The following is a 144179-nucleotide window of genomic DNA, read 5'->3' as shown; positions in this document are numbered from 1 at the left end:
ATGTGATATTATTAATGTGTCATGTGCTAAGCACTCAAAGGGGGACTTGTCACCTGCTGAGAAAAAGTCCCTTGCAGCCTCATTTACTGTGGCCAATGCAGTGGGAATTCCTGCATGCACCTCTCTTGGAAAGACACTGATCAAGAGATAGAAAAATTATCTCTGGGCTTATTTTCTCTCTCGCTGCCTCTTGTTATCCTTTTCAAGTTCATAGATCTCAGACTTGCTGGTGGTAAAGGGATCCACTGAGAATGAAAATGCCATAAAAGAGGGGAGCTGAAACCAGGAAGATCAACATTCAACTTTTACAAGAGATTTTAATACAATTATATGAAAATTTCAATGCTAAAGACATCTGTCATTTTGGTTTGTTTACCCACCTGAAGCAGGCTCTTACCAAAATCTCTTTTGCATAATTTTCCCAAAGTATGACAAAACCAGGACTCACTTCTGGGGAGAAAGTCCAGAAAGGAAAGGAAAATTTACTGCTAAACTTTCTCAAGCAAACCCCCACCTAGATGAAAGGTGTTGAGACTTCGATTTTTAAGACCTACTATGAAAGACACACGCACTCTGTCAACTTCCAACTCCTCAGCTCATTTGTCTTGAAAAGCCATGGGGCTAAGCCAGCCCTGTTGGGCTGTGAGCTGCACATGGGTTTAACACCTACGTTAGTGCTCTCCATCTGTCGCTATGTGTAATTGTACTTCCCTACCGCTGTTTGCAGAGTGTGGGACTACCATGCAGAGCTACAGCTCTCTTCTAATTAAAGTACTTGGATTTAATCAAGGTTACAGCAGCTTGAGGATGACAGGCTGCCCACAGAACAGACAACATCATAAACCATCTCAACTAACTGAATACATAGATAAAGAGTAGAGAAAGGAAGTAGTGCTTTTGTTCCTTCCCCTTGCTCTTCTGCATTCCAGCAGCCAGGGCTGAGGGCCAGCACTTGCTTTTGCAGGCAGCCAAAACTGCAGGCTGTGTGTGTGCTTTCTTTCATATCAGAACTGTGGATCTCTGCTGCTGGACAGACCATGCTGGATGGCATCATGGGGAAGGACATCCCTTGGATCACTCTTCCAATTGACCCTACCACTTGAGAAGGCTGGAAGGCAAAAGTGGGGAGAGGCTGGAGGAGGAAGATGTGAGCTAGGAGTACTGCAACCCTGTGGCTGCCACAGTATTATGTGCCAAGCTCTCTAATGCCTCTAATGCCAGATTTTTCCCATCTGTAAATATTTTTTGCCATCGTCTAGCTAATTTTTGAGTGATGCTTGAAGTTTTCATACTAGGTCATGGATTCTACAAACAGCTGTGCCTGTCAAAGACTATCATTCCTAACTGGGGGTTACCATGCCCCTACCAGAAAGCATTGTCACCTCATTTCTGCCAAGAAAAGGGCACTCAAGCCTTTCCTCGTCTGCTTCAAGCCAGACAGTTAGAAAAACTGCCTTCTTTTTCTCAGTAACCTAACCCAGATGCCTGGCCCAGGAGCTCTCACTGGATCCTATCTTCTGGCAGGAGTAATAACTTCCAGCAACCAGGACGGGAACACCTTCAGCCAGTGCTGTTCAGTGCATAAAGAATACACAACTATAGCTTCACTCTACAGCACCACCAGCAGGTTGGTGCTTGAACATGTATTGTTTCCTAACCACATCCACCAACTGTGCTTCTGATATATACATACATCCCTACATCCTGTGGGCATCTCAGAACCTCTGTAGCTACAACAAGAATGGAAATGTCTAGATTTGGCATCGCTTCTGTTGGTTTTAGTTTTATGGCTCTGGAAAAGGGATGCCAAGCCCTTAATGTGGACAGTCATAAAAACCATGCAACCATTTGTACTCATAATCATCAGGTTTTGGATTCAGATTTTGTCATTTTCTCCAGCTAGGCAAAATTAATCACCTGGGTTAGAATTCCCCACTGACATGACAAAGTCAGCAGTGGGTACAGGCATGGTTCCCTCCTGGAAGTCAGCTTACCTGAAAGCTTTGTTTGTGTTACTGCAGCATCATATTTGAGCTTGCAATACCACCATATCAAGTACCACACTCCTCTGTTGATGCTGAACCAATTTCTTAACAGCTTATGGGCTGTTTCAAAGTTCCAGTCTTAAAGGCACAAAAATTACCTAGAATTTCTTTGGGCAGAGTCATGCTATTTGCTGTTGGCTAACATTTGAGTGTCTGGCCACCACAGAAGTTTGTGTCAAAACACACTACACAGTGCTTGACAAAAGACGGCGACCTCATAATAGAAGCCAAAACAGCAGATACAGGTGCAATATGGCATGAAACCATGGGTGAGTGGGTGTATCTTCAGTTCTGCCTCTTTCAGGGGCTTGGGTATTTAATCTATTGTAAGATACAGTTAACATACATTTAGGGTTCACTGACTGGAATTCTGTCCGAAGTGGATCATGGAACCGGTTTTTTAACAACTTGCCAGAAAAAGAGCAGGTTCTTTCCACAGCTGCCACTGAGCTTGAATGGAGGACTCAGCAAGTGGTGAGAGACAATTCAGTGACCCTTATCCTTCAGGGTTCCTTCAGCTGGGAATGAGAGAGGAGGCTGAGTTCCTCTGGAGAGAGAAAAGTGGAGAACTGGAGACTTCATGACACGTCCTATGGCACTGCCACTTGTTCTCATCTGTCCTGGGCAGAGCAAGGTTTAGGTTTGTGTGCCAGCTGGAGCAAAACCCTGCTTTAGGGCCGGCTGTGTGTAATTGTGTAGCACTGCATCATTGCAGACAGTCCCTGAAAAAGTAAAGCTGTCTGAATGATCCCTGCATAATTGTAAGCTATATAAACACTCTTTTTTTTTTTTTTTATGTGTGTGAAAGTCCAAGCTATTTGTGCCTATCCTCACTTACCCAGAGTTTGCTGGGACACCAAGCCTGAGGAATTTAAAGCACTGCTGCAAACTATTGTTCCTCATTAAATTCTGGCCTTCTACCCCCACATCCCCTCACCTCACAGTATTAGGTGCTGCTGCTACCTTGCAGCAGAAAGCCATCAGCTCTGAGAAGTGATGATAGCCTATTTCAGGACTGCAGCACTGCTGTGAACAAGGTGCTCAAGTATGATACATTATCCCTCCAAGGCTAAAAGTATCACCTCTGCGATGCTCCTAAACTCTCAGCTAGGTGAGGTTAACACCACAGCCCAAGTTTCTCATGTGATAGAACATAATGCTCCTAACCAAAAAATCAAGACTGTTTATACATACAGGACACTGGAGTTTAATAACTTTTGCACTGCTCTGTGTACAATTTATAAGATATCCCACGTGGGCAGAACAGCTTGTTGCTCAGAATACATTCCAATAACTTTTACACATATGCCAGAATTTGTTTAATTAGCAATAGCTAGTGGAAGCCCCACTATGAAAGACCAAATTTTGTAAATTAATAACTATGAGACCAAAGGCTATCCTATAAACCAGCAAAGGACACTTCACCAGACATTAGATTTATTTCCTTGACAGATGTAGTACAGTTTTATACTACAGCATGGTAGTATAGTAAATCACTACAGAATAGTCTATACTGTAGTATAGTTTTACTATGTAATTTACTGCAGTCATTCTGGTAAACTCTGGTGCAAACTTTAAATAGTTTAATATGTTTATAATGACAAAGCAAATTTGCTAATAAAAACCCAAACACCAAAACGGAGCTCTGCTATTGCAGTTTCCTATAGAGCAGATTACAAAATAAAGGGATGCTTGTCACCATCTGGGCAGTAAAGGACAGATTTATTTTAGACCAGGTGTTTCTACCCTGTCACACTAATGACCTGTACCATAGCTCATGCCATTGAGATGTTTAAATAAAGGGGTAAGTAGGTATTTCTATGACAGCAACCATTTCTCTCTGAATCTGCGTTTATAAAACTGGCACCTGAAATATGATTCTTCTAAGGTTTCACTTGGACTCAGAATTCCCACACACACTCAGCCAAGATGAATCTTCCTCCAAGCAGAATACACTCACTAGTCCTATCATAGAGCAACACTGCACAAAACTGCTGGGAACAAACTGAAGAGTGCTTTATCCAATTGCAACTGCCTGGGGTCAATGAAGAAGGTATTAGTTTTATTTTTAGCTTGCTTTTATAGCCTGATTGCATTTTCTATAAGATAATCCAGTAGAGGTTGTCCTCTCTGTTGCTTTGGGTTTCTTTTTAATCGTCAAGTTTGCCACATTACTAATTAACAAGCTCTTAATAAATCACTGATTGTTTAATGTGAATCAGAAGAAGAAAACACTGGCATCCCTTAACTAAATTTTTTCATAGTTTGTTAATAAAAACTCGAGGTTATTCGTCACTGAAGCATCCCAGCACCTCTCAGAAAACGAAGAATTTGGTTCACACAGCGCCAATGGGAAGTGGAAGAGTGACGTAAAAAGAGGCTGACAAGTAGGGAACAGAGCAAAGGTCAATTAAAAATTGGCTTCCAGTCTCAAAACAAATGGGTGGCATCAATGTCAAGGCAGAGTAGGCTGTTTATCAGTTAGTCTTACCTTACATTTTGCATTCCCTCGACAGACTTGATCTTGGTTTTTAGTTTAGACTGGAAGACTGTAGAAAAAGGAACAGGCTACAGGTGAAAATTGAGAGCCAAACTTGCTTGCAATTTGACTTTTGATATCAGATACTAAATGTGTATTTGCTTTTGTGTAAAGCTGTAGTCCTTGATTGGAAAAATCTGTGCCATGATATTTTTAGTAGTGTCGACAGTAAAGGTTCAGTAATTATGAATCAGATTTTGAGAAATCATAAGGTTAGTGTAAAAATTATAGCAATGCTTTTAAAGAACTACTCTTTTTCATTTTCATATTTGTCTTTTTTTCTCTCTAACGGCATTGAGCTATTTGCTTTGCATGACTGATAGTCAAAACACTGTGCAAATTGCAAGGAGAAAACTCCCACTGGGAAATTCTGTACCTTTATATACAAATATTTCAGCCATGCACTTACCTGTCTTTACAGTGTGTAAAACACACCTAATCTTGGTCTTAAAATGGTAGACTTGTCTCTGTCAGTTTCCTCTCAGATAGGACCTTGTGGTTGGGAACTTTTAATTCCTCTCTTCAGCCACTTTTTTACTGCGACAATAAGTCTTTTGATCAGAAATTAGAATACCGAAGCTGGATGAGGGTGTATGCAAATTCAGTAAAAGCCTTTTGCCCAGTTGATTCAATCTTCCCGTTAATCCCCATGATGATCTGCAGTAATGGATAAAAACTCTGAGTTGGAGAAAGAAGGGGAAAAAAACAAACCAACCGTCAGGAAGCAATTTTGATTGCTGTGAGGAAGCACTGGAGGCTTTTGGCTCCAGGGAACTCTCCCCAGTTCACTGGAGGCTTTCAGGCACCATGGTGATGGGGGACTTTATGAATAATGAGACAGATAAATGGTAAGTGCTTTTGATCTCTCCTAGCCTGTATTTCATCCTGTCAGCTGGCGAAGAGGCTTTTCAAATCTGTCGGCTGTAGGAGGTCAGCCAGGAGAGAGAAAATGTCTTCATTACAGCCTTCTGTTCAACCAGGCCTCCCAGCTGACCTCGGTGCCCAGGCCTGTCAGTCAAATGAGGCAAATTTTCCAACCAAGGGAAGACGTTGCTGTGCCAGATTTTTATCCCTGGTGTAAGAGCTCAGAGGCAGCAGCATAAGGCCAAGGAAGACTTAACTTGCATTGCAACATCTCCCCAAAAACTGCCCTGGGATTCATGAGAAAGTTCCCTAATGGGGTGCCTGCAGGGAACCCAAAACCATTTTTCTCAGCACTGTTTTCAGTGGGAGGTTCCGAAGGCAGGCACAAACGGAGCTACTACAGAAGACAGAGTAACTTTGGAGTTAGAAATGCCTAAATATTGATTACATTTTCTGCCCTGAGTCTTCTCAATCAGCGAGTCCCCTCTCACGGGTCTGATATAAATTTCAGGTAAAGGAGCTGGAGTTCACTTTAGCTTACATTTCAAGCTGTAAATTAATTTCTTGTACTTAAAGATCCTCCTGACTTTTATGGCAATCTCAGGAAGGAAACCAGGACAGGTTATAATGATGCAGAGCCCTGTCTAATGGAGAAGGAAGATCTCAGCTATTTAGGAGGGAGAAGGAGGTCACATTTTTGCAAGAGGATGCATAAAAATTGAAATAGGAATTCCAATCCCATTATTTGGTAATGGGATTTGTAAACCTCATGTTCACAGGCTGAGATAAACAATATATGATTCCAGAATCCCTCTTGGAAGAAGAACTCCTTGCAGCATAGCTAAATTACACAGTAAGTTATCATTTACAAAGAATAAAAATAGGAAAAGGAGTCAGTGAAATTAATTTATGTCTAAAGGATTTCTCACTTTTTGGATTGAAGGGCAGGCAAGTAGAGTCTCCTCCAAATCCACAATTGTAGTGGAGATGGTTTTATTGTGTTAGATCATTCCCAGAAAGCACTATAAAAATGTTCCCTTTACTCAAGCCAGCCAGGTTTTAATAGTATCAAAGCAAAATATAGTCTGCTATTAGCATGAAATAACATTAGCATAAATAGAAAAGAGTAAGGACACTTGAAAAAAATTCCACATAAATGGTCTGCTCATTTCACTAGACATCACTGTAGCTGAGAAACTGTGACATTTCCATAATAATCGAGTGCAGAGAAAAACAAACAACAATTTTATTTATAGGGAAATTACATCCTGTTGCTGAATATAAAACTACAGTTCTGTTCAATGGCCCTTTAACAGCATCGAAAGTATATATTAATTTGCAAGTGTAAATGAAATGTAAATAAAACTTTCAGTTCAGCCTGTCCACAGAAACCTCCTGACAGTATTTCAGTGCAGGAACCCAGGAGACATATACTTGGATTCTATATCCTAGACCCTGAGCTAGCGGCATCTGATACCTTTGTGGAAAAGATTTACTCAGCTGCTGTATGGTGATATACTTGTGACAAAAAGCACAGTAGCAACTGGTCTGTGAGACATTAATGGCTTTGGGGGAAAAGAGCTCCTTTGGGTTTTTCACTTGCTTCCTTTTAAAAAGAGGGTCCTTCAATACTTTGCAGCAATAATCCCAGATATTGCACTTTGAAGTTATACTGCTGCAGTGTTTAGGACTGTTGCAGCAGAGCTTTTCTGTGCAATAGGATTGTATTTCCAAGGGAAGCAAAGTGCTTTTTTTACCATCTGAGTAACAGCAAAGAAAGCAGCTATAGAAAATGAGTCCAGCTGTGACGGGCCATACCAGTTGTTGCTACACAGACTCAGAGCTGGCAGCAGGGGATGGAGCTCTGGCTGCCCCTCAGCCCCTGCCTCCTTCAGGGCTGGTACATGCAGGGTGAAGGCCCACAGACCTGCTTAGTTTTCTGAACAAGCATCTTCCCAGGTGAACTTCAGCAGCAGTAACCATGAAGCTTGGAGAACCCACTGGGAGTTTGGGACTTGTGACACACAAGCTTGCTGGAGCCCCAGAGTTGCTGTGGTTCCAAACCCCAGGCTGCTGTGTTTCCAGAGAGCCAGGTTGTAGCAGATGGGACCCTCCACTCATCACAACAGTCCTGATAGCAGCAGGTTCTTTCCTTTTGCCTGTAAATATGCCTAGGCATGGAAGACTGCTCTCCCCATTACTTCCTGCACCCATAAACACTGTTGCAAAGTAGGTCTGAAGAACTACCCAGTCAGCACAAGGGTGCTTTACATCCCCTGTATGCTCTGCACAGCAGTGAGTGATTTCCCCTGGGGCAGCACAATGAAGAGAAAGGTCCTAAAATTACGCCTGTAGCTGTGTTCCTGCTGGGTAGCCCCTACCGAGCCCTCCTTGGATGGCTTGTCCTCAAAATAGTGTTGGGGGAGAAAGGTTTGGGGGGGATGGGAGCAATTGTGTGGCTGCACAAAGCCCGTTGAACAGTTAATGCTTTAACCTTGCGTATAATTTATACAATAAACAAAGTCACATGTTTCTCTAATAATTTAGATGTAAGCAAATGTTGATTTATTCAGGAAGGCTACTGCCAGCAGCAAAGCCTGCAGCACTGAAATTTGAATTAAACTAGGACAGAAGCAGGCTAGTCTATAATAACATTTGTATAATTTTATTTTTGCCCTTGGCTCAGTTCATTTCCTTCTACAGTAGATGCATGAAATTGGTTCTTCAGCCACCTTTAGCTGATGTTCATTGATATCAGGGGTAGGCAGAGAAGCAAGAGAATGTAACCTTTTTAGACTTTGTGTTTGCAGTCATAAGGCCTTGAATTCTTAGGTCATTTATGACAATAATTTTCTTCTCTGCCTTTCCTTCCTACAGTACTCTCTAAATGGCTCCATGTCACCTGGAGTTTTGGGACTCTTCCCCCCATTTTTTTCCTACATGGAGACTTCTAGAACAGAGCTTGATAAACAGATGCAAATGTTGTGTTGTTTTTATTCTTTCATTCGTGCCTGAGGGCATGAAATTAGAGTTTTCTTACTCTGCTTTCAACATAAAGGAAGGGGACTGTATGATACTTCAAAAAAGATGGTGGAAAAAATATGCACAAGTACAGATATCTGGAATGGATCCCTTGGCTTATTTTCCAGCTTTGCCTTTGAGGAGGAATAAATAGGCTGGATAATGGAGAAGATGCAGAGCAGCACAGGGCAGTGGTTCTTTCGGGGTTTCTGGTGGCAGGGAAAGCCCTGCTCCCATGCCTCAGTAGGTTCCCAGTGCCAGAACACAATGATAAACTGCTTCACTTTTGTCCAGAGAACCCACAATAGGTTTCCAAATGAAGTCAGAGGATTCCACTTAGCAAGTGAGATCTTCTGTTCCCATTCTGGCCATCACTGGTCACTAAGTAGGCACCATCCCACTGCAGAAGAGAAGCCTGGTTTATTGTCTGGCTGTGAGCCCACAGGTCCTCTCCAGCACGGGGCTGATGTGCCCTGGAGAGGCTGCCTGAAATGCTTCAAAGGGTGTGCACTTTTGCTGAGTCAGGACAGACACTCTTAAGCTGAGGGGACTTTACTGGCAAAGGAGTGAAAGTAAAAAGGAGACTGGAAAGAGGGGAGGTGAGGGGAGGGAGAGGGGGCTAAGAACAGCACACTGATATCTCTGGCAATGTCACATCTTTTAACTGCAAGCAGGACAAAGTAAGAGTGTTGCACAGGAATGACTTATTTTTTTCCAGATGTACACCTGACCAGGTGCAAAAGCCCACATGCCTATCACAAAGTGATGTAGTGGTGCTCTCATGCATAACACCCATGTATGTGGTGATTTCATGGCAGCGGTTTTTGATAAAGAGTAACTTCATTTTTGCAGTCCTCTATGCTGCAAATAAAAGCTTCTTAACAGGAGTCAAGATTAAACCAATACCTGTGGATCCAGGGCAGTTTCTGGGACTCATGACCCGTCCATGTCTCCAGAGCACATAGACCCAGAAACTTGTCAGTGACACTTTCAAGACCAACCTGATAAAAGTTTGAGCAGAAACAGCCACCTGATGTGTTTTAGTAGAGGGCTGTGGCTGACTGCCAGGATGGGAAATGCCAGCCTTAAGCTCCTCCATCAAAAAAGTAATATGCTCCCTCTGCTCACCACAAAGTGACCACAAAAATGGTACCAGTTCATGCCCCTCCAAACAACCTATTGCCTCAGGAGTGCAAACACTGAAACAGGGCGGTTTTCTAGTCCTAAATCCTAATAGTATGTGATCTATGGATGCCTTGAATCTTATGGCCTCATCTTGCACTGTCTCACCTGGAAACTAAGGGACGTGATATATTCCCCTTCAAACAGCTTTTCCTATCTGTGGACTACAGTGAAGGGAGCAGAGCCTCCTCTCTGTGACTGCTGTGTCCATTGAGTTCTGCCCATGGCAATAGTTGTAGACCATTGTTCCAGCCCCTGCTCCTCCTCCTCCCCCCACCTCCTTGTTATTGCAAGAAAGGGAAGAGCAAGTTGGGGGTATTTCCTTTGCCAAAGCATGTGGGAAGCAGCAGCAGACTGCAACATCACCAGCCACAGCCTCCCAGGCTACTACTTGGATATCACAGCCATGTGCTGACCCTGACCTGGGGCAAAGTCCTGGTTAAGCCCGTAGTTCCCTTATTATTAATTAAAACATTGGAGGACATCCTCAGCTGGAGTAAATATTCATTGCTCCTGGCTCTTGCCCACTGGTTTCTGAAAGCACACAGAAGTAGCCACATTTATGCTGTTAACACTGAACTTGGCTCACACTTCTGCGGTCAAATAAATAAATATCACTGCATCCCATTTAGCTCTGTTAATGCCACATTAAGAATGGCATGTGTTTTGACATAACCACCCCTTCCCCTGTTTTTTTTAGCGCCATAAATGAAGCATTAAAAGTCCCAATCCATCACAGTGACATCAGATCAGTGGACTGTGACTTTATGACATCAGAACAATTGATTATATGACTCTTTTATGTGTAACTTGCTATGTGATGATTGCTCTTCTCTCCATGTATTACATCCTAACATCTTGGAATAATCTCAAGAGATAAAAAGGAATCACTGTGAAGCAGTGAAGTACAGTAGCTACTGAATTGCCATAAAACTATCATAAAAATTGTAGAAACAAAAATGCCTTTAAAGATGGCAATGTTCCATTATGGGTCCCTAGCTAACGGTCTGGAGTTGCCCTGTGCACACCTTACTATATTTACTGCTTCTGGGTATTTCTGTACCTTTCTCACAGAAGCTTATATGGTTACCAAAAAATGCAAGGCAGTTACCCTGCGCACTGTAAGTCTGTTTATCTCATTATATCACCTGTAACAAGTCAAGTGATGTTTGTACCAGCTTAAATTCAGGACTTCTTTTCAAAAGCCCAAAAAGGAATAAAAAATAATAATAAAAAAATATGGGAAAGAAAAAGAGGTATAAGCTGTTTGTGGCCACAAAATTGCTTAAAGAAAACAGATATTCTGTAGTGCTTGTAAAGAAAGGTGTTTTTAAAATTAGATTCAAGGTACAGAATCAGTAGCTCTTTCCTGCTGAGAAGTGACATGGAAAGCTCTGCCCAGAAGAAAGAGCTTTAACTGGACTTTTTACTGTAAAACCAACCACATATGCTGGAGCCCAGTTAACATGCAAGGTGCTGTGCCACATAGCTATACATTTTCTTTTGCTCTCCAGGTTGTCAACGCAAAGTTGCTACTGTGAGCAATGAACAAGCCAGTGCTTCTCTGTTTCAGATACAGATGTGGCCTTTGTTGCTCTGCAGGAGGATAAGCCCCAACAGGCAAAAGCTAAACATTCTTTTTTTATTATTTTTATTTTTTATTAATCTCAAGGCAATTTAATGTAAGCAAAAAGGTGCTACAGTCATAAGGAAGGTATAAGTCATAGCAGAAGCCAGTGCCTGGGGGTCCTGAAAGATGAGCTCTGGCAAAACTCATCCCTGCTGCAGTGGATGTGCGATATCCCCAGCTCTCCACTCAAACTCTCTATCTCTGTCTCTAAGAAGAGGCATAGAAAGCATCATGTGCCAGTGCCCTCCCTGTCCGTCTCCCTGTGTTTCCCTGGGGAACAAGGATGGACGTGCACCATTGCTCCAGCCCCTACAGGAGCCATGGAGGCATGAACAGGCGTCTGTCTCACTACCTGTGCTTCTGCAAGGGGTGACTTCTGGCAGAGCAGAGGGGCCAGCGACCAGAGCAAGGGCTGATATCCCTGGAGCAACTGCAGCTGTTGCTACTACACATGTGAGTGGGCACCCATCCTTCTTTCCCCAGGGTGTCTGCCTCATTTGAGCAATAAAGCAGTTCCATGAAATAACATCTCTAAAATACTTTGGGATCCTTACGCAGAAAGAACTAGAGAAAAGATATATTTGTAATAAAAATTTGATGGGTAGCCAGGTGCGTTAACATCCTCTAGTCACCCTCAGAAATGCTGCAGTGGAAGCAAAACAGGGCCTTGCCAGCTGTTTTTTGATAGCCCCTTCAGCATGCACACACACACATACACACACCTGGGAGCTCCAAACTGCAGCTAGACAGGCCATTTTCTGGGGGAGGAAAACACAGTCTGTTGGCCCTTCAGTCAAAACTGCCAAGCAGGAGAAGCTGCAGAGAGTTCAGCAGCTGAAAACCAACATCCATGAGTGGTGGCACCTCTGGGAAAACCCTGGTGTTGTAGTAGAAGAGTAGATTACCAGATGCTCCCAGTCTGGCTCGGTACTCACATGAAGCAGGGACCTGGAGATAAATTACTCTATGCTCTCTTTCTTCTTCCTCTGTCCCTCCCAAACAGGCATATTCTAGCAGGTAGAGAGGCAATCTAAGCTATCGAAGATGATGAATGATTAGTACTTATTCCTCTTTGAAGGATCTGCACTCTCTTTTATTGGGGTGAGAGGGGAAGAGATGTGTGGTTGAGACTTTTGCACGTGCCCTTTGCAGACTTCAGGGTGATTTCAAGGGCAGCTTATGGCACAGGATATTGACAACAAAAGAGCCCATCTTGAATACACACCCTTAACTCACTCTTAATTTATATGCAGACCAAGCAACAACATTATTGTTCAGCTGGGGGCATATTTAATTGCTGAATGTTCTGCAGATGTCTTGCAGGCTGTATAGATAAAGGCATTTAAGTTGCTGACTTACAACAGCACATCTTTCTTCTTTTAACATAAAAATTCCTACCTTCTTTGATGGATGTGGAATTTTTAGGACTGAAATCCTGTACTAGTCCTTCAGAATATTTTAGCGAATGTTAAACTTCCTGATACTGTGAGGCAGCAGCTAAACCCTGATGTCTTTTCACTGGGGAAAAAAATCAGCTTCATTACCGCAAAAGCAGCGCTTTCCCATGATACGAAACTGAGGAAGGTCTATTATTGTTTGTTTAAACCCAGCAGTATGACTTGTCAGGCTCTAGCCAGACGCCGAAGCGATTGCAGTTTATTTAAGTGCAAGCAGTCTGCTCAGCACTGAACAAGATGTACAAGGAGTCAGGAGCCTTGCCTCAGGGTGACTGCAACCCAAGGGCAGTTGTGCAAAGCATTGCTGGTGCCAAGGGTCCAGCACAGCTCCCCTTCACTGCAACTTTGTGAGGTGGCAAGCAATCCAGGCTCAGCCCTATGAACTTAAAGTTTTTGTCTGTTGCAAGTTCATATCTTACACTTAAGGACTAAATACTGCATATTGTCTCTGTTTTCTTTTTTCTTTTTTTTTTCTTAATCCCTCCTAACCTTCAAGAACAATCAGATTTACAGACGGTTGTCCCATATATTTTTTTAATGACACCTACAATATCCTTTCCGGCTTGCGCCACACCAGGACACCTCCATCCTAGTGACATAGGTGTCTGACAATTTGTCAGGGAGATAGCCATAAGTTAGGCAGAAAACTGGACTCCATTAAAAAAACATAAAAGCTGGGAGGAGGCAACTTGATGTGGCATGGCTCCTGGCAATGAGGAAGCATGAGTGCATACTGAAGCTTAGAAATAGAAAGTGATGTCCTCATAAAAATATGGCTTTAGGCTGGTGTGCCACTAGAAATTCTTCTGTCAGTTTAGAATATTTAGCTCTAAGGCATCTCTACTTTCAAATGGATCTTTTGATGCAAAATAGGCTGCGCAGACGGAGATAGTGTTGAAGAAGAGAGAGTTGCATTCGCTCCCAGTTATGCTTGGTAAAGTGAAGATTTTTAGATAGGTTTTTTGATCCCAAAGCATGGAGAGGGCAGGTGGGTTACCTTACCAGTGTGTTAGGTCTCTGGATTCTTCTAACTGAAATCTGTTACTGATGCCCGGGCAGCTAAATAATACTGAAAGTTTCAACACTGCTGGTTATCAGGGGAACCTCTTTAGCCTAATCTGAAAGCTCAAAGCTCCAGGCAACTGATTTTTTTTGCATTACAGGCTCTTTTGTGTGATGTTCCAATGCAGTATATCCAATCAATGAAGGCATATCACGCATGGTACCATCATGTGGATGTTTATTCCCCATGTTTTGTATTTGACTTGTTAAACTGCAAGAAGAGTTTGGGGAATAAACGGGAAAAAATAAAAAGCAAACTCCTCATCTCCCCTCCTGCAGAAATTTAAAACTAGTGAATACACAAGCCTCAGCGCTCCAAGAGATATGAAAATGAGCAGAAAGTGAAAATAAATACATATGTATACACATGAACAAAACATGAGCCATAGTCATGGCAATCTGGGTTCCGATGTGCCAAACAAAAGGGGTTATTCCTCCAAGCAATTTTTGTGTCATAAAATTTAGGACACAGCAAGGTTGCTTTATGATCACACTGTAGATTCCACTATAAAACTATACAGTTTCAGTACAGTAAATTCCACTGGACAATTAAGGCAGTCTGGTTTGGAGGATTTTAGAATAGCATCTTCTAAAAACAGTAATGTTAAGGATAGTCTGGTTGGAGAGAAGGGGTCAAGACTAATTATCAGGATACTCATTGTTCCTTTCTTCTGTAATTCCTTTCACACATACCCTTCATAATTTAAGTTCATTTGGGGAAATTACCAGAATTGTAAGGATTCTTTCCACATAGATTTTTTTTAACATAACTCCTCAGACCATTTAATTTACAGTGTGCCTGTGTAAATAATGTTAAATTGATTTTATTTATTAGGATGCCAAAAATAAAGGTATGCAAAAAATTTTCCATGATGAAAATTCATTTACAGAGGGTGCTGATGCCTTCTAAGGTTTTGGCCTGGAAGAGCAAGAGCAGCTTATAAAAACTCCATCATTTTATAACAATTTTTATTTAATTTCTTGTGAGCTACTTCACTTTGGTAAAAAAGAGCTCAGCTCAACTCAAACCAATGCTTACATTAACTGCATTTTTTTTCTGTGTTTACAAGATATTACTTCCAGTCTGGTTTCTCCTGCCACTCTGTTCTGAAGCAAGCCATAAACCTGCATTTCTGATGCTGTAGTCCCTGGTCATAACTGTGACAGTCATTTTCTCCCTGTCTTTTCACACAATCTCTCTCAATTAAGAACTCATGTTTGTATCAATATCTGTAACAATGGGGCATCCTAAAAAATAAAATCATCTTACCACTATTTATACATCTCCATGGAACCAAAGTGTCTCTGGATACACAGTGGCCTCAAGCTCAACTAATACTGCTGTCCCTTTCTTGCATTAACGCCCTGCAATGTGAAACTTCACAATGAGTTCACAATAATTTTCTTGATTCCTGGAAGATGTCATCAGTGCAGTTGTGACAGTGAGGGATGAAGCAACACTTACACATTCACACTGGGTATATTAATCTCATTTACAAGGGAAGTGTTATCCAAAATTAAAGGTATTGTCAACTTAGTAAATAAATCACTGCTGGAGTCATCTGGATGTAATCAGATGAGACCTCTTTTCTCTCTTAAAGGCTTTGGTGTCAGGGTAACAAATCAAAAGGCACACCAAGAGGTGTTGATTAAATTCAGTCAAGACAAGCAAAATTTTCCTTCTTACATCCAGCGGTCTTACTCTCTGTATCTGCATGGTTCAGATCTGTTTGTCCACATTTCAGCTATTTTCAACTCATGTCATTTGTAAGCAGGAGGTAAGAAGGTAAACCTAAGGAGACAATGATTGCTATTCAGGATACTCAGTTAAACAGTGAAAAACCAGTACTCTCCAGATAGGAAGACAGCAGAAAAGCAAAGAAATACGTGATTAGGAAACAAGGTGAGCCAGCTAACCTCCCATCCCAGTGAAGCAGAAATGATGGAAAGGCCTGCTCTGGTCTGCAGGGAAACTGCAGTCCCCAGGAGTCCTGGAAATTGTGCCAACACCTGACAAAATGTGCCGGGGGCAGCAGAGCATTGTCCACCTTTTGGAGTCCTCTCAAATCTGAAATGAAGCTCAGCACAACCAAACCTAAATAAAACTGCAAGATTTAGGCATTGTGCTGGTTTAAAGGTAAACCGGCAGGGGAAATGAACAGAACTCAAAAGAGAGATTATAAGTCAGAATAACAATTTAATAAAATAATACAATAAGTACGATTATACAGACAAACAATTGGTTTTAACCCACAAAACCCAAATGTATAACCCAGCACCCTGGGGCATGAACAGAGTGGTGTTCGTTGGGCCCCCTGAGTCCAAAATAAAAGGAGAGGGGAAAACCTGTTGGTGAGAGTGCTGGTGCAGTCTGGTCAAAAGTGGTGATTGCAGTCCGGTCGAGGGTGGTGGTTGCAGTGTGGTTGAGAGTGGTGGTCTGCAGTCTTCCTCTGGATCCCATGAGTGGTTAAAAAAGTCCCAAGACCCCCAGATTACATATCCTCCAGTTCAGGTAGGAATGCCCAGTACCTCCCTCAGGGCGGGGAGTTCCACAATGGGTGTGAGGACGGGAGCATCCTCCTATCTCGCAGGCCTCTTAACACCCTGTTTATAGCCTGAGGAGTCAGGCTGCTCTGGGCAGGTGGTGTAAATGGTCTATTGATCACAGTTTCTGGGAAATGGCATGAAAGGCTATAGAATACACAGTTTTGGGTTACACCCATACAGTGATGAACTGGTCCCAGCTGCTCTAACTAGGACAGGCATTCACCCCGTGAATGCACACGGCATAACCAGGCACTAAGAAACCAGAAAAAACAATAATAATAAAAAACAAACAAACAAACAAACAAACAAACAAAAAAACCAACAAAAAACAACAAAAAAACCAAACAGAAAAACCAAATAAAATGTGTAGGGGCTGTGTTTATTTAAACATCATAGCTAAGAGATTTATGAATCTAAGTGTGTTACAAACCCTATGCTCAAATGCTGTAACAAGTGACATTAGGAGGAATGCTTTTCATAGAGTCAAAGGTAATCTGGCACAGAATTACTTACAGAATTCAGTATGGCAATGGCAGCAAATATTTTACCTACTCCCCGTTTATTTTGCATGTTCGTGCGTGACTGGTCGGGAGACCATTTTTCTGAAATATCATGCTCCAGACATTCTGGAAGCACCAGCATTCCCACAAGCAAGGGTTTTCTGTTTTGCTGCTGTTTATTTTCACTTTGTGCTGGGGGAACATAACATGCATTTCTGTCAAGTTATAAGGTAGGAAGTATGCTCAAATGAATGGCCATCCTAACAACAACATCAGAAATAACTAATTTTTCCAAACGGCAAATTTTAATGGCCTCCTTAATCAGTGTAATAACAATATGGAGGCTTTAGGCTTCAGTTTCAAGCATTTAAACGGGCCAAGTATCATTGCACTTAATGAGACTTAAGTCTCCACCCAAGTGTTTAGCTAGTTCAGTGACAATACAGGAACTGAGAAGTAAATGTACACTGATTAAGTCAGACCACTGATAATAAGATTTCAGAAAATAGTGACTGAGTAAAAACTTCTGAGTGTAAAGTTTAAGAGTGCAAAGAGTGCAAGGGAATAAGCAGGTTGAAGGGCAAAATAAAACTCTTAAAACCAGTGACTGACCTTGTTGCTATTATAGAATCATGGAATAGAATAATTTCAGCTGGAAAAGACCTTTAAGATCATCGAGTACAAACAGTAACCCAGCACTGCCAAGTCCACCACTAAACCATGTCCCTAAGTGCCACAGCTACACATCCTTTAAATACCTCCAAGGATGGTGACTCAACTACTTCCCTGGACAACCTGTTCCAGTGCTTGGCACTACCCTTTCAGTGAAGAAATTTTTTCTTATATCAAATCTAAACCTCCCCTGGCACAACTTGAGGCCATTTCCTCTCATCCTATTACTTGTTACTGTGAGTGCAGACTAATCCTCCACCTCACTACAATCTGCTTTCAGGCAGTGGTAGAGAGCAATGAGGTCTCCCTTGAGCCTTCTTTTCTCTAGACACTCTCAGTTCCCTCAGCAATTCCCCATCAGACTGGTGCTCTAAACCAGCTTTGTCGCCCTTCTCTGGACATGCTCCAGCACCTCAAAGTCTTTCTTGTAGTGAGGGGCCCAAAACTGAGCACAATACTCAAGTATCGTGAGACATGTCAAAGGAGGATTGGCATCTCCAGGCAAAAAAGAAACAGTAAAAAGTAATCAAATACCATTAGACTGGTGTTTACAATTCTCTCCACAGTCTGCCCAGCAGTCTTTCTGATTTTCTCAGTTTTCTTTAAAAAATAAATTATTTTAGGAAACTCGGAGAAAGCCATTCTGGAAAGAGCATTGATTGTATAGTTCATAATTTTAAAATTAGGAAATGCAGAAGTAAGGGGTTTATGCACACCTTTGACTCTACTGCTCACAGATAGATTATGTGTTTATATATGCATACAGATATACACAGAAGAGTATTCAGTACTACTGCTCCTGTAAAGGAGTTCCTGTAAAGTCAAGTAATGTTTAAGATCTCAAAAAATGGTAACATAACATATTTATTTCCAGTATTAAAAGTAATATGAGATTTCAGTATGTTTGTTTCCACAAGCTTACACTTTGGATCTGTGATATGATCCCCACAGTAAAATTAATTTAGAGATCAAAATAGAAATGAGAAGTACAAATCTGGGGTATTTAAATCTATAGGAGCGTTGTTATTGACTTCAGTTTGACAAGGAGTACAGTTGTCAGGAAAATTATTTTTTCTTGGGATATACAAACCACTGAAGTACAACAAGTAACTCTCTGAAAAATCCAGAAGGGTGGTGTGTGGTACACATCTATTTGTAAGTTCCTCATTCCCTGAAGTGCTATGATACAAAAAAGCCAAGAATTCATTACAAGGAAGTTTGCAACTTAAACCTTTCAGTTAGTCAAGTTTTGCAACAAAATTAGTTAAGAATAGAAGATTTAAAACACATACCTAAAAAGAAATCCTGCAGCTGTAGAGCTAAGACTATAGAGGGAAGTTATTGTATCAACTTTATTTCAGAAAGAGATTTGTGCCTTTGTGATCTTACAACATAATTTCTCCTTGAAATCTGGCAAGCGTGTAAGTTCCTTTCACTAACGTAAGTCATCTGCACCAATATTGAAGAGTTAAGATGATTTATTTGGATTTCCTTCAAGCTTTTGACAAGATCCCTTACAAAAAATCCTGTAAATGCTATACAGTAGAAAAGTAGTGTTGTTCTCTGTTGTAAGAAGCAGACCGGGAGACAGGAACTCCTGAGTTCTCATTGTATTTCCTTTGATCTATATGCCCTGTTCATAATATGCCTGACACTTATTCCTTCTATGGCTTTGGGCAAGTCATATAATCTCTCTGCCTCGTTTTCCTATCTTGAGGGGTACTGCATGGATTAACTAGTCAATGTTTGTAAAGCAGGTGAAAGAGTATTGACCCAATTCTCCCAGGGAAGCAGGGATACTCAGTTTCTTAGGAAGTCATGACCAATAAATTCTAAGGCATGCTACAGAATATAAATACCAGAAGAAAAATCAACCCAGCCTTAACACAGGCTCCATCTAGTTTAGTTCAGCTTGTTCCTGAAAAAGGCTGCAAAACACCAACCCCCCCCCCCAGCTATTAAAGGATCCTAGGACATGCCCAGGGGTGTTTGACAGCCTTCAGGGTTTGGGCGTGGCTGCTGCTGAGAAAGAAGGAGAATGGGGTGCTCCTGAAGAGGACACTGAAACCTCTCTCCCCAAGTGTTTGCACTAGTGAACTTTGAGAGGAAAATAAACAATGAGTGAGTGACACTTGCTGATGGTACTCATTTGTCCCATGCAGTTGAAGAGGACTATGAGAAGCCTGAGATTAATTGGAAAGTGTTGGTATATCCAGAATTCGGGGATGACTGATGATCAAATTAAATTTATCTTGGATGAGTATAGGGGAATAAACATTGGCGGGGTTTCTTTGTGACCTCATTGCTTTTACTTTGATTTAAGTTTGGCTTGAATTTACTGCACAGTCACAACAGTATGTTTTCATGTCTATCTGTATGATAGTATAGGGAAATAACTGAGGATCACTCCAGTGTGGGTGGTTTAGCTGACCATTGAATTAAAAAGGCAAAGTGAGAACAAAATTCTTTAAAACTAAGATAGAAATCAAAAGAGATAATATCATGGCCAAGCCGTTCAAAAGTGGCAGAAAATCACTAGGCAAAGGCGAAGGAATACTTTCTCAACATCTGTGACCTTTCCTGATCATTTTAGAAACTGCTTTTCTCTGTTGACCAAAGTCATAAGAGTCAAAGTGGCTTCTGCTGCATTATCATTTTCTCCCAGGGAAGAGAAGGGTGGGATACAGAGGGATAAACCAGCTTCACCAGTGTGAATGAATATGCAGTAGTCGTTTTTCACTTCGGAGTAGCTTTTTGTGCACACAGGTATTGTAGTTACAGCAAGAGGAGAAGGCTGTCTACTGCCTTGATGCAAGCCCTACTCCTTTCTTTACACCAGCAACTATGCCAGTGACATCAAGCCACTGACTCTTTGCCAGCACTGTTTGCTATTTGTATCTGTCAGGGGTTCATGACACGGATGTGGCCTTGGCAGCAATGCTTCCTTGCCGATGTGTGCTTACTTGTGTGTTGCCTCTTTTATACCACTTTCCTTGAACTGTCTTTGGATTTATATTTGGTGATCATCATGTCCTTTCTTTTCTAGGATCTCCCCTTTACTATGTATATTCCATGGTTTTGTTGCTCACAAGAAGACTGAAGACTGGGAGAAATATCACAACAAAACCCAGAACAGTCTAGCAGGAGGGACTTCTCTCAACATCTGTCTTCACTGGTCAGGATGGAGAAAGGTTGCCTGGAGGTATGAATAGCACTATTGCCTTTGCATGAACTAGCACAGCAATTTTCAGTGACTGTGGCATGAGAGGGAGAGTTTTGCCAGATGAGTGTTTTTCCCTGGCAGACATTTTCAGCCTCTGCCTTAGGAGATGACTGTGTTTATTTTCACAAGCAGTCAACTAAAATCCTCTTTAACTTGTAGGTCTCTTCATGTCCCCCTAGCAGCTGTGACAGGACCAGTAGGGCATGGATTAAAATATCAACAAGCTTCTGGTAAGCCACCATTTTTGACCAAGAAATTAAGAAATAAGGATTGCGATGAGGTCACAAGGTTCGTACCCCTGAACTGCTATCATTACCCAAAAAACTACTGTTTTCTGTCACTATCCAGTGTCTACAGGTTTCTTATGTAAAAAAAAGGTACTGGGACCTTACTAAAACATTACTAAAAAATTACAGCTGGGATATATATACTATATATGGAACCAAGAAGAAAACACATAGTACCTTAACATTTATGCACCTTTCCTCCCTTGCATAAACTCATCCATCAAGTATGACCAGAGTAGCCCAGTTCCTACAACTCCCTGCAAACCCAGGAAATGACAATGATGTAAAATCGGTATGAGGTGAAAAACTGCTGCTTTTCAGGAAGTGGCTGGGAGAAAAATATTATTGATTTAAAAGTGGATTTCTCCAAATTATTCTAAACTGACAAGTACCACTGCTTTCCATGTATTCCAGTTTCTACAAAGAAAGAACAAGAGAATGCTAGCAACACCAGTTTTTCAAAGCTCATGTATAGTGTTGAAAGCATAAGGTAATCTCTGTCACACAGAAATATAGTACAAATTGTAACACGCTTTTGTTTTGGAAAGGGATTGTTTCAGACAGTTGCTGCTTCTTTAGCAGAAGGTATCTCCTTCAAATATCCTTTTGACAAGATGTACTTGCTCTACAATGAGTCTAGAAAATTAGTCTGGTTCTAAAATCTGCAGATCACTCAATACAATCAGTAAGTCTAAAATCTTGGAACATACTGTTTCTGAAGGGCGGATGAAGTGATAGCCCTGTTCAAATTCTGTGATCTGCCCCTCTCTTTATCCAGATCGGCTACAGGCCAATATATGCTCTCGTAGACTTTGGGCTATTCAAAACACAGACATGAACACAGATTTCACAGCCTGAGTTTCTCTTGAAGCTGTATTATGTATCCCTCTGAAATATTTCCTCGGTTCAAAAGGATGGTTTATTGGGTAGAAATTCATACTTCAAATAACAATCTCGATGTATTGCCATATGATGCTGATATCACATATTTTCTGGAGGAGTGTGTTTAGAAATACATCTCTATTGAAAGAGAGTGCTGTAACATCAATGTCAATTTTCTTTCTAAAATCTCATGGTACGGTTGAGTAACACTTCTGAGAATGGTAGTTTTAATGTTAAAAATCCAGGAGGGAAGATTCCTGGTGTGTTTTATTATTTAACAACACCAAATACTTCTGCTCATTGTCTCTGTGTATATAGGTGTGCTCAGGGAATCATTTTTATACGTAGGAACACGGAGAGATTCTGACACCCAAAGGATGCACAAAGAGATACACTAACATAAATTTCTATGGTGCCCTGAAGGTACTTCTGTTGTATTACAGGGCTTCTCATGAGCAGCTTTGGCTCTGGCAATAGGACCATGAAGTAAAACCGAGTGTTTCTGGACTAGATGAACTGGGAATGAGGCAGATTATACTACCTCTAGAAACCATATTTTCTGTTATAGACTACTGAAATATAAAGTGACAAAACCAAGTTGATCAAACATTTATTTTTCTCCACATCGATCTCCCTTCTCCCCCAACATACACACACACACACAAACACACTTCATCCACTTTTCCTCAGTGTAGTCTTTAATTAGAATGAGTTCAGTGTTTAAATCGGAACGATCTTAGAGCAATTTGTACAATCTCATGAGATACATTATCAGTTATGCCCCGAATTCTGCATGCTCTATCGGAACGCTTAGACCAACTGAAGTTCCTTCCATATTCAACTCTGCTGGTATTTCACATGATCCAGCCCAGAAAAGCTTACCGTGACCATAAGAGTGCATTAATCCTTTTGTATTGACTAATCTGAATAAAACATCTGGCTTGGAGAGAGGAGAGAGGTTTCTAATGTGCACTGGGGAAATCCAGTCAAAATAAAAGGTAGTAGGAGCAGAAATTAACTCTGACTTGCCTCTGCCCTCACTGGTTGTACAGAAGGAGTCCTTTCTCACCTATTTTGCAGCAAAGACAGGTTTTCTGTACAGAAATATCTGAAGGCAGGAAACAAAGCCAGTTTGGTACTACCCTGTTGTGCCCCCTGGGAAGCCTCTGCAATCACCAAGCAAGCAGAAAAGCTGCTTCTCAGGGGAAAGAGTAACTGTGGAGGGAAGAGAAAAGCAGAGAACATCAGAGAAATGCAGAGAATTTCCCGAAGTTCATTATAAATGCATATGCACATTAGGAGGCAATGACACCAGGGTTCACATTTTCAATCCTACACACTCAAAGGCAATATTCTAACCTCTTTAACCTATCCACAAGTGTCATGATTTGTTAGAGATCTTAGTATCTCTAGCTCCCATCTCTGGCAGAGGAATTTAGGAGTGCTGAAGGCTTCTGAAAGACACTCACAGAAGAGCCCCAAAAACCTGGAGAGGCTTTCTGTGAAAGTACTCTGTGATCCCTTGACTACCCATACAGCCTGTAAGATTATCCATAGCTTCACAAGGGAGCAAGAAACTCCCAGGAGATTTCTGTACATTAAAAATTTATGTTTCTAGAGAAGGGAGTTCGCTCTGGGAGTTTTCATACCAATGATAAAATTACATAAATGAGTTTCATGTCCCACTCTAGTGATGCTGTTTCTCCTTAAAATAGCTGCTCAGACTCTGGTGTTACTCTCTGAAGCAGGCAACTGAATGAGCTTGGAGTACAAGAGATTTTGGTGCTGTGATGCAAATAGAGACATCACCTCCTCTTACAGTGACTAGTAGGCACAACTGACATATCTGGGCATCTGAGGCCAGAGCTAAGAGATGCACAGGGAAATCCATCACTCCTGTTTCTGTATGCATTTGCATCGCCTAACACAGGGACAACCACACAACCAGGAATTATAGTAGGATGTGGAAATAGTTTTGTTCAGCTTCTTTTTTTTTTTCTTTTTGTTTGTTTGTTTTTTTTTTTTTTGTTAAATAACAGCAAAAGGACATAAGTGCAAACAGTACATAAGGACTACTTAGAAACAGGGTAGAAGCACCTGCTGCTGCCTAAGTTGCCTTCCTATAGCAGACCTGATTCCCTGTTATTCTCACAAATGCAGAAGGGATGCTGTTGCTTAGGCTACTTCACTGTTTGGTATGGTTCACACTGTTCAATCCATTTCACAGTTAAATAACAAAATCTATTTCTTCAAATACTGCATCAAAATGTTACTGGTAATAAAGAAAAAATACATTCTTTTTAACATTCCTTGGGGAAAACAAATCTGGAGAAACTGTGTTCATAAATCTCCCCCTTCAAATGCAATGTAAAATCCTTTCTATTTTTCTAGAAGAAAAAAGAGCCACTGAGAAAATATAGGCAACTGTTGCTAGCTTTTTATTTCCACACTGAGCTGCTCTTCTTCATATTTTTGAAACAAGACTGCTACACATACGAATTTCATGGACTGCAGAAAGGAAAATTTAAAAGAAGGTTAAGCTGACATGGGGGCCTTCCTGAGAAGAGCCCCTGTACTTGTTTCCAGACAGGATTACAGCTAAATCAGAAATAATGCCCTTTAGCAAGTGGACACATCTGCAGCCATTGGAAAACCTGCCTCTTCAAAAGCTGCAATTTTCCAAATTGGTAACATTGACAATAATACGTAAAAGCTACTATAGTTTTCTAGAGGCTAATTACGAACAGGTGATGATTTGAGGAAAAATTCAGAAGTCAAATATTGAGCTCAGTTTGAGCTCATTAAGGTTGCTATTCAGCATCAGTAAAATATTCATAATCTACAAACACAGTGTAGTTTATATAAACCTGTTTAAAGAAAGATAACTCCAAGTAAAATGGAACAGATTTTGATTTAATGTGTTCTCCTTTGTATGCAAATTACCTCCAAGCAGTTAATAAAGGTAAACGTTGCTAACTTATTTAGATATATGTGGCAGCCTGTATGGGTTATATTTATATCTTGTGAACTCCACCAATGTCAAAAATACATCCCTAGATCAGAGTTTGACCACACCAGCAGTAAATTCAGGCCGGAGTTTAGGCAGCGAAGGCTGAGGATACTGCAGACTGTGAGAAGAAAGAATAAGCAAAGACAGGGGCTCTCTCCTCTTCTGGGGAAGTACTATGGAAATGTTTACTTTGCATGTGAAAAGAGATGCAGATAGTACTTCAGTGGAGCAGTTAACACCGACTTCTTTAAGAAAACCTCGATTTTATTCATGTGTCTGTATATTTTGGACCCCCTTGTAGAGGAAAGAACCAGGCTGCAGTACTATCTTGATATAAAAGTGGACAAGCAGAGGCAAAAATATCTACCCAAAAGGGCTTGCAACTACCCCAGTGGGCACTTGGCCCTATCCTACGAATGTGATGTGACATCAACCGTGATTTTCTGACTTGGTGATGAAAGTTTTACCAAACGAGCCTTCTTGAGATAATATTTTTTTTTTTTTTACTCTGTCTGAAAATACACATTTTCTTATCTAGTGCTGACATCATCTGATAAATTCTTTGCTACAGGTAAAAATAACAGTACAAGGATGTTTTTCACATATTTCAAGGGTACTACATTGCTGTTTTTCTTCACCGTTCACCATTAATAGCCATTTGCTAGTTTGAAATTAAAATTTGTTCCTTTACTGATTATTTTTCTCTGTATTATGCAGGTTGCTAATGAGTGCCAGGCTGCTGGCATGGCTTTATTTATTTATTAGAAAGAGAAGAGCACCGAAGCATTTAAAAGTCACATACACAGAGCCATAAAAAAATTTTTTTGTGGTGACACATTGTAAGACAGAAATAAAGTTAGGTCAAGATACAGGTGTACTGAACTTTGCAAACTCTTTATTTCATCTGGGTGGAAAACTGAGAATTTTCTTTACTGTGTTGGAACTGACAAACCATGAGAATCTTTAAGTTGTTAAACCAGCTCTAAGTAGTTTAAAATGACTGTGCTCAAGCTGCATAACATTAGTAAGGGTTGCAATGATCCTGTTTCACACAAACCCAGCTGGGGAAGGCATATATGGTTTTCCTCTTGCGTGCTACTAGTTTTTGGAAGAATATTAAAAATAAAATTTGAAGACCAAACCACGTTGACTGTTTCTTGGGGCATGTAAGTGTGTGATTACTTAGTTTTTCCTTTTAATTTCTGTCAGCCATTCCTGGTTAATTAACCTATTTGTTCTCGCATAACAGAATGACAAGGCATTCGTAAATGGTGTGATTCCTTTGTGAGAAGTTCTACCACGTTATTAGGCTTATCACTTAAATAGAAGAGGAAAGACAAAAAGAATGTATTGGGTTGGATGTGTTTTTAAGCAAGAGAATTAGTCATTCCTTAGGCTGCAGCAGCTGCCCCAGGAGAAAAAAGCGATTGTTATATTTTGCATTACTTTCTTTAAAATACCAAAAACATACCATAAAAAGCTAATTGCAGATATTCTCTGGACACGTCTGGTTCTATTCAGGGGCTTTATTGGGCAGTTTTGGCCTCACTGCCTGGTCTTTCTCCTAAGAAATGTCAGCAAAGTCCCTGAATTAATGGACTGTGAAGTGCTTAGAAACATACCGTTTCACAAAAGTATACGGCGGGGATGTGACACTAATGGGAGGTGACCCGTGGGTTTATGACAAAAGAGTCCACTCTAACAACAACAACAACAACAAATTAATACGGCTTCTATGCACAGTAGCTTTGAACAAAGCAATATACAGTGGAGTGGGAGGTGAAGAAAAGTAGAATAAGGAAAAACTGATCAAGAATAAGATTTGTGAATTATCTGGTTATCCCCGGATTTGTCATCTTCAGGAGAAGAAAGCTGCAAACTCCAGGGTAAAGCAAATTAAAAAGACAAGGCTCCATTGTAATTGGGTAATTGGAGAAGGAAACTTAGTAGCATTTGGAGCGATGTTACATGAACTTAAGTGGTAAATTCCTGGATTTGCTTACACAGATTTATTTTCTTTTAATTTTGCTGCTTAAAAAAATAATATATATATAAAAAAATAAAAAAATGCAGTGCAACTCCTTCAATCTTTTTGCAATTCTGCATGGTTGAACATTTGAAATGAGTTTGTGTATCACCCCCAGGCATTGATTCAGACTTGATTGGGGCAAAGCAGACTCCATGTGCTTATTTTTATACACGTCATTTGGGAAGTTATATAGCCAAGGGAACAGAAAATGTGTTGCTCCACTGCCAAATTATCCCATATCCCTCGATCAAAACGGGAGGTGATCCTAATCAACAAGTTGTGCGACCTTAGTGCAATGGCAATGTCAGGTCAGCTCGGGAAAGTGAAGAGACAGATCTAAATACAAATAAAAAGAAAGAGAGAAACAGAAAGAAAGAAAGAAACAACCAACAATCCTTATAATTATCATCATCTGCTGCTTTTCCCTCTTCTGGCAAAGAAACACTCCATCCATTTGCAGAAATCGCCCGCGGAAACGTTACATCAAAACTAATCACAACGATTAAAATCAGCTTTTCTGTGCAAGAGGAGAGTAAAAAGCAAGTTGGAGGCTGGAATGAGACTGTTTTTTCCAGCAAAAAATCTGAAAAAAATATACACTCGATATATATATATATATATATATCTTTCTATATGCACGTTTCGAAAGAGATCAATTTTATGCCCGTGTGATCAGTTAATTTAATTTAACTTTTATTTCGGAGATTGATTCAGACTGGAGGTAGAGACATGAGCTAATTGTATCCTGATCCTTGCCTTGAGGGGTTTCAAAGCCCTGGAGCAACTATTCTCTGTATTTTGCTCTGTCTACCTTAGCCAAGCTATTGCATTTCTCTCTGGTGTAGCGAGGAGAGCAGACCGCTGCCGGGAGAGAGAAATATCGGAAGTGTGAGTTGGGAGGGGGTGAAGGGGAGAACGAAAGGGGGAAAAAAAAAAAAAAAAAAGGAGGGGGGAAATTTAAAAAAAAAAAAAAAGAGAGAGAGAGAGAGAGAGGGACACTGTCGGCTCCGATGTTCCAGGTAAGGGCTGCTCGGGATTGTTGTTGTTTGCAGCGGAGGGTGCGGAGGGACTCGGGCGCCGCTCTCGCTTCCACGCATGTGCCGGGCGCTCGCTCCCCGCGCGGGGACGCGGCGCGGCCGCCTCGCCCGCCGCGCTCCCCCGCGCAACCCCCGCGCAGCGCCGCGGGGAGGCGGGCGGGAGCGGGCAGGGAGGGAAGGGGGGAGCCAGGGAAGGAGGGAGCGAGCGAGCGAGGGAGGGGGCTGCGCGGCGGGCGGGGGGCGCCTACTTTCCCCGCCGCCGCTGCGAGGGGGACTGAGGCGGCGGTGTGTGCGGGGCGGGCGGAGGGGTGCGTTTAATTCAAAGGCGTGTGTTTCCGCGCGGGGGTGCGCGGCGGGCATTGTTCTCCGGCGGGCTGCAGGAGGGGGCCGCCATTGTGTCTGCGTGTGTCTCTGTGTGGGGGAGAGCGAGAGCGGGAGGCACCTTTCCCCCGTCGCCGCGGCCCCTCCGGAGCGCCCCGCGGTGCCCTTTGCTGCCGGGGCGGCGGAGGGAAAAGGGAAGAGCGGCCCCGCGGTCCTTCCCTCGCACACGGCCCGCGGGGGACCCTCGGGACCGGCCGCGCTGCCCCGGCCCCGCTGTCCGACGCCGGCCTGGAAGAGGGAGCCGGGTCCGCCGGCTGAAAAACCTAAAAAAAAAAAAAAAAAAAAAAAAAAAAAAAAAAAAAAAAATTAAAAAAAAAAGGAAGAAAAAAAAAAAAAGCCGCCCGCCGCCTGTTTCCAATCAGCGCGGTACAAGTTTATGTGAGCGTGCCCCGCGGGCACCGAGCGTGCTCGGACTGCTCGAGAGAATTAAAGATGGGCGAAACGCTCCCCTCTCTCTCTCCTGAGCGGCGGGGGCTGCCGAGGGACCGCGGCCCTTCCCGGCGCGGGAGGGAAGGGAAGGGGCAGCATCGCCTGGGGCGCCGCGGGCATCGCCCGGTGTGCGGGGAGGGGGCAGTACCGGGCGGGCTCTGGGGCTGGCGGCTCGAGTTGTTGTTCCCAGCCACGAGCCCGGAGGAAAGGCAACTTTCCAGCTCCATCCTCCCCCGAGCGGCCGGAGCCGGGGGCCGTGGAAGGGGGCTGGGCGCTGCGGGCGTGCGGAGTGGGGAAACTCCGGGATGACCCAGGGAAGTTGGTTCCTTGTGCACGCCGAGGCCAGGGGGGGAAAAAGAAAGAAAGAAAGAAAGAAAGAAAAAAAAAAAGTGTCAGTTTAATAGTTGAGGGTTGGGTTCGGCAGCGCCTGCGGAATGATGCTCGGCCCGCGGAAGGATGCAGGCCCCACGGGTCGAAGGCGCTTGACGAAATTTACCCTCGCCTATTCAAAATGACTGCGGTGATTTTGGTGTATTAATTGCGCCCGGAGCACAACACAAAATGTTCTAGCACACACTAGAGGTCCCTCTCAGAGCTGTCAGACGTTAGGGTGTTTTCAGGTTGGGTTGTTCTTTATTATTTATTTTTCCCCACTTGACCTGTTTGAACAAAATCGACTGTTCCTTCAAATGCCAGCGCAGCGTACATTATTCAAATAAGGGTGAAGAAAGATTTGCGACTTTTTTGTTTGTACCCTTGTTTTTTGGGCATCGGTGGGTCAGTTAATAAGCTGTGCTCTTAAAATAATGTAAATGCGATTAATTTCATGCAGTAATTTATGAGTTTTGTTTGAAATATCCTCACAGTTTGTTGTTGTTGGGGCCAAGTTCCAAATCTCGTACTCGGTTTTCTCATGTGAATCCTGCCACAGAAGTAAACAGCATAAAACTTGAATAAGGATTCCAGGCTATGGCTTGTGGTTGTTAAAAGAGAAACATGCAAGCAAGAAAAAACTAAGTATTAAGATTATAAAGAGTCAATAAAGGTCATGGAGGCGACTAAAAATGATTGATCCTCAGGAATTTCCATATCCAGACCATGTTAGGGAGCTAACTAGTCCCCCCAGTCTTCATGTATTACAAGCAATATTATCACCATTTTACGGATGGAGAAACTGAGAAATAAAAAGAAGGTCACTGACTTGCCTGAAGCGATATAGCAAATAAAAGATAGATCTGGAATCAGCTAGGACAGATTTAGATCTCTTGCTGATTTGCACTGCTATAACCATTGATTTCAGTGGAATTCTTCTGGATTTAAGTCATATTTGGACCTTATGTGTTGCTCTGTCCCTTAGAAACACTGACTTAACATAAATTTGGTGTACATCTAATTTTTAAAAGACAAATTACTGTGAAACTTTAGGACTCTGTTGGCTTTTGATTATTCTTATTTTTCCCCATACCAATTTCATTTGTCACATCAGCATAGTTCCCTGATTGGGGTTTGGTATTTCTTTTTAATTAACAATTTCCTCATGTCTAGTGCCTTGTTACTGGTTTCTGAGAAATGCATCTTACTAGATGTCTCTGAATGAAACCTTGGGTTTGGAACACCCAGAGAACAAATGATTTTGCATGAAGAAGACTTCCATTCATTGCAGATCTCAGGCAGAAATGAAAAATTGCATGAACATTGTGTAGTAAAAAGAGCCAGTCTATCACCCATGTGGAGAAAAGGCTGCATGGAGAAGTCTTGCTCACATAGGCTTTTTATTGGATTAGGATAAATTTATGTATGGAGAAAATGCGATGTGAAAGGAAATATTCACTGATCATAACAAATGTTTGTACATTATTCAAAGTGGGGTCTCTCACAATTAACAAAATACCAAATCTGCCAGTCACAGTCAGATAGCATTTCACATGAGACCAGCTGGAAAGGAATGATAATTTTTGCTTTCTGTATTCCAACTACTTTAGAAACATTTTCAGGATACCATAAAGCAGACACAGATGCACAGATTGTGATTATGGTGCTTTACTCTTCATTTATTAATGTGTGCTGGTATATACAGACTGCCACCACTACAGCTTAATATAAAGTTCCTGCTTTTGTGTAACTACTCATCAGTTGGATTTAGTAAGGTACTGGTACTTCAGGGAGCTGATAGCTCCTCATTGTTTCTAACATCTCTGCAGTGAAGGTCTGACCTCACATCTTAATGTGTGGGGAAGCAGATACAAAACATGGTTGTAATTAAGACTATTCCGCCCCCTCCAGTTTGAGTTTATATGCCTGAAATAGAAAGCATTTAGGTGGGAATTAACCCCAGAAAGTACATGTGGTTTGTTCAAGACCACGTACTGACTCCCTGGCTGAGCAGAATTTTAAATGGCAGAGCTTTAGCCGTCTTTCTCATGTTCCGTGCAATAAACTACTGTACCTCACTTCCAATATGTGCTCAACTCTTCTCTGGTACTAGAGAAAAAATAATGTGATCAGAAGCAAATTTTAGCAGAGATGCCTGCTGTTACTTATTTTGGATCCTTTTACACTGTTGCAGCAGAGCCAAGTTGGATCTCCTTCCAGGAAATAAATTTAGTTAGTTGTTTTTTTCTGACAGAAACATAATTCTTACTCTAAATGGGATCTTTTCTGTTGGTCTGTGTTGTACTTATGTTTTCTTTTTACAGCCTGGGTAAAATTCATCTCTGGTATAGTGCCACTGACTTCTGTGTTGTTTCACAAAGAATTAATTAGCCTTTCTGTGTTAAAATACTGTTGTCCCACTTTCCACAGAATACAATTTCTTTTCTTTTCTTTTTAAGAAAAAAGTTTGATGTTAGAAGGACACAAATATAAAACGCACATCTTCATTTTTATTTGTCCATCTTTTCTACTTGTGCAGGCAGAGCTATCTCTTCTTTCTCTACTTCTCTGGTAAATTAAAATGAATATATATGTTTAGAGAATGTCTATAGGTGGGCGAAGGGAGTAGCTACTATCTCCCTAGCTGATAACGCCTTCAAAAAAAACCCTTAACATATGTGCAAGCCATTAGCACATTCCACATTGATGAAGTATGTTGTAGCTTTAATAATCCTGGGTTCTCTAATGTGTATTTTAAATCATGCGTTTAATCCAGAAATCAAATAAACAACATCCCATATCCAACTGAAGCAAAGCTGATGCTGTAGAACGTTCAGTAGTTGTAAGCCCCTGTTTATGAAATGAATGGCTCACCTGATAACCTTTTCCTGATAGCTCCTCTTCTCGCTGCCTACCCCCACTGGCGATGGAAGTTACGGTTTGATGTGGTTGGCAGGTTAGCGCAAATGCGGCTTTGCAGGTGGTTTGTATGTAGCTGAACTCTACCGGTGAGGGATACAAAGCTTAGGAGTGCCTGTTGGGGCAAAGGACAACTCATCCCGACAGATTATTTAGTGGCTTTTACTCAACTGGTCTTCCTTGCCCAGTTCTCTCATGAATAAAGAACAGTCTTAAGAAAAACAAAACAAAAAGTAACACTCCACAGCAGGGTTGCTCCAAGATGATAGGGAAATTAGTTCTGTCTCACACAGATTAATAGCTCTTTCTGCTTCTCATTCTCAAACAAGACCTTTACAGCTGTGGTTGTGCCCCCTCAGCCAGCATTTATGACTCAGTTCTACCTCAGACTTCAGGTTCAGTATAGGCATGTATAGGTTTTCCCTTATTTTCACTGGTGTAATTCAGGATGATTTGCAGGACAGCTAACATGCAGGGCTGTAACAGGTAGTATGCAGGCTTAGGTGTGTGCACCCCACTTCTGACTCTGATTGTGGTTGCCTCTACCAAGCAGGCAGCTGGTATGGGAACAAAACTGTCTCCTACTGCTGTAGTAGGTTTTGCCAGACCTCACCTGTCAATTTTTAGTTCTCACGGAAGAACTGTGAAGCCACGTTGTCTTTTGGGGAGGCAGAAATGATGGGAGGTTGTCTCAGGAGAGGTATCCCCAGCAGACATAAGGAAATGTTAACACTTCCGCGTAAAGCACAAATGAAACGATCTAAAGCACAGTGTGCATCACCAAGCATTCATCTTTGAGAAAGGTGAGGTTAAGCTGGAGCTGCAGCTAGAAAGACGATTGGGGAATGGAAGGTCTGTCTTTTGAAAGGAGATTAGAAGAGGCATTAGCAATGTGTAGTCTGGAAAGTGATATGACTATTCCCTGTAAAGACACACAGGTAGTGAATCCCAGAGGGAAGAGAAGTAGCTGTTCAAGCTAAATGGCAATAAACATGGATATAAACTGGGACTGTTTAGCCAATAGTTTCTAAGAAACATTATCTGGAAGATTCAGCATTGAAAGCGAGACCTTAAATTTGGTAATACTCTGCTTTGCACATGTCTTTAAAACCTGGCCTACTTGGAGAATATTTACAAGAAAAGCACTGCTGGTACCTCAGTGACATTAGTTGTGGCCAATAGGCTACAGTTGACTGAGTTTTTCGTCAGCATTTTTGTTAGTGGAGAAAAGGTTTAGCTGTTTTAAAGAAAATACACTTTTTAATATATATATATAAATAATTGCTCAAGAAGCAATTTCCATACCTGAAAACCACTATTTATTTTGAATGTTCATTAGATAGAAATTTGACAAAGACCATCTGATAGAAAATTTAAAAAAAAACCCCTGAATTTTTCACAGAAAAAAATCCTCAGTCATTGTCTGCTTCTATGAGCAGTGAAAATTTTGCATAAGTTTTGTCAGTGGGAGGAATTTCTGATTTGGCCTTTAGATAGGATCCTTAATTTCTTCTCAGTTCCAGCTGAAAAATTATTTCTCTTTCTATAGTTCTTAATTTTTTTCAAGTTAGACCTTTAATGCTTACAGGTTTCCTAATATTTTATCTAGTGGCATTCATTTTATTTTCAACCCACTCTATAAGGAGAGGAGAGATTTAGTAAAGAAACCTGAGCAAAGAGCCCTTTTCCCTTTTTTTCTCACCTTCTTAAAACATTAACTTAAAAACATCCTCTCCATCATCCAGTCATCCAGCCAGCTTTCTGCACTCTAGTTCGCTTGTATACCCATCTTATAAATCCTGGTGGGGCAGCACCATCTCTCTTGCTGCAGCAGAGCATTGCAGGTATTCAACAAGTAATTAATAATAACTCCTGCTATCGGTGTTGCCAGGGGAAAGAGAGGAGAGGAATGGAGAATAACTCCAAAGAACTGTTGGAAACCAAAGTATTGGAAACCAAAGCTGCTAAGGTAGAGCACTTTGCCTTAAAACATATTTATTTTGCTCTGTGAACTGAACTTGGCTGTGGCATTAGATGGAAGAGGTGCATATCACAGTTAACAAAGGGATACAAGCCCATCAGCATGATCACAAAGCTGTCAAGGGAAGGACAGAAGAGTGCCCTGATTGCTAGGACCTGGAGAAAGGAATGAAATGGGGTTCTCTAGCTAAAATACTGATGCCGGTCTCCCCAAGGTGTCCTACTTTCTAAATAAGCCAAGGCTTACCTAGAAGTTTAATTAATTTGCCCTAGAAGAAATTGATGGTCCATCCAGTTCAGCACAGGGGACCAGCGCTGTATAATTCAGAGATGGTTATCATTTCTGTAGCCCATTATACACCCATTACACCAAAGCTTTTCTAAACACTGAAGAGAGATAATCCATGCGATAAGGACCACTCACTCAAGGTAAACAGACATTCCTGGCTTGTCAGCAACAGGCAAATTTGACACCATTTGTCTATAGCAGCCTGTTCTTCTCTAAGTGGTATGGCAAGAAAGGGGTTAGAAAGGCTTAACATCTGTATGGGAGGGGGCCTATGGTGATATCAAGGCAGCTGTCCCAGCTGATGGCTGTGGGGGAAGGCATTAAGACCATTACAAAAGAAAATGAGGAAAGGGCTGACTAGATTGGCAGAGGACAATTTAAACCTTAATTATCAAAGGGAGCTCAGAGATGCAAGGAAGTTACAGAAAGCCTTGAAGTCCAGTGGAGTGACTCTAAGAGAGTCAAAAAAGAAAGCTGGGCAATTAGGGCTCCATTCGGTGTAGACAAACAAAAGGCTAATGGTTTTGCCCTAGACATCCAAGAGATGGTCGTTGACTAGATCAAGGTGGAATCTTACATGGATCTGCAGCTTGGCTCTGGAGAAAGAGGGAAGGGAGGGGGGGAAGGTGGCTACAAATGTGAGCTCAGGGACAGAACGAGACAGTGCAACCTTCCATATCCTCCAGATTTTCCTTACAGTGGCTTCTGGTTCAAAGACAGTTTGGGATTCCTGGAGGCAAAACGAGGACATGATTTTTGCCACTAACAGAAAACTGAATTTCTAAGGCTGTTAATGCTGTTCCAAGGAAGAGACTTCCTGAAAAATATGTAGGCAGGGGTATTCCTGTTTTGGGGACGTATGAGAAAGCAGTTGTAGTGTTTGCTGGGCCTTCTGTGCGTGAGCAGGTGAGACTCAGGAATAAAAAAGTTAGCTCTTTCTCAGGGAGAGAGGTGGTTCTTTCAGGGGAAAAATGTAGCTTTGAAGAAGTATTTTCTTTAGCTCAAAATTCTGTATTTGTTACTGGCTATGTACAATCTTTCCTTTCTTGAAGTATTTACATCAGTGTCCTGCAATTGAGAGTTCCACAAGTTGCTGAGAGATAAAGTGGAGAGTGATATCCTTATCCATTTATAAGCTAATGCTTTTTTAAATTCCATTAGGTGCCCTCTTGTTTCATGAAGGGCATCTGATTTCTCCTTCACACCATTCATTACTTTATATACCTCAATTCTATCATTTTTACTTGTTTTCTTTCTAAATGAAATAGTTCTGGTCTTAATCTTTTTGTTTAGAAATACCCCCACGTCTCTAATCATTTTTGTTGCCTCTGGCTACCTAGTGTAGCTATCTATCACTTCCATCATTGCGTCTCACTGGATCTTTTAAAGCTAGTTCCAAAGTCATCAGCGTGAAAGAGACTGAAGGATGGTCTTGTGGTTAAAGTACATCACTGAGACTCTAAAGTTCTGCTTCCAGATCTCCTGCCCTATGACCTTGGGCTAATCACTTGGCTGCAGAGATCCACAGTTTCCCTTTTAGTCCCAGAAAATAGTATGGGAAAGTCTCAAGCAAAATATGAAGTGTTTCTCCGCGTCTGGATGGAAATTATTATATATGCACAGCCATAATAAATGTAGTAGTTTTGATTGTTTTCCACAAGACAGCTGCATATGTGTTGAAATTTGTAAGTTCTCCTGAACTGACTGTATGGTGCTTGACTGTTTTCTATTTGTTACACTCCTCTGATATTAGGTTCCAAACAAATTCAATTAAGTAATTTCTCTTTGTTATTTTATGGTGAACTTCATATGGAAAGTATGAGTTACAAACAGTTTGGGCCAAACAGACACATGACTTTCATGCATCCTTGGGGACTTGGAAAGTCAGCACAGTCCTGATGAAAGTGAAAAACATGATCACATTCTGACTTTTTACACGTAGGACACAGCCTGTTCCTGGGAGGTGCTGTGAAGCCCTTACTCCCACTCATACTTCCCACATGTGGGATCAAGACTAAGGTATTCCTGGCTTATCTCCACTCTAAACGTACTAATTATCCACAACCTGTCAAAACTCTTACAAGGAACATAAGACTCACCCATCTGGTTCCCTCCTCTGACGTTTGCAGCGAGGCCTGACAGTTACATATTTCTAGCACCTCTGTCACTCTCCAAAAACCTGCATCAAGTCTGGGGCACCTTACTGCCTGTGTGTGTCTTTTGGTGCCACGTTGTTTCTGGCACACAGGAGTCTGCAGCACTCAGGCCGGATGTACATGCTGTCATGACCCCACGCTCCAAGGGATCGCACAAGCAAACGCCTTCCCAAATGTCATCGCTTGCTGCAAAACAGTCGTGTGTCGAGCACGGGCAGGAGAGATCTTTGAGGTGTCTGAACTATAAAACTTTTTTAAAACTCCTTGTGCAACAAAAGGTGCTGGAAGAATACACTTTGATAGGATGCAACTCCAGCAGAACAGCAAAAGCAAGCTGCTTAGATATTTGTAGCATAAAACTAAAGAAAACTACATTCTTAGTGAAACTGCCAGTTTTCTTGTTTGTTTGCTTATTATTTCCCTTGCCCTGTAGCTCCTTTTTTTGCCTTGATGTCCCTCTTTCCTTTTGTAAGTAGATAGTCAGCTACTGCTCTCACAAATCCCCCAGACAGCACTGCCTACTCCTTTTGCTGGTGAGCTCAAGCCTCTGCACATATTCCTGCCCTGGGAAGTTCGGTGCTCTTGTGGTCTCTTTGAAAAGGAGCCAGTCCTGGAAGACTGTCCTGATAACCCCAGTCAGGTCAATAGGCTTGTTTGTGTGATTAAGGATAACATATAAGGATGCTCAGGGGTGTTGGGACATCAAGAATCTTTGCAGCTTCAAAAAAGGAAAAGGGTGGTTTGGCCTTTGGTGGGGCTTGGAGTGTTTTGTTTCCCTTATGCCTCATAGCTGGCATTTTGTCAGAGCCTTCTGCTCACTAACATTCCCATGACACATGAACACACTCAAAGAAAAATTTTCTGTGAGAAATCAGTTGGCTTCATTAACTTTTCAAAGTTTAGAGCTGTGGTCCTCTTTGCCCTTCTCCACGGGTTGCTGGCCCTGCCAGATTCTAATTGCTTATGTGAACATTTGATAAATCTCGCTGTGGACTACATCTACTCTTTCACCCAAGCAGTCATCACACACATTTCCCTAACACTTTGAAATTATGCCTGCCAAACATTTTCTGATGTAAAGTTAAAAGTCATCTATTACTGAAGTGATTTTTCAGCCCTTGTGGGCATGTTTTTCTTTTTTTTTTTCTTGTGTAATTCAGATAGTTTCAAGCTCTTTTAAACAGGCTGCCAAGGGTCAGTTTCAAAAAAATAAGAATTTTTTTTCATTTTTTGTGCCCTAAAAAGTATGTTGGTGCTATTATTCTCTTCTACACACCTCCTTTTAAAGCTGAAGTCTAATGAATGTAATGTTGCCTTACTGCCCCAGCCACAGAGAGCTTAATATGAAACTGGAGATTGCTTCTTCTTCTCTTGTAGAGGTGTCAGCCCTGCCACATACATCAGGAGGGACACTTCTCCCATAGCCACAGCCAAATAGGCCCCATACTACCGTGCTGAAGTTGATCACACTCTTTCTGAAGTGACAACTGCTGTGTGTGGTGGCACTGATGCCTACTGTGCTCCTCAGACATCCTAACTGGGGATGTGGCTTGAAGGGTGCACAGTTCCCACCTGGCTGCCACACCGACTTGCAGGGAAGGGAAGAAGATTCTTTGCCAAAGCAGAACTGGGGTGGGACTGGATCAGGCATCCAGATTTGAAACACTCCCAGATCCCCCACTCTGAGCTGGACCTGTGTGGATTTGGTTGCATCTTTGCAGTCCAGTGATTTGGTGTCATTCATGGCCAGCCTCTAAATGCAAACCATTTGTTCATATTCAGAGCATTGCCTGGCCCTTTCCTAATTTTTACTTTCTGTATGGATCATACTCCTCCTTTCAGTGTGTGAGCAGAAGGCAAGATGTTGCTTCTTTCCTGCCTGATCCTCTGGTTTCCCCCGTTCTCAGTGCTCTGGGCATTTTCCTTTAAATGCCTCAATTTTTCCTCTAGGTTCCAGAGCTATGCATGGATTTTGAAACCAATTAAAGCAGTTTGTCCTACCATGGCAGGGAGATGCTAAAACAAAGCATGTGTGTCTCTTGGTCTTAAACCAGAATTTTTCTTACTCTTTTCTCAGTTTCTTGTTTAGCAAACATGGTTAAACAGTATTGTGGTGTAAAAAAAAGCAAAGCAACTCCTCCCTTTCTAGAGAGCACCAGCCTGACAACACATCCAGCTTTTTTCCAGAACCCTGCTAGTGCCCTTGAACTTACTGAAGCATGCTACATCATCAAATGGTCTGACCAATCTGAATTTGTCATTTCCCTTCAAAATGCCTTGGCAGGACCTCTGTTTGAAATTGCATTTGCCACTTGTTTCTGTCACAACTGCATTTCATGGAGTTTCTAGAAGTGTAGAGACTTGGGCCTGGGCCAGTCCTAAATAAAGAAGCTAATACAAATACTCCTCCACCCTGGTGAAACACAAGAAACACAAAACATCATATAAAGCCTTCTAGGGTGGAGATAGAAATCTAATAACAAGATAACACTTAAACTGCACTGCAATTAAAATATAATCCTTTAAATTTCTTGGATTTGGAGGGAGGAGAGGGTTGGAAAGAGGTACAGAGAATAAAAGGAGTCAGAATTGAAGGCATTACAGTCTTTACCCTCAACATGGAACTACTTAAGCATACCATAATTGCATCACAGAAGGTATGCATACCCCGAAACCAAAAAGGAAGTAAGAAGACAGGAAAAAACAAACAAAGTAGGATGAACCAAGCAGGTAACCTTCAGGAAAAGGAAATCTAGCCCTGGCTAACCCAAAAGAAAGGAACATAAATTGGCAAGGGAAAATGAGAGATGGAAAATGGGAGAACTCAGAGGAAATTTTAAACGCAAAGAGGCACATCTCTACAAACAAATGAGAAATTTAAATACCTGAAAGAGAATTAGTGGATTTGCTGGATCAAAGGGGCAGTTAAAAATTACAAGATACAATTAGAGAGACTGCATTATATCCTCTCATCAGTCTTTATCGATTGAAAATACATTCATTCTCTACATATTTTATTTAATTACTATAGATGGGTGCCTGTCAAACATTGAGGTATCAGAAGAGAAACTCCATGATTGACATACTAAAATAACAAACCTCCCAGAGCAGATGGCATCAATCAAGGCTGATAGCTGTTAACAAAATCATGCAAGTTTACCTTAAAAATAGACTATTCTGCTGTACCAAATCACTGGAACACAGCATGTATTTTACTTTAAAATCAAGATCATCTCAGCCAAATGAAAAAGAAAGAAAGGCTGAAATACAAGTTAGCAAGTTCCAAAATCTGCTTAATGCTAAGCATGACTGATTCAGTGACAGTGAAGCATGCCTATTTTAACTTCCTAAAAAAATCTTGAAGATCTCAATGAAGCTGTGGGTTATGCAGAACCATTTAATATAAATTTTAAAGGAAATCTGAGAAAGTCGTTGATAGGTTTTCTCAGAAGATATTGTTAAGAAAATCTAGTAGTCATAAGGTGAGATGACAAATTCTGCCTTAGCATCTGTTTTACAAAAGAAAGCAAGTGCTGCAGGAACGAAGAGTGAAAAGTTGGCAACGAAGGCAGTAGAATACTTTGATGAATTGTCAGAACAATAGGTTGGGACATATAGAGGTAAAAACATTGTGAAAATTATCTCACCCCTTAGTAGCCCAGGGGAAAACAAGACTCTGAAATACTTGGGGACCCAAATACACTTACATAAAGAGGAAGATGGCATTAATTTTGTTGCTTTGCCAACATAGAAAGTGCCAAATATGAGTAGAAATATTTTGTGTTCTCTGAAAACACTCTCAGGTTATGAAAAACCTCTTGAAACCTCTTGTTTTCTGTGTCATGTAAGAGCAGAGCTGCAGTGGAAGGATCAGACTGTGGTGCAGAGGCTCCAGGCAGCACCAGGACCTGGAGGGCAGTGAGAGGGGCCTCCCATAATGTAGCCAGGCTCCTCTCCCTCTGCTGGACTGCTTCCCAGGATCGGGGAGGGGTACAAAGCCTGACCTGCAAGGAGACAGCGTCTGACACGTGTGAACTCTTCTGGTCACACTGTTGAGCAAAAGTTAGAGTAAACACAGAAGGGACACAAAATGCACCAAAAGAGCTGGTTTGTTTAGAGAGAAGACTGAGAATATTATAAAGGTAAATGATATAACAGATACAGCTGAGAAATTATATATTTCATTTTACTCTTCCATAATATTAGGAAAATCTTTCTGTAGCAGTGTTAGTTTGTAAAAAAGAAACTGGTCTTATTCCTGGAAGACTCAGCTTTTCTAAATTTTTGCCTAGAACCAGCTGCAGCATATTTCATTTCCATGTATATTTCCTTGCCTTTGCAAACTGAACCAGCCAGGACAATTAGCTCAGAAAGATCAGAAATAGAAAAAGTAACATAAAGCCAGAAAGTCTAAAGCTGGTAAGAGGAATTATATTTTGATACTAAATGGAAACTCCCTGATGCAGGAGGAACCAGATGACCTTTAATGGTCCCTTCCAACCCAAACTAGTCTGTGATTTGATGGTTCTGTAATGGACAGCAAATATCATTCAGCTCAGCATAGGCTGGCACAGTGAGGTTCATCTGGGCTGGTCCCTGGGACAGAGACAGGAGAGAAGACTGTGCAAAGACAGGACTTAGTGCCTGACAACAAATCTGTGATCCCTTTTTAAGGAGAACTGTACTGGACCCTTCGTATTATTTTTCTATAAAAATTACTAAATTTTGTAATCCAGAGGTTCCTTTCACTGCTCTTTTGTATTTTCCTTCCCTTACCCCTGCAGCGATCATGTTCTGCTGCAAAAAGTGTTCAGTTTGGTATGAATCATTTGAAATGTGCCAGTCCTGGAGTGGGCAAGAAAGAAATGGAAAGGTACTTGAATAAGGAGAAATCTTAGTTTATAGAAATGAATAGGACATGATTAAAGCAGAGAATAAGTTCCTTTCATCTCACAGCAAATACAATATTTGTGGGATGTCAGGATTATGAATTTCTTGTGAGTGACTGGAGTTGAAAACACTCCTATCTGTAATTTTGCAGCTAGTGGCACTTCAGGGTCCAAGAGTCACCAGAGGAAATTACAGAGAGGGAAATAATTTAGAGAAGAAGCTAAAAGTTTATTATGAGACAAATCACAGTGGAGAAATGGAAGATAAATTTTGTTCCAACTTGCAGTACATGCTTTAGTCTGCAAGCTAAGAAATAATAATATGAAACCTCTCTGCCTAACTTGATCTACAAATAAAATCAATTTAATTCCTTCACCTTTCCCTGGCACTAAAGAGTGACATTGTAGGTAAAATGGTAGGTGAATTTTAGGTGATATTGTCAACACTGAATTTTTTTGTTACTTATCTAAAGCAAAACAAAACAAAAAGGTCACATTTTGTCCTTTTTAATCAGTGTTCTCAGTGGATGCTTCTGTTCTTGCTCTTAACAGAGTATTTTATAAGAAACTGTATTTGAAACCCCAGGATTTGACTTCTGTTTTTTTCTAATGGGAATGATAATCTTAGATGTAAAATTGCTAACCTGTGAGAGTTTGTAGATGCCAGGCCTTACAGAGGCCACCAGAAAATACGAAGCATTCAGTATCTGATGAACTATCCACAAGCGCTTTTACAGAGACTCCTAGGGTAACACCTCTTGCTGTGTGTACATGAGAAGGGGAAAGGAGGAAAGAGAAAAGCCACATCACAGTTTTCTGTTCACAAGGGCAGACTGTGTAATCACTATAGCTCAGTGCACATCTTTAAATATATTCTGGGTATTAATGAGTTTGGCAGTCATGTCTGCCAGTCACAAAATAGCAATCTGCAAGCTGCTCCAAGAATCCCTCCCTGTGCCAGGGTTTTGTGGAGGTAGTCAGAATCTCACAGGATTAGACACACTGGACAAAACCAACTAGATTTAGTTATGCATCGTGAGTTCCCTGTTTCCTAGACTATCTAGTACATTTGTAAATAGATGCTCTGCTGAAGGCATTAATAAGTGCTATAAATAACTTCTTCAGTCCATAAACTGATCACCGAGTAGGGTAAAACTGATTCCTAAATGGAAAGCACAACTACATCCCAGTAGACTGGCAAACAGAACAGCAGGAGTCACTGTCCTAAGGCAAAGAAATGAATACCAGGGACTGTCCAGAAGTTAAAATTGAGCAGGTGGAACATTCCCTAGTCACTCACAGGGAAGGAAATGGTTGCTTGGTACACCATGCATTTGTGAATGGTGGGAAGGTTATAGCTAGGCAGATAAGCAGGGAGAAGTGCTTCTGTGCTCCATTCTGAGTGAAATGAGAAAAACAAGTTCCCAAAACACACAGATTTAGCTGGACAGTCAGCCATGAAAGTTGTGGATGTGTTTCCACTGTGCTCAGAACCTGTCTTTCACTATGAACAGATGACACCAAGGGTTACTTTAAAACCATGATTATTTGAATAGAATAACCACAAATCAATATAATGATAGTAATGATAATGGGCACCTCTCCCATTGCATTTTTTATGAGCAGATTGCAAAGTTTATAAGAAAAAGAGGTGTTTTACTTTGGATACATTTCAGAGAGGGAAACTGCTGCACAAAAGATGGAGTGACCTATCCAAATTCAGCCAGGAGGCAATTGGCTGAGTCAAGAATAGAAACCAGAGTGCCAGCCCAATGAGGAAGGCATCCTAAAACAAATGGAACCAAGCAGAAATAGGAACAAAGTCTCCGCATTTCAGCAGTAAGAAGCACCAACTGCCTTATTCACCACTTCTTTAGAATATTAGCACACACTGGTTTTTTTAAAGATGAGTATTCAATTAATTACTAAGCTAGCTCTGCCGTTCCTCTACAGGATGAAAACAAACACTTAAACAAGCCTCTCCTGCCAACCCCACCCAACACCTACTCAGTTACAACAGATGGATGAGTGCCACAGACCAGATGTCAAAATGATACCAAATTTGACACTGCACACGAAACTGTAGCATGCTGCAGAAAAGAACCGCTCCCACGGTAACATTATTTAAATGCCAGATTGCACTGATCCCTGTTAGAAGTGATGTGCACATGACCAGACAGCAAAGCCTGTAGTTGCTGCCACAACCTCCTGAAATCTTTCCATCTCTTTTAATAGTCTTGCCTAAATTTTGTTGTCTTCCAAGGGTGGGAAGATTTGCAGAAAAAGGATACAGAAATACCTGGCTGGAGTCCAAGAGGGATGAGATGAGTGTCTCCTCTCCTTGGAAGAGTTTGATTACACCTGCTTTTGTAGTGCCTAGTAAACAGGGCTGCTTAAAGTGCTCCTTGACGGCCTTAGACATCGGCCTTGAAGGACAGGTGACCTCTCTTCTGAGAGATTGTCTGTTCCTGAAAGATTGAGAGATTCTGATGTAGCATGGACAGGGATGTATGTATGTGAAGAAGGTGTAAAGCTTTGACATTTACATAGGTGGTAGCTTCATTCAAATGGTTTATATGTTGTATCCATCGACTGCTGTGAGTCTGAAGCCTTGCGTGTTGGATAGATGGCTCAGAGCTACTGGACTTACCAAGGAAATTGGTCACAATGACCTGAGCCACGTGAGTTCCCCTGGAACTGTAGAGCATCCATAGTTGGTATAGAAGAGTTCAGATGAACTTCAGATGGGCCTTTGCAAGCCTAGTTTGACTTCACCCAGAGCAAAAACCTTTGGAAACAGAAACTTGCTCAATGGGACTGGCACACTCATGCGAGGGACTTCTGCCATGGTCTGAGCAGTTCAGATAGGAAATGTGTACAAAACAGTTGTCTGATAAGAAAAGTTGTGTCAAAACTGAAGCTTTCTGCTGGAACTCGTGAAGGGGAAAGGTTTTTCAGTTCAACTTGAGTGTATAAATGACCTAGAAGTAGCAAAAGTCTTCTGATTTGAGCAATTACATAGGAAAGCCTGAACACCTGGAAGCTGTATGAGAGGTTCTCCCCTCCAAACTAAAAATGGTTTTCCTTTTGTCCTACTGGGGATTTGAAACCTCAAAAATACCTTTACCCAGACTTGTACCTGTAACTGTCACATTGTCCCTATGCTGGAAGAAGTACTTTGCATGCAGGAAAGGAAGTCCAGGGAGATCATGGATGAAACTGTTTTACTAATTTTAAGTTTGAATTGCTGAGTGTCTATCTTTTTCAGAATATTTAACATTTTTTGAGCATTCTGCTTCAGTTGCATGCAATGAGCTCTTACCTCTTTCACAAATGAGATCACAAATGATTATAGTCAGGTGCCCACAGCATAAAAAAGAGGGTCTTCGTGCCCACTTTGTTTGGTTTAAGTGACTAGTCCAGTATTCTAACACAGGAACTTTGTGGCAGAGCCAGGGATATAATCAAAGGATGTATCTTCAGCTCCAGGCAAATCTGCAAACAAACTGTCAGACTACAGATGCCTATTCAATGAGTCGCATCCATCCTGGGCACTGAATGAGGCAAAGGCCCTGTAGAAAAAGGAGAATGTGATTAGATCATTAAGTGCTAAAGAAAATGTGGCAGTAGAAGAAGCAGCATACCCATGCTGGCTTTAATCTAATTAGTGGGGAAATGGTTTTATTGTAGATGGGCTGTATGGAAGACTCCAGTGTTGGGTGACTTGTATTAATGTCAAACCTTTAATTTCCTGAGCAAACTTACCATGTTCTCTTTAGTGCCCACAAACTCTCAGCAGCATAAGAGAGTCAGAATTTATCTTCAGATCAAAGCTTAATCATGTTCCTGCTGCCTTATCACGTTCTCTTTATTTTCAGCACATGTGTGGGATCACACAAGGCAGGCATGGCCTGAAATACCAAGGCACTATGTGTAATGTGATAGCTGGATCTTGGCAGAAAAGTCAGGAATTGTATACAATATTCTGTAAGATCTCTGCTTTTTACCACTAAGTAATCTTAAAGAATATAATCTGTCTCAAAATCCCTACAATATATCTGTGTATCCCTGCATTTTTGAGAAATCCTGATACTATGTCCATAAGGCATGTTAATTGCTAACTGACTCCAGAACAATAACATGTTAATGCAAGTTCTTTGTAGATATTGGTCCTCATTACTATGTTCCTGTTGGAGCAGTGACCTCACTGTTTTGGCTTGTATTGCATCTACACTGTCTAACATGTAGAAATGGAGATACCAGAGATTTTTATACATGAGTATTGAATTCTGTGTGCTTTAGTGAAGGTTTTTTATGACACACAATTTTGTAAGACAAAAGTTGGCAGTATGTTGGTCTAATTCCTAAGATGGAAGGCAGCTTCTGTGATCTGACCAGGATCAAAGTGGTGATGCCCACTTGTAGCTGCACAGCAGTTGGGTGGTGGGGTTTGCATCAGAGAGGTGGCTCATGTAGGTCATCTTCACAGCAATGCAACTGTGCTAACAGAGATGAGACTCTATCAGTACAATTGTTGATCAAAATAAAACGAAAACTTTTCCATTAATCAGTCACATTAGTAAAACTGTCAGGAGTAGACAAGCCCTCATATAGTAAAAGCCTAGTAACAGAGGACAGGAAGGGACATGGGAGGTCTTTTAGAGTTCTGTTGTTCATTTTGTACTAGCTGATTAGCAGATAGCTGTAACTTCTTGTAGTAAATATTTCTTTGTGACAATTATGTTTGATAAAGTGTTGGAGAGAACATGGAAAAGTAAAGAGCACTGGGCAATGCATATCAAGTCATACTGATAGAAGTTGAAAGAGGAGGCAGAGGAGAAGTTCTGAAAATATATTGGAAGAAGAAAAGGCAGTGGAAGTGTAAGGCAGCAAATAGCAAATCAGGGAGTTACTTGTCAGCTGAAGTAGCTGAGAAGTGCCAAATATGTGTCTCTGGACTGCTCTGAATTCCCAGTGGAGCCCAGAGTTTGAAATGTTTTCCATCAATACACTTTCCATTTCATGGTCTGTCCCCAGAGCCAGTTATCTACCCCCTGTCATGCAACAGCCCTTCAGGAGCCCTGGTAGATGGCAAGGGGAAGGAGCATCTAAGGCCGTGGTTTCTGTGGCTCAGAAGACTGATTTCCCTTCATTTACGGATTTCTATTTTTCACAGTTCTAAGGATGATTGCTCAAATGTTCTTAATCGTGTGTGTGCTTGCCTGATGGGAAACGTGCAAGAGCATTTGGGGACTGTGGCTTTGGTACATGGCAAATGGCAATTAACAGAACAAACTCTGCCTCTAGCAAATTAACCTTGCCCAGAATTCTAGAGGGTTTGGGGTTTTTTGTTTATTTGGGGGTTTTTGTTGGTTTTATTTTGAAGTGACTTTATTTGCTAAAATGGAGGAAATTAAGGTTATAATTTCAAAACATTTGCAAGGATGGACTCCTTCTTCCCTGCCACATGCAGTTATTTTTCAGTCCTCCTTTCCCACTTCTGTTTGCCTAGGCATTGGCCTGCATCCTTTCATGTATATTGCCTCTGATGTCTGACTCATTATGGCAACAGAAATGTTGATGCCAGACCCAGAAGCAGTACTTAAAAACCTGCTATTCGTTCCCCTTCAAGCTCAAAGCTAACCCAGTTTGTGGCAAATGAACGAAATGCAATCATTTGGCACCTTGTCCGTGCATCAGTTTGGAAACATAGGACCTTTCTCCACTGCTTTTCTGTGTCTTTTTCTGTTTGACCAGGCTGTCATAAAGACCACTAACTCTAGGGTGTGGAGGTTAATGCTTGGAAAGGAAATGACTAGTTTATTTCATTCTTTCTTGGGTTGCCAAGCCTCTTCCCTCACCTTCCAGTATATTTCCCAGTGCCTCATATCCAGGAATGAAGAGATTCCTGGATTTGAAAGGGAAAAACAATCAGCTTTTATGTTTGTGACGGAGGATAAATGGATAGAGAAGTAGTACAGGGGAAGGTAGAACAGGACTTGAAAATTATTGCAATCTGAAAACTCAAAACCAGAAGTTAAATGAATACACTGTTTAAAAAATAATTCAGGCTTTTTCTCCTTTTTCTTGCTTTATTTTGGAACATCATGTGGTCATGTATACTTGAGATCGGCAAGGAGTGGGCACTGTTCTACCCAAACACTAGCAAGAACGCGTGGCTGAAATCACAGAGATTCACACCACACGTGGCTGCTGAAATCAGTACTGGCAGGACAGCAGTGCTTGGTACTACCTTGAGTACTACCTTGAGTAGAGCATCACAGTTGTTTGCCACCATGTGCCCAAGGTGAGGAGCTGGAACCTCCTGAAGAGGCAGGCAGGATTATACAAAAATGGAGGAACTTTGAGAAAGAGGGGGAGGATCATCCTGTCTTTCCCACAGATATTACCGCTGCTTGTTCAGCTGTTTGTGTGGCCCCATAGGAACAATGGAGCAGCCAGGGGTTCTCCCAGAGAAGTGTGGGAAGTCATCCATCCTGAGATATAATCACAACTCAGAGAGGAAGCGGTTTTTCTTTTCTGCTTTGAAGCTGACAGCCATGCATTTTTTTTCCTGCTGGTTTCCAAGGGATTGCAAATGAGAAGAGATAAAGTAGAAGGAGGAGATTGTAGAAGAGATGTTCAGGGTAGCTTCGCTTATCAACTTAGTGTATTTTCTGCACTACTTTTCAGTGTCTTTCATCTTTCCAATCCCCACCAACAGAAATCTAGGAAACAGTTAAGTCAGCTGGGCATGTAACTCTGCTGATTTGCAAAGGAAGGGCAGGTGGTGAAGGAGAGGGTATGAAAGACAGCATGGCATGGTTTGGAGAGAGTGGAGGATGGATGAGGAGAGAAGCATTGTCCAAGCTGGGACTGATGTGCAGCATTTCCATTACCTGGGTGTGATGCAGAAGGGAAAGGGGAAAAACTAGGGAGTTTCTCATAGAAGAATAACAGCAGAAAGAAAAGTACATTTATCAGCCAGTTTTACCAGTTCAAGTCTGCACTGTCAAGAGTGACATCAAAGATAAATTTCTCCACAGTTTCTTTTGATTGGAGTGAAGAAAGAAAAACTAGTATATTTTGTACCTCTTTGGGGGTTATGAAAATGCGAGAACCTGTCTCAAAACCCAACTTTTTGTTCACTTTTGGGGTGAAGTGACTCCATCTGCTGAAGGGAACTGCAAGATATGTGTTGCTTGGCACCACTGCCTAGAGTCCTTTTCAGTGTCCCAGGAGAAATCCTCTCTTGTCTCTGCAGGCACAGCAAATTTACTTAGCTTTGCCCATGACTTCAGGAGTTTGACTTGAGAGAAGGTTGCTGGAGGTTTTGAACAGAGCTGACCTGAGGCTCTAGCAACACAGAGGCTGCTGAGGGCAGCAGATTGCCTTGAACAAATCAGCTCTGGCCTCAGTTCTATGTCACCTGTGCCAGAGCCCTAGAAATGAGCCTTGCTCCTGCTGCTGCCTTAACCAAGGGAGAGTCATTGCTGGGAGGGGAAAAAAGTCAGATCCCACCTCTTGTCAGCTGTGGGATGAAGGAAATCTGGTTTTACAGCATCCTTTTTGTGTCTCTGTCACCTCTCTTTTCTGTGTCAAATGTGCTCTTGCCCTGAACCATCTCTACCACTGCCCTTCACTAGGACAGCAGAGTTCAAGTTTAGCTGTGCTACTGAGAATCATTCACCTGTTTTGGGTATAGAGCTCCTGAATATGCCTATATGTGCCAAAGGATCGTTGATGGATCAGGGCTATAGGAATGCTCCCACAGCGACTCTTTCTATCCACTGTGTCTGCTGATGGGAGAAAACTGCAGGCAGCCAGACCACATCTTCCTCTGTTAAATGCTCCTCTCAGCAAAGTTTAGGATGAATTGCACACAGTTTGACAACAGGATGGCTTTAGGGCTCTGAGGGTTTGGCTAATTGCCAACAAACTTAGAGGGCACACAGGGATTGTTGGAGGAAAATATTCTTTTGTAGTCCAACTCCAGTCCTTCAACTTTTCATATAATTCACTATTGTTCCATCTTATTTGGCTTAGTTAACCCAGCCCATCCTGGTATCAAATCTTTTCTGATACAGCTGTGGCAGTGGTTCAAAAGAAGCAAGACAGGATGCTAATGGAGGAAAGAGCCATCTGTTTGGTCTGGATTTCTGTTTTATTTTTCTTTTTTTTTGGGTGGGGAGAGGTCTTTAATCAAGAGGAATGTCAATGGTGAAATTTTATTTCTATGTGTTATGACTTCGCAAGTTATTATGTGTCATACTGGTTGTCATGAGTCCAAGATGAGTTCCCCTCGATATTGCTGGTTTTGCTAATGTAGTGGGAGATTTTCTAGAGTTCCTGCTCTCTCCTAGAAAATCTTCATGACCCTCTGCTCTATATTAACAAGGGAACATTAGGGTCTCCCATATATCATTGGGGCATAGCAGCAGTCTTGGCATTCTTGCTGTTTACTGAAAATGTCCTTTAAAAATATGATAGTAAGTTGAATGATCGTTGACTACAGAGAGCAAGGGGGCTTCCTATTTCTTCCATGAGGAAACTAAGCCAAATATGTGATGCAGATTATTCTACCGGAATGTTTTTAGCTCTTGTGCCCAGATTACTAATATTTTCCCCCAAGGTGTATACATTTTGCAGTGAGCACAAACAGAGTGGCATGGATCACCAGAAGCTCTCAGATGACTGCAAACAGATGAGGCTGAATTCTCCTTTTCCCAGTCTATTTGCTAAGCCTTACTCTGTTGGCAGATTCAGTAGAGTCAACCCAGGCAATGTCAGCCCAGAACAGAAGGATGTTCTTCATGCTTGGTTGCAAAAAGAACAGGTGCAACCAGTGGTCTTAGATTCAGGGGTTTCTGTTTTCTTGCTTTTGGAGTTGTTCTTAAAGTACTTTGCAGGATTAGGTAAAAGGTGCTTTGTAATAATAGGGAATTTCCACATGACAAATGTTTCCTCTTCATTATCCAGCCAAATGTCTTCAAACTGGTTATGCCAATACAATTACTGCCCATTTCTGCCTACTGTTTTTGTGACATTTTACACACACTTTTAGTACTGTGTAAAACTCTTATGTCATCCAAGCCGGAAGTTTTATTAACTTCTTTTGTTTGTTTACTTATTTACATTAGTATGTTTTCAGCTTAAGTGATTTTTTGCTTTCATTTGTTTTTTTTTCATTCTGGTTGAAAACTTATCTGAAGTTGTAGAACATTCACAACATTTTCTGTTTGTTTCATGTCCTTTCTGCAACACAGAACAAATTGAAAGGAATGATTCTCTCTCTGAGGTTAAAATGAAGGGTAAGCCTTTCATATAGGCAAGCAATTGCTTGCCTACTACCTATTAAAATAATCACTTATGCATAGGACTTTGAGAAACTACTACTCTAGGGCCAATATTTACAACCTTTCATTAAAAAATGTATTATTACCGATGTACTATGTGGAGGAGACTTGCCTAATACAAATACCATAGTGCTTGTGTTCAAATTGTGATGAAAAATGTTGCTCTACTTTTTGGAAATGTTCAGAAGGTGAAAGTTCTTCTTATTTCTTTATTTCAAAATTCTTCTATTGACTAGCAGATAAAAAGCAAAAACGTTATAAGCTTTCAGGTATTACAAAATATCCAAAAATACTGAAAAGTATTACGTTTAGGTATATTTGTTGTTTTAACAACACTCATGCAGCTCTAGATAAAGAGGTCCTTCTAGATAAAGATGGTCCTTCAGAGAGCGTGCACAAAACCAGAATTCAGCATCCTGTCCTTCTGAGCAGGACAGAGAAGTGGAGTAGTGGCATTTGTCCATGGAATTAGGAAGAACCTTCATGCAAATTCAGAGTTTGTGGCCAGAAAACATGAAGAAATTGAGACCTGACAGAGTTGCCCCAAATGGAGGTAGTTTGTAGCTTCTGTGTGTTGCTGGTACTACTGCCAAGGGCTGGAACTCTCAGCCTGACTTTCTAAAATAGTACCAGGCTTCTTGGACCTCACATAGCTTAAGAGCCAGGCAGACAGGTACCCCTGCAAGGGTCCAACTTGTTCTGTTGAGCAGACAAAAAGCCTCTGGGCTTGTATCCTCCATACAAAAATATTACAGCAACCCCAGTAAGTGAGAATGACTATAAAAGTCCCAGGTGGACAGGCTAGCCCATGAGCATCCCACCATGTGTTTCTGTCATGATATAGCACCAGAATATTTTTTCGGTATGATTTTGGATATGAACAGGAAACACACCAGGTAGGTTTCTGTCTGTGGATGCTAATTAGTGCTGCTGACCTCAGTAGGACATCGGGATTTTTCTAGTTTATTCAGCAGAGTGTGGGGTTTTCTCTAGTCGGCCCTAATTAGCCCAGGCACTAGTGGCCAAACTGAAATTTAGAAGCCAAAATCCTGTCCCTCCCTGTTTGGGATCTGACAAACTCATTTGAAGCAATGGGTTAACAAAATGAATCTATAACTTCCTTTCAGAAAGACTGCCTGCCCCAAAAAAACACTACAAATTGTTTCAGATAGTTTGATCCCTTTAGCTTCACAAACAGAGCTCCTGTAATTCTGCCTCTCCACTTACATATGACTAAGATTCCTAAGTACTTAAACACCACTACTTTCTGATGGAATAAAACTAGTTCTTAGGGAATATTACTAAACATTTTAGTGTAAGCCAAACCCAGTACATCTTGCTGCACAAAAGAAAAGCTTTAAAATTTGAGAACTCCAGTGAAAATAGAAGAACTAAGCTGATTAAATGCCCTGTCTAGAGTTGTGCAGAACAGTCCAAGTGTAACTGCTGAAAATGCAGTGAAATTGTGGGAGATTTTGGTAAAGTATCCAGAAGGTCACAGTCACATCTAGCTAGTTTTAGAGAAAGAAAAAATGCGGTACAGAAAATGTAAAGCACAGACAAAATGTATTTCCCTTCACTCTTCTACAATGTGCAAGAAACGCCAAAGGTCAGCCGTTCAGAAGAACACTGTGTTCACTAACTCTAATTTAATTATCTACATAAGCAGCCATGTTTGCAAATGCCTAAGCACCAAGCAACTCCCATGGAAACCATATCAGGTGCAAGCCTGTTTAAAAGTACAGCTGGCTTAAAATACCTGTGCAACAATTTTTGAATGCAGAGACCTTCTAATAATCAGAACAAAGCTTTTAGTTCTGAGAACTCAAATCTGGATATGAATTTCTTGAAATAGTTCTTGGTGATTCTTTGACTCTTCTAAACATATTGCCAGTGAGGTAGCAAAAATGGTTTGTGTAGGATTTGGATGGTGATTTTTTGATAAAGAAATTAGATGAGGTAAAGAAGTCAGTAGAGACTTGTTCCAGAAAACCAATTTAAGTTACCAGCTCAGTTCTCAGAGGTGAGTTTATCTGGGAAATCCCAGGAGTTCCAACCACCTGTCTTCAGAATAAAATCGTAATCATATCTTAAAAATCACAAGGATTTTGTCTTCCTAAAATTACAAAACTGTGGTTCTCCACCTGATTTCCAAGTTTTTACAGAGTTTCAAAGTTGTCTTCCAAAGACTAATTTTCGAGCCCTCTGTTCCAGCACATGGAGGAGGAAACTCCAAACCCATAAAATATCACGAGGCTGTGAGATTTGGCAACCCTGTTATCAAGAGGCTACTGTCAAGGCCAAATCCATAGAAATGATCTTGAAAGAAAGGCCCTGTTATCTCTCACCAGCTCTTCAAACTATCCAACCCCCAAGAAACTCGCAATTGGAATAGGATGCTGGGCTGTTTGGAAAGAGATTAAATTGTTCACAGCTGCCTGAGAATTAACAAGCTTCCTCCTCTTTATGGTGGAATGCAGCATATTTCTGAGCCAGGTGGAGGATACCATGTGAGGTTCTTGTAGGACCTGGAGTTGGCACAAAGAACAACATTTTCAAGTCTGCACATATATCTGAGTTACCAGGGCTCAATAATAATTTTCTGGCAGATTAGTCCTGCCCTACAGCAGGTTTCTGTGATCACTAAAGCCAGAATGAAAGCAATGGGTCTGGATTTCACACTTTATATCCTTCCACACTGAAGCTTTGATTTTAAAAACTGCCTTTTTTTTTTTTTTCCTTTGACACTAATCAGCAAGAATGAGTCTGACAATTCACAGGTAAACAGCAGAGTAAACTCTAGGGACAAGTCCACAACAGGCCAAGTGACACACTCCTGACTTGGAGGAAATTATTCAGAATAATTTGATAAACCTTTGCCAAGATTGCTAATGGAGAGATCATGCACTGCAAATTGCAAATGTGACCTTGTTTCGTCCAAGGCAAAAGAAGAATTTATAATTTGTTTCTTGCTTATTTTAACAATGGTTATTGTTCCTAAAAGCAGGGTCTTTACTAACAAATAACAACCTGTTTGTATTTAAATAATTGAGTCCGTGAACATGCAAAGTGTTGGCTCCAGGATTTTTAAAATTATTTATTTGATGACACTTTTAGTGCTGGGAAAAGAAACTGAATTTTAGCCTTTATCATCAAATAAGAAAACTTCTATTCAAGTCCAGCTCAACTTTTCATGGATAGAAAAAGGCAAAGCTATTCAAAGCACAGTACAACTCAGGGATGGATGAAAAAGCTTTATACTTAAGCATTCTCAACAGTAGCAGAAGTGGTTTGTTGGGGTTTTTTTTATGCCAAACTATAACAAAATACTGATGGTTACCATCTGTAAGAAGGTTGTATTATCTGATGTTGAAAAAACAAGAGAAGTACATCCAATGTATCTAGCCTTTTTCACTAAACTTTGTAAGTTTTCTTTATATTTTCTCCGAATCATTTCAGTTTTTCTACTTTTCCAGGCTTTACCCTCTATAACTTAATATACAGCAAAATACGGGTGCAAACTGCAAAGAGACCTGAAAGGTCCTCCATGGCTTCTGGCTTTAAACCTTAAATGAAAGCCCTGACAATATCCTGGAGCTTTTTCCCCAGTTTTCACCTGAAATCAGATACAGTGGCAACATTACTTCATGCAAATGCTTTTGCATAAAGCAAAATATTTTTTAATATTCTGCTGTATGTTTTACAACTTTTTTCTTGGCATGAATCAAATCACGCTGATAATGGATGGGGGGGGGCCTGGCAGTAAACATTATATACTTTTTTTATCACTGTACTCTTCTTTCATAAGACCTATGAATTTATTCCCTTCTACTCAAGCACTGCTTTACAAGTTAGTGTAACAATTCAACAGCAGTGGAAAGGTGGGTCTGGGTGACAGCTTGAGTGGGGCTCTGATGCTGTTTACCAGTACGGTTATACCCTCTGTGGGCTTCCTTTGAACTCACACAATTTTAAAGTTGCTTTAACTGGGTTTGTGTCAACCCGGCTGAGATAACTCAATTCAGAAAAGAAAATCCAAGAAGACAGACCATTGGTGCTGGGGTTTTTGCTACATAAATACCTGAAAGGGAATTTCCAAATTCATGATGACACAGACATAATACTGGTGGAAAAGGGGAATAATCAGTTTATTTCAGTCACTAAGTCAAAACAAAAGTATATTGACAGTGAATTCATGGTATAAAGAGGCTTTAAAGCCACTAGTCAAGGGCCAGAGGAAGATTCCCTTTTCCAGGCTGGGCTGAAGGCCAGCTATTGCCCTATGTCTTGAGGACCCCGAGCTCTGAGAAAAGCCTGGTGTGAATAAGTTTTGTGGGGTGTAAAGCCCTACCTCTGGCCCTGCATAGGAACAAGTGCAAAGCACACCTCGTGGCAACATAGAAACCTCAGAACATGCAATGGGGATGGTAAAAGGAACAAAAATAAAATCCATACAGTACAGAAGAAAGTTGGAAAGTGCACTTCTTCAGAGTCTCATGACATTACATTTTTGTTTTGATTCAGTTTTTTCCTTCCTTTTTTCTTAAAGGAATGTTTAAGAAGTTTTCTTAGCCAGATCTTGTTGTGACATAACCACTCATCCCTCCCTGCATTTCTAGACCTCATCCAGCCCAGTGTGACTTCCAGCCTGAACTTTTAGCTCAAAATAAACTTTTATTGGAAGATTAAGATCAGGAAATAGGATTTCAAGAACTCTGTGTCCAATACTGCATTAAGTTATGCTCTATTACATAGTACTAAAAACATTGTGTGAAGTGAAAACACCTACAGCACCTATAAACAAGGCTTTGTGGTTTCACGGGGATCTCTCTCTTTGGAGCTCCCTTTCTTGAGTTTCTGGCTTGGTCTTTCTAAATTCCCCTCACCTCCACGTGGAATCTATGGACTCAGTTGAGAAGAAATAAAAACTGACCAATTATCAGCCTGGATGGAAAGAGCTTTTTCTGTCCATGGAGAATAAACATTATGCCACTAACACACTGGGTTTTTTGGTATCAGCAGTTCATAGAAATGATCAGACAACTGCTAGAGCAACTATAACCAGCTACCACTGTGCCACACAGACCAGCCAATTTGTTTCAAGTCCCCTCATCACCACAGAAGCAAAGATAAACATAAACTGAAATACAGCTAAATAAAACTATTAATATATCTCCTGGCAACTTACCTCCAGCACACTTTAAAAGACCCTTAAAACCTTTATGCAGCACAATGCAATTTATTACCTGCCTCTCTCCAAGCTGTCTGACAATGTAGCTCTTCTACATTTTTGGAAGCAAAAAATGCTCCAGCTGCTTGACACCGAAAATAACGGTGATTCACAAAGTCTTGCCTTTTAATTTGCCAAGCACTGAACATGTGCTTTCTTACAAAGATGATGACTCAGGTTTTCTCTGGTTTATTTTGAAAACGGAGCAATCGGGAAACAAAGCGTGGCCTCAGCAGCAAAATACTGCTTTTGTAAAAGTTAAAAAAAAAAAAAAAAAGCAGCAGTCGAGTGAGTAACGGCAAATACCTACGGGGGGAAAGAAATGGGAGCGTACTTGGGAAATACACTTTCGATTGGCACCACAGAGCTTTGCAAGGGGGCTGGCTTGATGCTGCCTTCACATTTCACAACGTTTTGGTAGTAGCTGGTGCTTTGGTATCCGCAACTACTACTAACATTTCATAATATGACAATCTAAGAGGTGAAATAGCTTTTGTATTTTAAAATTCATTAAGAACAGCTGCAACTTAGCGCTGATGGATACATCCTCACTTTACTAAATCAATGTCTCCTTTGTTGAGTTATATGAAGCCGTTTGCCATGCCAAGAGAGGCTAAAAAAAAAAAGAAAAAAAAGGTAAAATAAAGGAGATTTAAAATCTGTTGAGTACATTATATGTCAGCATTAGCTGTCCCTAATATGAAGAAGTAATGAAACAACTAGAAATATCACAAGTGAAAGAGTAAAATAAAAATAGAATTAGCATTTGAAGTGACAGTTCTGAAATGCTAGAAAAGCTTATCTCAAAACTGCATGTTTCTAGGTGGGAGAAGGATTTCTAGGACATGCTTTTTCCCTAACTGAATTTTCCAAGAGTCCCAAGTGTTATTTGCCTTCTAGTTCTGTAGTGTCAATGTGGATTTCTCATACTAATTTCCACATAGCCTGCCTCTACAGTGAAAACATCTTGTGTTTAGAAAACATATTAAGACATTTTAAGAACATGTTTATTACATTTAAACTAAAAGTGTACGTGGAGAAAAAGTTATTTTCTTAAAAAGATGCCAGGTGGTCAGCCTTAGGGTTAACCCACGGAAGCTTGTTTTAAACCATGTTTTTTAAAAAATCTTTTTTAGATGCCTATACTGAATCCTGAGAAGCAACATGCCCAGTGGATTTTCTTTTTTGTTTTTTGGGGAGTATTTTAGTTTAGTTTGTAGTGAAGCCTCATGTTGAAACACCTACCAAGACACACCAAGCCATGAACGTTTAGGTGGCTGTAAGTGAAATAACCACTTAGAGAGGCTACAGGAGTACTAAACTGTGTTAGTCTAAAGGAGACTTAGGCTGTGGAAAGCTTTAGCACAATAGCTAGATTGTCAAAGAACACAATTCTAGCAAGCTCTCTACTTACCAGGAGCAAGGCTAGGGGGAAGAATACCTTAAAAAAGAAGTAAGGAAAGACCTGAAACTATTTGCTAATGTGGTAACGAGAACTACCTTCATTATAAACCAACTAATTCCTGGAGAAGGTTTTTTTTGTTTTGTTTTTTAACCTGGGATGCTAATTCTGTGGCATATGAACTGATCTTCAAGTATGCACAAGGAAAGATAATCCTTAGTGAGGCCAGTCTATTATTAGTGTTTTGTGGGTGTTACATCTTCTTTACTCACAGCAGTAATAAAATATTCTCCAAATGCGGACAGGACCTATATGAGAATCAGCCTCAAATCTTGAGTTCTAGGGGAGAATGCAGAATGCTGTCTATGCCTGCACAGAGCTCTCATCAGAATAAACCTCTGATTAGTGATGTGGAGGGTGGAGTGGATGTAAATTTAATGTTATATGCCAACTCACATTAGACAACCTTGTGCAACTCTGGCAGTTATGGAATGCAGTTTGATTACCTTATCTAACTTGAGAGCTCGAACAATAGGATTTAAACTTCTGGAATACAACTGACTAGGCTAAATGTTATTTTTAGGAATGTAGACAGATAGATAAGTTAACATGTGTGTGATTAACTTACATATATACATATAGGTCATACAGGTGTATATATACCTTCTGTGTGTATCTTCCCAATTATAGGCAACTGCAGCACTCTAAACACCTCACTTGCTACTCTCTGAATTCCCCTTGGCTGCTGAGGTGCTTCCAGTTGATGTGCGTAATATGGATGCTCTGTATACATTTTTCCCCTCCAACCTAACTGTGAGTTCTTTATGTCCTTTATACTTACTATTAGTATACTGGGCAGCATATTCTTCTCCAAGTCTGTCAACATAGTTCACCTCCTGTAATCAGAAAATGGTGATTAAATGAACATCCAAGTACAGAAGCTGTCAACCTGGTGTTCATCTTTTTTTAAAGTTAAAAAATATTCAACTACTGTTTGCACTCATATGGCTCTGAAAAGGTCTTAAAAAAGGGGGCTTCATCTCTTCTACAATCTTTAGACAGAATCAAGATCAAAGGTAAATGTCAATCATGTAACTTTTAGCATTTATGGGAGCAATAAAGGAAAAAACAATCTCTCTAGAAAAGGTGTATGCTGCAAGCCCTGCAGTTCTCTGTATTCTAGCGTAGGTTGTAATAGCCCCTAAAAGGACCCTGTCTGGGGCATTTAGATCTTAACTGCAAGGTCTTGTTCCTTTTAGCTATCTGTTTCAGCATCTGGTCCATCTCATGGGAAGGTCTCTGAGATTCTGTTTCAGAATTGGGTTGCAGATAGAGTAGGGCAGGGAAAAAAACCACCTTATTTATATCCTCTTTACATGCATAGGAAAACAAAATTTCCAGAATTTTACATATCTGCCATCGACCTAACAGAGAATATAACCCGCTCCCAAACTACAGAGTGAGCACAACTTCTGTAGTGTGTGCAACAACTTTGACCTCCACGTAATTACTCCGGGCTTACATCAATGTAACTGTGCCGGGTTTCTCTTCAATTATTTCCCGGGAGTGGCAGACTCTCTTCCCGCATTGCTTATTTATTTCAAACTGGCCTAAGTTGCTCAACAGTTTGGGCATCCCTTCTTTGGGATCCCACGTTTCTCCGAACGGAGAGAGCCGAGGCTGCCCCGGACGCCCCGTCCGTGGCCGTCGGTCTCGGCCACGGCGCTCGGCGCTGCCCAGCACCAGCAGACACCGAGCCCCCCCAGAGGTAACTACCACGGCTGGGGCCCGGCGCTGAACAATTGCCTACGGATGAGTAAGCAGCAAATGTGGTAACTCAGGCCAGCAGCTCTACAATTAGGGCTATAATTTCAGGTGTAGCCAGCAGTCGTAATGAATATTTATTTAAACGTACCAAATAAAAGAAATCGCCCGGCTAAGTGGCATGGGGAGCTCTGCGGGGTAGTTTGGTTTGGGTAATGAGGGTGCTACCGGCAGAGAGCCGCTTCGTCCCCTCCTGTCGCGTCCCGAGTGGGACAGGCTCCCTCTCCCCGCGGTGCGCGGCCGTAGGCTTATGCCCTCATTCCTGCCCGAGCCCAGCCCGGCCAAGGACCCTTCCCGGGAAGGAAGGGTAAGGCAGTGTGCAGCCAGCCGAGTGCCCCGGGGAAGAGCCGGGCGGCGGTACGGAGCGCCCCGCCGGCGCGCACGGGGCGGGGGGCGCGGAGCCGGCGGGGCAGAGCTGAGCCAGAGTTCCGCGCCCCCCCCCCCCTTCCCGCGCTGGGCTGCTTCGGGGCTCCCCTCTGCCAAAGCCCCCGCAAAGTGGCCTTATTGGGTCAGGGAGCTCCGCACCGCGGCGCGGTTGCGGGAACCCCTTCGGGGTTTGCCCCGTCGCTGAGGAGGGCAGCTGAGCAGAGCCCAGGAGCGTCGGGAGGCAGCGGCGGCACGGGGGGGGGGGCGAGAGCCCTCCGGTTGCCCTTAGGTCGGCAGCCCCAGAGAGTGAGAGGGCGGCCCGGAGCGCCCGTCAGCCCCCGAGTCCTTATTTCTCCCTCTCCGCAGCCAACCTCGCCGGCGCTCCCGCAAGCCAAGCGAGCGCCGCGACTACTAACTGGCTCTTCCCGGGCGGACTCCAAGCCGCACGGATGCAAAGCCCCGAGCGTCCGCCTCCTCCCGAGCCCCTCGACCGAAATCCAGGCGCCCGACTAAAGGTGCGAGGTTGGCGGCAGGCGATGCCGTGGCGGTACGACAGGCGGGGAACGGGGCCGGGTCCTCCGCCCGCTCCCCGGCAGCATCCTATCGAGGTCTGAGCCGTGCTGCGGACAAGCACAGTCTGAGTCTTTTGGGTGTTTGGTATTTTTGTTTGTTTTGTTTCGTTTCTCCGGTTTGGTTTTTTTTTTGGTTTTTTTTTTTGTTTTGTTTTATTTTTTGGTTGGTTTTTTTTGGGGGGGGTCTATTTTGTTTTTAAGTTACTGTGGAATGAGGAGGTGCGAGGCGTCGCAGCTGCTCGGTGGCGGTCCATCCCTGATGAAAGAGCCGCTCCGCACACGGAGCGCTTTCTATTTCGGGAATGGGGAGGTGGGACGGGCGCCGGGGGTGGCGGAGGGACCTCCGGCCAGGGCCGCACCTGCCCGGAGGTTCCCCCGCCGCGCCCGGCGCCCGTGAGCGCTGCTCGACGGGACGGACCCGAGGTGAGCGGCGGGCGCGGTAAGTACCGCTCCCTTCCCCGCGGTACCCCCGTAGCGCGTCTCAGCCTCCTCCCCATCCATGCCAACCCCTCCCGCCCCTTCCCCGCCGCCGCCACTGGGAGCGCGGCCCCTTTAAGAGCCCGGCTTTGCCTCCCGGTAGCTGAAGGTCATTAAAACACAAAAGCGCTCCAGCGCTGCGGTCCAATATAGCGCATGCGCCCTGCCCGAGGACTGGCAGGGAGACGGCAATATGGCGAGAATGCCTGGCAGCGGCGGCGGCGGCGGAGAGTGGAGCGGCGGCGGCGGAGGGGGCGGCGGGCGCGGCGGAGGCGGCGGGAACAATGCGGGGGACCGGCCGTCCGGCCGCGGCGTCGCCCCCCGCCCGCACCGCTACTGCAGCGCCGGCGAGGAGGAGGAGGGCGAGGAGGAGGATGAGATCCAGGAGGTGCAGATAACGGGGGACGAGGAGGAGGAGGACGGAGCCGATGGGGGGCTGCTGCTGGACGAGGAGGAGGAGGAAGAGGAGATGGGTCTGGAGTGGGACGGCGAGGAGGAGACGGAGCCGCTGCCGCCCGCCCCGGGCCGTACGCCGGGCGGCGGCAGCAGCGGCGTCGGGGCTGCCCCGGGGGGCGCCGCGGCGGCTGCCCCGGGGGGCGGCGGCGGCGGTGGCCCCGGGGGGGCGGCGGAGGACGCGGAGCTGGAGGCGGCTCTACTGCTGCAGCGGCCGGAGCGGGCGCGGCTGAGCGAGAACACGCGGCTGGCCACCCGCTACGCCGTGCGCATCTTCCGCGAGTACCTGAGCGAGAAGGCGCAGAGCCCCGACTTCGAGACGATGGACAAGGGGGCGCTCTGCCGGGTCCTGCGCTCCTTCTACGCCGAGGCGCGCTCCAAGAGCGGGCAGCTCTACTCCAAGTCCTCCCTCATCAGCATCCGCAGCTCCCTCAACCGCTACCTCAACGAGCCGCCCTACTGCCGCACCCTCGACCTCACCAAGGACCCCGAGCTCCGCGCCGCCAACCTCACCCTGGCTGCTGTCATCCGCAAGCTGGAGGAGCAGGGCGCCGGGCCGGTGGTGCAGAAGCAGGCCATCACCCGCGCCGACCTCCGCAAGCTCTACACGTGCAGCGTCTTCAGCACCCAGAGCCCCTTCGGGCTCCTCAACAAGGTCTGGTTTGAGACCTGCATGTACTTCTGCACCCGGGGCCGGGAGAACCAGCGGGAGCTGGAGGAGGACTCCTTTGGGCTGGCTGTGGATGAGGACGGACGCAAGTTCGTCTACTTCAAGGCGCTGGGGCCCTACCACAAGTCACGCTCATCCTCATGGAGCAAGAAGCGGGCAGAGAGCAGCGATGAGGAGAACCTGCCCCGCATGTATGAGACTGGCACAGAGTTCTGCCCCTATGCCAGCTTTGTCAAGTACCTCTCCAAACGCAACCCCCTCTGCAAGGCCTTCTTCCAGCGCCCACGGGACCACTGCAGTGAGGGTGACATAACCTGGTACGAGAACAAGGCCATTGGGAAGAACCTCCTGGGTACCCGCATGCAGATGCTCTCCAAGGCGGCCAAGCTTTCCAAGACCTACACCAACCACTGCATTGGTGCCGTCTCCATTGCCACTCTCAACAGTATTGCTGGCATTGGCACCAAGCTGGGAGGACTGCAGCCACCCCACCACCACCCCTCTCCCCACCACCACCACCTCCTCCACCCCGCTGGCGGGGGCTGCTACACCCCTTCTGCCCTCAATGGTGGACCACGGCCCCGGCCGCCCACTGCCAACCCTTACGTGCTGCCCAAAGATGGTGATGCTGCGCCAGTGAAAGCAGAAGCGGCCGCGGTGGCCCCGGCCAAGCGGGCGCTCTACGAGGCGGTGTTCCCAGCGGGGGCTGCGGCCGGCGGTGACGCATGCGGGCCCTCTGCCTCCCCCAAAAGACTCTGCCGCCGCCCCGCTGAGCCCCTGGACGCCACTGCGCCCGCCGTGGTGGTGGTCTCAGTGAAACATGACCCCTTGCCTCACCTCCTCCCCGAAGCAAATGGGCACAGAAGCACCACCTCACCCACAGTAGTTTCACCTGCTATTGTTTCCCCCACACAGGTAATCGGAAAAAGAAAAAAGAAAGGAGAAAAAAAAAAAAGTGGCAACCCTTCACCCTGTCCCACGTAGTCTGCACTGTCCCCCTCCTTTCTTCCCCAAGGCTGGGCACCGATGCACACTGCCAGCCTGGGGTGGCTCCTGGAGCCACACTCACTCGTCAGGCACCCAAAGAGCCCAGATGCGAGTTATCCACCTTGTTTGCCCCTCAATTCCCTCACCCCCCGCCACTGGTCTGGTGGCCACTCACTGCGTGCCTGGGAGTCGGGCTTGAGTGGTGCCTGGGTGCTGTCATGCTCTCCCTCGGCGGCAGCACCGACGGCTCAGCCCTGCGGGCTCCCCATTTCCCTCCTTTTTCTTTCTTTCCCTCCCTTTTTTATTTCTCTTTTTGCGGGAGATGTGAGTTCTGAAAGTCGGGCCAGAATAGTAGATAGGGGCATCAGGTATCATTAGTGTGTGTGGTGTTCTTGATGTGCTAATGAACTATTTGAATAACCTCAAATGCAGGAAACAGCCGGGAGAATACTCAATTACACACTAGTAATGAGGGTGTAATTTTAAACTTCAGAAGTTAACAAGAGGGTTAATATGGCAATTGCATTCATCTTGTATTTGTTTATTTAAAATAGCTCTGTTTCCTGGCAGTGATCCTCTTCCTTTTTTTTTTTTTCTTTTTTTTTTTTTAAAGGCAAATTGGCTTTAGTTGCATTAGTTACCATAGTGGCAAAATATACAGTAAGAGCACAATTAAACAGGTTTAGGTGTAGCTTGACTGTGGAACGCACCCAAATTCAATAGGTGTGTTTCATTGAGGTAAAACGGTGTTGTCAAAAACGCTGTTGAGGTGTGCCTTAATGCGTGCCTTGCGGACCCCCCTCTGCTGTGTGCCAGCACGTGCTCGTGCCTGCCCCCCCCCATCTCCCCCAAAAGTACTTTCCTCTTGGGTGTTTGAGCGCTGGAGCTAAATTACTTCAATTAAAGATTCACTGCACCTCTGCAATTGGCTTGAAGTTTGGAGGTCGTTCTAACTAAATCTACAAAGCGTATGCAGTTACGTTGTGCCCCATAAAATACCGTGTTTCAGGCAAGAACTTTACTGCTGGCTGCCTTACATGATTACAAAACCTCTCTGACATTCTTGTGTCAAGTAATAACAGGGATCGCAGCCGTCAGCCGGAGAGCGTGGCGCTGGGCAAGCACAGGTATATGACATGCCTGAGCTGTTTCCCAAGTGGAAATACCAGTTCTGGACAGACTGACCCTTTCAAAGAGTTTGCCAGCTAATCAACCAGCCTGAAGGCTAATCGGCGTGGGGGGAGGGAGGGGAGAGCAGGGCTTCCAGCGAATGCCTGCATAAGCGTCTGTGTTCTTTAAGATACCTGTGACCTCTCCTTTCTGGCAGGGAGGCTTTTTTTGGACCACTTCAGTGGAGTACTGTAGCTTGATCTCCTGCTGTGTGTATCTGGTGTCTGTGGATGGCTTAGAGGCTTGATAATGTGAAGATAATGTTTTTGTTCTAGCTCATTATTTCAGGTAAAAGCTAATGCTCTTTGCTGTATTTAACCCTAGACTCCTCTTTCCCTTGCTTTTAATGACCTTGAAAGTAATTTTGAAACTTAAGGCATAGTTTAGCTCTTTAGGAGCAGCAGCGCGTGTGCGTATGGGAAGGGGAAGAGGGAACTGGACAGAGCAGTTCTGATGCAGTCAGTCCATGGTTACGGAGCATGCATGTCTTTAACCTGTTAAATGAGGTGTCTTGGTGCTTTCAGCCATCAGACTGGAGAACTCAGTCTCCACCCTGGTCCACAAATCTCTTCACACTTGCAATAAAACTTAGGTGAGGAGAAATCCAGCTGCTGTACTGTGTGTTGCAAAGGTGTGCTTCCTTCGTGAAGCATTTGGAGCTGTAATTCTCATTAGCGGCAGGCTATGGGGAGAAAGGGAGAAATAACTAAAATAGACTACACAGGCATCTGCTGTTTTCTTAAGTGTATCAAGAAAGAAAATGAGCAATCGGCAAGGATACTACACAGTGTGGGGTTTTTTCAGTAATTACACAGAAATGTTCACCTCCCTTCACAATTACATGAGCTAAACAAGATGCCCAGTCATTTTGGTAGCTGAATCTTGCCTTTGGTACAAAACTCATTAATTTAAATCTTCAGGAGAAAGAAAAGCGTTTCTTTTTATTTTTTTTTTTTTTTAATCACCGATTCTTCTTGTGTCAATTTTAACTTATGCACTTCTGGGATGTGACAAAATGAAAAAATACTGGCTGTGGAATGGATTTCCTTGGGAGAATGTTAATGCTAAACTTTTTCTCTCTAGCTACCTTTTATAATAGTTACACTAATCGAGGTCCAGGGCATTTCCTGGGGGAATTAATGACTGGTTGGGGTTAATGGCCCAAGGCATTGCCTCAAGCCATCGACTCTCCAAACTGGTCATTAATCCCCAGGAAATTCCCTGGCCTTCATCATTATTGCTTAATTATAAACACAGAGTTTCCAGGCCTTTTTACTGAATACATCTCATCAAGTGCTATGACACTAAATTCCGCTGTTAACAAATATTACTGATTCCTTAAAAACATGAAGGTCATAAGCTTGTGGTTTATTGGTTGTCTTTCTAATTAGTCTTACAGGGAACAGATTCTGCTGCACTCATGGACTTGTGCAATACTCCAGTGAAAAAGTGATGGTGTGATATGTAGGTTTCTTAGCATGTTTATACTGCATGCTTATTTTTTGCATTTTTTCAATAGCACTGATAGCAGTAAGCAAGGTATGGAAAAGGTTAAACAAAAGCACTCAATGGGATGTCCTCACTTTGCACTAGCTATCTGAGCAAGACTGTTAATTTTATGTTTTTCTCTTGTAGTTGCTCCCATCTTTTGTTTTAGCCCCAAAATGTCTTTTCAACACTGGGTTTGTAGAAGCGTCTTCCAGAGCTCGAGAAAAGTACATTAAATGTTCATCTTAATGCAACTATTGCTTTAGGTTGCAGCTTTGAGAGTAGCATTTATAGTGTATTTTAAGCATGCAGCACTGTGCCATCGTGGCACAACTTTCTTTTCAATCTTTATTTGCTCTAAGTGTAGCAATTTTCCTGCCACTGACAGCAGTACACTAGTTCAAGTTGATGACAGAGGGATGTAATTTGGCTGTTGTTCATCTCTCATGTTGCTGAAAGATGAACAATAGCTAAAGCTTTAACTTTTGATGCTACAGTATGGTGGTAGCTTTGGGGATTTACAGATCTGGTACATGCTGAACTTACTACAGTTGTAATACCCAAAAATAGGTCAAGGAAAATAGTTTGGCCTCTGCCATGAGGGAGGAGAGTTGCCTGTCACTTTCAAATGCTTTGGTTATGTTGGTTCTCTAACTTGTTTGGTTTTCTCTGGGCTGCCTGCGAAGAGTTTGTCAGTTATTAAGATATCTACCAAACACTGGGTTATTAAAACCTGAGCCCTGTGGGTTTCTCTTGGCTGCTTTGGCAAATCCTTAAATGCTTTTTTTCCTCCTTCTTTAAATTCAGAGCTGCCCTTTTTGCTTTCCTTTGATCTGGCACATGTCTTTTTGTTGCCTTACACTCTCTTTGAAGGGCTTACTTTGACCCGAACCAGAACCCTAGTTCTGACTTCTTTGCAAAAGGCAGAACAGTAGCACCTGATGAATATGAGTAGGCAGCAGGCACAACTGGGAACAAATCAAAAGTAGCTGGTAAGTCTAGCTCTTTTTAGTCTTGGTTTTTGGATGTGGATAAGAATCCTTCTGCTTGATCTTTGAGCTGGGAACAACCTGCACTTCTGTTAAATGGCCACAAAAAAGACGTTCTGTACAAATATCTCTAACCAGAATCATCACTAGGTGCTTTCCCAGTATACTGGGCAGGAGAACTCATCAGACATCTTCAGGGAAGGATGCTTAGGATGGTGGTGTTAGGATGCTAGGCTTTATTTCTGCAAGGGTAATACATGGAGCAATATCCCTCTCTTAAGGGCTTAAAGTACAGTAGCTATTAAGACTTATGACTGCTAAATACCTTGTAAGTTCTTGTAGCAGTACTGCTGTTGATCAGGTTTCAGAGGTTAGTGCTGGCTGCCCTACTGCCTACTTAGTGCCCCTCTCTTTGATTAATGGATTATCCCAGGTTGCAAGAAAATCCAGGATTTTCTTGATGTCTTTTTTTAAGAGAAGTACTGAGCTTAAAATCCTAAAAACATGGGGGTTAAGGGACCTTTAACCTACATTTTAAGAAACTGTAACTACTGAAGGGTACTGTTTGTTACTTTGGTACTTGTGGGTTTTAAGTAAGGAGATTTGCATCTGATACTAAGTTAGAGATGTGGAAAGTGATTAACTGTAGAAGGGACCTGTTGTAGTCAATAGTCATCAAAATTGTTCTGAAATCCTTGGGAGGCAGGGGGATGGGGTAGCAGTGGTGTCAAGTATGGTCCCCAAAGATAGCTTTCTTGTCAATCTCCATAGTGAAACATGAATTATGAATCATGGCTATTGCTCTCTTTGGTGGAAGTCAGTGCTGTTTGTAACTGAGTGCTTCTAAAGATTGTTGAAGAGAGAGAGAGTTTTTCTTTTTAAGAATATATTCTTTTTAAGGATATCCCAGGCTGTGTTCCTCATAACAAACGTGAGACTTGGAAGGCATGTGAATCTTTCCAAAGATGGGTACAAGAAAAGCAGAATAGAGATAAGCTGTATATATATAATAAGCTGTATATAATATAAGCTGTATATTAATGATATCATATACAGCTTTGGAGGCAGTACCTACACTGAAAGGAGTGAAGGGAACTGGTTTTTCTTTCCTAGGCTGAAGTTGGTCCATTTTGAATCAGCTGTTAGAGAGGGAGTTGATTTAAGGTGACTTGGGAGAGTATTTCAGAGAAGATCCAAGAATGGTGTTTTGATACACACTCTTAAAATTGTGGCTGTAGAGTTTAAAAGTCCACTACTGTCTTTGTAGGTCCTCTTGGTTGCATTGACATGATATGTTGGAGGTAATAAATTGTGTAACTATTTCAGATGGTGATTTCTTCTACTATCACTTTAATTTTCAAAATATTTTTACTTTTTAGAAATTAGACTGCTTTTATTTAGTTGCATCATGTGAACTAGTTGGAGAACTTGATGGTCCTGCCTTCAGGGAAGGTAAAAATGGAAGAGGTGATCAGCTTTGTGTAGCTCAAATAAAGATGACCTTTTTAATACAATTAAGAGCAAAACCAGCATCATTGAAGTGCTGCTATATTTTGACACTCTTTTACAGTCTACAGATTGTGAAATGACTATATTACTACCCTGTGCACATGAAAGATAAAATGCACAAGCTTAAAGGCAGCAGAGAGGTTGTTTTGTTGTTGGTTTTTTTTTTAAATAAGAAGTCTTCTGTGATTATTCTGTAAGAGATCTCCCAGTGCCCACTGTTCTGCTTCTAGAGAGCAAGAGATCAGAAACTGTTCAGTCTAATTGGTGAGTCTATATGACAGAGCTGCCTTATTTCATGTATGGTGTAGAAATAAATGAGTGCTTAAACCCTTTGAAACACACCAGTACTGCAAAAGCCATAGGCTGTAATTAAATTGAATGTGGGGTTGTATTGTCTTGTGCCTTTGGCTATAAACTTGATAACAGACCATGGTACCCCCACTATTGTGTTGGAAGCTGGAACCTAATTAGAGATGTTGTAGATTTTCAGTCACTTTCAAAGTCCTTCTGTTCATCTTTTCCCCTGTGTCCTTCTTTTTTATTATTTTGCTTTTCTGTTTCTGAAGCAATAAATGCACCCTTCTTTTCAGAAGGAAATTGTTAAGGGCATGTAGCCAAATATGTATGTGCAAGATAATTTTTTATCATATTTTGGATTCAAGGGACAAGTGTTGGTAACTGCATTTTATCTGATGTAGAGGAGATTTATTAGTGTTGTGATAGTAAAAATATATAATCATGTTTCCAGGGAGTGCTTTCTAAGTCTCTTCTAGGCTTTTGAAGGGGGTAATAAGGAAGGGATTGGAATTTCTCATAATACCTTGATCTAAAAGTAACATTGGAAGACATACGATTGAATTCTGTTCTGGTTGTTTTTTGGGGATTATCAACAAGGAAAAGTGGCTCTTCTGGGCTTTTAGACATTCATATGCTTTTGCACTGAGCCAGTTTTAGTTAGTTGATCTGGAAACCTTCAGACTTACTAAGGACTTAATCCCCTATAAGGACAAGTGCCTTTGTCTTGTAAATGCAATTTCTAGTATTGGAAGTATTCAAAGTTGTAGTGCACAGATGCAATATATACATTTCTAATAGATTCTTAGTTAATTGATATGTGACCAGTTGTATGCATCTGTATACTTCTGTAGCTAGGACAGATCATTTTAATAGAATGGAATTGGAGTGAAATTTTAAAACTCTATTCACTTCACCCATGTATGAAGACATTTTCTTTTTTCACTGTATGTTTAGGACACATCTGCTCTGTGTAGCACACTCCTGAACTGGTACCTTCTTGGTACTTCTGATTTGCTTCAAGTCCTAGCCTGAGTGTTCTGAGGTGTTTCTGGTACTTAAAATGGGTCATGTAGTCTGGATAATGAATTATTGTGTAGCTTTTGGCAAGAGGTAATCAGTTCTCTTCAAACAGTGGTACCGGCTGTAGGAAACTGATCCTTCCCCAAGGGGTAGGAGATGGGGTTTGAGTGTAGCTTTTTTGGTAGTGGGGGTAGCTCACAGTGGGAGGGAGGTTGGTTGGCAGGTGCTGTTCAGGTATCACAGGCTAGAGCACTTTTCTGTGCAAAGGGAGGAGGGCAGAAATCTCTTTACAGGAGGCGAGGTGTGAAGCTGAATTTTGGCTTTCTTTCTGTTTTCATATCCCAGAAGTCTTATGGAAGTGCTGGGGTGATTTCTGAGCTGAACTTACTTCTAGCACAGCACTTCATTTCCCACTCTCCTCCTTAAAGTGCCCAGGGACCAGATCTGATGATGCTATTATTTGTTTTAGTTTGTTTTTCGATATGGGGAGTGGAGGGAGGAAGAGGATGGGTAGCTGAAACTCTTATGCTTGGTAGCTCTAATGGAGCCACAGCTCTCAAGCTTCTTTGCAAGTTGGCACCTGTGTATGCTGTTACTACTTCTGTGTCAGTCTGTCAGAAATGTAATGCATAAGTGAATGACTCCTCTAAAATACTGCTTTATTTTAAGCTCCTTTTTTTTTTTTGTGATGTGTGTCCATTTATGTATATTTAAAATTAAACATTTCTGGAAAAATTTCAAGACTGATTTCTCAACACCCTTCAGCTTACTCCTGAGCTTTTACTCACCACAGCGATATATATATAGCTGCTTATTTTGCCGTGTTGTTTCTTCTCTGTATGTTTCTAGTAGGCTTCAAAAGTGGCAGAGGGAGACTGGCCTGCAGTAAGGGCAGCATACTGTGTCTGATGCTTTGACTTTGAGTTATTAAGGCCCAGTATAATCATACGGAGCTCTTACACTGATCCAGGGTGACCAGATGGGAAGCTTGTCCTCGCCTTGCTGGTGTGAGCTCTTGTTGCATGGATGAGGTGTCTGCAGTGCACCTGAGGGAACACCACCGAAACTCTTGGGCTCAATAGGAAAGCATCAGTGGTTAATTACCGAGCATCCTCTGGCTTATGGCTCCCCTGGAGAAGCAGCAGCGGAAGCATGTGGTGAGCACAGGTGTGTGGGTTTAGCACAAAAGAGAAGGGGAAATCAGCTCACATTGCCCTCCTCACCTTATTTCTACTTGGTGTGGGTTGAGACTATTTTCTTCTTGTTCCTGAAATGGGGGAAAGAGGAGAAGCAAGGAAAGTGAAGTGGACTTAAATAGCTTCCTTCCTTCCTTCCTCCCTTCTTACAAGGGCTGGCTGTTACCTGTGACACGCTTGATAAATTCCTTCCCTTGTATTGAAGTCGCCTGGTTCCGAAGTATGTGAGTCATCTGAAGTGCTGTAATTAACCCACCTAGTTTTGATGCCAAATTAGGAGGACGTAACTGAGAGCTGGGTCGACAAGTTGGAAGGTGTAAATGGGAGCACAGATGTCCTAACAGAATCCTGTGTCTGTAGTACGAATGGTGTGTGAAATTCAGATAAAGAGGAAACATGCTTAAATTGGTTGCCTTTTTGAGCGTTTCCCAGTGTTTCTAATAATTTTATAACTGGCAGCATTGGCTAGTCATAAAGGATGCTTGTGACTCCTCATCTCAGCTCTTCCTCCTCATCTCAGCTATGACAGCAGTACTGGCTGTTTGTGGTGATCAGGAAGTGATGCTTTTTGTAAACCTTTATCAAGTTGATCGGTATTAGTTTCCATCTTGGGTTTAGAAAACATGCTGTGTCTTTCTTGTCATAATACACTAGTTTCTGGAAACTCTGCTCAATTCTTTAAAATGCTTTTTAGGGGATTGGGGGAAAGTAAGAGGATGCTCTAAGCTTGTGGAGTTTGGCTAATCAGCAGTTCAGAAATAATTGTTCAGCTTTTCAGTCTATTTTATACTTTGTCGCGCCTCTTAATTCAGTAACCCTTAAGTAGGTATCTTGCTGATTATCCCTTTGAAAATACAGTTTCTCTGAAAAAACCCACCACTTCCTCTGAAATCACGCACTGATCAGTGACTGGCAAACTTGAGAGTGGAAAAGGAACTGTTCTTTGAGGCAAAATGGATAATGCATGCAAGCTATGTTGTCCGTGAAACCAGGTGAGGAAAACTAGGTTCTCTAGAACTGATGGATGTTAGTAGGAATATGATTTTTTTTTTTCTCCCAGCACAAACACTTTAAAAAGTGATATTCCTTAGCAGGGATGGCAATGCAAAATCCCTCAGCCTTTGAATCTGGCTCTTTTGCACAAGTACCATTTGAAAATAAAATAGGCAGAGTGGGACTAACGTGGTTTGTGTCAGACTCAAACTGCTGCAAAATCAGTTTTCTGAAGCTGCTGCCAATCTAAAGCAGTATGTGTAACACAGTTACAGTTTGATTTTTGAAAAGCAGAAACAACTTTAATGTTCTTTCAGAACTTTGTAGTTTTTCCTTCTATTTGGGGCATTTGACACACTTCCAAAGCAACCTTATTACTGGTTTTATCTCTTTGCAAGTTACCTTTTTTGGGGGACTTTTAGTGTGTTATTTTTGACATGCACCCGTGTTTGTCAGTTGGTTTCAAGTAAAATACTGAGTCTTTTTGGTATCTTTTATGTAGGACTTGAGTGCAAATGTTTCCACTGAAAGTACTTTTAGATACAAGCTGTTCCCTTCAGTTTTAGGCACTGAAAAGTATCAAAAATAAGGAATTAAAAAAAAAAACCAACAATGGAAAACCAAGTTTATTGTAACTAGAAACTACAAATGTGTCAAAGTGGGTATTGCATGTAAAATGTACGGTGACTCAATATAGTATTAGTTGAGTTGCTGATATGTTGTACTGGTATATGGACAGCACTAGACTACTCTGTAACTGGTAAAATTATCTCCATAGTACAGAGGAGGATAATTCAACCCTTCAAAGTTTACTCTTGTAATTCATTAAGAAAAGATTCCTTAAGCCTGTGCTAAAGTAGAAATTTAACCAGTCAGTTTTTCTCAGTATGGTATATTAGCTTGCAAAGTGCTAATGGACATATTTGGGATCATGAATATAGTAGTATGTTAGATTTGCAGTACAGGGTAATGATACTGTACTAACTGTTGCTGTCATGTAAAACATGCAGCAGATACTTTCAGAAGTTCATGTATGTTGTTTTGATTGTTGAGAGGTACCAAAGCATCAGGTCAAATCTGTGTCTTTCCAGGAAAAAAATATAATAGCTGATAAATATTTTTTTTTCTTTTTTGATTTCACAAGACCCATGTCCAAATTTTTGCTAAAACAGCAAAACACACTTTTCCTCCTTCTGTGTTTGGCAGCTGGGCTGACTACTGTAACTTATTAAGGCATTTCTATTTCTGTAAAGTGCTACACTGCTTCCACTGGACACTGTTTTTGCTACAAGTTTATGATCTTACCAGTGTTAGTTGCTGTAAAATGCTCTGGTATGGTGGTGTTCTGGCATTGTTCTGTAAAGGTTTCCAGCAATAGAGCTGCAGCAGCTAGCCTACTACCCTAACCCTCACAGCAGCAGCCTGGCATGGTGAGTCCTCTGGGGCCCCATCTCTCCTGTAGGGAGTTGGTTCAGGCTCCAACCAAAGGAACGCTGCCACTTGAGCAGTGACCACACAGCCCTGCCAAGGGGATGATGGGCATTGCTGCTGCCAGCCCACTACTCAGGACTCTGCAGGTCTTCTCAGGCTTTCCTCCCAAAAAGGGAACCAATGCTGTAAGAAAAAACTAAAATGTCTTTTTTTTTTTTTTTTGTCCCTCCTCCCTAATCTTTATAAAATCAAAAAGCTCCAAAAAAGCCCCAATCTGAAAACCTTTTATTCTCTTTACCATTAATGATAGTGGTCTGGAATAGTGGTTACCTATTTTTAGGAGGGTAGGAGAGCAGATATGAGCTTTCCAACCTATCTGGAGGCCAGAAAGCAAGGGTTGAATAGCTGTGTTAGCAGAATTTTGATGCAGAGTATGGAAATTTTGTGAGAAGAAAAAGATGGAAGTAATAAGTTGAAATGGAAAATGAGGAGAGGAAAGGCAGGGTGACAAAACCTTATCAACTATCTTGTTGCAGCATATCTGTTTGGGAACCAGATTAATTTTGTATACCAGTGTGCTTCTGCTGGATTAGTTTAATGGATTCAAGGAGTAAGAAATAATGTCTCTGTTTGGAGATGGGCTGAAATTGGAGGAAAAAATTAGCAGGGGGGAAATCCTTCTCTCCTAATACTAAATTAAAAATGTAATAGTTGCACTGAAACAAAATTTGATCAAGGAAAAGATAGACCAGAGGGATGGCGAAGAAGAACTGTGCATTTTTTTTTTTTAAATTAGAAATGCTAGAGGAAAATATAAAAGAACAGCAAAGGGGCAGGGAGGGAAGTCTTAGTTTTCTTCAACTTTAGAGTCAGTTAAAAAAAATAAGTAGTACTTAAATTAAGTACATTGTATTATTGCCTCTTATGGGAACTAAAATCTAAAGTTTTTTTTCTTAACTTTAAAAAATGTGACATTTAAACCAGTGATTTCCTGTAGAGTTTGGTGTCAGAGTAGTCATTGGTTCCTGGGTACATATTCTGAAAGAAATCCCCTGTCAGCACAGTGGTAAAATGGCCTGTAACATTGTGTTTGGTTTTATGCCTAATGGACAATAAAGTAGTTTCCTGAAGCTACTTGAAATACTCCTTGTAAACTAAAGTGTCCGGATCAATTTCTCATTCACATCGTATTAAAACTCACTGAGGAAGTTGCAAAAACATATTTTTGATCAAAGCACTGCAGAAGCTTGTCATATACTTTATTAATCTTTAAGATACTTCATAAAATTCCTGAGAAGAATCCCAGTGGGTTCCTGCTTTCAAAGACAGCTTCATCCCACCTGGATGCCAAACAAGAGAGAGCAGCTCCACTCTGTGGTGGGAGGGCATGTAGGAAGTGCATATGGTCGAGGGGAAACAGTTGGAAAGTCTTGGTTTTTTCCCATGTTTATCTGACTCTGTTTCCTAGTGGAATAGTAGGGTTGTTGAATTATTTGCATGAATAGCTGTCTGCATCCAAAATGGCTTGTGTATGCTAGTCTATTCTGTGTATGTTAATGCCTGTATTTCTGTTGTATAGTCAGTTCACGTTACATGACAACCTTAAATGCCTCGGTGGTGTGCTTGATCAAAACGCTTTTTTCCCTAAGGAAAAAAACGTAGTGTCATAGCTCTGAGCAGCCAGGAATTTCTCATTGGTTCTGGTGGTAGATGGCTGGGTGCTAGCTTTTCGCAAGCCATTCTTGAGAAGAAGTTAAGCTGCTATCATACTGTACTTCACTTTTTTTTTAATAAATATATTTTAAACTTCTATACAGACTCTCTTCACATCTTTCTTCTGTCAAGTTTCTTCCTATGCATTTTCATGAGTAGGAGACTCAAATCAGTATTTACAGGGTCTGCTTCCATGCTTTATATATGCAGCTACATCAAAATACATGGCTATGCACTTTATAAGAAACTTATTCAAGGGGAAGTGTTCATCTGATCAGCAATATCTGCTTTTTTGCAATGGTAGGGTGCTTTGAGCACTGTTGTAGAAACAGTAGGATTGTGCTTTGGAGAAATTGTCATACCTGTTGTGACTTGAAAATTGTGTCTTACTGTGGAAAAAAAGTACATGAGAAGTGTCCACCATAACATAGAGCCTCCCTGGAGCAACAAGTGTGCTGCCTGTATGCCAGCAAGACAGTACCATGAAAGTAAGAAGCTGTGTTTCAAGAGATAGGAGGTGACAGTGTTGGACAGTGCACCAGCTGATGAAAGGCAATAAAGAGTATACAGGCTACATGACCGTGATGTTACTCTGCTTGCACTAGTGATCTAGTCCAAGAAGGGTCTGGGGGGGGGAAGTGCCCACCTGTAAAAAGAGAAAGTTGTTAGCTGTTCTTAAAGTACATTTTTTGGTGACTTGTGAGAAAATTAGCAGTCTCAGTCTAGATCCTAGTGGACAAGTATCCTTGCAATATAGGCCACTAGAACTCACGCTGATTGTCCCTCTTGTTGGCAGCCTGGGTGGTGAAGAGCTGCTCTGGCCCCAGAGGTGAGCTCCTGACAGGCAGGACAGGCTGACAGCCACAAGAGAAAGCTTGCTCTGCCAGTGGTACACTTGCTATCTGGATGGTCTGCTGGGCTGTGGATGTGATGTCATCTAAAAGCAGCAGGCTTCTGTACCAATTTAAGTGGAAAAACAAGACTAACGGCCAAATTTGTACTCTTTGTGTCTTTTACTAATTGTGAAAAATAGCAATTTGCTTCTCTATCCTCCTGGCTTTACCATCTTCTTTGTATCACTCCACTGACTTTTACTTATGGCTTCTTGGCTCTAATAATTTCTTAATGAAGCAGACAATTTTATTTTATTCTATATGAGCTTCTTCTCGTCATTCATTCTTGTTTCCCTCCACTCCATTTCTACTCCAGGCAAAATTTATTTACAGTGGAGATGGGCTGGATGTGCATCATTCCAGACCTATTGTAAATGACCCTACAGATTCGCCTGCACATCCCCTTTTCTAACATAGAATGCATGCAAGGAAGGTCGTATGGGGCTGTCCCCATACCCCATCCCCAAGTTAGTGGCCAAGAGCAGATGTCTGTAGAAGAGAACAGCAATGGACACATAGGTGGTGCTTCTCACGCGGGTGTTATAAACATATCTGCCACTTCCCCCTCTGAGGTGGAAGTGACATGGCAGAAGCACATTAATCATTAAAAAGCAGATATTAACAGAGTCACACTGGGTCCATGGGATGAATGGACCCCTTTACATTTTCCTCTCAAACTGTTTTGATGGGAATGTTGATTACAGACAAGGTAAACTTGTTTGTACTTCATTCATTAATAACAAACTATAAACTGCCCTGCCTCCCCTCCCCACAGGCAAGGCACTTGAGGAGATGCCAGACAATTAAAGTACTTAAGACAGTAATTACAGTCAAATATACAACAAAAATAAAATCACTGCACATGATTTTTTTTTATGCTCGGTTTTGTTCTATGCTTTTATTAAACCACAATTCTTGCCTCACGATTGAACAGGAATTTCTCAACTGGTAATACCAAATTGTTTGACAAGCTTGCTTTGGTTCATCTGTGTATTTAGTAACCTCTTTGATGGTCTTGCTGCTGAATTCATCCCAGCTCAGACTTCTGCGTTTTAGATGTATCTTGCTATATAAAGCTGCCGTACCTCTGAGTCTTAGCACCAATCAGTAGAGAGTTGCCCTCTTGCAACTTTTCCTTTCCTATTTTTTCTTGCTGGTTTTCTTACTATACAAGGAGTAGTGTCTCTGATTACTGTGATGCTTAGAAGGGAAGACTGAATTAAGCTGAGGTGTTCTGTTGGCTTCAGATCTTTAAATTGGAGCTGATGCATTTTAAACTTCAGAAATTAGCGTCCACAAGCTTGACTTGTGAACCTATTGAATGAGTTAGCATCCTGCAGTAGAAACTTGTGTGTATGCCAGCTCAACATATTTTTAAGTGAAATTCTTAGTGATTTCAATATTCCAGATAAAGTACACTTTAAAAAGACAGAAAGTTAGCTGTAATGAGATCCAGCTGGTGTGCATAAACCTTTCACATTGCGTTACATAGTTAAGTTGGTAAGTAATGTATGGGGAAAAGTTCCTGTTGCTTATTCTTTTGTACTGGAGTTTTACAAGGCTATATAAATACTGTAAGAACTTAAATGGAGGAAACACGGGATTAGAAGCAAACAACAGATGATATATGGTACAAAAATGTCATAAAGCAAACCTGTAATATTATCCTTTTGGTACTTAATATTAAACGACTGAAACCTGACAGTGTTCTGAATGTCACCTATGTTAAAATAGCTCTCATAAGCACAATTTCCAGTTGATTGGTTTGATTAACGTGAGTAGTTTAAGAGTAGCTTGTTTTATGCTGGATGATATCAGAGTGTGGATTCCCTCTGAGTAATGTTTTGACTGGTCTTTTTATTCGGTAAAATCTGCATCGCTGTGGTATTCAAAGCAGAGGACAGGCTCACGGGCTCCTTACCATAACTTAGCAACCTGTTCTCCTTTATACAAACTGTAATTACAGAAACATAAACTACATCTTCATTTATTTCAATGGTAAGAGCATGGGAGAGGAATGTGGGAAGGAATTCTTTGTGCCGCCATCAATTTAGTTGCCTACCTTGCAGTTGTTTCATAAACATCCTAGAAAGCTCCTGAAAATACTGAATGTGGAATGTGCCAAAAGTGGTTAAAATGAAAAACTTTGTCCTCTGACAGACAAGCCCTGGCAAATCTTAGCTTGATGTTACTGCCCTCGGCTGCCCTCCTCCTTTGTGGAAGGCTTTTGCTCCCTTGTGGAGTCAGCAAAAGGAACTGTGTGCCTGCACTTCAGCAGCTACAGCAAACCTTGGTCATGGGATTATTTTTTGGGTGCTGTCATTGTCACCAGCAAATTGAGTTGCCATACTTAGTCTGTGAACTGGAACAGAGGAGGCAGGAGCATGTAGTCTGTATTGCCAGTTTTGCCATGGGGGTGGTAGCCCTGGGGAGAGGAGTGGTTAAAAAAGAGTAGTCCGAAATTGCACAGCTATTTGTTGCATGATGATGTCTAAGCCCTCAGCTATCCTCATTTAAAGGGAATGGTCAGGGAGGTATCATAACATATTTAAAGCTTAGGTAGTTGCTCTTATGAAAAGTGTAATTTACAGTAATTGCCACTTTTAATAATGAACTGATCTATTTGACATGGCTCAATGCCCATTAAACAGTTAAAATGACAACTTAAGATGCTCTTAGCAATGTAAGTATATTGAACTTGATCTGTTTGGAAGATCTTGTGGGGTGATTTCTATAGCAAAGGTATATCAGGCTTAGGCACCCTTCTACAGAAGAGAAACTGAATTTTGAACTAGAAATAAACTTTCATTAGCTCAAGATTTATTCAATTAAATGTGAAAGGAACATTCAGAATGTAAGTGAATAATAAAAAATTTCTGGTTTTGTGGGTTTGTAAGTTCTCATAAATCAGTCAGCAAGTTCCCAGTCATGACAACCACATGTCCCATACTCTGACATTGCAGCCACCACGAAACTCAAGAGAAGGATGTAATCAACCCTTAATAAGAGTGGCAAGCCAAATGAGTAGCATTAAAAAAACAAGGTGATGTCTTGCAGATTTCTGACTTAATTTTTTGCAGGCTGTCAGTACACTGACAGACTCTTTAAATCTCTCTCACTTTCCTCTGTGGGTTCCCACCTTGCCCCTTGGTAAAGCAGCAAGCAAAAATCTCTTATGGGGCTTTGTGTGGGGAAAAATGGGCTGAAGGCTTTTAATAGCTTATAAACAAGGATTGACATGGCTCAATATTTTGTGGTCCTTGCTTTTAAGGAAATGCTCATGTAAAATATGGAAAAGAGATAGGTTAAAAGTCAAAGCAGTGATGATGAATGATCCTTTGTTTTTCTTACTGCTCTGGGGGCTGAGATCCCCACTGCTCCTGGCAAAGCCAGCACGAGGAGCGGGCTGCACTGCTCAGAGTCAGCCCTGACTCAGGATTTCCAGCAAAGGTGAGCTCTAGGCAGGTAATGCCATATCACCCAACTGTCCTGGATAAAAAAAATGAGGATAGGAAGCATTGCTGCTCAGTAGTCTCGGATCACTTGGCAGTGCTATGCTTCTCACCAGCTTCTTGCTGTGTACAGGACCTGTGAATAGCCAGCGGACCTGCCAGAGCATTAGGAGCAGGGACTGAAGGTGCTGATGGGGATGACTGAGTGCCCAACATCTTGTGTGCTTCTCCTGTGTGATGTGGTCTCACTAGAGGTGAGGTGAGAGCTTACTTCAACCTTGGAAGCGGCTGATTCCAGTGCTCTGCTGGCCTCTAGTCAAATGCTGGCCTGAACTGACCCTGCTTGGTTTGAGATCCAGAGGGATCACAGTGCAGCAGGAATAAGAGGCACTTTGTTCTCCCTTGTAGATACACCGTGATTAAACTTGGTAGTAGTCATGAGGCCAGATTTACTGCTGTGCTCTCGCTGTTTGGCATTGCACAACAGCACAAACAGCCAGAAAGCGAGCAAATTTGATCCGTGTTTCCTAAGGATTGTGAAATTCTCCTTCTGTACAGATTTGCAGGCTGAATTTAAAGCATGATTTATAAAAGGGGCCTTTTCTCTTAGAGTAAATGTGATTGCCCTTTCTGTAGGGCTGCAAGACAAATGTTCTTAGTCTGCAAGGGAACTTTTTCAGTGTGCTATCATTAGTGTGGTTTTGGCTCATCTTCCCCGCTGTACACTTCACTAACTTAAAGCTATTTAACTGAGATGCAAAAGAAAAATACCATTTTTTCAGCATTTGGGCCTCACAAGGGCATACAAAAAATATAGCGCAAGGCAGGCATTTGTTTTGCGCTGTTCAGAAGCTTTCTAACATCCTCCAAACTGTGCTGTGATTCTTATTTTTGGTCAGTTTCCTCCGTCTGCCATTGCAAGTAGACTTTCTCTTGCTAATCTGTTGCCTGAAATACTCTTTGTTCAGGAAAGCAAGTCTCTTTCTGTTGTAATCAGGGCTAGGAATTCAGCTGCAGGGTCACTCTTGGTGCTATAGAGTTCACTGGCCATGTTTTGCTTCTGGCAGTCCTAGCTTTGGCCCCTTTACACAGATCAATGCCAGGCTAACCCCATTTATTGCTACTACTGAATCAAAACTCTGCTTCTCCTATTTAATTTAGCTCAAAATAGATGTAATGCAAACAAGCGTCAGCATGGCAAAAGAGCCAGAAGAAGGGGAGGAAGAAAAAAAATGCACTCAGGGTTTTTTTGAATTAAATATACTAAATGGTGCCAGGCTTCAGATGGGAAGAATTAGTTGACATTGTATCATTAGACCCTTTATAAAAATCAATTGTCATCATTGATTCTAATTTGCATGTGAGTATTAGAGTTTATCTGCTTGTCTTCCATTCCCTTTTTGTGTTTAAAACCATTTCTGATGTAACTGCTACTGCTTAAGCTCAGCCATGCATTCAGATTTCTGCTGGGTTTCTTAGTCCCAGATGAACTTCTGGCTTGCTTCGTTGTACCCTGACTAGGTGAACCTCCATCCTTATTACTAGATACCACAACGTCAGCATCCTAGAAACTTCCAGACTTGCTTCTGGTCAAGTGAAGTTGGTGTTGGCAGGAGTGTATTATTCTTGGTGAAGCTACTTGCTGCTGAACACTTTGTAATTCTCATCACTGCGAGATGGGTTAAGAGGTTTTGTTGAAGCGAATGCGTGGCAGGCAAGACACCTGTGGCTATCAAACCCTGTGACTGTAATATAAATTTTTTCTGTATCTGTGGCACACCTCAATATGAGAAAGTGTTGGACTTCTCAACACCTTACTTGAATTTTAGATGACAAGACCTTCATGGCGTGGTTGGCATCCAGCCGTCTTTCCTGACCAGGGCTGGAGTTAGGAATTCCACTTCTTGCCACACCTCATTCCACACTGCTTGTCAAATATGTGGAATAAGGTGCACATATATCCTCACCCATTGTTACTTTCCGGATTGAATTTCTGTTCGTTGTGCAAGGCAGAGGAGGTGGAAATGATGAGGGTTAGTGTTTTTGCTGAAAAACAAAACAATCTTGCATCACATCCTTCCACTCTAACCCCTCTCCACACGGATAAACCTCTCCTCAAGCTATTCCCCTTCAGTTTTTGAACTCTAGGTTGGTGTTCATCAGAAGTCAAGCGTTCAGTTGAATGTGTTTGTAATGGGATGGAAGATAGCTGAGACAATCTAAAATTCAGGAATTGTTGCTGAACTTAAGTTCTGTTACAGTCTACTAGATGATCACCAGAAAAACCCCGAAACCTTTCCTGTTTATTTCAAATGCTCTTTTATTTCTGACATTACAGTTCTTCTGTTGCTGAAGCCAAGCTTCTCAAATATTTGTTCTGAAGGGGAGACCTGTCAACTTAAATGTTTGGCATTTTTGGACGACTTCTTTTGGGTTTTTTTTTGACACACCCCTTTTCTCCACTCTTCCCAATTTAATGCCTCCTCCTCCTTCTGTTTGCTCCTTTCTTTTTCTTGCAGGGCTTTGTTGTTCCAAAAGGTTGGTTTTCCCACTACCAACATTCACTGGGTGTGCCTGCCCCCTTTCCTTGCCCTTTGCAGGAATGCTAGTGCCTTGGCCTCTGCTTTCCTCCCCTTCCGCACTAGGGAGGGAGCTGATGGTTTTCTGCACTGCTCCTGGATAGGAGACAAGCATCAAGTAAAACAGCAGGAGGACAAGCATGAAATGAGACACAAGCTCTAAGGCCTTCCTGATGTTTCGCTCAAACTTACATGGTTCCAGATAAAATCCTTTGCAGTTATCTCCCAGACTTTATCTGGAATTGGTCCTTAAAGACTCCGAATGTGTCATGTGTCCCTTACAATTGTCCCTTTATCTGCTCCTTTACCTGTCAGCTCTTCTTCTTGGGATGGTTTCTTCCACTTTTCATGTCTCTACTGGAATGTGGTGGGTTTTTTGCATATGGTTTTAAAAATTTATTTCATCATACTTGGTGGTTGTCTGTACCTGACACCTTCTCGTACTTTTGATACTCAAAACTGCTCTTTAAATGATTTTCATTTTTTTTTTAGATCTTTTTTCCCCAGTCTTGATCCTCAGTCTTGATCCTTCTTTAAAGTTGTTTTCTTTTCTATTGCAGAAAACAAGTGTAGTTCAAAACTGTCAGTTTGGGCCTATAGAAGATGTTTACCCTTAGCAGCATGGTCTTACTGGTTTTTACCACTCAAGATATTCAGTGAGTTTGTAAATGAAGTCTTCCCCTGCTTCCCCACAAACCCAACAAAAGATTTCAAGTCTTATTTTGAATGAGCATAAGTTCATATAAAGCTTAGTGCCTCATCAGCAGTTTGAATTACCTGATCTGAGCCTTCTGGCAAGGGTCAGCTTCTCCAAGAGCCCCGTTAGAGAAGAGCCTAACAAAAGAGACATTTACTTCATATCTACATGCTTATGGTGGTTGCCACAGCTGTGGCAAGTGACAGTCTGTGTCCAGAGTTGTCTCACTTGATTTCTGTATGTTTTGGAGATAACTGTATTATGTTTATCTTTCATTTTCTTGTTGAAGCAGATGTTTGTTGTTTGTATTTTGAGCTGTCCCTTGGAATCATCTAATGATGTGATTCTTCTCTGTGCCATAACATAGCTATATCTACTATCAGTTTATGCTAATGTGTTATTTTCAATTTTATTGAAATGTGTTACATTGGAGGCAATAAAAGCCAATAGATAGAGAAAGTGAGACAGGCATTTCTCATTGATTGACAGGCATAGACTTTTCTGCTTCTTTAAATATTTTAATGTCTTTTTGTTGCCCAACAACTGATTCTTTGTGGTTTAGTAATGACCAGAGAAGAATAAGTGCAGATTTAGAAGCAGGCCATGCAGTCCAAGGAAGTGCATATCGCATGTAATGTAAATTTCATCCACTCTTCTAAGGTTATATGTACGATCTGTTTTGGCGTTGGATCAAGTAAAAACTTCTAATATAAAATAAAGAGTTTGCTGAGGTAGTTAGCAGAGATTGTTCATCTACAATTAAATAGTGGATTGCTGCTTCATGAGGTTGGTGGGGCAATGATGGCTTCTGTTAGCACATGGTTATATAGATTCAGGGTTAATCACCCTTGTGGGCAAAAAATGCTAAAATTAGCTGCCAAATGGATGTGTTTATCATATGAGCTACAATGACTACTTGGAGAAATCCCTACAGGTTTGAAAACAATAATAATCAAAATTGTATTTCTTAGCCATGGATCTTAGAGTATCTTTTACATATAATGGAATCAAACGAACCAAATCTAAAATATGCTTTGTTCATATGCCATATGGTCGTTGTCTTGCCAAGCACTCTGTTTGCCTGCCAGAGCAGACTCCTGTGTTCTTCTTTCCTTGAATCCTGCCCTTCACACTAACAAAAAAAAATTGCTGCGTGACCCCCGTAGTCATATGCTCACCATTCCCTTTTCCCCTTCATCCCTAAATACTTTTCCAGCATTTAAGCAAACTTCAAACACCCAAAAAGAGGTAAAATGAAGTAAAAGCCTTTGTGCACTACTGCTTTGAAGGAACTTTTTGAATTTAGCCACAGCTGTACTTAGCTTAATTCAGGGCTTCAGCCCCTTCCTACCAGCCACTCAAAAACATACTGGCTACTCTAAGGGATTTAAATTCCAAAGATGGACAGATTTTATTATGGGGTGGGGATAGAGCAGTATCTGAGTCTCTTATGGTTTTGGGTTCAGGTCCCATGTGCCACATGGATAACCTGTTTCCAGAGCTCTGGGGAGAGGTGCTGTGTGTTGCCTCATATGTGTATTTTTAGCAGAAGGCTGTTTCCTGACCCCATACAGTGAGCACCTGTGTGGTGTTATGCTGCCTGTCCCAAGGTATTAAGTAACCCACAGGCATTTTGAAATAGGTAATGATAATACGATTTCTCTCGTGATAGTGTTTGGGTTTTTTCATTCTCCTGCTTGTTGTGAAATCTGTAGGCTGATAATTTCAATGGGAGTTATGAGAGGAGAGGAAAAACTCCCAGCTAGCCCTGGAAATGCATGGGATCATCGTAGAGATGGGTAAACACTCCCTATTGCAGTCCATCTTAACAAAGACTTCGAAAAAAGCCCGTCATCTCAGCAAGTTCAACTTTTACCCTTTTCTTGCACTGTTCTCCCTCTCGGCAGTCTCTATCCCTCTGCTGGGGTTTTGATAGATTATCATTTCTGAGAGACAGGGATGTTGCTTTGCTAAGTTCAGCTTCAGAGACTTGTTGGGAGGGGAAGTAGATGAGACAGGAGGAAAACAGAGCAGTGACACAGAGCTCCTAAATGTCAGTTCTTTTTGCCCATGGTGTTTCATCAATACTGGAGCAAGGGATGTATAATATAAGATTACAGTTTCACACCCTATTTCCAGTTCTCTACCAGACTGAGCTGTAACTGTCAAAATTGTGGTTTTGTTTACATCTTCATAATAAATTAGATAATTAAAAGTGTATGGCTTTAAAGCACTTCTGTGCCTTTTTTCTGCAGTCAGGTTATAGATGAAGCTGTCTGTTTTACTAGCTAGTCTCATAATTACCAAGTGGATGCAATGTCTTCAAAATTGCAATTCCATCTGAGAATATTTTATTATTGGTTGCTGCAAGAAACATCTGGAGAGTGCTTAAAGCTCTTGTGTGTTTAGAACATTTCAAAGACATGGTTTTATCAGACCCTTGTATTTTGTCCCTTTCCTCTTTCCTCTTCATATGGCCAGAAGAGCTAATAGAGACTTTCTTAAGCCTGGTAAGGTGATTCTACATACAAAATTCTTTGGATAATACAAAGTTGGGGGTTTTGTTGTCTGCGTGGTCGGCCTGAAATAGATAATGTTCTTTGATACATTTTTGGACATATCTTCTCTAGATGGGTCAGTGTTATTTCTTTCTGCTCCTAGGCAAATTAATAAACCAAATTTAAAAGTGCAGAGGGAAGCAGGCAGCTGGCTGATTCAAAGGGAGAGGCTATGTTTTTCATCACCACCCTTTCAAAGCCTCTCTGAATCAAAAGAACCATTGGATTGCGAAGGCAAGACCTATGCCACACCAGAAGCTCCCAGTTCAGCAATTTTCCCAGGGTAAAATTATAACTCATGTTTCCTCAGCACAGGCTTCAACTGGCAGCGTTCCTTCTACTTCTAAGGGTGAAATTGCTGGGGGGGGAACAGACATCTAATGTGCCTCTAGAAGTTTTACGATGGGTGTTAGCCTCCTTTTGTGGAAAGGTAGATGTTCTTCTGGAACATACCCAAGGGCAGGTGCTATTCAAACTGGAGTATAAACTGACTTCAAGTAAGGCAGTACAGGCTTATTTTTGTTCAGTTTGTGAGTCAAATCTAAAGAAGAAAAAGCCATTTCTCAAATTGTGACAGTTCATGACAACGTTCCAGTTATCCCACTGAAGTCTACCTTTTTATGGGTCTTTAAAATCTTCAGATACAACTGCAATTCAAGACATTAATCTTTATTCGGGTACTGCTGATAGGATCTTACCTTGCAAACAAAACAGTCAGATTTTAGCAATGCTTGTTTTCTAGTGTTGCTTCTCACCAGAAGATTATTGGACAAATTGCAAACTTGGTCCAAGAAGAAAGTTACCTGTTGCTTTCTTTCCCACTCAAATCTGAACACCATTTGTAAGGATTTGTTTAACTTTACATTCAAATAAACCAGCATGGTTCTGGCAAACAGAAGTCCTTTCCTTCTAAACCCAGGAGGGAGTGTTTTTTTCTTTTTCCTTGTCCTTTTCTTATGTAAAAACTGTTACAAAGTATGTGGAGTGCCTGCTAGAAGTGGATAAAAGGCAACAGCACTTGAATGAAAAGTCTGACTAAAAATTACATTATTAATATATCTCAACCTAGAAGTAGCTATCTGCGAGCAGTTGGAAGATGGATTCCAGTGTTCCCCTGTTCCTTTGCATATCTGTTCCTGGTCCAAACCCCATGTACTTGCATGGAGTGGAGGTGTCTGTCACACTCCTGGCTTCACTGGTGCAGGAGATGAGCTGGGAGATTCTCCATCCCTTACAGAGGCAATGGGAGCTGTTGACTGCTCTGTGCTGGGCTATTCCCAGAGACTGGGGAGAGCTGACCAAGTGGCTGCTTCATTCAGGGAGGAGGTGTAGATTCTGAATGGAGCCCCTGAGTACATAGCTATGTTATCCGCAAAGGAGCTGGCAGGCCGCATCTCTTGCAGCAGGGATGAAATGGTCCAAGATATTTGGATCGATGCTGCTCGCTGTAATGAATGAAGCCTTGTATGGAGGGGATCTAGTCTGTCATCTCTGCCCTTTTTGTGCTTGTTTTCCTGTGAAGTACAGGTAAATTCTGCTACCCGATGTTTGATAGAAGTACGAGAAGAAAAGCAACCTATTTTCCAGATTTAAAGGAAAGTAAATGAAACTGTCCTCAGGGCAGCAGAAGCAAAGACTTTTGTGTCAAGCTGTAGTGTTGTGGGCAGGACTGCCAGGCTGCTAAAGGCTCTTCAGACCTGGCAGCCTTTCCCAGGGACTGTTCATCTTTTAACAGCATTTTTGGTTTGGTTTTTTTTGTTAGTTTTTTTTGAGTGGTTGGTTGGGTTTTTTTAAGTGTCTACAATAATTGCAACCTCTCTCTGCTCAGACCAGGGGATCTCTTAGAACTTACTGGCTTGTTTCTGCAGTATTTGACAAGATTCCCTTTTGCATGTGAGAATAAAGAAGTCTGAGTGAAGGTCACTGAGGCACTTCTGCTATATACTTCATGAAATATTTTGAACTGGGCACGTCCAGTTAGCGAAGGCTCAGGCTGGGGAGTTATGCTTTTGTTTGGTCACTCCTAACTCACTTTTATTGCTAATTGAGTAGAAGCTGGTGCAGAACAGACAAGCTGTTGGTAGAGTGAGTGTCCTGAAATGCTGGCTATCCAGTCTGCTCCTGTCATAAGACACCATTAGAAGCATCACAGCAGGTCTGTTGACCTTTGGTTCGATGTCCTCCTGCATCTAAACCATGTCCTCCAGCATAGTTAGGGGATCTTTTTGCTTGCTGCATCCTGGGTTAAACACCCTGTGATTATACAGTGTTAGGTGGGCAGTGGTGTGCTGTGCAGTAATTGAGAGCAGCTTTCAAATCCGGTTTTGCTTGTGAATTAACTGGGTGCTTTCACTGAGTGAGAATCAAATCAGCACATCTGAAAGCTGTAGAAGTTGTCTCCTTCCATTGAGAGAGCAAAAGTGGCTTGTGGAAGCGTGTGTATTTGGGGATAGTGAATCTGGGCTGGACCCCCAAGTTACATGTGGTTTTTGTGGGTTTTTTTAATAGTACACTGTGATGGATGTATTCCAAAGATCCTGCTTGTGTTATGGGCTTAAGTTAAGAGTTGCTTGACCCAAGCATAGAAGGGATGCTCAGCAAGAAATAGGCAGGCAGTGCAGAAGAACAGAACTTTACTTGCAGGACCTGAGTATAATAAATGACAACATTTGGAATGTCCTCAGCACTGCTTAACCAAACAAACAAGGGGCTGAGTTAATCTTCCAGTAAGAGTACAAACTTATATCTTAAGGGAGGTATTAAACTTTTGTCTGCAGTTTTGACGCTTAGGGAGATCTTCAGAGAAGTTTATAAGCATTAGAGAAGGTACATCCTGTCTCTGTAAACTTGACTTTTTCCACTTTTTTGAGCTCACTTTTACTGCTGCACTGATATAAGTACAGGTCTTCATTTGACTCCTGCCATTATCCATTAATTCTTTTTCTCCAGTTAGGTCTCAGTGACTAGTTTCTGTTGGTATGGTTAGAGCTGTTCTGCTGAAGTTAGCTGTGTGCTATAGACTTGGCTACTGGACACTGGAATTAAAGTGTCTCTAAGCTCTTGTCCAAGGGTGGTTTTTTACTGTCATGCATCTCCAGGTAGGCAACTTTCTCCATCCAGCACAAATACCTCACTTCCTTCAGCCCCTTGCCTCGCATTTGGTTCTCTGCACCTGTGTCATTTATTCTAGGTCCCGATCTGCTCTGAAATCCCAGCAAGGCTCATTTTACCAAGGAAATGCAACCACAGTCTCTCCAGCACTTGCAGCACCTAGCGAGTGTATGTGCTCAGCAGTGCCAGCATCTCAAGGAGGAGAAGGCTGTGAGCAGCCAACCTTTGGGATGTGCAGCAAGGGACCCCTATCTTGATGGGCCAGATCAGCACTCCACCCCAGAGCCAGTGCTTCAGGGACAAGGAGAATGTACCAGTTAAAATTGTCCCATCAGGTAAGTGCTTCAGTCACCATTGCTGTAGCCACTCTGGTGTGACAAGAGGTGCATTTATCAACTTTGTAGGCTTGATCTGCATTTGGACTATTGCAGGATACAGAGAGCAGCCTAACACTGTTACTGACACCTCCAGGAAAGGGTTTCAGCCAAGGTTTTATTTCATGCTGACCTATACCTTATATGTCAGCAATGATGGACCCCTCTGGGTATCTCTGTCCCCTCTCTCAAGCAGCCTTGTGGCATCCACCTTTTTCTAAAATGCATTGCTGTATGTATTTCTGCAAATAATACTGAGTGCTGCAAGCATGGCACTTGTGGTGAGAGGATTGTGCAGCTGCACGGCATAGTTGCAGGTCTTCTTCTGCCCTTAGGTGCCTCAGCATATCCAAAAAACCTTCCAACTTCTCAAGCTCTCCATTGTATTTGACTGTCTTGTATAGGATAATTTGACCTTCTGTCATATGTTGAAAGACATTCAGAGTTTAAAATGAGGCTTTTCTTTCAGAGATCTAAAATATTAATTCTAGTACTATTGTTGAGTCTCAGGGGACCTGGTATCTCGGCTTGCTGTGCCACTCAGTTGCAGCTGATTGTGCTTTGGGCCCATTTCTCCTGTGACACTCAAACACAATTGTTCTGGAGTTTTGCCTTATGAACATAATTCCTAATGTTCAGACTCAGCAATCCTAAACCTTGCAGCTGCAAGAGGAAGGCAGTGGGATTATATTGATGAAAGGCAAAACATGACAGTGCAATCGGCATATTTTCGCTGGGGAAAACAATGGGCTGTTTCTTTGTTTTGCAGACCCCGTGGCAGCCATAAAGCCCAGCCATGTCCACAGGGAGCTACCAGCCACTGGTGTAATGGTGAAGAAACAGAAGAAAAGACGTGAATTGCTCACGTGTAAAGACTTTTTGACAAAGATCTGGGCAACTTCTTTGTGCTTCTGGGCTCTTCAGAATGAAGGTGAAGAGAAAGCACCGTGATGGCATGCACACCTTGAGACCAAAATGCAGTTTGTATGCTCTGTGTTGTGCACGGGGTCATCTTTGACCATCTTGCAGGTCTCTGTCTGAGGGGCCAGCACAACCTGGTGTCATCTGTGGATGCAGAGTACCAGGGCCATAGCCAGAAAATATGATGTGAGGACATCACCAACCCACAGAGATGCCCATGGTGGCAGTTTCCCCTTCCAGCAGGACAAGCACCTGGGCTTCTTGGACACATAGTCTCTGTATATCTGCCTGCTTGCTACACCTTCCAGAAGTGCTGTTTGTACTGTACTGATATTGTTTATGTTGAATAAATGCTTTCTCCAGCTTCTTTGTTGTGGCAACTGTTTTTGCTGAATTGAAAAAAGTGGGGGGTACTTGTTTAAGCATTGTGGTAAGATGTGACCATGATTATATTTTTAATCTTTAATGAAATGTTTGTTTTGAAAAAGTGTATCTTCAAAATGGGGACACTTGTGCAGGAGCCAAATCTGACAGTAGTCCTAATGTTCCTGGTTTGGATGAGGGTCTTGAGATGGGCTTTCCCCATCCCACAAGCATCAGCCTGCTGTTTATTTCAGAGTGCAGGTGCATAGCTGTTCATGATACTTGAGCGATTTCTGCTTTGTACTGGAGGAAAAGAGATTTGTCACCAACTTCTAAAGTTTTTTTGCTGTTTGGATTCATTCCCTGTACAGTGGGATGTGTGTGTGTGTGTTCAGAGTTGACTCTTCTGCTGGAGGTGGCCGATGTGGATGTGCTAACAGCTTTTTCCAGCTCTTCTGGGCACCAAGCTTTTGTAAGGAGAGACATCTCTCCAATGGCTTTCTGTTGTGAAAAAAGGCTAATGAACATAGGCTGATTTGATGCTTTAAAATAAACTATTGCACGATTATTTTTCTAATGTCTAGAAACAACAGGACAAGCTTGTCCTCACCTCCCCTCAGAAAAATCCAAGAGAGTCTGAAATACATAAATTTGAGTTTCTCAGCAGAAATAATTGCTTGGGCTGTGACAGGGAATATCCAATAACTAATACTGAGTAGCATATATACTCTTGCTTGAGCTGGGCTTTCTCACAGCAGGGAAGATGTTGGCTATAATAACCCCAGCCAGCAGTGTTTTGACCTGCAACCTAAAATGATCCCCACTTCCAGTGAGTCAGGTAGAATGTACTTGAATGTCAGTTCTTCTGTGTATGAGCTCAGGTTGTCTTGTAATGGCATGGTTTTTGTCAAGGTTTCAGACTTAAGAGGGGAACTGAGATGACTTTACTCAAGACCACAGCGTGTAAATAATATTTCTGACAACAGTGCTAATATTTTGAGGGGAAGAGTAAGTCTCCTGTCTCTTAAATTTTGTACACTTAGGACACTGTAATGACTCACATTCTTCAGATATCTCTTATTTCTTCCACTTGCTACCAGAAAATTGATATGGTTCCTATATTATTCTTGCTTGGTAGACCAGTTGCGTGAGTGCACATCTCAGCCCTGCAACTACTGTGTTTTTTCAACCCAGGTGTAAAGGCTTATTCTTTAACAATATTATTGAATGGAGTTAAGGAGAAGATGGTATAGAAGAAACAGGCAGGGAGGAGAAGAGATCTAAAAGCTCTCCTCAATGACCCTCAGTCCCCTTTGGAAGGAAAACTTCTAAATCATACAGATTTTAGTAAATACTAGGAGGAGTAGTTCAGGGAGGGCTGCTTTTGCTTCTGTTGAGGCTATAAGAGGGCTTGCATAGAGCAGAAAACGTGAAGCAGGTTCAGATATACCCAAAAGACCTGTGCCTGTGAACTACTTGTTGTGGAAAGACTCCTTCAAATATCATCAAGAAAGTGGACGAGCCCCAAACTGTGTTAATAGAGCAGTGTTTCTGATTGCTGAACCAACAGTGAAAAGTTTTATACAGCCTAAATGCCTTTAACCTAGCACACAGAGTTTGGCCCTTTTGAGTACATAGTTTCAGTAATACATTAAATCTGAGTGGAAATGGGAACTAATTTTTATGAGAAGCTGTTGCGGGGGGGATCATCTTTGAATACTAAGAATGATAAATGTTTTACAGGGTATTTGAAGTATTTTGGTTCACGGGAACTGTTGTAAAACTGACAATTTCCTGTTCCTACTTCATTTTTTTTTCTTGTAGGATAAATACTAAAATATTTGAGAAGAAAAGCTATCAAGTGACAGACTGTTGACAGGTCAGGAAGGTCACTGGCCATCCAGCCACTGCAGGTGCTAGCCCTACTTAGTGTCCCACTCATGAACAAAGCTGATGCAGTTCCTGAGGCAGACAACAGCCTCTGGGATCTCCCATGTGGGAACAGCCGTGGCTGAGCTCTGAACCCAATTCTGGGTGCATGTCTCACCTGCCTGATCTCAAGAAAGGGTTCTGAAGAGCTTTTTGATTCTTTTTGTTGTCAACTGTTCTAGATAGCTTAGTAGATCCCACTGAGTTTAGTTTCTATGACTTCCTTCTCTCCTCCTGTAGTTCTTTCTAAGGAATTATATTTGTAGTCACATTAGGTGGTAGAAGATTAATAATTTACCAGCAATACCTTGTTATTACCACTTTTTACCAAAACTTGTTCACTTCCATTTTTGCAGTAATCCGATGCAAGGCACGTGTTTCTTCAGAGAGACTGTTTGTCCCTGTGTTATCTTTTCCACAGCTGAACTAAACAGTGATTTTAACTAATGCAATGATATAGCTTTGGTCTGTTAAATGCCGTACCCATTGGATGGTGACCTTCTGTGATATTGCATTGTGCCACATTAAAAAACCTGGGTTTTTTTAAAGTACCTGGTTCTCCGAATCCCATTTCTGCTTTAATTTCTCTGGGGTAACTGCAGTAGAAATACCATTGCCTAATTTCAAAGTGGTCTCCAAAAGAGTAGTGAACTGGTTTTATCCAGGGAAATACGCTTTGTGAGCTAAGACTCGAGCAATCTTAGCATTATTGTGCTTAATAACTAAACATGGAGAAGATGAGCATTGTTTCATGAGATGCAATAAATGCAGGTAACTTGAAGAGGAAATGTTGAAAAGGAGGAGGCTGAAATAAGAGAGCAAATGGTTTTATTATAAAGCACTTTTATTTCTTGGGAGTTTTAGTAGGCAAACTGTGTAAATGGCAGATTGGTTCCAACTTGCGTTTGGAAACTGGTTCCCTTTTCTTATGTTTTATGGAGTTTTTTGCCTTTTAAAATGCCCACAGTCCTCTGACCTATCTCCCATCCTGGCAGTGGTGTTCGTACTACACATTCTTCTACTGCTTTGTACAGCCAGTGCTATCGCAGCTATGCTGAATGAGGTCCCAGCCTAACTACAATATTAACCCTGCAAATCTGTTCATTTTCTCTTGAGCAGCCCCAGGCAGGGTATACAGGAGAATGTGTCCAATTGAAAAACTATTACAGCCTCGGTGGTGCTGCAGTGTGTTAAATTGCAAGAGAGCTGTGTTTTTTCTGCCAGAGAGGATCCTGCTAAGGGAGATGGTGGTGTCTGTCTCATGCAAGTTACAGAATTTGTTTTTCATTTTAGTCTCAGCTTTCGTTTGTGATTTTATCTTTGTTTTTGCCAAACCATTTGTCTGCTTTTAAGCACTGAAATGTGTTCCTCAGACCTGCTGCTTTCCTCCTGCTAATTGTCCAGCACATTCTCTCCCCCCCACCCCCAATTTGTATCAGTCCTTGCCTTCTTACTTTCACCTTTCCAGTTGTTGTTTTTAATTTTTTCTTCATTATTTTACTAAATACCGTACTGCAGATCAGTAGCATCTTGGGTGGTGGTTGTACCACATAGCATTTGTAGCAGACATTAGTTTTGCATAGCGTGTGTACCTTATTTTGTCTGGACTTGTCTTCTTTGCGCTGCAGGCACCTCCTCAAGCAATTGTAGTGATTAAGCCTGGTATTTCTGCAGATTTATATTAACTTCTGCTTGTAAAGAAACAGAAGAAACCCAACCCTTCCCCCTCCCCCAAATCTAAACTAGATGTTTTTCTTCATTCCCTTCGTTTTTATCAGTGTTAGACCTTACCTTGCTTTTGTGTATGAGAGAAAATTAGTTAAGTACCTTGTGGTTTATAGATGCCTTTTGTTACATATTACTTGGATTTATTGTGCAACGTTGGCCTGTAAATCATATCAGTCAGACATTTTCCTGGCTCTTGTTGCCTTTATGGTTTGAGTCTTTTAGCGGCCGTGAAAAATGGAGAAATGATGTTTTTGGCGGCGGCGGCGGACTTCGCTAGTCCGAGTGCCGCGTAACTCTCTCTCACGGCAGCGCTCCGCTTTGGCGAGGTTTGCTCTGCCTGGCTCTGAGGAGATGTTTACAAGGAATCCATTTCTTTGTGCAGCTGAAAGACAGTGTTGAAAGAACAAAGAGAGTTTTGTGATGAAGTGTATCTGACTTCTCGCTGCTTTGCTTACCTTTTAAATGTAAAACTTAGTCATTTGCAAGGGCTTTTAGTTCTCAGGGCATCCCTATAAGATTCCACCCCGTACGGGGCTTTCCTTCAGTCGAGAGCGGGGCTGTCTCAAAACCGCTCTCGAATGCATTTCTATTTTAATCCCCAACTTTGCCTGCCGCCTGCCTTCCTGGCTCCAGCTCACCGCCCTGCCCTGCCCCACCCGCCGCGCAGGCGGCCGCTGCTCCGTGCGGCGCTTCCTTTGTGACCAAAACTTGGTTTCACCAGCTGAGCATCGGCTCCCGTTCCGCGCTCGGAGCTCGCCGGCCTCGGGAAGCCGCTCAGACCTGCAGCCTATGTGGGGCACGCGGGGGCAGCTGTCGCCATACGTGTAACTTTTAAATGGAAAATGTCTCTCTCAAAGGCTGTCGATGTCCAGTGGTCTGCAGTCCATGAGCAGTTGACTAGTCCAGGTGTTTCTGCTTCTGTTCCCGTGCTATGTGAATTGGGAATTCGAGAGAAGAGTGTGCAGGATGGAGGAGTTGAGGGTTTGTATTTCTGTTCTGGTGGTATGAGAGTGACAGAGGGCTTGGGAAGGAACGGAAAGTCTACCTGGGGTTGTCTTTATTAAGGGAAATATTGTTCTTGGTCTTTTTGTCTGCAGCTCTTTCTGGCGGGGTCTTTATCAACTCTTCAAAATGAGAATGACGTTTTTCAATGGTATGGATTGACTGTCACGAATAGTATTCAGGAAAAACTTGTTTTATTGAATGTGATTTCTATTTTGTGAGTTTTATGAATGCATTTTGCCCCACTTATTTAAAATGTAGCGAGTTAAAACTCTTAGAGCTAGATTCATTTTAAAAACTGCCAAGTACTTGTCTGTGCTTTACTGAGATAAAAGTCATAATCTAAGACTACGAGACAGTGCTATTGATTCAAGACTGTGGGGTTCTGTGAGGTTTTTAAGGAGATCGTTAACCCAGGTCTATCTCTTCACAGGACAGTCGGCCCAATATGTCAAGACCTCTGATCACTAGATCCCCTGCATCTCCATTGAACAATCAAGGCATCCCCACTCCAGCACAGCTCACAAAATCCAACGCACCAGTTCACATTGATGTGGGTGGGCACATGTATACCAGCAGCTTGGCCACGCTTACAAAATATCCCGATTCCAGGTAACTTTAAAAAGCTTCTTCTGCATGTCTTTGGCAACTCCTTTTCTTCCATTTCATGCTGGCATGTCCTGGGGTTGTCTCAGAATGATGAATTTAGCTCCTTTTGTTTCAAAATTAAATTAGCTTTCTTAGTTCGTAGGCAGTTAGAGACTGACTTTTCCTTCCCTGCGCCGCTGCGTTTCCAACAAATGGCACTTCTGCAAATCCTTATGTGTATGTACTAAAATAAAGCTGATAGTAAAGAGCACTTACTTTCTACTACCTAGGATTCTGGTTTTATGCCAGGACACCCATTCTGTGGTTTGTTACATTCAAAAACTGTAGTGATAATGCATTTAAGCCCAAAGGTGGGGGTGTTTGGGTATTTGTTTTGTTTCTTTTGGAGCAGTAACCGCTCTCCTGTACTGTCAACATGTAATCTCTGATGTGTCACTTGAGGTGAAGGCAAGGTTGAATGTAATAAAATACAGCACAGTATTAACTGAATACTTTTTATGGAAGCTTGGGACTTCTCTTACCTCTCACGTACCTTTGAATGAAGTATTTGTGACTCTGGTAGCTTACTGGTATTAAGCAGCTAGAAAACTGCTGCACATGTAAGGAAATGGTGTATGTACAATAAAGAGTGCATCTTTGAGAAAACAACAGTGCATTGAACAGTGTGTGTGGATATTAGATGGTGGGGTGGCAGACAAACACTGTAGTGGTGCTGTAATTCTAAGAGTTGGTTATCAGATAGCAGGCGTTGATTCTGTCCACTGTATTAGTCTATACATTGCCCTTCACCGCCCAGTCCTGCTCTGGAGGGAAGGCAGTGTTACATTTGTGCTCTTTTCAGCATTTGCGGGGGAGGTTTTGAGTTTCTTGATCCCACAACTCTGACTTGCCTTTGCAAAGGGTACAAAGCATGCTTCATGGGATGTGATTTTGTTCAAAGCCTGGGTTTCACTGGTATTACTGCGTCTGCAGCATCGGCTCATAGTATTGAGTGGACTGAAGTAGTGCTCCTGGTAGACACTAGGAGCTGAAAGGGATAGAGGAAGAGAACAGTAAATACAGGTATATGGAAGAGAAACAGCTGAGTACATGGTCTTTCTTATGACAACATCCTCAAGGAAGGCCAGGCAAAGGGAAGTGAAAGAGAAGCCATGCCAAAGGCCAGATCTGCCAGGAGAGATTGAAGCAGCATCTGGAAAAACTTGAACTGTTCTTCGAAAACCAAATCTGTCATTTTGGGGAATTTTTTTAGGAGCTCCTTGTGTTCAGCTACTAGTAGTTGTGATTACTTAGTGGATTTTTTGGTAATTGGAGCAGTGATGGTGTCTGACAGAGTTGTCTGTGCAGAGAGGCTGCTACTTCAGTTTTCATGTCAAATTCGCAGAGACAGTATATTACTTCAAGTGAAGAAACACTAAAATGTCTTTCATAAGTGTGTATGGTGGCAGTGGAATTTAAGCTTAATATATTCTGTGTTCCATTGAGCCATTGTAGCACTTGAAAGTGAAAGCTATGCCTGTAGTATCAAAACCAGTTTAATAAATTAAACATTTTAAAGCTCTTCAAACATAATTTAAAGAAAAACCAAACTCTGAGTTATAGTCATTCTGTTTCAAGTCGTTCTGACATGTGTTTGTGTTTCAGTTCTGACAGTGTCTTTTGAACCTCTTGATGAGTGAATATTTCCAGTGTAGCTGTTAGAACCTGGAATTCCCAGCCAATTCCAGAACTTGAGAGATTTTTTTTTAACATTAGCAGCTTCAAAAGAACAATTATTAAACTCATTTGAATGTCAAGACAATGGCATGAAGCAATATGCCAGAAATCATGATATAGTTGTTTGGAATTTGTCTGTGAGATTTTACTGTAAAGTTGTTTTCCAATGGGGGGTTGGGATGAGGGGTGTATATATATATATTTATTTATATATAATGAGTGCTAGGCAAAAATTGTCCAGTAATATTTGGACATTAATACAAATTGTTTCTTGGAGCCTGACCTGGTCAGTTTATATCTAGAGTCTAACGTTGTTTTACAAAGTTAAAACAAGGTTTTGGTCAACTTTGCTTGTATGTTTCTTTTTCTGCCCAATATCACATGTCTGAATGATACCTAAACTAAGTCAACACCTCATAGATATTTTTGGGCTAGTTGAAACCTCCTGAGACTTACTGTCATATGAAGTATTGTCTATGAAAAATAAGGTCTGATTATCTTACCTGAAAGAGCACTGCTCCGGGGATGAGTCAAGGCATAGGTTGCAAGCTCCAGCATCTAACAGGTTGAGACATGAAAGTCATTAGGTTTCTGACTCGTATTACATGTAGTCTAAGGGCCAGAAGCCTAAAGTGAACCTTTCATCTATGGGCCAGGTACCAGAGTCATCTTTCTTTGTGAGATTGAAAGGGTGATATCCAAAACAGCAGCTTTGGAGTCATTATTACTTGCTGGTGTGAAGAAGACCTTTTCTGATAGAGCAGTCTCTGCTTTGGAGCAAGTATACTCTTCTTTCTCCTTTGGGCTCAATAGCAACTCATCTTGTACCTCTCTATTTTCTCCTTCCTGGATAGTAGAGTGGAAATTGGAGACATTACTTTAAAAGAGAGTTCCTTAAATGATATCAGGTGAAGACTTGTAGCTTGCAGGGCTCACTTTCCATAATTTTTCTGTTAGATCCCTCAACCTAGTTTGTGCCTTGAAATGCAAAATATGTACTGACAGGTAGATATATTTATTCCTCCAAAGAAACCCTGGTGTGACTGTAAAAGTGTCTTGCCGCTGCTGCTGGATCCCTGCCCTTTGCTATGGAATGACCATTGTGGGCTTCTCTCAAATGCTTTTGTGATTGAAGAACCCAGGGAATTGGAGCGTATCTGTGGTTTGGTCAAAGGCTGACACAGTGAAGCAATCCAACAGACAAGCAGCTTATCTTGTTTTGAGTAATCCTAGAATTTTAAATTCTGAACCTGGAGTAATGCTTAAAAAAACCCTCAAAATAATTTAAAAATCCAGTAGCATATCATTTGAAAGAGCCCAGTTATATTCCGGACCAAGGAGGACCTACTGTTTTCGCAAGGAAAATCCCATATGAATACTTTATCTCATCAACAGGCTTCAGGTTCTCCCAAGACACCAGTGAGACCATGCCTCAGACATTATGTCATGCAGCTGAATAATAAAATTTGCCAGACTTAGGCTTCAAGAAGAGGCAGTTTGAATCAGTATATCTACCAGGAAGACCTAATGTAAGGTCAGTCTGCTGAAATAAATAGCAGTTTTCTTTGAATGCCTGAGCAGGGGGCAGGTGTCCTTTTATGCAGCTCTCTCCACCAAGATGGTAGACCTTGGAGCATTTACCCATATACAGATTGTTCCTTCTGTTGTGAGTTACTGACTGACGGTTGTTCATATGCCAGTGTGAATGGACCAAACAAATTGTTTGTATTCTTTGAGGGATTTTAGAGTTTTGGAATTTGTTCTGGTTTGTTCGGGGTGACACCTTCCTCTTCTCAACAGTCTTTGGTTTACTTTAAGTTCCCAGATCTTCAGGTTGATATTTGGCAACACACAGAGTTACCTGTTAAAGATTTGTGTGCACTAGTTTTTTATTATTATTATTACTTGGATTTTGCAAATGAAGGTTTTTTTTTTAAAAAAAAAACACTTTATTTTCCACTGCCCAGGAAAAAAAAAATTATTCCAGGGAAGATGGATCCAAGATGAGGGTCTGCTAAAGGAGCCTTTCTCCCCTGAGAGCTGAGGCACATGCATGCCATCCCATTGTTCCGTATCGTCACCAGAGAGTCTGATGAGAACAGGTTGAGGTGTTAGGATTTATGGTTATAAGCAGAGGAAGCACTGGCCTGTTAGTTCTGATACTTAAACCTGAGGAGCCTACTTTCCTTCCAATGCATTATCATCTTGCAGTATGATTGAACCCTTTGCTTGGAGCTGGCATTCCTACATCTTGCAGCCTTAATGCTGCTTGTATGTGGCATCTACCAGAAGTTGTTGTGTATCAGGCTGTGACAACCTCAACTGACTATCAGAACTAAACGGGAAGATGTTTAACTTTGATCATATGAGCATCAGCTGTCTGATATCTCTGATATCAGCAATATCAGCAGTGTTGTCTATCTCATGTGTTCAAAGCATTTGAACTTTTAATTAATTCTGTCCAAGTCATCTGGTACAAATATTTGCATAACGCCATGGCATTGGATTGCCGCATCCTATATTCCCATTTAAAACATTGTATATATTTCTTTGTACAACCTTTTTGGATATCTGCTTGTGTTACTACATCTCCCATCTAGAGTTACTCCCTGCATATGAAGATGGATTCTTCTTATGCAGTATTTCACAATACTTCCAAATTTCTGCCCAGGGCTATTTCAGGTTTTTGTATGAACCAATCCATTCGTGTCCCAGTTTTCTTACCCAATCTTTACTCTCAGCCCTCAGGGAAATTAAATTTCACATACTTGGATCCAGTTAGGACACTGGCACTTTTTTTATTGGTAAGGGGTTTCTTTTGCATCAAGAGCACAGAATTATTTAGGAGAATACCCAGACTGTCCTTGGCCTTTTTTGACAGTTTGCAAGCACGACTTATACTTACACAACCTTCATAGGTTGTGTAGATAAACTTTCAAGGACATGGTATGAATCAGACAGGTTAACACTGCTTGCCTGTTTCAAAGCTCCAGTTTCTATTGTCTGTAGACTGTCCCCACTTCCAAAACAAGGCACTGGCATGGCCCTTAATTCGAACTTCTGCAGATTGCAACACCATGCTGGAGACTTCTGGCTCTGTAGGAGATGTGCTGCTGTAAGGGTGGTCTGCACTTTGTATAGGGCTCCTTCTGTAACACTTTCGTGAAAGCAACCCTGTCACAACTTTCCTACTCACCTTGGATAGTACCTCTCAAATTGCTGTAAGTTATGCTAATGACTTGAAGAAATAAACCCAAAATTTTCCAACTTAATGAACATTTGGGGACTTTTTTTAAGGAAATATTGAGAGAGTGGGTGTTACTACATCTTTATTTCTACTATTCTTATTTGGATTCATCTTCCTGAGAGGTACATCTCTATCTGTGAAAGTATTTGGTGACCTTTCTGGAGTAGCAACATCAAAGTCTGATGAGGTGGTGATACTTAAATCAACATGATACTGCAGTAGCTAGACTACAGTAGGCTTGCAATTTTTGAGAACAAATATTGTGTTGCAAGTTGTAAAGCGAAAGCTTCCATGAGAGTGTGCAGTATTGCTGTACACCAGCTCTGTCTGCTGTATTAGTATGAATGGTCCAGGTCGCAGCTTTTTAATATTTTGTAACATTCCTGGCGGGAGGGAAATAGGCAGAAGTAGTTGGCAGAGGCTCATTTCAGTCTTCATTACCTATCCCGTCTTACTCATCTAATTATTCACCTTTTGTGTTTCATCATTTGATCACTGCTTGTCTTGTGGCAAGGGAAAGGGAGGGCTTGGGATAGGGAAATACATTGGCTCTTGCTGACCTATTCTGTGACCCAAGATAACTGATTTAACTTTGAGCTTCAGTTGCTTCCTACCAAGGTTAACATAAAAGCAACTTGTAAAGTGCTTTGGGATGATGACTGAAAATGTAAAAGATTACTATCTCTAAGCATAAATAATTATAGATGCCAGTAACTGAGATAGAAATGGTTTATGATGTTGGTATCATCAGTAACATGTATTAATAAAAAACGAAATGTTGATTCATGAGGACCAGACTCAATACAGTTAGGCAGTACAGTTTTTTTGGTTGGTGTAACCATGTATAGAGACTTGAGAAGAAAATAGAAACAGAACTGTGAATGATACTATACTTCATACCTATTTCCAGAAATCAGAGAATTTACACAACTGATACTGTAAAGAGAAATTTTTTGTAACATACATCTGTCAATAAAGGGCTCAGAGGGGTATTTTCTGGTCCTAGCTGAACCAAGATTAATTGTAGCTCTAGGTATATGAAGACAAAGCAGTGAGGGAACTTCAGGTATATATTGACCTAATTTTGCCTCAATTAATGATAACCACAGGTCAGTCATCACTGTCACCTCAGTAGAAGTAAATATTTTCTAAATTGTAGTCCTGTAATATGTCTAACTTGCAAGGTCGGCAAAGTTGCCGCTGTTGCTCGTAGCTGGTGACTAGTGAAAGAAATATCACCATCAGATTAGCAGGTCTTCGCATCTCCTGGTCAGTAACTGGTGGTGAGTCATCACTGAAAGGGACCATGGAGTTGATGTCTGTCTTCCTGCTCTAAATGCCAGTAAAAGTGGGTTTGTGTATTATTTATTTGGAGGATTAAAAAGTAGTGGTTTGTCCTTGTTTGATGCTTTTGCACTCAAATGTATAAAATTACAGCAAAATCAAGATAGTGAATTGTTAGGGTATTCTTTGCACTTAAGAAGACCCAGAGAAAGTGGATTTGCAGACTTATATCACAGGGGTTCATACCATGCTTATCTATGGCTACCTGGCTATGACAATGTGTATGGAATACGCGTCTACATTCAGTAGTCTTGGAAAGGTAAAGGCTTCTTATTTCTGAGGCTAGTAATCCTCAGAAATAACAGTCATTTTTCTTGAGGGGAAAGAAGAAAATCCTTATATCATCAGTATGTACATTCATTTGCCAGTTGGCTGACGTGAGTTTGTATGGGTTGGATCAACCTGTAAGTCAGGGAAAGGGCAGGGGAGGTTGTCAATAACTGTCTCAAAGGTCTGTGTTTTGAGAAAGCCTTTCATTACAAAGGCTGCTTGATACCAGCTTGGTGAATGGAAATCTGTGGGTAAGAAACAATTTGTTACAATGCCTGCACATTTCTAGCCAGTACTGTGGCTTCATGAACTAGACTGAAGGCACCCAAGCAGTTATTTCGCACTCTACCTGGCCAAGAAAATATTTGGGAAGGTAAAACAAAATGCCGAGTCTGTGGGTCTATGGGCAAAAGCCCATTAGAAATTGAGGTGGCAGTGAAGTATTCTGCTTATTGGTCATTTCTGGTAGGGCCCGTGTTTAATCATAGTCGTGAGGTTCAGTGGTTTGTTTTGCCTTTTGCTTTACTTACTCCTTGCACTCAGGAATCTCTGTATGTTAGCACAAGGTTCTCACTCTGCTCCCACATAAGCTGTTTGTACTTCATTGGTCTTTCATAAATTGCAATGTAGTTGCTAAGCAAATTGGCATCTAGTACATACGTAATTGCAAGAAAACATTTGGCTTCCAGTTCTACCGTCAACACCCGTCCACCTCTTGGGTGTGTTTGAAGCTTTAGGATATAGATTCCAACTTCTGGCTTACTTCTTTCTGGTAATGATCAACCTCCTGGCTGGGTTTCATGTATACAAGTGTGCTTGCCATTTGGAGATGTATTTGCAAAGGTTACATACAAAATGGTGAAAACTGGTTAGGACACAGTGGTTATCTGCAGTTATTTTAATGCAAATAAGGCACAAATGCTGTGTTGACCAGGGGAATGACACCAGTTCCTGTTATGTGAATTTTTCCTCTAACTTAACCAGTCTGCAGTTTATTCAAATGTCATAACCAGACAAGTGTCATCTGGCAAGATTTATTTCTTCTTTTGTCTTCTGTTCTCAATTTTTCTTTCCCCTTAGTCTACAATTCTCAAGATGTCACTGTCTCTTTGACTCTTGCCTTGCAGTGTCTTTTTTTCTGTCCCTGTTCTGCTCTGAGCATCAGCCCTACTTCTGTCATCTAAATTCCCTCACTGCTTTGTCTTCAGTTCTTTTTCATCTGCATTTTTTTATCTCTGTTGAAAAGGGTCAGAGCTCACAAAGGTCAAAAGTGATCTTTACCTGACCAAATCAAAGCACATTGCTTGCTTGCTTGTCCTTTTCTCTACACACATGCTTGGTTTTCTGGCTCTTGTTAATGGTGAGCTTTCTTTGAGTAGGTGAGCACCCAGCATATTTTATAGATATCTCAGATGATGCTTTGGCTCTTGGTGACATCAATTGAAAGGATTCTCTGAGACTCACTGATATTGATCTCTTCTTTCACTGAGTCTCTGAATCAGTAGTCAAATAAATTGTTTCTAGCCCTGATGCGTACATTAGCTTGGGGTCTGTAGGACTCTTCCAACACAGTTGTCTCTCCACCCCAACACAGTTGTCTCTCCACCTCATCTGGACAATTTTCTAGGCACTTTCAAGGCACTTTCTGCCTGCTTGAGAGAACCAGTGGGCTTTTGCAACAGTTTGAAAGCATTTAAGCTCAGCTTGTAGCTGCTACTCATAGACTGCTTTGAAGGGGAATGCCTTTAGAAAAGGAATGGGCTTGCGGTCACTTTCCTACCCAGTCCTTCCACCATGCAGCCCTGTGTGTGTAGACACTTGAGCCAGCTCAGGTGCTCAAAGCAATATAGTATGTCTCTCCACCTGGACTCGTTTATCCTGCTTCCAGCAAACTCAGCTGTGCTGCGTCTGGTACCCAAGCTAATTACTGGAGACCTATCTTTTATGTTTCTACACACTACTGCATTTTGCAGAACAGGCATTTGATGAAGGAGAGCAACACTGGCAATTCAGTTTCTGTGAATCAAAACCTTTCTGTTTGCAAAGGATTAAAAGAGGTAAAAGGGGAGAGTAATACAAAGATGCAAAGGTTTTGCACATAAGATGAGATGGTTGAGCAACACAGTGTTAAATGCAATGGGGCATACTTCAATAGTTCAACAATTTGCAAAGATATAGATTAATTCTACCTCCTAGACCCCAATGGGGTTTTCACGGTAAAATGTGACAAGCCTGTCAATCAAATGGTAGACATAATTGTTCTTTAAGTGACCTATTAAAATCCCATTCCTTTTAATTAAAAATTGTGTCTGTGTTCTCGCACAGGCCATATTTGAATGGTAAAAACTCTTTTCATATGAGACACGTTGCAGGTAGAGAGCTGTCACAAGCTGTGTGACACACATGTGAAACAGGAGGAGTGATTGAAGTCCCAGTGCAGCAACATTTGGCTTGCCTTTGACTCCCGCTGACACAGAGGGAGATGGAGGGATAAGCAGCATCTCCCAGGTCCACACCCAAACCCTTCGCATTCCTTGCCTAACAAATTGCTTGTAGTTGCTTATTGTAGCATAGAAAGTTATAATATACAGCATTTGCCATAAGTGTGTCACTTCAGAGCAAATGATGGATTACGTCCTTCCACACCCCAAAAGTTGTTCTTTGTGCTGTAATTAAAAAATAAATGTTGCAATGTTGAATTGGAAATATTTTGTGCCATACAATGAATTTGTTTTGTTAGGTTGCCTGGATGTAATTGCAACAATGTCAGTGCATTAAACCCGTGTCATGGGGTAATGGTTTCCTGCCACTACGCCAGTGCCAAGGACTGCTTTGCTTAGCAGCTCTATTGCTGTTTATCTCCATCAGCCGTAGTGATTATTTTGTTTCTGCAAAACTTTTTTTCTTATTTTGTTCCTTGTGTGCATGCTATAAATCATAGTTCTGTTCAAACGCCAACCACAAATCCCAAACACTAGGAAGTGCTGCCATGCCAGAGAGTGGCTCAGCTGGGAGCTGGTTTTAGGTTCACCCAAACTCGTCAGTGATGCGAGGGGAAGAAGGCGTTCCAAACCATGACAGTCTGCTGGGTCCCTTCTACCCATCTGAAAATTGATCCCTTTTAAACAGTTTAGAGGGCCCTCGGGGTCTTGCAGCTTACATAAAAAATGAAAGCCCTTCCTGTCTTAGAGCAGTGCAAGCAGTCAATACGAAAGAGAAAAATGATCTTTTAAGTGTATTCCATTGAATCCATTATCTCGAGGGCCCGTGCATGATACTTCATCAAAACATCATCGTCTTGGTGATGCATGGGGGAGAGGGTGAGCTGGCGTTTGGGGGATTTCAGAGAAAATGCTGCAGTACTCTCAGTGCCACAGGACAGACTAAATATGATACAAACCAGAAAATGAGAGCTGCAGAAAAACTGATATGTTCCTTCTTATAACATATTGAATTTTGCGTGTTTGAAACAAGGATATCATTCAGGAAAAGTTTTGAATGTTGCTTTTGTAGGTATGTAAGTCCTGTTGGGCATCTCATGCAATAATCGCTTTGCTTCCAATCAGAATACAAATTTTCAGATTTTCTCTTTTCGTTACAATGGTAAAGAAAATAAAGGAGGAAATAAATATAGGTGTTTGTATCATCAATACACTCTACCCTTGTTATGGGAGGTAGTGAAAGGGTTGAACTACTCTATCATGAGCTGAATTGGTGTTGAATTTCTAGTTCATGTGAGCAAGTGTCAGAATTATTAGGTTTTAAATGCTTTTTAAATCTTTTGTATGCCTGTACTAACGATTCATATGTTTTTCTTAGACTAGCATAAAAGGAAAATAATTGATTTCTCTTGTTCTGAGTTTGCAGTATTTATTTAATGGCACAGTGGAGTGTTCTACCAGATTATGGAGTTAGGAGCTGATCTTTTGCTGTTGGTGTTTCCTTACTGAAAATAGTAAGGATGTTGCTCCATGTAGATGATAGGCAATAAAACAGAAGTAGATGGATTTGTTTTCATTAATTAGTATCATCAGTAATTCAGAAGGGCTATTGAAAAAAATGCATTTTTGGAAGAGAAAGGGAACAATGAAGAAGTAGTATTTCTGAATGTAACTGAGCTGTCAAACACACATCCTTTGGGGTGTCCTCCATTTCCTTTGGTGAAAGCCTTGCTTAAATAAACTGAGTAGTAGGCAGTGGGTGTGTGCCTTTGCACAACAGCATATACACCCAGGTGCTTTGTTGGCCAGAGTGATCCTAAAGGCACAGTGCTGTCAACATTCCTAATTGGTTATTACCCAATAACACACACCCTCCAGTGTCTTGGGACTACAAAACACTTTTTAACTAGCCTTCCTACATGAATAATGAAGCACTTCGAATATTCATCCAATTATAGTCAGCCTCTCTCTTGGCTAAGGATTGCCAAATGCAATTGGACATACTTCTGACATAGAATTTCAGGCTATATCTATGTTGGAAGGGTTTAGTCATAATTCCTGACTTCTGGGGAGAGATTAGATAACACCATGATGGTAATTTCTCCAGCCTCAAAAACTATTGTTTATTCACTTTTGCTATGAAATTCTAGTTTACTAGCAGTATAATGTGGGAGTTTTAAGAATTTTTTTTTTATCTACTTGGAGCTTGTCACATGAATGTATTCATGTTCTGTTTGAAATAATGAGATGGTTTGCTTTTTTCCCAAGTGCTGTGGCTACAGCTGCATAGGACTGAAGTTGTCATCAAGCATATGAAAAGCAGACATCTATCACATGTACTTTTCAAACATGTAGACTGTATTTATGTTCATCTTATATTTTTTCTGAATATTTTACTGCCCATCATGATTGGCTCCTGATATGCCAGTCACTGACTTTTAGATATGCTTTTCTAATGTCTTGCTAATGTCATCAAAAACAATGTCCTTATCCTTTGCAGAGTATTATGATTTAATTTTACTTTACTAGCTTCTCCTGTGAATAAGCTCCTCTGAATGTTTATCTTCCCCCCGGCCTTTCAAAACCTGACAGAAGTGGTGTGCCATACCCCTGCTTACACCAGCTTCCAGCTCCACTGCAGTAACACTGTAGGGAGTCACACTGGCTGCGTCATGCTGCCACAGAGAAAAGCTCTGTGACAGTATCCAACTTTGTGGTGCGAAGGAGATGCGTGAGTAGGGAAGTCATGGCAAATGTTAATCTAGGAAGATCTAAGTTGATGGAACGGTGGCAGGAAGGATACCTTCCTGCTTTTCTTATTTCCCCCTTGGAAGACCTTATGGGAAAGGGAAAGGATAAAAAGTGCTGCTTTTCTGTAGCTAAAGCACAGTTGGAGGCTCCACTTTTCATCAGGCATTCTCATTTTCCCAGTTTCTAATATTGCTGTCTCATAAAGCTGGGCCTTGGGCCATGCCTCTCATACCGGCCTTCTCTTGCTTAGTAGCTAACCCTGATAAACTCATCAGCAGAGCTACAATTGCACTTTCTTGCTTTTACTTTGGATTAATGGTGTAGCTCTCTGAAACTGAATGGATGCTGCTCTCTAGACCACAGAGGTCTGGTTGCAGGTGAGCGTTTAATTCCCCTCTTGGGAAGTAGAAATAAAAGCCCTAATCAGGAATGTTTCGTGCATCTCTCTGGGTAGGCTCAACAAAAGAAAGGATGAAAAAGATGCTATTGAAAGTCGCTGCTGTCTGGTATCATTACAAGGCATAAAGCACTGGTTTGAAAATAGAAACAGCAGATATGGGTGTGCTTAGCTTCCATGTGGGTCAGTTTATTATTTCCTATTAAAATGTGAAGTAGTTAAATCAGAGGTGTAAGCCCTTCTTCCTTCTCTTTATTAATGAAATCCTGGAAATACAATAAACATGAAGGGCCCTGGGAGTGATGAACAACATAAAACAGGTTTGGTACCATGTAAAAACTGTAAAGCTGATAGTGCAGTTCCTATTTGAAGAAGAAGAATTAGTCATGTTGTTCTGCAGACCTGACCCTGATCCTGCAGAAGCTCTGCTGGGCTGTGCCCGGCTGATTCACAATTGGGATAGCTCGTCTGTGGCTCCTCTGGGAATATTTCTTCCAAGAGCCCTTTCTGTTGCTATGAAGGACCACAGAAAGGGCTCTGTCTCTTGACCTTGCATGCCAGAATATTTTTCTTTGCAGTGTGCTTCCACTGGGAAAGGTGAGCGGTGATGAAAGCTTTATCAGCTGGAAATTGCAGAAGCAGAACAAAATTAATGGGGTGAAGTCCCAAAAAACCCAGTGAAATCTAGTTCTGATAAAGGTCAAGTTTGTTGCAGCACATTCTGACTAAATGTACATCTGAAAAGAAGGCACATCCATCATAACAGAGACTTTATTTTCCTCATTGCTGTCCTGATATTATTCTGCTGAAGTAACAGAACACGTGGGGGTGGTAGGGCGGGTAATGTGGGGGGAGCCAATGCCCCTGGTCAGAAGTGACTCCACGTGGTTCAGCCAGAAGGAATGTGTTCCTGTCAGCTTTCTCTGCTTCAGAGTTGAGGTGAAACTCCTTCTTTGTCTTGCCTGAGTACCTAGTTATAGTAAATAATAAGCCAGTGATGTACTCCCAAAATTAGATGTGGAATTTAATTTTGCCTGTGTTTACAAACTGAGTAGCAAACATGCCTTGTCTGACTTTGATCCTGCAAAGTAGCCTGAGCTGCTGTCCACAGTCATGTGCTGGCTGTTTCTGTGCTCTCAGTATTGTTTAGCAGAGGACTTGCCTTGAAGATCAACCAACCCTTGAAGCACAGTGGAGAAATACCCCTTCCTTTTGTCATCTGTTGTGAGGCTCAAGTCTTCGTAAACGCTTCTCACCAATCCCTGCAAAGCTGTCTCTGACTGCCTTTGTGTTACCAGTGTGAATATGGCAGATTCGTTCTTTACAGCAGTGTAAACCCCCAGGGTGTATCTCTGCCAGAGGTCTTTTAACATCAAAGCAATGTAGATAGTGGCTGGTGGCAATTAAAGGCAGCAGAGATGGCTGTCCACTGCAGCTGGAGCTCTGGGTGGGTTGCAGGATGCAAGGATGGAGTGGGGCTTATGGGTGCAGCTGATGAGCAGTAGAGCTTTGGGGCAAGCATGTGATCTCAGGGGCAGCTGCAAGCAAATACCTATTGTCTTTCTGCTTTTGTTGACTGCACTGCTGCAGTATCAGTGGTAATATCACAGAGCCCAGTCTGACCTCAGGTGCCTTCTCCCTCCTGATAAAACCCGTCATGAAGCTGGTGCTCAGCAGGTGCCTTCTGCTCCACAGCCGAGCAACTCAGGTCCATTTTGTCTCCTGTGATTATTTTTTTGGTAGTCATCTTGTGGTTTCACTCAAGGAAAAAAAGTTGTGCAAAAGTGAGTGGCCAAGGACTGCACCATAGGTTTCCATCACAGGAGTGCAAGCTTAATTCAAATAAATGTAGACTTTTGTGCATGAGGTGGTTAGCAATATATGATTTGGTGGTCTGACTTCCTAGTCAGAGTTGGTTGTTTTAAGACATTGTCTTTTTCCAAACTTCTTCCCTTCATTGTGCTAATTGGCTTCTGCCTGCCTCTAAAAAAGTAGGTTTTTAGGAAGGTAGTGGAAAATAATCATACTATAGCCCCAAACTGTTTGTTGTAACATTAGTAGCTTCTGGAGAGATGGGGCTTTGATGAAACAGTGCAGCTCTTGATTACCCTAAACTATTTTCAGTCTTCTGCACCTTTCGATAACGTGGTTCTGTAGATCTCCTGTGAAGATAGTGGAAAACAATTTATATCTATGCCTTGGGGTGATGAAAGGAAAAAAAAAAACCCAACCCAGAAATCTACCAAGACACCTGGATTTCTGCTAAATTAAAATTTTATTATGTTCATGTAGAGAGCAAAAATCATTAGTATTAAGTAGCTACAAAAGTGGAGGGGATAGTGCAAGGTGGTTGTAATATGGGTTTTTTTCAGCAAACAGAGAGGAGGAGGACTTCTTGAAACAGTTTTCTGTCCCTGAAAATGCCTGTATTGGAACTTACATTGTTCTAAAAAGATATAGGTTTGAAATTCAGTGTTGTTAGCTCTTTTTTCTTCTTGTTGTTAAGGGAGTCCTAGCCTTTTAGCATTCACACCTGCTTGGGTGGTTGATCAGGGTTTTTTTCAGTATTAGCGCAAGCTGCAACTTAATCTATTGATATGAAAATTGTGCAGTGTTACCAGTGTCTGTGGAAAAGGGCAGATGCAGTTGAAAAAACTCCTTTTTTCCTCTTCTTTTAATCCAGGGGTAGTTAAATTTTGTGCTTTTTAGAGAAAAGCTTCACAATTAAGTGAATTAAATAATGAAAACCTACAAACTCAAGCAGTAGTAGGCTGCTTCATCATCAGCATCTTTCTACTAGTTTAAAAGCAGTGCTCAGCTTGGTAGGCATCTTGTTGTTTATTAGCAGCCTGGAATTGCCACAGGGAAATTCTGACTGTTGGGTTGTGCTGGTTTCTACCAGAAAGATCACAGCAGATGTAATATATATATATCCTAAGTATTGTAAATCCTCCAGACTGATGGAGTTATGCTTATTTGACTGTTTCTCCACAGATCATTTCCCGCTTGTTTGCCTGCTCTCAGAATTTATTAGTTGCTATGTGACAGAGCTGTTGTAATCTTTCAGCCGTGTGATCAGTGGCACACACGGTGTTCGTGGAATGAGATCCAGTCCTGTGTGGGTGGGCTGCCCTCCGTGGGAGTCTGTGTCTGTCCGTAGGCTGTAGCTCCGTCCTAGAGTCAGCTCACTTCAACACCCTGCTAAAACACTCAAGGCTGACTGCCTGCATTTAGGAAATGGGGATCCTAACACACTTGCGATATAATATGACTTTGGATGACGCTCTCCTGTAGTGAAGCTGCAGCTCAGGAAGAAGCTAAGAGCAGTCATCTCCTCTAGGTGAGGGTAACCTGAGTTGCAGGGTAAATTAGTGCTTAAATTAAAAATGTTACAAGTTCCAACACAATTTAGGAGCACTACAAACTATTGCTCTGAACTTAATATCATATAAATTTGTGATTTTTTTATTCAACAGAGCCTGATTTTTTTTTAATTGAAATTAGTATCTAGGAAGAATAGTATTAGATTTTGTTTAATACATGAATTTTGGGACAGTTAGTTTCTGGTCACTTTGTGAGTGAGATATGCTTACCTTGACATGGGCAGCTACTGCCTGTGCACAGTTCCTGACTGGATTCCTGTGGCTGCTCCAACAGAGCACAAGCCTGCAGTAGTGTCCCTGTGCCATCCCCGCAGCCCTTTGGGATGCCCTAGAGTATCTCAAGTGGCAGTAGGCAGCTGAATCACATCCTGGATGTTGTGTATTAAAGGCACCATGATGTAACATTTACTTTTGTCATGTGGTATTACTGAGGATTTCACTGTTTTCACATATGTGGATTAATTATTCCTTATGTCATTAGTTCATGGAGATAGACCCATGAACATATTGCTTCTGTGCTGTATGTCAGTTCTCTTCCTTTCTCCTCTACCTCCTCCACAGAATTGCATCTGACCTACTGTTGGGTTTGGTATGGCTGCAGGGATGATTACACCATGACAGCATCTAATTTAATAAACAATAAAGCCACTGTTTTGTATATGTAAAGTTTGTCAATGGAAATAATGTTATCTGTGTGTTTTTTTTATCACCCCACCACCAGCAAAATGCTGAGGTGTGGCTTTGGCATTTCTAACCTATGCAGTAAGCATTATTTATTGCTCAGAGCCACTGTCTAGGATGTTTTAGGTGGACTTTCCTGTCCTCTTAACTGATTAACACACAGGTTCTGTATGAGCTGATTTGTTTAATGGTGTGATTTTTCTAGTTACTGAAATGCTTAAATCATTTGAACTTCCAGCATAGAACCGTTTAAACATGTAAATATATGGGAATGAGTTATGCAGGTAACAGAACTTGATTGCATTAACCCACAATACGGGTATAAACACACCTCTCTATGTAGACACATGCATGTGTCCACACTAGGAATCACAGCAATATAATTGTAATGTCTGTAAGTTCAGCCACAGCATCACAGAATGTCAAGGGTTGAAAGGGATATCATCTTGTCTCAACCCCCCTGCCGTGGGCAGGGACACCTTCCACTAGACCAGGTTGCTCAAGGCCTTATTCAGCCTGGACTTGAACACTGCCAGGGTTGGGGCATCCACAGCCTTTCTGGGCAACCTGTTCCAGTGCCTCACCACCCTCACAGTTAGAGTTAATCAGAAGAGCAGTGTACTGTCCTGTGTTTCTCATACTAAATTCTGTGCTCATCACACCCATTGCTTCCTTGCTTCTACTGTGTATGCTCTGATGCTATCTGGATTGCCTTTCTCAAAGACTTTGTAATCTAGGATATCAGCCTGAAAGTACCATTTTCATTCTAGGTAGAGGAATCTCTGAGCAGGTGGGCTAAGTAGTAAAGGAAAACACAAATATTTGAGAGAATTGTAATAAATGTGCGATTTTGTAGCTGGCCTTGCAGCTTCTCTAGTTGCAAATAAAGTCAGTTTTATAGGAAAAGAACATTATTTGAGCAGCCAGGCTGACCTTTGTTTGTAGTTTTCATGGTGTATGTGTAATAACACCATCTCTAATACATTTGCCTGCCACTGTGCAAAGAAATGTGTTGCTTATTTACTAAACATGTCATCAGCATCTCCTGTTCCTCTTCAGTTCAGCGTGTATCCTTGGGCTGTATTTTCTGCGTGTTATTCGAGTCCTGTTCTCAAGAGTCATGCTTTCTTTACAGCGTTCCTTAGTCTGGGTATCTTCTTGCTTCACTCAAAGGAGGAAAAAAAAGTAAGGCAGGTCTGCTTAGTGGTAGCATCACACTAGAAATCTGGCACATGCTTGGACAGAGTTAATTTCTCCTGGTCAGCCCTCATCTGCCTTACCCGTGTTCCCTTCCTGCAGCGCCTTCCTCATCCATTAGACCTTCTATTCCAGCAGATGAAGCAGGGGTCCTGTGGGCAACAGTCTGATAGGTGTAACAACCCTGGCTTGTCCTCAGCTTATGTGCCAAGTGGAGAGTACTGTGAGAAAGCAGTAGGTCATTAAAGACATAGTCTAAAGTCTTTCATACAGAGGGAGGTTTGCAAATGCAAGTTGCAGGAACATCTCTAATATCTGACATATCTTAACTTGTGGAGTTGCTTTTGACTGCCTTAATAATGTTCTTTGCATGTGTATTTTTTTGTTTCCTTTGTCTATTCCTATATGGCTTTAAAAAAACAGGCCGAACACCCTTTCTACCTTCCCTGGCAAATTTTTCTTTGGTCAGTCCAAGCCCAAGTTCAACAGCAGGGTTAAGACCCACTAATGTGTTTTACAGGCTTCTGCTGCACAAGCTAGCAGCAGCAAATTGTTGTCCTCTGCATGAACTGCACTTGAGAAGGATGTTACAGAATTTGTGTGTGACTTTCATTGGTATTTATTGAAAGCAGAAGAGCAAGGATGTTTGGAAAAACTGCATTCTGGGCTCTGGAGGATGGTGTTTTCTGGGGACACAGGCACAGATGTAGAAGTTTTAGAAGCATTTTTTCGCTCTGCATTTTTTTCATTAATGAGAAGTTTTACTTAAGCTTCAACATGACCTCTTCTCTCTCTTGGGAAGCAGTCCCCAGAGGTTCTACCATATAGCACACAGAATTTAGTTGTACAGTCTCCTGCCTTCATGGGCTGCAGTGCAGGAGGAGCTTGTGCAACTCTTGCAAAGGGAAAGGCAAGTGTGTTCTTGTCCTGTCTATGAAAACGTGTTGTCCTTTCTCTTAGAGAAGGCAGCAGCTAGCAAAACAACATAGATGTGATTTCTGGCTACTGTAGTCAGAGTTGCGAAGATCTTGGAAAGCTCCGTTCATTATGGTTTCATTGCAGGGTTTGTCATTTATAGGGAAACAGGTTCCACGCATATGAAGTGTGATGCCTTGTTCCCAAAGTAACATCCTGGAAAGGGACAGAGTTAGGGATACCGTAGAGCTTCTTGCATAGCATATATGTGCTAAACTGGGGTCTCTGCTGAGATTGAATCCAGAACTATTTTGCTGCTATTTTTCCAAGGCATTTCAGGGAGAATCTCAGACTGTTTCCTATTTGCCTGTGATTTGTGTTTGGAATTTTGATGCTGAGTCTTCTCAAGGGTACCGAGGAAATCTTGAGAGCTAATAGTGGTTTGAATGAAATTCATGAAAGCTGAGGGGCAAACTTGGTGTACGAATGAATACATCAAAGGATTTCCTCCATTCTGAGAAGGTTTTTTGTTGTTTGTTTGTTTTTTTTTTTTTTTTTAATATCATGAGTAGGACGAGAAATGGCTCTGGTAGCTTTTTCTGAGATGCTTTAACAGTGTCTTTGCTTTGTGGAATCTGCATTTACAGGTTTATCTATAGGGATTTGAAGATGGGTATTGTTAACAAGCTTTTTTTTTTTTTTTTTTTTTTTTAAGAAAAGTTGGCAGGCTCAAAGGAGCCTGATTTGAAACTAATATGTTTTTGCATTTTACTTAAATGTGATCCTAGGACACAAGTTCCACTTTTTTACATTGCTGCCTGTGAAGGAGTTCAGTGTTCTGAATATATAGATTATCATGGCCTTTGGGATGTTGTGCAGCCACCGGTTTACCTACTTTCTGGCTTTTGGTATTGAAAGATAAACACTCCTGTTCTGCTCCTATCCTCCATTATCTGTACTCACAGCAAACCTGACCATCTTAAACATGATTAAAATTTAATTCAAAAGTTATTAGCTAATTATGACGCAAAGTACTTAATTTGCCATTGCACCCTAATAACTTAAAGGTACTCCTGATAACTTGGTAATAACCGTATCACAAGCAAAAGGACACGGTTGCTACTAACTTAATAGGCAGCTTCCCTCAAGATAAAACAAATAACATACCTCAATGAAATCGGATTCAAGCTTAGTAAAATTATCTTGGCAAGCAAAGAGAGTATTTGTTAATTTTTCTGTGAAATGTTATCATTGCCAAGAAAACTTGGTTACAAAAAACAGAGATGGCAAAAGTATTTGCATGAATAATTGATTTAACATTTCATTGGTTTAAGTGATTTTAGGAAAAGTGGTTTTGATATGCTCTGGAAAACTAAAAAGTTTTTAAGGACTTATTTGCAAGATACCAAACACTGTAGGAGATGTGGGGCTTAAACGCTTGTAGTCTGTTCTTCAGTATATCCAGTGCTTGAGCAAACCTGAAAAAAAAAAAAAAGAGCAAGGAAAGATGGCATTGTAAAGAGTAAAATGCAGGTGGTCAAGCTGTGGCTATGAACCAGCAGGCATGCAGGGGAGCCCGTGTGTGTGGCTGCTTTATTGCTTGATGTCCTCACAAATATCTGGAGGAAATTTCCCCTTGTGATGAGAGGGATGATGGCAGGTATCTGCAGCCTCTTCCCTGGCTCTGAGTCTCTGTAATTGGTCATGTGGGGTGGGTCAGTCAGAGAGCTGGCCTGTCCTAGAGGTGTCTCAAAGTCCTAGAGGAAGAGAGGGGCTAAGGTACTGATCTGTAGATAGTGGTTTGGCTGAAGGAACAATCTATTTTGGGATTGCAAGACTTCAGTTTTCTGGAGACAGATGTGTATGGTAGCAAATGGGTTGAGGGAGTGCTTGGTATCTGGAGACAAGCAAAACTGTGAGGGTCAGGATTTGTTCAGTCACTGAATCACAGAATGTTCTGAGTTGGAAGAGACTCACAAGGTTCATCAAGTCCATCTCTTAAGCAGGTGGCCCATACACATCTTCAGGAGTGTCAGCAACTTCAGTGTCTGTCAGATGGAGGAACCTTACTTTCTGAAAAGTGATGGCGATTGTGGGGATGAAGATCCTGGTTTGGGGTGGGGGAACACCTGGTGAGCAGAGGATAGACCCCTCTCAGCCACATCTGAAGCCTGTAATGCAGTCTAGAGGTTCAGGAGGTTTGGCTGACACAGTATTGAAATTGCTTTTGAAGCACTTATTTTCCCAGCCTTGTGTGAAAAAATGCAGATTAGGTTTTAGCCTGTTCCTCTTATCAGTCTGCATCTCCCTAGTATACCAGAGCAGAGGGAGAAGGAATATGGTAAACAGAAACTCCCTGGCCCATTCGCGGTCTGAGAGTAGTGCTCTCCTGGCCTCACCCTTGTTGCCATCGTACCATGTGGGAGATGGTTTCCATCTGCCCACAGATATCGTCTTCTGGTCGTGAGTCACTAGCTCTTGACATCCCATCCCAACTATTTATTCCTCTCTTTTCTCAAATGTCAGCATTTCTACAAATGCCATTTGGGTCTGGGTGGATGATGGTCCTAAGTTTGGGAATGGGGATTTGATCATCCCAGGAGAAGGCTGTGACAGAGCCTATGTTTTTTGACTTGCTTCTGTTGAACATTCAGGCACCCCGCACCCACCAAATTGACTAGTCATCAATCAGTATGTTATGTACATCAGGGAAGTTACTGTATCAGCTCTATGTCATAGTGTAATTATTAGTTCTGCTGTGAATCTCCTAGGTAGATGGGTCACCTGTTTAGTGGGAAAAATACAGGTTTTAATTTTTCTTGGAAAAACTTCCTTTTCAGTAAAAACAGAGATTAAGGTGCTTCTGCTGACTTCTGGAGCCTTGGCCATCAATTTTTCAATGCACCCCAGTGTTCCCTGTGACCCATGTATCCACTTCTGGTCAACTGTCCTTAAGTTAAATGTCTTGCTTGTTCCATGATCATCTGTGGCGTAGAAAGACGTAGTTTGTTCTCGTGTAAGTAGCATTCCCGCAACATGACTACATGATGTTGTGCAATTTATCCTTTTCCAGTTAATGTGTCAGTTTGTCCGTGTGGATTACATCCAGTGACTATTAGTTCATTTTGTAATATGTCTGATTTCCTTTCATCTCTACTCCTGATGCTGCCTCTGATCAGGCAGGTTATAGCAAATCCCATGTTTCTCTCTTTTTTCTTTTTTTTTGTCTCTGATGCATTCCCTGATGGTACCACATCACTCATCATTTCAGATCCTTCCCATCTGCTTCTCACATGCTTTACTCTGTCTTTAAGATTATTCACCTATTTTAGTCTATCTCGATTTCTTCTAAATGTTTTATTAACGCTCTGAACTTGCCCCTACTGTTTCTTTTACTTTCATGCTGAAATAACAATCTTAAGATGTTTGAAATTTTCTCCATGTAGATTATTCAGTTCCTTAGTCTTTAGCAAATATTTCCGCAAAGGTTTGACATCTGTTTGACTCAGTATTGGGCATTCATCTCTTCTTTAAAATGCCATGTAACTTTTTTTTTAAATCTCTTAAGAACTGGTGTTTTAATACCTCCGCCAGTTCATTCTTCTTTCTCTGTCATTTTGGCTCCTATATAAATACTTTTTCTATAGAAGGTTTAATGAGACTTTAGGTTTTAGTACATTTTTCCCCTGTTACCTGTGCTTTATAATAATTGTATTCATGCCTCTTCTCATAATGTAGGAACTATCTGTGCCAAGGAATTCCTGAGACTCATGGACATGAAACCTTAAATTAAATGTAAGAAGGAAGAGATAAGAACAAATTACAATAGCACTGAGAGCAAGAGATTACAACAGCGTATTTGGTTAAAATGCGGTTTTCATAATATATGTTCCTGAAAATTGCGAATGTATTCTGTTATGTTTATGAGCCAACTTTTGTTATGCAGAGTTATAAAGGTTGCTATGTATTTGGTCTCTGTGGATCCAAATGATGTGAGGTATTCAAAAAAGAAGAGCAGGCTGATACTGTCAAAGTGGTCCTCTGAAAAAAAGAATAGAAACCTCATCATTCTCTACTTGGGTAGGATAGCATTTCTCCCTGGCATGGATCCCTCTTCAACTGTACTGGCTTCTAGGGGACAGTGCAAAATTGTATAATTTAGACATATGAGGAAGTAAAATTAAATAGCCATGAGATGAGCATACTATTAAACAGATCTGATTTATAATGGGCTCTTATGCAAATTGCCTTTGAGCTCTCAGTAAAAGAAAATGAAAAGAGATTAATAAGGACAGCTTGGACTAAAAAGTTGCAGAGAAAAAAAAAGTAAAAACCTGTTTCAACTCACTCTCCACGCACCCCAGAGTGTTAAATAAGCATTCCCATTAGCCATGTAAATATAATGATGTTATAATAAAACTTGCACTTAACTTCTAAGGGCCAAACTCCTAATCACTTTACCACAATGGCTCCAACCAAGTGAGTAAGATTTCAAATAAAATACCTGTTCTTTGCCATGTGATTCATTACTGGGGGGAGAGAGATCTGTTTTCATGCGTATTTTGCTCTTTGCCTGCTGCTGAATATCCAACCCTGGTGAAGTCTGAGGCAGTTACTTGCCTTACCATTAGGATGGAATTGCAGGTGGCAGGGCACTGCGGATGCTCCTCCTGCTGCACGGTTCCCTCCAGTGGGTTAATAAAAGGACTTGGCACCAGTTTTGATCCCTTTTTGTTGTTCTATGAAAGACACGGGGGGCAGGGAAATCTTAACAGCTAAGGAACCGTTGAAAGTAGTTTATTGCAAAAGATTTTCAGTTACTTTTGAGTTCATAGTGTTCTCTGATAAAGAAGTTAAAATGAGAAATAATATACTGAATGTATTCAATTGTAAGAAACGTTTATTTTCTCAGAGAAAAAAGAGGTTTATTTGTGCCTTAGTTTGCAAGTGATGTAATATTCTGCATGCTTATTCCTTTGATTACAAAAGGGAAGAATTTTAGCTTTGTCCAGTGAAGCCATGCAGAACTGTGTCATTTTTCTTGGCACTGAGTTTTGCCATAGTCATCTTGTTTACTTTATATTGACCATCTTGTTCCTAATTGTTGCTGCCTTCCCACATTCTCAGCTGAGGCATAATATACTAAAGCGAAGTCTTTTCCCTTTATGTGTATAATAATATATATAAATATTTATACACTGAGAGAGCAAAGTTATAAACACACTGTGTATACAGTTTTGCTGCAGACTGAGTATATTTTTATACTTGAGAAGCAGGACTTGATTCTGAAGAATTTGAGAAATCCTGTAAGCAATGTCATCTTCCCGTGCTAGCTTCTTGGTCTAGAAATGCTGTTATGGGAGTGCTGGTGTGTGGGAAGAAAGATCCATCTCTGTAGTATTTTATGGAATTAGAACAATGATCTTTTACATGCCCTGTTGTTTTTTCTCCACTAAACCCAGGCTTGTGGCTTGGCCGTACACCAGGCTTGACCCAGGTTTGTGTCCTTAAAGTAAAACCAAATTCTCAATGGAAGCAGGATTTTCCACTGGTTATATTTTCAACCCTTTTCTGACAGTGGAATATGATACTTAAAGCCACAGACATTAATTATTACCCATTGGAGGTCGCACTTTCAACCCATGGGACATTAATTTTCTTGATACATAGAAAATTTCAGCCTGTTAGTTTTAATTAAATATTTCAGAAGCACGTTTTCGTGTAAATGGACTACAGTTTCTTATCCTTTACCCTTGATATTTGGCTAATTCTGTATATAATTATCAGCTTATTTTGCAAGCCTCCTTCAGAGCGTTTTCCTATTTCAAAAATCCATTTTGCTGTTATGTATTTGTCATTCAAAACAAAGAAGGTGTCTTTGCCAATCATCAGCCAATATTGTCAAGAAGGAGATGGGGAAAAACATCTTTCAGGTGTTCTTGGGAAGTGAAATTAAAATAATTAAAATAAGAATGATTTACCAGTCCTTTCTTGTGCCAGCAAACTGGTGTCTCTTAAGCATTTATGTTTGCAGTGTGAGACCAAGCAGGAGTACCAGCAGAGCTACAGGGAGGATGGTTGCTCAGATTGTGTCATATAAAAGAGGTGCCAACTGAGGCACAGGAGGGAGCTTGCCACTGCCTCTAGGAACCCAAGAATGCGTGGTGAGGCTGGAGGGGGAAGATGCTGGTTGTTCCCTGGATCCTGGCATAGCCCAGTCTCCTCTCCTGATGGGTGTAGCAAATGCAGCTTAGGAGCAGGACCATGTCATCAGATTTGGATCCCATATTATCTCAAGTTTTTCCCTGAAGGCCATGTGAAGGATGCGGGAATCTATGTTTTTCCATCTCAAAATGAAAAGAAAGCTTTAATTTTGTTTACAGGAGCCTCTCTGCTGGGGGTCTACCCTTCCAAAACTGTTTTAGTATGTGAAAGTGCAGTTGTGTATTGCAAAGTGATCCTGGGAGGGGAGCCAGAAGGGAATTGGGACTTTGCAATTCCTGGGGTTTTGCTGCTGCAGCCGAGCACTAAGGCAGTGTTTTCAGTTAATGCTTCCAGCCCATGCCCGAAGCCTTTGAGGTCCCAGGTAGCATTCCCAATGGCTGTGTGCTCTCCTCAGCATTATGGTTTTGTCAGAAGGCTCCATCCTCTGATAGTATCTTGCTCTTCTCTAAACAATTAATAAAATGGAGACAAAAAGCCTAGAGGTTTAAAATATGTAATTATATAAGTAATTTAGAACTAGGAAAATGCTGCAGAAAGCAATTACAATTATACATTTCAGTAATGACTGACTTGGCCAAATACATGTTTTGTGTGTGAATTCCATGATAGATTTCAAGATGACTTGCTTGAGTATAGGGGAAAATTAATTCTAAATGCTGAGTACTTCCATTTCAGACATAAAATGTGGTTCATCTCCCTAGTCAACAGGAGCCTGTATTATATGGGCTTTCGCAGCTTAAATTTTGAGCAGCAGGGCAGGCAGTAACAAGTCTTCGAGGAAGAAGGCTTGAATAGTTCTAAGGGATGGCTTTTAACAGAAATGTTTTGTACTTGATCATGCTGCAAAATATATTTCATTCCTTATATGCTATGGATTTCATGTGACTTGATTTGATTCAGGCATTTATTACAGAATTGTTAATGGCCAGCTGAGGTTAATGGGATTTTATTTCCTAGTCTCCTCTCAGCCGGTGAGAAACTATAGATGAGACTTGTATTCTGTTCAGAACTTGTATATGTACCTGCTCAGGGCACAGACATCACTCCAAACTCAATTTGGATTGTCTGTGTCATTTTCAAAGGGAAAGTGTGTGGCTGTGGGTGCAACACTGTGCAGAGTCACCTGGAACCCTGACTCTCTGCAGTTCCCTGAGATGCTGCTGCAAGCCTTGCTGCCTCCCCCTCTCTGGGAACCACTTCTGTCTTTTGCCTCTTGAACCCCTCCTGGAAATTGCCTTCTGCTGACCAAGGGATGTGGCATCTCTCAGCATGGGATGCTTCCTGCAGCCAGGAGGGCTCGTAACCTCTGAGTTTCTGGTGGCTTTTTTTTTTTTTTCCGACTGGGGGTGGGGAATGGTTGTTTATTCACTTCTTTTAAAACAAAAAGAGTATACCATGACTGTTTATTGTGCTTGCTCTATCCTTTTTTTCTGAGAAAATAGACTTGTACCTTACCTATACCACAAACTGAGTGTGATCAGGAAATAAAAGTGTCTGTTGGTCCCCTACCTCCATGCTGATGTCTGGTAATACTATTGTATGCTCTCTAGTAAACTGTGGAGGTTTTGCTGTGCTGATTCTCAAAACAGATTGGTTATGTTGGGAAAGAAAACTATGTATGAACAAGACTTTCCTTTAAAATATTGGAAATGAGGTATCTGCAGAATATTACAGAATGTAGCAGGTTGTGACAAAGCTCTGAAATTGTGCCCCAAATTGTTGGCAGTGTTTCACATGGCGTGTCTGTTTGACGTATCACAAGTGAGCTATTTCGAGACCATTTGTTTACAGTTCTGGTGTTGGAAAGATTCAAAAAGTACTTCCACATTGCATGTACAGGCATATGAGCAGGCACACAAAATTAGACCTACCAGTCACTCCTGCTCATTTCATTGGGAAACCACCACTGACTCAGGACTGTTTTGCAAATGCCCCAGTGTAGAATTGAAACATTTATTTCGTGTTACTCTGAGGGTTTTGTTTGGAGTTTTCAGCCCTTCCTCTTGCTCTAACTAAAGCTGTTTTGAGAGACCCGCATCCAGAAATGTATGTGCACCCAGAGGTTGATGCTGCAAGGCCTGCTGGCAAGCAGAGGCTCTCTAGGTAACTGTGTGGTTCTGGTGGTCAGTAGGTGGTCTCTAAGAATTGTGACATTTTTCTAGATTGCTGTAGAGAGTTCTGATTGATACCTGCCACAACCGGTTAACTTTTACATTAAATCATTAGCTCACGTTGAAGTGTTATCACTTTCATACCCCCATCTTCATATTCCCACAATGTGCTGCCCCTCAGCTGTGCCTGCCTTAGCGTTGGTTGCAGTAGTGGTATCCAAAAGGTGATCTGGGTGTAAAAAACAAACAAACAAAAACCAAGCAAACAACCAAAACAAACTTATTTCCCAGGTACAGTTTCCAAACTAGATGAAGTTCACTGTGCAGTGCTCTGGAAAGCAGAATGAGTCAATCAATGGTGTTGGAGCATCTAGAGTGGATGGGGTGTGCTGAAGGGAGCAATCAAAAGAGGTGCCCAAAATAATTGTGTCATCTCATGAGACACAGATTTGGGCAGTGAGGTGGGTCCAAGAGGCTGCTGCCCTGACTGCTTTTCTTCCACCTCCCATCCACTTCCCCTGCTGTGCTGCTTGGAAGTTCCTGAGGCCATGCTGGAAAAGGTGGCTTAAACCGTAGTTTGAAAACAACCCTTTTCTTATGGAGCAGAGCCACGGAGCTGCTTTGGTGAAGTATGTGTGAGATGGTTTTGTAGCGTTGGGCCATTTGAGCAACTCTTGAGCTGAGTTTGGTTTGACTCTGCTACTCTTCTCTTGTTTCCTCTCCAGAATTGGCCGGCTTTTTGATGGCACAGAGCCCATTGTCCTCGACAGTCTCAAGCAGCATTATTTCATTGACAGAGACGGGCAGATGTTCAGATATATCTTGAATTTCTTAAGGACATCGAAACTCCTCATTCCTGATGATTTCAAGGTGAGATTTCAAGGGACTCGGGTGTTTTGCATGATCCTTGGTAAAGCAAGGATCTGGTGTGTAGTCAGAGAGCCCTAGACAGGGAAGAGGGACTTGCAGGGTATGGTGTGTTTGATTTCATGTACGTGGCAAAAGTAAGCATGGAGTTGCTAAAGTGGTATCTTCCTTTCCTAGAGTGGCATCAGTATTAAATTTTCCCCTCCTGACTCTAGTGTAATGAAGCAACCTTGCCAGGTTTGACCTTGGGAAATTAAATATTGTAGGATACTGATGGAAACAGAAAGGATGTTACAGTCTGCAACTGACTGCTCATGAGCTTGGCTGATGACTTGTCCTCTCATCCGTTTTTATACTTCTCCTCTGATTGCAGCAGCTCCAGTTTCCATTCCCACACTGAAATTAAGAAAATGATGTGGGAATCACAGTATTGACAAAATAAACTGCATACATGGTAATATTTGAGCATTAAGTCATAGAATATTTTCTCTCTCAGACTCTTGAAGGCATACTGCAAGTCTAATTTTGGAATTTGAGAGGAGTCAGGGATGAGTAGTTCCATGTTCATTATTTAAACCTTATTAAAGATCCTGCTTTTTTTTTCTTTTCAATAACAAATTTGTGGTAGTTCACCGTGTTAGACATTAGTCTGCAGAGGCAGAGCTTCAGACTGCATGTGATGTTTATCTGCTAGTAGGTATGTGGGTGTATATGTGGTGACAGAAAGCTGGGGACCATGGTTGCAATCAGAACAGATCTTTATCATTACTTAATGAACACACATCAGTGCAGCTGGCTGTGCCCCTAGTTCACTGTGGGAAATACAGCAATTGGGATTGAACAGGAGAAGTGATGGGGAAGGGTTAGAGCTGTTCACACTGGTATGCTGCCTTTTGTCCCATGTATCTGAGACAGCTTTTCAGGTGTTTGGGGCATAATAGGTGTGAGGTTGAGTTCAAGAGCTGAATTTCAGCAACCTTTGAGTCATCTGCTGTAGACCATCCTTGTTGCTCCCATGCTGTGACAAGGGTAGATCTCCCTGAAAAATGTGGGAGTTTGGAACCAGCTGATAATTTCCCTCTTTTGAAGTCTTAGGGCATCTTTGTGCTGCTCTTGGCGCTTATCCTGGAGGTAATCAGAAATACGGGAAAAGGAAAAGCCACCTTTCATACAATATTAAGAAATTACATGTGTAGAGCCTTTTAAACACATAAATGTACTGTAGCTGTGCCGAAATTAAAAATGCAACTCCTGGCAAGTTCACCCAACTCTGATGTTCAAAGGGGTGTCTTCCCCAGTGGTGCTCAAAGGTGTACAAAAAAATCAGCGATTAAAATAAACAGCACTTCATGTTTCTTAGAAATATAGAGAGTAGGTGATGTTTTTTGTTATGCATTAAACGTAAGCAGTATTTTAAGCTTGATTTAGGTGTCCCATTCACATCAAGTATGTGGTTTCTAGCTCAAATTCAGGACTATATTGATTGTTAGCAGTCTTCTCTTTGTTTCTGTTTTCCCTAATTCTCATGTATCACTTTTCTCTGTATAAATATTTTCCAAATAATTTTATGCTCTTAAACCTAGAAAAACAAGATTTTTTTTTTAAATGGTTTTTAAATTTAAAAAATGGCAGTAGGCAGACTCCACATCATCAGTTCTAAATTACTTCTGTGCTGGCTATGCCTAGAAATGCATTCTCTCTGCTCTGGCATTGAGACAATGTAGTAAACAATACTAGTGGCAAAATGGGGAGGTATTAAAAAATACTTAATTTTTAAAATGCAGTAATATGTGCAAACATTATGCAAATATCAGAATCATTTTACACTAACAACCATTGCAGGCACCCTCATTTACATTCTTATACCTGTTACAATGCCTGCTAGTGTTGCTGTAAGACGCGATGGATCCTAGTGATGAATTTTCTGAATCCTGATTGAATTCTGTTCCATCTGTTCAATGAGGTCATTATTCTATGACATCACTATAGGGATAAAATATGGGGAAAAGTGAGATTTTTTTTTTTTTTTGCCTGGATTTTTTTGCAGAAGGGAGTTGAGCAAGCATAGCCTCTCCCTCCCCACAAAAGTGCTGCTATACTCAGCCCGTTTCAAGTGGCTAATGGTTATTTTTTCCTTGTTCTGTTATTTTATTACACTTCCTACACAGTAATTAGTAGCTATGTCTGAAGGGTTGCAGACCTAGAGCTGTGTTGGCCTGAATAACCATATACATTAAGTGCCACATTAGCAATGCCTCTTTCTTAATTGTGCACAGTAATGCATGTGTCTTTCAGGACTACAGTTTGTTATATGAAGAAGCGAAGTATTTCCAGCTTCAGCCCATGCTGGGAGAGATGGAAAGGTGGAAACAGGACCGGGAGAGTGGCCGCTTCACAAAGTCTTGTGAGTGCCTGGTGGTGCGGGTTGCCCCAGATCTTGGAGAGAGGATTACACTGAGTGGCGATAAGTCATTGATAGAAGAAGTGTTTCCAGAAATCGGCGATGTGATGTGTAATTCTGTCAACGCCGGCTGGAATCACGACTCAACGCACGTCATCCGATTTCCACTGAACGGATACTGTCACCTCAACTCAGTTCAGGTAGGAAATCACATATGCATCTTTTGAAAGGGAGCCTGCTGGCCAGGTACCAGTGGGCTGACCCTCGTCCATGTCACTGGAGTGTTTTGGTGAACAAAATCAGCTGGAGGCTTTAAGCTAGTTATTTGCTTCTGTGCGTCAGGACGTCTTTCTTGATTTAATTACATATATTCCCCAAGTCTCTTTGCAAGCAAACTACAGTAGTGTTAAAATTTTCTGTGGTCTCAGGAAAGACCCTTCGCTTTCACTTCCAGTGGTTTTTCCTAATTTTTTATGGCATAGTAGAGGCCTGTTGGGATTGATAGGACAAGGGGTAATGATTTTAAACTACAATAGGGTAGATATGGACTAGATAAGAGGAGGAAAATTTTACAGTGAAACACTGGAACAGGTTGCCCTGAGAGGTGGTGGATGCCCCATCCCTGGAAGCATTCAACGTGAGGCTGGAGAGGGCTCTGAGCAACCTGATCTAGTTGAAGGCATCCCTGCTTATTGCAGAGGGATTGGACTAGATGACCTTTAAAGGTCCCTTTCAACTATGATTGAATATAGCAATGTCTAAAATACAAAATTATTAAGAAAAAACCTGGGAGATAAATGTAGGTAATTTCTGGAATAATTATAACAGGGTCATGTGTTTTGTCCTTTTTTGGTTAAAAATAACCAACCTCACACACCTACCTGCACCTAGTTAGACATCCTGCATAGGCGACACTTTGGAGTGTGACCACTTCACATCTGGAATCATCACTAGCACAATCAATGCTGTTAGGTTTGGACACACCTCCTAAACTCTGCAGACTCATGAGAGAATTCTTATAGAGAACAGGTTTGCAAGCTAAACTTGCTGTCTTTTCATCTGCCAGGTCCTTCTGTCCAGGTAAAGAATCATAGAATCATTAAGGTTGGAAAAGATCACCAAGTCCTGCTAATGCCTTAGAATTCTGGAGAATTCTAAGGCATCACAACCTTTGAACAAAACACCACCATGTCAACTAAACCACAGCACTAAGTGCCACGTTCAGTCATGCCTTGAACACTTCCAGGGATGGTGACTCCACCATTTCCCTGGGCGGTCCATTCCAATGCTCAACCACCCTTTCAGTGAAGAAATTCCTCCTGATGTCCAACCTGAACCCCCAGCAGCACAACTTGAGGCTATTTCCTCTTGTCCTGTCACTATTTGCCTGGGATAAGAGGCCAACCCTCAAATGGCTACAACCTCCTTTCAGGTAGTTGTAGAGTGATAAGGTCAAACCTGATTCTCCTTTTCTCTAGATGAAGCAAGCTGAGCACTGGGGCATGGACTGAAGGCTGGCCAGGCACTGCACTTGTGCTAGCACTTAACATAAGTGTCTGGTAGACCTGTCTAAAAGTATCTAGATAGGTCTAGATAACTCATGTTACGCTTGGACAGTTGTCTCTTACTGGCTTTGCTGTCATACTGAAACATCAAAATGGCTTTTGTCATAGCCATTAATGCAAATTTAGAACAGCCTTGGATATAGGATTACAACTGAAAAGGGATAGGACTTTCAAGGAGGGTTATTTAGCTACATGTCATATGATAGTTCTCAAAGGAGTTGTATCCTTCAGCGTTTTGTCACTTATTCTGATGCTTACATTTTTGTTTCACAAATAAGAATTGCCAAGCATATTTACTGATGTGAAAAACCTGAGTCAGAGTGGCAAAATATGCACAGGCTTCAAGAGAGATGATGATCTCACATTAATAATGCTGCATCTTCCATTTTGGGGGGACATAAGCATCTCCCAGTCCTAATAACAATGTGAGACAGGACAGGGACTACCAATAGACAGTCTAAGCAGAGAGTGAGGTACAGACCAAATGTTTTGTCCAGGGCTGTGCTAGTTTACAGAGTTACTTCCCCCACATTTTTTCTCAGGACCCAAGCTCTCCTGTTCTATCTAGGTGGCTTACACTGAGATATTTGGGAGGGCAGGAGTGGGAATTTTGGCTTATGTTGCTAAAAGCTAAAGAACAGGGTAAACAAAAATTGCACAGGTGTTTCAATTGGTGTTTCTGAGCCTCTTTTTCCAACCCTTTCTTTTTGATATGTCTGCTGTGTAATTAGCCATGCTCAGGTAATTTCAAAAAACATTTGCCGACCTGGAGCATTTTATGTAAAAACACAGCATGTCTTTGAAGCATTTTTGAACCACAGCTTGCTTCTGCACCCACCATAATCCTTTGCAGACTTCTGCTGTTCTGCTTGCCCGTGCTGTCCCAGCACCCATGCAAGCCAATTTGACAAGTGGTGAAATAGCTAGGAAAGCCTTGGGAGGCACCTGCTCCCAGCACAACCTTGATGAGGTCCTGTTCTGCTGAACAGAGCGTCCCATGTCCTGTGGGATCCAGGAGCATTAGCCTCCTCCTTGGGGTTGGTGGCTGTCACAGCTGACCCTGGTGAATCCCTGGAAGAGTCTCCTTCATAGGTGAGGCAAAGGAAGTCCAGGCAGCAGAATAGATGATCATAAAAGTAAAAGAGTGTAAATAAAGGAAAGAATGTCTCAGACCTGCAGTTACGGTAAACCAGTGTGAACATGGATCATTTAAAAAAGGTGGAATAGTGGTGTGGAAGGAGACCATGCTCTAAGCAGCCTCCTAAGCACTGGAGCCAGTACTGGGAGCTGAGGTCTTTGCACCATCATTTGTTGAGTGAGCTGTGTTGGGTGCATCCCCCTGCCACTCCAAGAGCCCTGCCCGTCTCTTCTTTTTAACTTGTGGATATTGTTTTTCTTTTTTTTTCTTTCTTATTTTTGCCATCATATTTCCCACTGGAAGCAACACTCTGGCTTTGTGAAAAAGGAGGAAAGAAAGTGAATAAACAGAACTCATTAGTTCCATAACTAAAGTTAAAAGGTCTCAGATTTTACCATAGGTAACTGTAACCACAAACCTTCAGAATAACAGTTGGTTTTTAAGTCTCCAGTAAATATCATGATAACTTTTTTGAAATTTTGACCATGGTATCTACATTGTCACCATTTAGTTGAGAAATCTGCCCACACTGGCTGTGCAATCCTTCATTTTTCTTCTTAATTGCTCAGTGGCCATAGTTGGCAGAAATCAGTCCAATACAATTAGGCTGTGTAACCACTTTTGTTTCCTAGCTGAATCCATTTGAAAACACCAGTTATTATCATTGGACAGCAAATAATCTGTTTATTTACTTATATGTTAGTGTTTGTTTCCTCTTTTTTGCAGGTACTTGAGAGGTTACAGCAAAGAGGGTTTGAGATTGTTGGCTCATGTGGAGGTGGGGTGGACTCTTCCCAATTCAGTGAATACGTACTGAGACGAGAACTCAGAAGGACATCTCGTGCACCCTCTGTCATTCGAATAAAGCAAGAGCCTCTGGACTAAAATGGACATGTTTCTTTATGCAGAAAAAAAAAAAAAAGAAGAAAGCAAAGAGGAAAACAAAAGGGGACTTTTCATGTGCAGTTTGGACTCCAAACAAGTCCTGGAACTAAAATTGAATAAAAGACGCATTTATATCGAATATAGAGACCACACCTGAATTCATATGGGAACACTTGGAATAGTAGTGATGATAATAATAATAACCTCAAGATATAAAAGAAAACACACACACATAAAAAATATGTATGTATATGTATGTCTGTACATATATATATGTATGTATATGTCAAGGGGTAGGAAATGCAATGAAAAAAAAGTGGTAGATGAGGTTGGTGCTGTGATGGCCATTAAGTGTCCTAGGCCCTACCCGGGCCCACTTAACGGTGTACAAGCCATTGCCATGGGGGGTTCATAGACTACTCTTCACCCATTTTCCATTGCCAAACAGCCATCCACTTTTTAATGTGTACACACCTTGATTCAACTTTATTTGCATATGGAGGTTTATGTCTGTCTTTTTTAGAGGTGGTTGGGCAGGTGTTCAGGAGATGACCATCCATGGCATTGGAAAGCTTGTCAACTGAATTTTAAATGTAGTTTGTACAGAAGTCGCACACTTTTTGTCTGCCCTCACAGATGTGAAAGGTTAACTTTTCTTTTGAATTAGTTTTTTTGTTGTTTTTGTTTTGTGTTTTTCAAAGGGGGCCAGAATAATTAATATTTGGTAGAGATGCTCTGGTTTGAATCTGCTGCTTTCCTACAATTTTTTCAAATTTTATAATGTATTAAATACAATAAACTCCTGTTTAAAAGAACAAGGGTCTGGTTTAAGCCAACAGAAGCAGAGAGGTGGGACTGCACTGCACTCCACCGTGTGGAGGGGTGGCCACTCTGGCAAAGCAGCAAGTAGGCAGTGCTGCCTGCGCATGGTGGAGTGAGTTAAAGGCAGCAGAGGCTGTTGAGGGATCTGTCTGGTGTGGCACATGTGGCTGGTATTTCTTCAGCACTGTGTCTTTTTTAAGTTTTGTCTCAGTTGGAAGAGAAGCTGTTGGTCAAATGTGACAATAACACCAGCTCAGCCCGGGGAAACCCATCAGAAAAGGACACCTGGTTCTGTAACCGTCAATGTAACAGTGACTCCTTGCATCATTCCCTCCTGATTAAGGAGATGGCAGCTTCAACTCTCCAAGCCCTTGCCTTGATGAGTGTTAGTCAGCCTGTTTGGTTTTAATGTTGTTAATTTCCCTCCTTTCAAGCCATTGTTCTCCTGCCTAGAGAGCGACAGCCGCTTGTGTCACGCCATTGGCTGTGCTGCTCTTGGTAGCGGGCAGTAGGTAAGTCCATGTCCTGCGTTGGATGTCCTGCAAGTTGCTCTCTTGCAGCATCTCACTGAGGCCACTTCTGCAGCCACCTGGTTCAGGCCTCTGAGGTTTTGCAAAGGCAACATATCACGATACCACTGCAGAGACCTTTCACAGGTTGATGCTTTCACCACCTGAGATGCACCAGCAATTGCCACCTTTCCTCCAAAGTATCTTTTTATGCAATATTACTGAATATGAGTGTGTATTCATCCTAGTATGGAAATTTCTATCAATGCGATGGTGCTCGCGTTCCATTAATTTTGGTGACACTTTGCTATTTATTTAAGAAAAGAAAAAAAAAGAAATTGTTAAATACGTGTAACAAGGCTTTTAATATACTCTGATAACTAAGGAAAAAGTTACAATTTTTCTGGTTTTCATTAAAAGACATTAGGGGACATCCTTAAATAACTCTCTGGCAACACATATTGTTGGTTTTGAAATTACTGAAATGTGAAAATGGGTGAGGGAGGGGGCTCTAAAAAGTAAGGTTCATTAGCGGGTTATTAGATCTTCAGTGTGATGCTGATCTGTCTATTCACAGTACTGAAACAGCTGCCTTATTGAAAATGCTTGTTTTCAATTAGCAGCAATAAGTCCTCTTACAAAATAAACAAATGCTTGCTCTTACTGCCCACAATTTGGTTGTTAGCTTGCATAGAGGTCAGAAATCTAGAACCCTGGGAAATAAATATTTTTTAACAGATATTCAAACCATCTCAAGTGGTATGAAATTTGTCATGTCCGGTAAGATGCCAGTCCCCGGGGGTTTGAGAGTACGTGGGTACCGGTGCAAGGCGACGTGATTCTTCAGAGACTGCTGCAGAGACCCTCCCTGCACTTCCAGGTGGAGCCTCACTTTCTAGGGCCTCTGCAGTGGACCTGGGGATGTTAACACTGTTCAGCCCAAAGGTACTTTCACATCCAGACCTGCCCTGCTAGCCACCAGGTTTACGTATGGGCACATGCTCCACTGCAGACTGGAGCTGGGGGGGCGTGCAGCTCCCAGAGCCAGCAGGTTGTGCTCAGCCAGTGGTTTTGCTTGCTCAGCATGTACCTGTCCAAGTCAATGACACTGAGGATACCTCCGTGCTCCTCCCAAATCCTCGGCTGGCCAGTCATCCTCCCACTGAGCCTACATTCGTTGTTGATGGAGTCAAAAATCACTCTGAGCCCCTGAATGTAAGTGTCTCTGCAGTTACAGTGTGGTCTAGGAGTAAGAGGTCATGAATATTCAAAGTGATGGCAGATGAAAAGCGTATGCAGGAATAAGCTAGCTGTAGATATTTAGAGAGCAAATGAGATTAGTCCCATTTGCAACTGAGGTTTGGAATCATGTGTTTTTAAAATGTTCTTTAGAAAAGCTGCTCAACAAATGAGCAATATATCCAGGAAGGCAAGCGAGTGGGGGGAACCAAGAAGGACCAGATTGTGCTCAGCTTGTCTCTGGAGGTTAATAATTTTGACATGTACAATAGTTTAAATTTATCTAATTTTTTATTAAAAAGTATGACTCCATTTTATGCAATTAGTGGTGCTGTATTTAATAACAGAGGAAGAGCGGCAGTGAGCAGTAGCTACAAATGTTGTACTTCGGCAAGCTGGTTAAGCAGTTGCCAGGAGCACTGCTGTGGACGTGCAGAGATTGCAGATGGCATCCAATGCCCTGTCCCACAGTGAGACACAGGCAAAGGAACTGGGTCTTCACCTTCGTTTTTGGTGTTCTGAATATTGAATTTCTGCAATAATCATCGACCCAGGGTTTAGTTCTTCCCCTATTGCCTTCTTAATATACCAAACAGCTGTGTAATGTAAGTATGGATCCTGACATGCTTGGATGAACCTTAAAACTGTGAGTGTCCCGTTGAAGACTGAGCTAATTTCTTCTGCTCTGGAGACAGTGAAGTCCTGCTTAGTCACAAGGTTAATCTCTCTTTCTGGAAGCAGTACTTGTAAATAGGTACTGCTAATTTATTCTCTCTCCGGGTACTTATTGGCCAGGTAGTCTGGCCCAATGAATGTTTTTCCTCTCTGTTGCCATAAGTCTATAGAAGAAAGCTGATCATCTCAGTGCTTGACTGGCACAAGCAAGTACAGCTGAGGCATTGTTTTATGATGCCTGATAGAATCCATAATGAAAACCAATGGGGACAACTTACCTCTGAAAGCATGAAAGTTGAGCCACCCATTCAATTATTTTTCTTTATGCTGAGCAGGCACTGATTTCAATTTGAAGAGAAGCATTTTGTTCATGAGCATAATTTTTTGCAGCAACCTTTAAAAATTGACTGCTATACTAATTAACAGGGTTTTTACTGCCACCCAAAATGACTTTTCAAGTGAATTCTTCTTTAATGTTCACGTTGTATGACTTGAGTAAGGAAAGGTTGGATTTGGGGGTCTGAGAAAGGAATTTTTGTTGATGGATGGTCCCTTTTTCAGAGAAATAAAGGCATTTATTTCCATCTGTCATTTTTTCACTGCAGAATTCTGTATTATGAATTATTTCTAGGGACAACTGGTATTTGTATGTCGGCATTCATGCTGCCTGAGGTTTATTTACAGTGGAAATGAAACCAAGACATCCTTAGGGCCTGTAGACCAGTTGCTTGTTCTCAGACTTCAGTTTGAGTGGTTTATTATTTCTTGAGGGTCTGGAGGGATCACCACCACCAAAAATCAATATATTGCATCAGGTCTCTGTGTTGGCTTTGGCTGCTATCCCACTGATCTGGTTTTTGAAGACCCCAAAACAGACTGAGCATATGGGATCCTTTATTTGAGACTGAAACTGCTAAAATCATATCCCTACTCCCCTTACAAAAGAAAAAAAAAAGATGCAGGTACATTCATAGTACACAAGTTCATCCTCTTGTAAGCTGAGCTAGCTCTGCTAGCTGGTAACTAGAATGCTACATCAATGCGGGAGGGAAACCCTAGTGCCAACCTGCTGAAGTATCTTCAGTTTGCACAAGGAGGGGCTCCAGAAATGGAGATGTACTCTGACAGATGGGGAAAATTCCACATTTTCTTGAATCTGTAATTTTTATTTTTTTTTACATTTGTTGACAGGACTTAATACAAGTCCTGTGCTCCTAAAATAGTGAAGAGTGTATTATTTTGCAGATGATGTCAGAGATTGTGGGCCAGATCCCATCTTCTGCCATCTGCACTCATGGTGAACTTGCCTCACACCCAAGTTAGGAGTAAAAGAGGTACAGCGTGGTCATTGACTGTCAGTATCATTGCATCAACAGCAATAGTATGTCATCTCTGTTACCTGTCACTTCTAAAATTACAGATTTATTCCACTTCAGGTCAGAGGAAGTGTGGGTTGATCAGACTCTTCTCTCTCAGGCTCACTGAAGCCCTCTGTACATGAGTTCTTCTCTCTGGAGAGGCTGTTGCTGGTGTGAACAGGCTGGGGTCTTTTGCTTCTTGGGGAGCATGGGGTGTTGGTGACCTTGCCCAGCCCATCGAGCCATGTCCTGTGGTCCTCAGAGCATAGCTCTGGCTTGATGGTTTGGGGAGAGATTGAGGAAGGGAAATTTGTCTCTGTGCTCTGGAGTTTGGACTGATAAATGATCTCATCTACAACCCTAAATGGTCTTCTGGCTTCTGTTATGTAGCTTGTCAGTGTTGTTATTAATTTTCCTGAGGAAAGTGCATAATGTGGGATGGCTGGCCTTGCTTCCTTGCCATTAGGATGCAGTCTAAAAGGCAGGAAGACATTGACTTCAAACAAAAACTGCATGTGCTGAAGTCCCCTAAACTCATGAACTGCACTCATTTTGACTTCAGTTCAAACCAGAGGACTTAGCGAGGATCACCAGTGGATGTTTGATACTTTGTTTGATTAACCTCCAAGAAATTGCAAAAACAAAAGGCAAAACAAGCAGAGCATGGATGCTAGTTTGGAAGATCTGGAGCTGCGATTTCACTAATCCCTGCTGCTTCTGAATAAATACTTCAGTTCTGAGTAAATACTTTAGTTCTGTGTGCCTCACATTAAAACCAAAAGCAGCTGTGCATTTCTTTCCCTTGCTTTCTCCAGTTCAGGAGGTTTGTTTTTCTTCTCCTCAGGGCTGTGCCTGGGCATCTCAAGAGTAATAATTTTGGCCCTAAATGCAGTGCTTGGTCTCTTCAAAGCATTGTACAAACCTTCAATTAAGCATCTCTCTACCTCTAAGGGAAGAAAGTAGCAATAAACCTACCTTGCAGCTGGGGACGCTGAAGAGGCTCGACTGTCACCCACCTGGGTGGCAAACTGCACATCTGGAGTCTCACTTAGCTGCCATGCTCTCCAAAAGCTCTCTTGAAGTATAGAAAGAGGTTGGAATTGATGAGGCACTGTGAAATATGCGGGGGTTTTTTAAAGCTGAGAGTTGCGAGCTGCTCAAGCAAATAGAAGGCATGCCTGGGATGTCTGAATAAGCTTAAAAGGTAACACTACAACCATGTTAGGCTTAATGTACCTTTTGGGTTTTTTTCTAATTCCTTCCAAAGTGGGAGAAAAATAAATAAAATAAATTTTCTCTTACCTTTAGTGTTTTAAGTAAAGTCTATTGATGGTCTACGTCATCTTCTTCCTCTGGCTCAGCTCTTCAGTAGGGACTATCATTTTCTGTTTGTTTTGGTTCCTTTATACAGAACTCAGGCATTAAAATGGGAGGAGGGGAAAGCTTCAGTGTAGTTTGTGAAAGAGCTTTGTTTATTCACATAGTGGTCACAACAAAATCCTGACACAAGCCAGGATGGCAGGAATGTTTTTCAGGTGTGGTTGCTGAAATGAGGCAAGGCATGGCTGGCTCCCAGCTTCAAATGCTCCACAATAAAAATGACAACAGGAAGAAACTGGGGCTCAAACCCTCATGGGTTATCTTCCTCCTTAAGCATCTGCTCTTCTTTCTCAGAGTTGTAGCCTTTAGATGAGTGGTTTAAAAGCTGTGCTATCATCTCCTCTGTAACCAGTGCAGCTATTCCAAAAGAAAGCTGCTTGGCTCAGGGACAGCTGTTCTGCAGAAAAATTCTCTTCTGATGCATTATTGATAGATGTAAGTTAAAGCCATAAAGCTCGCAGCTTTATCGGGCAATATCTACTAAATCCTGGAAGCATGTAAGATAACCTAAATGTAATCTACTGCATACCAGCTCCTTCAGTGATGGATAGCACAACAAAAGCAGGACTAATGAAAAATTAATGAAAACAGTTACTTCCATAAGAAAAATGATCTGTTTTCTCCCACCTTTGTATTGATTTTAACTGGCCCTGTAATTGGAAGTGTATAATTTTTTCCTAAGGTAAAGAGGATTGAGGGTGAGGGAGAGCGAGTGTATAATTCTATTCATGTTTGTGACATGCTTTCAGGCTACAAAAACAAAGCATTTTCCTTAGGATGTTGAAACCGCCTGTGAATGCAGACTTCAAGCATATTTTCTCAACTCAGGCAAACTGCCATGCTGGTTTGCCTGAAACCAGATATTGCATGAGCAGAGTACTTGGCGTACTTTGAAGGCTAGCAAGGAAGTACAAAGAAACAATGTTTAAGAAAAACCAAATACAGTGCATGTAACTTCGTAGTTTTCACATGTTTCATGTGTTCAAGTTCATTCCTGATTGATCTGCCACTTTCTGAAAGGGAAAAATCCTCCATTGCTCTTTGGAGAGTGAAGGAATGTCAGGCTCCGAGGAAGGACCTTCTTTGTGAGACCAAACCCATTGCACCACGTCGTTCATGTGCCAGCTTGGCAGAGAATTCACGGCCACATGTAGCCTCAGCCTCTTCTCACTAACACATTTAAACACAACTGTCTTTTTCACTAAATTTAATAGAGCATTTCTGTCTTTTTCACCATACCACAGCAGAAATCAGCCAGATCTGTGGCTGCTGTAAACCCTATTTTAAATTATTCTTAGGTCTTTACCTGCTTACTGTTAATATATCCACTAAGCCCAAAGGGCAAAGCTGAGATAATAAAACAATCAGAATAGCATATAGTTTGTTTTGCTAGTGAAAAAAAGTGCATTTTTTAAAAGTGTTTAGGAAATGCTGCTTTCCTGTTCCCTGTTGTGTATACTACAGGTCTTTTTCTAATCTCCTCCATCAAAGACATGATACAGAGCCATAGCATGATGGGGAGCAGGATGTTTCTGCACATGTTAGTTGTAAATGCCACTCTTTATCTTTGCGGTTTTTTTATAGACTCTTTTAGTTGATATGCCTTCATTTAAAAAGCACATCTATTTTTTAACTTGAGAGATTTGGCCACATCTTTGGTTGTTGCTTATTTTCTTGCCTTTCTTATTGGCCTAATAGCAGCTGCAGTTCAAGATAAACCACTCCTTTCAATGCATGCCTTTAAAAATTAGGGCATTTACTCATTCTCGATGTTTGGATTGGCTTTATTTTTGCCTTAGCAGCCTCTGCTGGTCCAGCCTCAGCTGGTGCTCTGCACAGCAGATGTAGTGACTGAATGTCATCGGTGACGAAGGGCCCCTTTGTGATGGTGTCCTCCCAGCTCAGGGGGCCTTTCTGTGTGAGTGAGAGCTACAAGAGCAGCACCAGTGAGGAGAAACAACCCAAAAAATTATGTGGCTGTAACTCTGCAGCAGCAAGACAGGGCTGCAACCCAGGACAGCACCAATACTTACTGTAGGGGGCTGCCCACACTGCAGGGCTGGGAGGGTGCTGCTGGCAGCAAGGCGTCCTGGGTGCTCAGGTCCCTGCTCCACTGGCAAATCCTCTGGGTCCCCTGGAGATCTTCAAAAGCTAACTGGGCACCGTCCTGGGCAACTGGCTCAAGATGGCTCTGCTTTCACAGGGGGGATGGATGAGATGATCTCTAGAGGTCCCTTCCAGCCTCAGCCATTCTATGTTTTCTGTCATTTCCAAGGAGACTGGACTGACTGAGATGTGAAAGGTTCCTCAAGGAGAGTGAAATGTGGCCCTACCCCCTTACTTGGTGCCATTGTCATATTGTCCGGGGTTTTAATTCTGCTGTCTCTTTTTTTTTTTTTCCCGTCAAGAGAAATCTTTTACATTTTTTTACAGTAGGGAGCAGACTGAGGATTCTGTCCTACTGGGAGTTGAAAGCCATCAGGTGCCAGTGCTTGGCTTGATGTAATAAAATATATTTAAAGTATTACTCATGGAAATCCTGTGAACAGTGAAGCTGCGGCTCCTAATTACACTGTTGCTGAAGAACAAACAAAGAAGAGCTTCAGAAAGGTAGATGCAAGGGCTTTTTCACAGCTCTCTTGTAGGGTCCCGATTTGGGAAGACATTTCAGGGGATCCTTAGCGGTCGTACAGTAGAAGTTTGGTCTTTATTTCAATGGGACACTCGCAGTACTGAAATTGTGTTTATATTTCCATACCTCGCCAAGTTAAGACATAGATGCCTAAAGAGGGGCAAAAACATGCCAGAGAAAGCCTCCCCAAATTTTGTTCTTCCTGATTTCTTTTGTTTGTTTTACTGATTGCAGGGCTAAATATTGATTTTTCAGCTCTGAAAAACTGAAGACATAGCATCCTCTTCTGCCATGTTCTCACTATGCTTAAAAAGAAAAAAATCACTCCATGACCACATTTTTCCCCTACAAAAATGTGAGCAATTGGCACAGCAGGTTCTTAGTTCAATATGTATAATTTATTGTAAAATGTATATAATTGGTTTGGCAGGCAGCAAATGCACCAACACAAGCATAAACCTTTTTATGAATCCATATGTAATACTGGATGTTGATGGATTATTACTACAGCAAGATGTCATGTTAAATAACTGATGCAGATGTACAGTAGCAAATTAGTGAGTTTGCCATTTTCATTAAAAAAGGAGACAAACAGAAAAAAACCCTTTTCACATCTCCATTATTTATTGGACTTAGGTTTTTTTTAATACACTCACTGCTGGAGCATCTGGGTGTATTAAACAGCTGAATTCAATATCACATTAAGCTAAATTGCCCACAATGGGCAGCTGCCTCATTTCACTCATCTTAGAAGTCCAAAATGTGTTTTCTGAACCTGAGGCATTTGTCTCCTTGCCGAAGTGGTGTGTTGATTAGTATTTCACCAAAGGGGGGGAGAAGCAGTGGGGGACATGTCCCTCTGCTGCTGAGACCCTGGCCAAAACCTTCTGAGTGCAGGAGAGAGGACAGGGACAGGAGGAGAGGTCAAAACTGTGCTCCCAGCTTTGTACGCACGGACCTGGTTTAAAACCTGGTGGACAGGGAGCACCGCGTGTTGTCACTGAGCTGCTTCGTGGTTGTGGGGCTGGGTCTATGGGGAGAGCTGCCCTCCTGGGTTAGCTCAGAAACTCCTAAGTCTTCTGGCTCCCAACCATCTATGTGTCATGTAGGGGTGTAGAGGCAGCACAGGCTGCAGCTCTGGCTGCCTGCTCAGGCCAGGGGTACCCCCCCAGTGCTGGATCGTGGGCTGGGAGCAGCAGGGTGGTGACAGTGCAAGATGATGTGCTGGAGAAGCCACCTGGGTCTGCCTCGCTCACCATGCAGCATACCCCTGCCCTGGGCTCTTCAGTCCTGCAGGAAGCCCTAAAGCCCCTCAGGAAAAACAGGGTCTCCTGCAGCACCTGTCCAGGCTTGGTCCCTGGGGCACGTCCAGCAAGGTGGCCAAGATAAGGGACCCCCCTCCATTCCTTCCCTGCCCCATTACCCCTACATCTTTTTCCATAGAGACCACAGACAGCTCAGACATTTTCCGGCCTCTCTGGAGGTGTCTGTACTCCTCAGAGGTGTCTCTTCCTACTGTCTATGACGCTCAGACCCTGATTTCAAAGCCCCTCAGTCCGTTCCACACCCGGCACCACCTGTGTTTCACACAGATGTTCCTTCACTTGTGTCCTCCTTTTACATCTTTTTTTGGCCTCTCATCCCCACGTGGATTTTCCCATTCATTTCCCACCTTTTATATCTTCCTCCTCCCTTAGCCCATTTTTCATCATCTCTTTTCAGTTGTCTGTTTTCTTTCTTCTCCTATAATCCTGTACATTTGGATAATTTTCATTTGGACTGTTTAACATAACCACTAGATTTGTGTTTTAGCCTTGTTTAGCAGGTTGAAGGCTCCCTTTTCTATCTTATGTTCTGCATTTTCTTCTCCCTATTAATATGTCAGGATTTACAAACTTGGGATCCAGCTTGACTTCAGTGGGAAGTTTCACCAGTGATTTCCATAGGAGAAGAGGAAAAAACATTCAAAATGTCCCATTGTGAGAAGCTAAACCCAAGTGTCTGCATTTGTCTTATGGCCAGATTTCCCATGCCACTCCATGCTTTCAGTATCTCCTAGCTCCAAAGAAACCTAGGAACCTAAGTAGAAAGAACTATGTTTCTGAAAAGCAGACCAGATTTTCTTAGGTTACAGATAATGGAGGCATCATCCTACCTGTTTTGGACCAATGTGTCAGAGCAGGGACCATATCTCCAGTGTGTCTCTTCTACGTCATGCCCAGTCCTTCTGCTACATTTTTATGTATCAGTAGAATATTTGCAAGGAAGGAGAAAATCTTTTTTGCCTTCCAGCTTCTTTCCAGGGGCAACTTGTAGAGGTTAGTATGTTCCAAACAAGCCAGAAATGTCTGTCCCATCACCTAGGTTACACACTTACATTCTACCCAGCCGTGGTGCTGCCCCATGGTGATGTTCTGAGCATGTGTATCCGGTAGACATGCCGAGGCCATCCCTAACCAACAGCTGTGATGGATGAAGTCACTCAGCCACAAAGATAATCTACCAAACCCACCAGTAATGTACATTCAGTGGTATGCTAGAAAATATACTTTTGCTACCAGGATTTATTCCATGCAGTGAGTGAAGCAGGGAGAGATGTGAGGGATGCCTGCAGGAAGCCCACTCAACTTCTGCATAACCTGAGATGGCTGTACTGGCAAAGCACTGCTAATGCATCCCTAGAAATAGGCAGCCATGGTTGTTTCCAACCTCGGTGTGTAGAAAGAAAGTGCTCCAATCAAATTCAGATGGTTTTTATTCTTCAGTTGCAAAACACCTCAGAAAAGGATCCAAACCAATCTCAGGAGTGGAAGAAAAATGGAGGGGAAGCTGTTTTTGAGTGAGGCTCCTTTATCAGTGTCTGTTCAAACCCCTTCTATTCTGGAGGAAACTTCCCACTAGAGAAAGCCTCCTTTTCCAGCTTATCTTTTCTGCAGCTGTCACTGAGCTGCTCATTGTGAAGTTACCGGCACCTGTGTCACACCACGGTGCAATCTAGAGGCTCCCACTCTTTATTTCAATGTAAATATTTTTTTTGTTGAGAAACAAAAGGGCTGGAAAAAGGGAGGTTATGGGAATACTCAGGATGAGATAAGGAATCTGAGGCAGAAAAGAACACACCAATTACCTCAGCTCACACGCTCATCTGCCAGATGAAACCAGTTTTACCGGCTGTTGCCCAAAGGCAAAACACCACAGGGCTTCTGATGTCATGTTGGCCTTTGGTTATGAGCCCGGGTAAATGGGTACCTGGCAGAGAGAGAAAAAGGGCTGTGCTGCTTAATGCCAGCTTCATCTATTTATGTTCGTCTAGCATCAATTAAAAATATCTCTGTCTCATTCTGCCTGCCTGCCTGCCTGCCTGCTAGTGTGGTATTTGTTTTCTTTCCATAGCACTGCAGATTGCCTTGCCTTACAGCTTACAACAGCGCGAGCTGGCATTTGCCTCTGGCAGGGCAGAGGACGAGAAGCCATTTCACTTTCATGCTACTTTTCCTCCGCTCTGTCTTCTTGCGGAGCCGCGAAGGTGTTTGATGTGCCAGTTGTTGTGGAAAGGTGATGTACAGGGCCAGGGCTATTGTTAATTTGCAGTGCTTCAATAGCATTAGCTTTCTCCTTAGGATTTAAATGGAATCAGTGGCCTTGCTGGGACAATAAAGTGCTGTAGATCTGAACTGTGTCCTGTGTACTCATCTGCCTCTTTTTCTTTGTCATATTAACCTTCTTTTCTTCTTTTTTTTTTTTTTTTACCCGTTTTATATCAGCAAGACCCAATGAAGCAGATTTTATGTTGCAATAACTTTGCATGTTTTGGTTATAAATATCCTGAAGCAAAGTTCAGGGTTTTTTAATATAACTATCAAAGCAAGTGTCTGCTTCAGCTCAGAGTGAAAGGGACGTTTTACACATAAAAGTTCATCAGTGGGTGGTAAACAGCTTCTGTCCTAATACATATTGCAAATACTTTGCTGCAGCACAGACCAACAGCTTTGGTGAAATCGGTGGTATCTGACCGAGACACAACAGTTCCCTGTGCTAGTTTGCTATCTTGGGAGCTTAACCAGGGTCTGAGCACTCAAGAAATCCCAGAAAAATCAAGTCTTTTGCCTTGTTGCATTACGAAAGATATTTCCAGTCTCCAGTTTCTCCTTGTGTTCCCAGTTGTCTCTTTGAAAGTAAATAATGCCGCAAAGTAATTTAAAAACAGAGGAGGTAAAAATCAGTAACTTCAGCAATAGCAGCATAGACAGTTTCCTCCATCTCAATCTCCCATCTAGATTTTCCAAGCAGACTCGCAATTTCAGTGGTTGCCTTGGCAGGTGCCCAGTGTGATACGCCTGAAAGCAGACAGGCTGTCTGAGAGCAGATGCACAATGATTTTGAAAAATCAGGGTTCTCCAAGAGTTCTCAAGTTGATCATCAAAAACTACTAAATATTTCACACTTTTCTTCTTCCTCAGTGTTGCACACCCTTAGAATGGCAAATGTTTTGTGATCTGAAGCCAACACAATAGCATTGGTGTATCACTGGCTTGCAACAACTTCTATTTGAAGGGATGTTTTAAAGCAGTCTGCAGTGCTGGAAGGTGGCTTTTTCTGTACTGCTGCTAGCTAGGATGTGCTGATCTGAGCACTCGGTGGCATAATTTATTTATTAGAACTTCATACCATTTTTTTCCCCCATTGACACAGGATTAGAATTAAACACCCTTAACTGCACGAGATGAAAGTATAGCTTAGCTCATTCAGGTACGTCCGCATTAGATACGTGTGTGAGGGATTGCTCTCCGCTTGCTTGATCTTGCATTTGTGTACAGGCAAAACTCCACCGAGACGACTCGCCTGAGTCGGATATTCAGATGCACCATGACTATGTCCGGAGGTGGTGGCGTTTGGAACAGACCAGGGCAAACCTTTGCAGCCTTTGATTCTCCAAAGAGCCATCAATAGCTGCCATCAATGATAAGGGGGGCTGTCATTAAGGCTGAGATCCTTGGGAATGCGTCGGTTTCCTGGCCCCATCATTTTACCTGCTCAGCACAGTGCTGCGCCAAAAAGCCTTGAAGCTTGATAACTCACCTCTTCAGGAGCTGGTGAAGAAGAGATGCATTCCCAAGTCATGCATCTGCCTGGTCACTAAGGGCTGTCTTTTTCTCCCACAGAGGACACCACTACTGAAAGATTCTGGCCAGGCAAGAGGCACCTCCACAAATGGCTGTGGCACAGTGGGAGTTTGGAAATTGAAGAAGCACTGAAGCAAAACTGAATGCATTGGCAGCAAGTGGGGTTTGCATTCAAAGACCCATTGGAGGTGTGCTTCGCTGGAGATGGTGCTTCAGCACATGCAGATTTTGCATGCCCCCTGCCCCCAACCCAGGGAAGCAAGGGAATGCAAGGAAAGACTGTGCTGGAGGCACAAGCCTGCCGCTGGAAGCATGCCTATGGTCATTTGGGCTGACTCCACTTTAAGACTTTGATCATACCAGTTACCAAACCTCAGGCTAAGGGGAAATGTTGGTACCTTTCAGAGATGCTGCCTCTTGCAGAGACAGCCCAGGCAGACAGAAAATGTCTGTGTGTCCTGCTGCTGGTGCACAGTAACAGTTCACAGGGTGGCATTTGGGGAGCCACAATGCTGAGAGCAGCCCTCGAAACCCACAGGACCAGAAAGGGAAGGGAAAGTATCCCCCAACAAAGGTTCATTGTCAGGGAGGGAGTGCTGGCTGCTTTAGGTGCTAGGAAAAGAGCAGGTGCACATGGAAACCCAGTAGGCAGGGAAGGTATCAGAAGCATCAGAATGAAAGGTTTCTCTGTATCCAGCTACTGCCATGGGGACGCGGTTGATCCAGCCCTGAAAAATCCTGCTGGACCAGACCCTGATGCTGAAGGCAGATTGCATTCTGCCACTCCATCATTAAATTTTCTCCTGCTCCATCAAGCCCTTTCATCCCAGTGTCTGGGCAGACAGGCATGAGGTTGAGTTTGGGGTTCCAACAGGACAGATGAGGGAAAAGGGCTCCAGAAGATACCACTTCTGGGAGGGAGTTTTCCTGCACCTCTGCTTCCCTTGGGGTCTCTGCTGCCCTTGTAGCTGTGGTTAGAGCAGTGGGAAGTGGTCACCCATCCTGGTCATGGGTCAAGGATCCTGCTGGTCTTTTGCTGTGAATGTAGTATGGAGAAGTCAGAGTCGGGAAGCTGGTGTGGTGGTTTGAAGCATGTGTGGTGAAGACTTGCTTGAACTGAGTAAAGTCTGAAAGGGCCTCGACGGGGATTCAGAGGGTTTTTTGGGGGGGAAAATGTTGCCTCTGAGAGTCCTTAAGCTTTGTGAAGCGTGGAGGTGAGCACAGTGCTCTGAAAGGAGCAGGAGGGACGGTGGTGGGCTACATCCAGCAGGCCACTGCAGACGTGGGCTTCCAGGGAAAGCAGCCCCTACTGTTATCCAAAAGGTGAATGTTTCCCCAGGAAGGATCAGAAAGGAGAGATGAAACATGCGTCTGCTGGAAGTATCATTGCAGAACTTTTTGCCTTTTACACCAGCTACTTTGAAACGCAACCTCGTCTTGCTTTGTCCTTCAGACTGCCTCCTTTTGCGATAACTAACTTTTGTCTAACTAACTTCTGTCTAAACTAACTTCTGTTTGTAGTACTTTGTCTATTGCTCTCTGTGCGTACATTACGTGGTGACATATGATGTAGTGATGACACTGAAACCAGCTGTTGATTGCCCAAGGTTTGGAAAGGTGGCCTGGAATGAAAGCTATTGTCACAAAGACCTGCACACATGGGTTGTTGGCTAGTTGGTTGGTTGGTTGGTTGGTGATTACAGACTATGAAGGGATGAGCTAGTAGAACTTGGGTAGTTTTATTGCAAACACTGTGGTCAAAAGTTATGCTGTAGATGTTGAGGTTTCCTCGTTCATGAAACTTAAAGCACATCATAGAAGAAGCCGCCATGTTACCAATGCTTGCAGAACTGTAATGTATATGAAAGTACTTCCACTGCTCCCATCTCCCCAGAAATAAACAGAAATTAAAATGTACTCTGAGTTTGCACACACAGAATCATTAACTTTGTATAGTTAGGGACTAGAGGGAGGGAGGGAAGGGGGATTTTTGGTAGGGTTTTTTTCTTCTTTTTTTTTTGCCCCGGGCAAAATTTTCAACATTAACTAATTAATGTTTATAAAGCACTTTGCATATATAGTGCCTTTCATCAGGGGATCTCCGAGTATTAGATTATATTATCTTGAAGGCCCCAGGCCTGTGCAT

The 144179-nt window shown here is 42.0% G+C and overlaps 1 protein-coding gene across 12 annotated transcripts; it reads left to right on the top strand.

Annotated features, from left to right (window-relative positions):
* Positions 1 to 27805: 27805 nt before the first annotated feature.
* On the top strand, positions 27806 to 129110 carry KCTD1 (potassium channel tetramerization domain containing 1). Of its 12 annotated transcripts, none has more exons than XM_051775088.1 (6): positions 60131 to 60188; positions 94008 to 94131; positions 94586 to 94764; positions 122165 to 122309; positions 124602 to 124907; positions 128137 to 129110. In XM_051775088.1, exons 2-6 carry the CDS (start codon positions 94117 to 94119, stop codon positions 128293 to 128295), a joined length of 804 nt encoding a protein of 267 aa, XP_051631048.1. In that variant the 5' UTR covers positions 60131 to 60188; positions 94008 to 94116; the 3' UTR covers positions 128296 to 129110. The 12 variants fall into 12 exon arrangements, with proteins under 12 accessions (XP_051631102.1, XP_051631056.1, XP_051631035.1 ...); XM_051775102.1 differs by lacking the exons at positions 60131 to 60188; positions 94008 to 94131 and adding exons at positions 87915 to 88170; positions 88979 to 89140; XM_051775142.1 differs by lacking the exons at positions 60131 to 60188; positions 94008 to 94131 and adding an exon at positions 27806 to 27838.
* The last annotated feature ends 15069 nt before the right edge of the window (positions 129111 to 144179 follow it).

Source organism: Manacus candei, unplaced genomic scaffold, assembly GCF_025592945.1.
Source record: "Manacus candei isolate 608988 ecotype Guabito, Panama unplaced genomic scaffold, ASM2559294v1 h1tg000008l, whole genome shotgun sequence".
NCBI classification, from domain to species: domain Eukaryota; kingdom Metazoa; phylum Chordata; class Aves; order Passeriformes; family Pipridae; genus Manacus; species Manacus candei.
This window is presented reverse-complemented; position numbering and strand designations above follow the sequence as displayed.

Excerpts from the sequence above, each read along its gene's own strand:
- KCTD1 (XM_051775062.1), top strand. The coding sequence starts at position 60,823 with ATGGCGAGAATGCCTGGCAGCGGCGGCGGCGGCGGAGAGTGGAGCGGC. Across the intron at positions 122,310-124,601 it reads TCATTCCTGATGATTTCAAG|GACTACAGTTTGTTATATGA; the intron begins GTGAGATTTCAA and ends TGTGTCTTTCAG. Across the intron at positions 124,908-128,136 it reads GTCACCTCAACTCAGTTCAG|GTACTTGAGAGGTTACAGCA; the intron begins GTAGGAAATCAC and ends TCTTTTTTGCAG.